This window comes from Oryzias latipes, chromosome 6 (genome assembly GCF_002234675.1).
Source record: "Oryzias latipes chromosome 6, ASM223467v1".
Classification (NCBI taxonomy): Eukaryota; Metazoa; Chordata; class Actinopteri; order Beloniformes; family Adrianichthyidae; genus Oryzias; species Oryzias latipes.
Genome location: NC_019864.2, coordinates 31,686,994 through 31,829,775, shown reverse-complemented (window position 1 = coordinate 31,829,775; position 142,782 = coordinate 31,686,994). Strand labels below are relative to the sequence as shown.

The following is a 142,782-nucleotide window of genomic DNA, read 5'->3' as shown; positions in this document are numbered from 1 at the left end:
CCTCCTCTGAGTTTCTGCCTGGGGAGCTTCAGCTCAGGTTCCTGCGGGTTAGGAAGTCCTCTGGTTCTGACCAATAGAAACGTACAGGGCCTTGCCAAAGGATTTGGCCTCCTCGAACTTTTCAACCTTTTGCCACGTTTCAGGCTGCAAACATAAAGATATAAAACTGTAACTTTTTATGAAGAACCAACAACAAGTGGGACACAATCATGAAGTGGAACCACATTTATTGGATATTTCAAACTAGTTTAACAAAATAAAATGTGGAATATTGGGCGTTCAAAAGTTCTGCTCCTTTCCTTTCAGTGCAGCAAACTCTCTCCAGATGTTCAGTGAGGATCTCTGAATGATCCAATGTTGATCTAAATCAGTGTTTTTCAACCTTTCTGAGCCACGGCACACTTTAACCTCGACCGAAATCCTGCGATTCACCAGCATTCAAACTTTATAAAAAGCAGAAACTCATAGTCTATTGATCTACAGTCCCTCCTTGATCTCACGTTCATTATAGTGATAATTGTGGCAGAAAAAACTGGAAGCTGCAGCTGTTTTTCTAAAAGATGGAATAAAAGTTAAGTGAGTTTTCAGTAATAATTTTCAATTAAATTATTAGACATTTTACCCTGGTAGTTGTATTTCCCTCCAGTTTATTAACATGCAATTTGATGTAACCTCACAAAAAACACAAATATAATGTTTCTAAATTGTGATTTATTTTTTAAATGTTAGTGCAAAGGCAACTGTAATTTTTGAACAATACGATCAGAATATGTTTGATAAATTTTACACAAAAAGACTAACATTATATTTATGTTTTCTGTAGCTCCACAAAAAGTGAACAAAAATGTTTGATTTCTTTTTAGATGATTAAATTGTTTCAATTTAGTTTAATTGTGTCTGTGTCACCTTCATCCTGTTTCTTAAATGTTCTTACTTCTTCTTAAGTTTAACATCTAAAATAATCCAGACGTTCTTAGAAAAGTGTTTCAGTTAGAAAGATGACTTGGACCAAACTCTGGGATGTTTGGCTGTTAAGAAACACAAACCTGGAAGGGGAACTAAACTGTTGACCTCTGACCTCTGATTTCATCAAGAACATTGAAAAACTCTTTGATGTGTGTTCATTGTGGTTTAAGACGTTTAACAGGGATGACTCATTGTAGAGCAGAGACGCTGTCACTTTAACCCAATGCATCATGGGAGATGTAGTGATGGCAGACAGACTCTTCTCTGAGCTTCCAGCAGATTCTGTGGAAAGCTACACCGCTATAGACGAGCTTTAGCTGGTATTTTTGTTGGAACTGAGAGACTCTATGAGCAGAATCAGAACAAGGAAGTGAAGACTTTAACCACTTCTGATTGGTCAGACTGATGAGGTGTGATTGATGAGGCGTTCGTTTAGCGTTCGGTGAGCATTAGTCTGACTTTTTGGTGAGCGTTCGTTGAGTGTTTGGTGAGGGTTCGTTGAGTGTTTGGTGAGGGTTCGTTTAGCTTTTGTTAAGCGTTCGCTGAGCGTTCGCTGAGCGTTCGCTGAGCATTCGTTGAGTGTTTGGTGAGCGTTTGGTGAACGTTCGGTGAGCGTTTGTTGAGTGTTTGGTGAGGGTTCGTTTAGCTTTTGTTAAGCATTCGTTGAGCGTTCGTTGAGCGTTCGCTGAGCATTCGTTGAGTGTAGGGTGAGCGTTTGGTGAACGTTCGGTGAGCGTTTGTTGAGTGTTTGGTGAGGGTTCGTTTAGCTTTTGTTAAGCATTCGTTGAGCGTTCGTTGAGCGTTCGCTGAGCATTCGTTGAGTGTAGGGTGAGCGTTCGTTGAGTGTAGGGTGAGCGTTCGTTGAGTGTTTTGTGAGCGTTCGTTGAATGTTTGGTGAGCGTTTGTTGAGTGTTTGGTGAGCGTTTGGTGAACGTTCGGTGAGCGTTTGTTGAGTGTTTGGTGAGGGTTCGTTTAGCTTTTGTTAAGCATTCGTTGAGCGTTCGCTGAGCATTCGTTGAGTGTAGGGTGAGCGTTCGTTGAGTGTAGGGTGAGCGTTCGTTGAGTGTAGGGTGAGCATTCGTTGAGTGTAGGGTGAGCGTTCGTTGAGTGTAGGGTGAGCGTTCGTTGAGTGTAGGGTGAGCGTTCGTTGAGTGTAGGGTGAGCGTTCGTTGAGTGTTTTGTGAGAGTTCGTTGAGTGTAGGGTGAGAGTTCGTTGAGTGTTTGGTGAGCGTTTGGTGAACGTTCGGTGAGCGTTTGTTGAGTGTTTGGTGAGCGTTCGTTGAGTGTAGGGTGAGAGTTCGTTGAGTGTTTTGTGAGCGTTCGTTGAATGTTTGGTGAGCGTTTGTTGAGTGTTTGGTGAGCGTTTGGTGAACGTTCGGTGAGCGTTTGTTGAGTGTTTGGTGAGGGTTCGTTTAGATTTTGTTAAGCATTCGTTGAGCGTTCGCTGAGCATTCGTTGAGTGTAGGGTGAGCGTTCGTTGAGTGTAGGGTGAGCGTTCGTTGAGTGTAGGGTGAGCGTTCGTTTAGCTTTTGTTAAGCATTCGTTGAGCGTTCGCTGAGCATTCGTTGAGTGTAGGGTGAGCGTTCGTTGAGTGTAGGGTGAGAGTTCGTTGAGTGTTTTGTGAGCGTTCGTTGAATGTTTGGTGAGCGTTTGTTGAGTGTTTGGTGAGCGTTTGGTGAACGTTCGGTGAGCGTTTGTTGAGTGTTTGGTGAGGGTTCGTTTAGCTTTTGTTAAGCATTCGTTGAGCGTTCGCTGAGCATTCGTTGAGTGTAGGGTGAGCGTTCGTTGAGTGTAGGGTGAGCGTTCGTTGAGTGTAGGGTGAGCGTTCGTTGAGTGTAGGGTGAGAGTTCGTTGAGTGTTTTGTGAGCGTTCGTTGAATGTTTGGTGAGCGTTCGTTTATTGTCGTTGAGTATTTGGTGAGCGTTCGTTGAATGTTTGGTGAGCGTTTGTTGAGTGTTTGGTGAGCGTTCGTTTATTGTCGTTAAGTATTTGGTGAGAGTTCGTTGAGTGTTTTGTGAGCGTTCGTTGAATGTTTTGTGAGCGTTCGTTTATTGTCGTTGAGTGTTTGGTGAGCATTCGTTGAGTGTTTGAGCGTTTGTTTGGCGTTCGGTGAGTGTTTGTTTAGCGTTTGTTAAGTTTTTGGTGAGCGTTCGGTGAGTGTTCGTTAAGTGTTCGGTGAGCGTTCGTTGAGTGTTTAGCGTTTGGTGAGCGTTCGTTTAGTGTTTGGTGAGCGTTCATTGAGCGTACGTTGAGTGTTTGGTGAGCGTTCGTTGAGCGTTCGGTGAGCGTTCGGTGAGTGTTTAGCGTTTGTTGAGCGTTCGTTTAGTGTTTGGTGAGCGTTTGTTGAGTGTTTAGACATTGTTCAGAGAGTTTTTGGCGGGCTCTGTTTTGAAATCAAACGGTTCTCCTCTGCTCTGTTCTATGCTCAGGTTCTCGTGAAGATCTTCTCGGGCAGGAAGCCGATGCTTTACAGTTTCCAGAACTCTCTGCCCCGCCTGCCCGTCCCCCCCATCAAGGACACCTGCAGAAGGGTAACCCCCCCCCCCTTCCTGACCTTGTTTTTGCCATAGTTTTGATCACAGGAATATTTCCCAAAGCTGAAAGCTTCTGCTGATTCTGACGTTTTTTTCCTGCATCCGTTTTTGCGTTTCCGTCACACTCGTGGTAAAATGGCTCTGAGTTCCATGAATGTCGGTTCTGTAGCGGGCAGACGTTCCGCAGGATGAGGTGTGATTGAAAGGTGTGACCCCGCCTCTCTGCCTGCAGTACCTGGAGTCGGTGCGCCCACTGATGGATGACGAGCAGTTTCACAGGATGAAAGGTTTGGCCGAAGACTTTGAGAAGAACCTGGGCCCCCGGCTGCAGTGGTACCTCAAGCTGAAGTCCTGGTGGGCGTCAAACTATGTAAGTCGTTTTGGATCCAAAGTCATCATTTCTGTATTTGATGCCCCGCCCCCTCACTGTTTCTCTACACCTGCAACAGGTCAGTGACTGGTGGGAGGAGTATATTTACCTGAGAGGTCGGGGACCAATCATGGTCAACAGTAACTACTATGCCATGGTGAGTTTGAACATCCCCTGCCGAGGTCATTTACCCAGAGTTCCTTGCTCCCTGTGGTCATGGATCCTGTGATGGCCGACCTGGAAAGGATCTTTGGAGTTTAACAGACACAGTAGAAACTCGACCTCGTTGTATTTGAGAATTTCTGGTCAAACTGGCAGATTTCTCTTTGTGAGACAAAAGGACCCAACTGTAAAATGTAGATAAAAGACTTAAGTAATTATAATAACAATGGCTTAGAGCTATCTACGCTTCTCCAGACGCTCAAAGTTCTTCCAATCTGTCCATCATTCATTCATACTTGGTGACGGCAGCTACTGTTGTAGCCACAGCTGACCCGGGGCAGACTGATGGGGGCGTGGCTGCCAGTTGGCGCCTACTGTCCCTCTGATCATCACCGGGACATTTATGCACCGGTGGAGCCACACTGGAGGCAGGGAGGGACACAACGACAGCTGACTGGGGGGAGCGGGGATCGAACTGCCGAACCTTCCATCATTGGACGAGCTGCTCAACCGCCTGAGCCACTGCCACAATGATGAATTGTAGATTTGTTTGAAGCACTTTATGTAGAACATTAATAAAACCTCGTTCTGATGGTGAGATGTTCTTCTGGGAGGAAGTTCCAGACGTTTCCTCCTCAAGTTTAGCCTTTAGAGCCACTTTATTCTCAACTTTTATTTTGAAACTTCAGAAAAATGGTTTTAGCTGAACTCCACAAACTCTTCTTTTGTTTTTTTAACTTGATGTTTTCAGAAATACTTGGGTTTTTTGTCTCTCTCTATGAGGAGGTCACGGCGGACCAAAGGGACCGCCCACTCGCGCCAGAATCAACCAGAGGTCAACGCGCTCTCTGTGGTTTCAGGAAGTGACATGATTCCTCCTCCACAGGATTTCCTCTACGTGTTCCCCACCTCCATCCAGGCGGCGCGGGCAGGGAACGCCATCCACGCCATCATGCTGTACAGGAGGAGGCTGGACAGAGCGCAGATCAAACCTGTAAGTGGCGGGACGTCCCGCTCCTCCTCGTGGAGGACTCCTCTAGCAGTGTGGCGTGCTGAGCGGCTGAACCTCGGGAAGTTAGAACGTTCTGCCGTTTGAAGGTTTTCTACGGAACCCTCCAGGTGCCAGTGGTTAAAAAAAGAAATCCAAACAACCGTGCACACGGATGGTGTGTACATGCACAATGTGCATGTCTCTGAGCGGAGCAGCAGGACTCGTAGCTTCCTGTTTGTGGGAAGGGGAGGTGCGCCCTCTAGAGGAGGCTTCGGACCGCAGGCCGTACGGCTGCTCTGCGTGACTCAGGAGAACCGGGTCTCCCGGGAGATTTGTGTCTCCAAGCAGAGGAGCGGCTTTGGGACGGGCGGAGGCGGGTCCTGAGAAAACGTTCAAACAATGACGTGAGTTTGTGTTTCCAGTCGGGTCCAGACAAATAAAGGCCGATGTTATTCCAGTTTAAGTTCATCTACACTAATGTTGTTGGCACGCATTAACCTAATGCCAATCCTTCTTCTGGGTCGGTTCTGCCAATAATGAAGAACTGGCCGCACTGATTTAAACAACTACAAGTGAACAGGAACCTAATAATAATCCTAACAATGATAAAAGCCCGTTTAGAAGATCGTCTCGCTCAGTGACGGAGCTCTGCTTGTTTACAACAGAACGTCCACTTTCTTCTTCTATGGTCTTACCGTCATCTGTCCAGTCCAATCACTATCTGACGCGTCATCGGACCAACGGACAGCCAATCGCACAGTGTGACGTCATCATTTGCAGATCAGATTTATTCTTTGACTGGCACCTGCAGGGCTCCGTAGTTTTCCTCTGAGCGTCTGACTGAAGTGTTTTTGTCAGAAACGTCTCGTCCTCCTGCGTCTGTCCTCGGCCTGCATGGGTGTCTGCGTCTGTCAGACTGCAGCCTGCAGTCGCTGTGATGCATGAGCTTCCTGTTACTCACATGCGCTTGTCTCTGTTTTGTGCCGGACGCTGCGTTAGATTTACTTGCTGGCCAACAAGGTTCCTCTGTGCTCTGCTCAATGGGAGCGAATGTTTAACACCACCCGCGTCCCGGGCGTGGAGACAGGTAAGAGGAGGGTCCTCCGCCCTGCTGGAAAGCCTGACGTCTGGCCAACAGCAGCGGCAAAGCCCCAAGGCGGCGCCGGGCGCCGTCACAGACGCCGAAGCTCACGCGTCTTGGAAGAAAGGCGGCGCTGGCTTTGGGGCTCTGCTGGCGCTCTGAGCCGACGGTCCACAGGCTCCTGCTCGTCCCTCGTCTTCCTCCTGTCCAACCTTCATCCCACTTCATCTGTAGGGCGTGGGTGTGGGGGGGCTGCTGCTCTCTGGGGTTTTGGGGAAGTGCTTTGTAATCTCTGTGTTTGACTCTCCCCTTTTGCTTTTCAGCTCATGCTGCTACACACTATTCCCATGTGCTCAGCCCAGTACGAGCGCGTGTTCAACACCACGCGTGTTCCAGGTGTAGAAACAGGTAGAGTCCTGAGCGGCGCTGCCTCCACCTGCTGCCTCAGAGCGCAGCAGCACTGCATGACATTCAAACACCGGTCTGCATCACGGCGCAGTAAGAGGGGGGGGGGATAAATGCGAGCGTAGAAATGATAAAAACACGAGGAGCCAGAAAGCTGCTTTCACCTCGGACCACCAGCATGGGGGGGGGGGGGGGGGGGGGGGGAATGCTCAGCAACCCCCCCCCCCTCAGGATGAGAGCTGGGTCCTTATTATCATTCCTCTGCCACCGTGCTTCACAGAGGACTTCATGAGCTGATGATTGACGGCAGGTTATTGTGTTTGTGGACCAAACACAGATTATGTGTAGTGACTACACTACCCAGAATGCCTGGAGGGGCAAATAGGCAGGTGACTGGTTAGAGGTCGATGGGAGGTTTTTCTAGTTAGCAATTATCAGCCTTTGCAAAGAGAATATTTAAAAATCGTTAAAGACAATTTTTATTTATGTCCTTTTAAATGGTTATAATAACCGGTAAGTCATTGGGATCGCAAGGCACAGCAAGAAGTTTGGGAGGCGCTATAGCCCCCCCCCCTCGACTATAGAAGAAGACAGACACAGACTTACGTTTCATGCTGTATTCACACTGACCGTTCTTGAACGCATCACACACGGGTTTAGGAGCGCGCATGCATCCTGTTTTTTTATGATATTTTTTCCTGCAATTCAAGTTATTCACGTTATAAACCGACCAATCAGACGCCTCAATAAAAGTAGGAGGAGCCTGCTGGCCCCACATCTAACATTCAAAACATTTGATAGATTTGTGTAGCCTGCTTTCAAGTGGAAGGGGTGTGGCCTTCCCACAAGCTCACTCCTGATTGATGAATGTGGTTGTCATAGAAACCGTCTCTTGGCCCAATCAGTGATGAGGCTGAAGAGGGGAGTGGAAGGTGTGACGTTACTGTTGTTGGTGGGTTTGCCCAGAGATGCCATCGGAGCAGAAGCCAGTGGACATGTTGGTGATGAGGAGGTTTGGGATCCAGGAGAGGAGCGTAGGACAGATGGCGGTTGATGTAGCATCAAAGGTGGAAATGTTCTTTGAGAAGAGGCAGCAACAGAGGAGCTCAGACAGACCACATCCTGTGTAGACGGTGTCATCTGCAGGAGATCAGAGACTGCAAAGCAGTGGTGGGTGAGTGTTTCCAGACAGCAGAGGATGGTGGTGTGGTTGATGACTCTGGTGATGAAGATGATGAAGATAGAAAGGACAAAGGCAGAGGAGAGGACACACTGGTGGAAGCTGAAAGAGGAAGAATGTTGAGGACTTTTAAGAAGCGGCTGAAACAGACTCTGGGTGTTCAGGAGAAACTCCAGCTGATGAGATCAGGGAGACGAGTGAACTTGGTCACCAGGACAGAAAGTTCTAAGTGGGAGGACATCCTTCTGCTTCTGAGTTCCTCTGTGGGGAAAAACGCTTTTCTAGTTGATCTGAGGCCGGATTGGTCCTTCAGTCAAACAGACAGGAGTCTGCATGTTGGATGGACTAAACTCAGGGTAAACCGGTTCCTGTGAGCCCAGACCAGTCTTCAGGTGAAGAAGCAGCCGTTTGTCCTGGGGGGGTCGTGTGTTTCTTTCCTTCTGCTGTGTTTCCTCTGCTCAGAACCGGGTCAGTTCTGGTTTGAGCCCAAAGCCTTCTGATGCTCAGACCAGCACTGTCTCCGTTCCCCGTCCTCCCATCAGCCCATCCCTCTCCGTAACCCCCACCTCCCCGCATGTCCCACGTCCTCTCCTCTAGTCCTGGACTCTGAGGGCTCCTGTCATCACCTCGTCTGAGATTGGACACGCTAACAGACGGGACGTCCTGAAGGCTTCCCGTCATCCGCAGACAGCTGGTGTGCAGGACCCCAGACCGTCGCCTCAGAAACCCTAACCTGAAGAAGAAATGCTCCTCCTTCCTGTTTCCCGTCTGTTTGTCTCCCCCCACAGACACGCTGCAGCACGTGAACGAGAGCAAACACATCGTGGTCTACCACAAGGGGCGCTATTTCAAGGTGTGGATGTTTTATGACGGGCGGCTGCTGCTGCCGCGCGAGATCGAGCAGCAGATGGAGAGGATCCTGGCAGACCAATCGGAGCCTTTGCCGGGGGAGGAGAAGCTGGCGGCGCTGACCGCGGGGGAGAGGTGGGGCCAACACAACACAGCCGGTGATGGGGGGGGGGGTGGGGTTTGCTGACCTGGCCTCCTGACTTCTGCAGGACTCCCTGGGCAAAGTGCCGTGAAACGTACTTCAGCCGTGGGAAGAACAAGCAGTCCCTGGAGGCCGTGGAGAAGGCGGCCTTCGTGGTGACCCTGGACGACACGGAGCAGCGTTACGATCTGGACAACAAAGTCAAGTCTCTGGACAGCTACGCCAAGTCGCTGCTGCACGGGAATTGCCATGACAGGTGGCGCCGGCGCTCCTCTGTGATCTGATGTGGTGCACGGCCAGTTCTTGACGCTGGACTCTGTCCTCAGGTGGTTCGACAAGTCCTTCAACCTGATCGTCTTCAAGAACGGCACCATGGGGCTGAACGCCGAGCACTCGTGGGCCGACGCCCCCATCGTGGGTCATCTGTGGGAGGTACGGCTGTGCGGGTCATAAAGCCCGGCGTCCGGTCAGATGGGACCAGGCGTTGAGCAGAGCAACATGTGTTGTGTTGCAGCACGTTCTGTCCATGGACCCCATCCGGCTGGGCTACGCCGACGACGGCCACTGCCGAGGGAAGCCCCACCCCACCCTGCCCGGCCCCCAGAGGCTGCAGTGGGACATCCCCGCTGAGGTAAAAGCCGTTCCTCACGGGGGGACCGGTCCAAAGAGGCGTTTGTCAAATGAGGCGCATGAACGTGTGTTTGTCCACACGCCAGTGCCAGGAGGTCATCGAGTGCTCGCTGTCCGTGGCGCGCGCTCTGGCGGACGACGTGGACTGCCACATCATTCCCTTTGAGGAGTTTGGAAAGGGGCTGATCAAGAAGTGCCGCACCAGCCCGGACGCCTTCATCCAGATCGCCCTCCAGCTGGCCCATTTCAGGGTGAGTCCAGCAGCCGGTGCGGGACACCTGCCCAGGTGAGGTCGGCTGTGGGCGGGCCTTAAGCTCTGCTCCTCTGCCAACAGGACAAGGGGAAGTTCTGCCTGACCTATGAGGCCTCCATGACCCGCCTGTTCCGGGAGGGCCGGACGGAAACCGTGCGCTCGTGCACGGTGGAGACCTGTGACTTCGTCCGCGCCATGACCCGCGAGGAGACGGTGAGCGCCGCCGTCGGGCCCGACCGCAGACCGCTGTGCTCTCTGCCGTGTTTGACCCCTGCTCCTCGCCGCAGAGGGAGGAGCGCCTCCGCTTGCTCAAAGTGGCTGCAAGCAAACATCAGAACCTGTACCGCCTGGCCATGACGGGACACGGCATCGACCGCCACCTCTTCTGTCTCTACGTGGTCTCCAAGTACCTGGGCGAGGACTCGTCCTTCCTGAAGGAGGTGAGGCTGCTCCTGGTTGGTGGACATCCCGCTGCGCGCCGGCTAAAGGTCTGTCCTCCCCCAGGTGCTGTCCGAGCCGTGGAGGCTCTCCACCAGTCAGACGCCTCTGCAGCAGGTGGAGCTGTTTGATCTGGTCAGGCACCCCGAATACGTGTCCGCGGGGGGGGGCTTCGGTCCGGTACGTCCGCCCAAACGTGAGTGACGCTGGCCGTGAAGTCCGCTCTCTGACCAGCGTCTGTCTGTGCTCAAAGGTCGCCGACGATGGTTACGGGGTCTCCTACATCATTGTGGGGGAGGAACTCATCAACTTCCACATCTCCAGCAAGCGCTCCAGTCCAGAGACGGTGAGTTTGCTGTGGGAAGCTCTGCAGAGGTCTGCTGGCCCCCCCCTCATGACCAATGCCTGCCTTTCAGGACTCTCATCGCTTCGGCTCCAACATCCGACAGGCCATGCTGGATCTTCTGGGCCTTTTCAACCTGGAGCCCAAAGCCAGCGAGTGACGGGCTGTGCGTGCACGAGGCGCCGCGCAGCCGCCGCAGCCGCAGCCGCTGCAGCAGCAGCAGCAGCCGCAGCAGCCGCTCTCGGAGGGTCTCTTTCTTTAGGCTTGTACAGAATCAGTGGGTGGGGGTGGGAGGATGTGAAGCTAATCGTATTTCAGAATCAATGCTGGTGTGCGTCTCTCTAGGCAGAGCCGGCCTGCAGTCCAGGTGTTGCACCGATCAGAGTCTGTTTCAGGTGCCTTAGTGACAAACCCAGGAGGGTTCCAATCTGGCGTCACGTCAGAGTTTGCTCACTAGCATGGAGCCACGACGGAGGAGCGTTTCATGGTTCTCCTCTTTGGTCTGTGCTGCTGGAGGCCGCTGCTCCACTTGGACAGAGGTCACACTAGGGTCATTTCAGTAGTTGGCATAGCAACGGTTGGGTGGGAGTTCATCACTGCTGTGCACTCCTTGGACAAACCGGGAAGATCCACTTTGGCAGCTTCAGTGTCGCCCGGGGGAAGCTGCTGGGGGGCCGGGAGGTCCCGCACTGCCTGGTTGGGGTTCGGTTCCTCGTGGCCGCCACGCCAGCGTCTCCTTCAGTGACGTTTAGGAACGGCAGCCGTCAGTCCATCCTATTTATTTATAGTTTCTTCTTCTGGGTCTGAATTCCTACATTTAACAGCTGAATGTGACGACAATAAAAGTTAATTTAAGTTTGATCTCTAGATGAAAATGCTCGTTTGGTTGTCGGTTTGCTGCCTGTGGTTTGACTTTTATCTGCGTAGATCTGATTTTTACACTGCTGCATGTTTTAAAGATGAAGCTGTAAATGTTTGCCTGTAATTTAAAGAAGACGAGCAGCAGATGAACCAAACCTTTTAACAATAAACTCCATGTCCAGCAGCCACATGCGGCGCCAGCTCCATGTCTTCTCATCCTGACTTTAGACCTAAAGCCGCGCTCTGGCAGGGATTTGGCGGTTCCTGGCGGCGGCCTCGTCACAGACGTTTGCGGTGAGAAGAGCAGCTGAAGGGAGGGAGGAGGAGGAGGAGGGATGTTCAGTGGCGTCATGCGGCTGCAGCATCTTCATCGGCCGTCTGCGGTGGCATCAGCAGGCTGAGGCGTCCAGGGATTCCTTTAACACTGGGAGGGAATCTGACGGGTTTCATTTAGGATTCCGGGTTTTAGTTAGCGGATCTCTGGGCTTAAAGTGAAAGCTGCATTCTGTCTGGATACCAGCAGGGGGAGACAGAAACCCCTCAGAATCTGATCACAACTGACTTTAGTTTGGTCTCCATTTAGCGACTTATTACCAAATTGTTGATGTGGATTTGTGCGTTCTGAAGCTTCAACAGTCAGAACCGGAAACGGATCAGGGCGGTTCCACCTCCTGATGGATCTGGAATGGTAACAGCAGCGTATTTGAGGTAAAGCGAAGCTCTTCTGTGCGTCTGTGTTTCCTCACATTTGATGTTTCAAGGACTCAAAGGAAAGAGGATCAAATTTTTCTTCAAACCTTTAAACACAAACCGTGAAGATGCTTTCAGACTCGGCTCGTCCATCCAGAGGAGGAAGAAAAGCAGTTCCTCCTCCACCTGATGGACCAGAAACCAGGCTGAGGAGAAGCTGCTCGCTTCATTCTGATGACGGTTTTTGCACATTTGCTGTTTGACACCAGACGAGGAACGGGGAAGCCGCCGCTGCACCTGCAGGGGTGATCTGCGTCGGCGCTGCTGTCCTCTGATGGGCCTGCTGCTTTAAGTGTGAAAATTCACCAGAACTCTGATTTGGACCAAACAAGAACTCTGGTTCTCCTAAGAGAGCGGGTGTCTGTTCAGTTGCAGGTGAACTCTGGTGCGGTTCACCTCAGTGTGAACGCAGACAGGCTGTCCAAAGGTCCTGGAAGCTGAGTGTACGGCGGCAGCGGGAATCTGGAGAAGTTCTCAAAGCCGTCATGCTCCTGTCATGGTTCTGGTTTTTAGTTCTGAAGCTAAAACCTGCCTGCCGTCAAAATCCGATCCCTCCCGCTGTTCCCCGCCGTGGGTGGGGTCTTCATGTGTTCCTCCTGGGGGTCTTCAGTCATAAGCTGCTAATGAAGCCGTAAAGCAGCAGGAGGTTCTCAGACAGCTGAGAGGAGGGCATGCCCCCCCCCCCCCCCCCCCCTGAAGACTGCCTTACTGAGTTCTTGTTCTGGCTGAGCCTTTGGTTCGGTTGCTCAGACAGAAATGGGAGGAGTTTGGTCTTTTCTGTTCAGGCATGATCCGGACCTGCATGGAGGTCAAATTCCCGCCACGGGGGAACCAGGATGAAGTCTCAGACTCTGATAGAGGCCCGGAAAAGCCATTTGTTCCTGAGCAGAGTCTGAAACCTGAAACCTTGACCTGCACTTTCTAAAAGTAGACCTTGGAGAGACCTGCAGCTCATGTGGCTCTCCTGCACCCCCCAAGAGAAAAGAGAGGAGCCAATGTGACCTATATTAATAATTAGTTATCATTATTGTTGCGTATTAGTATTATCAGTATTATCGGCTCCTGGTTGTTGCCTGACAGGAACACACACACACACACACCCCGTCAGCTTCAGGGTCCACAACAGGAAGTGGGCTGGACGAAAAAAAAAGAAAGTTTTCATAGCTTGAAAGAAATTCAGCCACTGAGGGGTTAAAATGAATGACTGCATAGCAGCTCTGAGTTCAGCTCAGCGGCTGTAGACGTTTCAAATGTGACGTCTGCATGTCGGACGCTGGTCACACGTCCAAAATGTCGTCAGCGTCTGAAACTTCAGCACCGCTGCTTTGCTTTGGTTTCTGATCAACAGCCGCTGACATTTGGGTCGTTTTGAACTTTCTCAGGATGCAGGACCAGGTCCAGATTCAGGTTCAGATTTAGATCCAGATCCAGGTCTGGGTCCATGTCTGGTTTCAGGTCCAGGTCCAGGTTTCTCTTATGAGCTCAGTAGGACTCTAAGCTGCTTATACTTTGTAAATTTGTTTGAAACCAACCAATCGGTATCGAGCACTGCCACTTTCAGCAGACACCACTAGATCATGTAACCTCTGCAGCACAGTCGGCCGTGGTGCAGAGGTTGAGCGGCCAACCTCTGATCAGAAGATTGCAGGTTCGGTTCCTGCCTTTCCTGCCCAAGTGTTGAAGTGTCCTTGGGCAAGACACTGAACGTTGCTCCTGGTGTTCAGCGATGAAGCCGGTAAGCGCTTTGGGCCTTCTAAGAAGGAAGTAGAATGTTTTACAGGTAGACGGCATTTAGCACCAGCATTAGCCATAAATGCTTCATCCATATTTATTGAACCAACGGTCGCAACAACAGCACGATGTGGAGAATTAAAACAATAAAAAACTCTTGATAAAATAAAGTCTTTATGCAGACGATGCTTTACTTTTCATTCTAAATTGTCAATATTCTGTCAGCAGAACATTGGCTGCTATAGACACATTTAAAGCCACATTCTCTTCTATCTCCAACTGGAACAAGTCAGTTTTATCATCCCTAGCTAGAATGTTCTGCAAACACAACTTATAGCAGTGAAAACGGGAAACATTTCATGACAGCATCAATACCAGGTCCAGGAAATGTAACACTTTCCACCAGTAGCAGCAAAAAGAGTTAAAGTCCTGGATGATCAGAAAGGAGGGGGGGGGGGGGGGGGCTCAGTGTATTGTCTAGCTCACAAATGTGATATTTTTCATTTTTTTTCATCTGTTTCTGATCCACAACAATTTGAACAAAGAAATACTCAGAAATCCAGTTTTAATCTTCATTTTCTTTATAAATGTCCCCCATCAGAAGAATAAGATAGAAACTCCAGAAAGAGCTTTTTCATCAGAGTGGGTCTTTAACGCTCAGGTTCTGAGAAAGAGTTGGGGTCGTTCAAAGACCAGCTATAGCTGGGGGGTTAAAGAGTTACTGAAGCATTTACACCTGCCTAACTGGGGGGAATGCACATTTTTTAGTCATTGTTATATTTTGAAAACCATAAAACTTGGGTAACAAGAAGAATTCTGAACCACCAGAACGTTTTGAAATAGCTGAAAGTGTGAAGGAGCTTCAATGAACCAAAGACGTTATGGAAAGTAGAAAAAGACTCTCAGTAGTGTGAATGCTAACGCTTTACTAACTTCACACAAATGGAATCATCTTTCATGTTCATGACGACAGTAAAGGAAATCTACTTTTTCAGCTTTTATTCTTAAAGAATTGGAGTCAAATGTATTTAGACTGAATGATTCTAGTTTTCTCTCCGCAACACCCAAAGTATGCATCCCTGTAGTCTGTTATAATCCAACTGTAGGAATCTTACAAGGGTACGGCCCAGAAGAGAACTGCTCAGTCACCTGGAACAATGTCCAATGTCTCTGCTGCCCCGAGTCGCTGCATGCAGATGTGTGACTTGCGGCGGTCACCTCCACCACGCCGCCGTCACTGCAGGCTGGACTAGGTCTACAGTCAACCTGTGAGAGAATTTCTTTAAAGAGGAAAGGCTGTTGCTCAGGGGGAATCCCACTTTTTCAGCAGAGGCGATCTTGACCCAGTGTCCCAGGAAGCGGTTACGTCTGGACTTTGTCTTCTGCAGTGGAAGAACGTTAAGGTCTTTGTGTCTTGTTGCACCTGAAGCTGCCTTCATTGTCATTGGGCAGTTGGCTGGTTCCTAAGCTTAGTGGAGGTTTCAGACCTGGGGGGCACCCTCACCTGGTTGATCCAGCTCGGCGAGGCCGTGGTTGGGGGTGTGACCGCTGTAGCAACAACAATATTTGAAGGTTCTCTGCCCAGTTGATGTGGTGGTCATCCTCATCATCGCGCTTTATTTCATTGTATGAATGTTTATCAAACTGTTGTCAAGTCTTTGTTTTCAATACACTGGAGATTTAATTGAATTATGTTTAATTCTGGACGTGAATTCCCCCATAAGATCATGGAATACACAGTTTGACCAGAAAATATGGGAAAAATGTAAACTTTATTGCAACTTTGTCTTTCTACATTCTTGATTCACAGACAACACAGTCATGGAGATTCTCCCAAACCCCCAAATCCAGACCATCTACCCAGATTTGAAGAGGCTTGTTAGTAAGACAGATGGCAAAGAAGCTCAGTTGATTAAAGAACGGGAGAACAAATCAAGCTTTTGATGAATGAAACACAGCAATTCTTTAAAAAAAACCTCAACGTGGAAACTAGGAAAGCTCCGGTTCTGGAAGATCACAGCTCATCTGGTAGACGTTCTGCTCTGAAGAGATTAAGTCGTCAGTGTGTTCGCCACATTCTGACATAAGACATTCAGTAACCAGATTAGCTTCATCCACCTGGACGTTAACCTGTTCGACCAGCTACTGCGGTGGTTGAATCATTGAAGACGCGTCTGCCGGCCAGTCAAAGGCAGCGTGAAGACAGACGTCTTTCTGGGTGGACTCAGAGGAAGATCAGCACATGAACACTTCAAACAAAGGTCGCGTTCTACCAAACCACCAGTTTGTCCTGTTGACTTTCCTAAGCTTTCTCCTCGGTGATGAAGGAGCCTTTTAACACGTCTGTTGGCCGTTTAAAGAACGGAGCTCTGCTGCACAGACTGGCATTACGGCTAAGACGGTGGCCTCAGCTTCCTCTGAGCAGACATTCAGGTATGTCCAGCACAGAAACTGAAACGTTCCAGGAGGATCACTGAGAGCTTGATGGCATGAAATGGACGAAGGCTTTGGAACAGTTACATTCAGGAGACGTCTGGTCATTTCAGGTAAAAAAACACCTTCAGAGTGAGGAAGACTTGGGTTTTATGGCATCCATGCTTGCAGCTTTCTTCATCCAGAGATCTTCACAGAAACTTTGGGCCTAACAAAAAAACTTTTTTGACTTCATTTCAACATTTGGTCTTTGTGAATAAATCTGACTGTTTCGGGTCTTTGTTCCTCCCAATCTCTGGGTAGCAGCAACTAAAATGTGAAAGACTGTAGAAAAAAGGCATTTAAACGCACAATTCTTTAGAAACTCTGCAAAAATCCCAGAACCAAGAGAACAAAGAGGTAAGTCTGATTAACACCTTGTTTTTTAACGGAGGAAAATGCAACAAAACAAAGCCACAATTTGAACTATAAAGTGCAAGTAAACATTTTTAAAAATCACCTGGAGGCAGGGCTTGACTCAGGATGGATGGTCTCTAGTTTAAAAGTGCATGTTGACAAGACCACAAGTCCTTTTGAAAAGAAGTGACCTCATTGAAACAGTAACTGGATAAGGAAGGAGACGCTGCCGGTGGACTCAGCTTCTCCGAAAGAAAACAGCAACCTGCTCCAGAGGAACAGGGTAGTCCTGCAGAAACGTCCCCCCGTCAAACATCTGTGCGTCCCGGCTGTCCTGCCACTGGAAGCCTCCGTCGGGTAAATAAATATCCCTCTGCACGGCCCCCTTCTCCACCACCGGGGCCACCAGGACCTGCACACACACAAAGGTCAGTGCGGGATCTCAGGGTCTGTCCTCTGATAGACAATCACAAGGACAACAGCTTTCAGTTATAAGACATCTGCCTCCTGAAGACCAGATAAACTGTACAGAGTGAACTCCATGGAAAGATTGAACGTACTCAACACAGCTGCACAACTGCAGGGCTTTTCTTTTAACTCCTCAAACTAAATTAGTTTCTGAGGGAGAACTGAAGATGACAAAAACCTAAGGTGCTTCAGAGCTACTCAGAGGGTACCAACACGGATTTTAGGTTGTCCAGGTCTGCGGAAGGTCACAGAAAGGAGCGGGTGCATCTTAAGGGGAGCTCAGGTGTGTCTTGCAGTTACAGAACCTCAGAAGACGTCAGAAAAATGGAACATAGCATTGTCACGCGTGTGGTAAGTGTATCGTGAAGTATTCATAAGAATAATGGATGTTCAACGCACTTCTGATGTTCATGTGATGCTGTGGTACGGCGTCATTACGCCAAACTCTGGTCGTACGGCGTCATTACGCCACAGTCTGGTCGTACGGCGTCATTACGCCAAACTCTGGTCGTACGGCGTCATTACGCCAAACTCTGGTCGTACGGCGTCATTACGCCAAACTCTGGTCGTACGGCGTCATTACGCCAAACTCTGGTCGTACGGCGTCATTACGCCAAACTCTGGTCGTACGGCGTCATTACGCCACAGTCTGGTTTAAAGGTGTCATTACGCCAAACTCTGGTCGTACGGCGTCATTACGCCACATTCTGGTCATACGGCGTCATTACGCCACAGTCTGGTCGTACGGCGTCATTACGCCACATTCTGGTTTTATGGTGTCATTACGCCAAACTCTGGTCGTACGGCGTCATTACGCCACATTCTGGTTTTATGGTGTCATTACGCCAAACTCTGGTCGTACGGCGTCATTACGCCACAGTCTGGTCGTACGGCGTCATTACGCCACAGTCTGGTCGTACGGCGTCATTACGCCACATTCTGGTTTTATGGTGTCATTACGCCAAACTCTGGTCGTACGGCGTCATTACGCCACATTCTGGTCGTACGGCGTCATTACGCCACAGTCTGGTCGTACGGCGTCATTACGCCACATTCTGGTTTTATCGTGTCATTACGCCAAACTCTGGTCGTACGGCGTCATTACGCCACAGTCTGGTAGTACGGCGTCATTACGCCACAGTCTGGTCGTACGGCGTCATTACGCCACAGTCTGGTCGTACGGCGTCATTACGCCACATTCTGGTCGTACGGCGTCATTACGCCACATTCTGGTTTTATGGTGTCATTACGCCACAGTCTGGTCGTACGGCGTCATTACGCCACAGTCTGGTCGTACGGCTTCATTACGCCACATTCTGGTCGTACGGCGTCATTACGCCACATTCTGGTTTTATGGTGTCATTACGCCAAACTCTGGTCGTACGGCGTCATTACGCCACAGTCTGGTCGTACGGCGTCATTACGCCACATTCTGGTAGTACGGCGTCATTACGCCACATTCTGGTTTTATGGTGTCATTACGCCAAACTCTGGTCGTACGGCGTCATTACGCCACAGTCTGGTCGTACGGCGTCATTACGCCACATTCTGGTCGTACGGCGTCATTACGCCAAACTCTGGTCGTACGGCGTCATTACGCCACATTCTGGTTTTATGGTGTCATTACGCCAAACTCTGGTCGTACGGCGTCATTACGCCACAGTCTGGTAGTACGGCGTCATTACGCCACATTCTGGTCGTACGGCGTCATTACTTCACAGTCTGGTCGTACGGCGTCATTACGCCACATTCTGGTTTTATGGTGTCATTACGCCACATTCTGGTTTTATGGTGTCATTACGCCAAACTCTGGTCGTACGGCGTCATTACGCCACAGTCTGGTAGTACGGCGTCATTACGCCACAGTATGGTAGTACGGCGTCATTACGCCACAGTCTGACCGTACGGCGTTATTACGCCACAGTCTGGTCGTACGGTGTCATTACGCCACAGTCTGGTCGTACGGCGTCATTAAGCCACAGTCTGGTCGTACGGCGTCATTACGCCACAGTCTGGTCGTATGGCGTCATTACGCCACATTCTGGTTTTATGGTGTCATTACGCCAAACTCTGGTCGTACGGCGTCATTACGCCCCAGTCTGGTAGTACGGCGTCATTACGCCACAGTCTGACCGTACGGTGTCATTACGCCACAGTCTGGTAGTACGGCGTCATTACGCCACAGTCTGACCGTACGGTGTCATTACGCCACAGTCTGGTCGTACGGTGTCATTACGCCACAGTCTGGTCGTACGGCGTCATTACGCCACAGTCTGGTCGTACGGTGTCATTACGCCACAGTCTGGTTTTATGGTGTCATTACGCCACAGTCTGGTCGTACGGCGTCATTACGCCACAGTCTGGTCGTACGGCGTCATTACGCCACATTCTGGTAGTACGGCGTCATTACGCCACATTCTGGTTTTATGGTGTCATTACGCCAAACTCTGGTCGTACGGCGTCATTACGCCACAGTCTGGTCGTACGGCATCATTACGCCACATTCTGGTCGTACGGCGTCATTACGCCAAACTCTGGTCGTACGGCGTCATTACGCCACATTCTGGTTTTATGGTGTCATTACGCCAAACTCTGGTCGTACGGCGTCATTACGCCACAGTCTGGTAGTACGGCGTCATTACGCCACATTCTGGTCGTACGGCGTCATTACTTCACAGTCTGGTCGTACGGCGTCATTACGCCACATTCTGGTTTTATGGTGTCATTACGCCACATTCTGGTTTTATGGTGTCATTACGCCAAACTCTGGTCGTACGGCGTCATTACGCCACAGTCTGGTAGTACGGCGTCATTACGCCACAGTATGGTAGTACGGCGTCATTACGCCACAGTCTGACCGTACGGCGTTATTACGCCACAGTCTGGTCGTACGGTGTCATTAAGCCACAGTCTGGTCGTACGGCGTCATTACGCCACAGTCTGGTCGTACGGCGTTATTACGCCACAGTCTGGTCGTACGGTGTCATTAAGCCACAGTCTGGTCGTACGGCGTCATTACGCCACAGTATGGTAGTACGGCGTCATTACGCCACAGTCTGACCGTACGGCGTTATTACGCCACAGTCTGGTCGTACGGTGTCATTAATCCACAGTCTGGTCGTACGGTGTAATTAAGCCACAGTCTGGTCGTACGGCGTCATTACGCCACAGTCTGGTCGTACGGCGTCATTAAGCCACAGTCTGGTCGTACGGCGTCATTACGCCACAGTCTGGTCGTACGGCGTCATTACGCCACATTCTGGTTTTATGGTGTCATTACGCCACAGTCTGACCGTACGGTGTCATTACGCCACAGTCTGGTAGTACGGCGTCATTACGCCACAGTCTGACCGTACGGTGTCATTACGCCACAGTCTGGTCGTACGGTGTCATTACGCCACAGTCTGGTCGTACGGCGTCATTACGCCACAGTCTGGTCGTACGGTGTCATTACGCCACAGTCTGGTTTTATGGTGTCATTACGCCACAGTCTGGTCGTACGGCGTCATTACGCCACAGTCTGGTCGTACGGCGTCATTACGCCACATTCTGGTTTTATGGTGTCATTACTCCACAGTCTGACCGTACGGCGTCATTACGCCACAGTCTGGTCGTACGGCGTCATTACGCCACATTCTGGTTTTATGGTGTCATTACGCCACAGTCTGGTCGTACGGCGTCATTACGCCACAGTCTGGTCGTACGGCGTCATTATGCCAAATTCTGGTCATACGGCGTCATTACGCCACAGTCTGGTCGTACGGTGTCATTACGCCACAGTCTGGTCGTACGGCGTCATTATGCCACATTCTGGTCGTACGGCGTCATTACGCCACAGTCTGACCGTACGGTGTCATTACGCCACAGTCTGGTCGTACGGCGTCATTACGCCACACTTTGGTCGTACGGCGTCATTACGCCACACTTTGGTCGTACGGCGTCATTACGCCACAGTCTGGTCGTACGGCGTCATTACACCACACTCTGGTTTTTACGTTGGACAGCGAGGGACTGACAAACACGGTTTTGTCCCTCTGTGGTTTGGGTCGGCTCAGGTGTTCAGGTGAGCTACCCATCTACCCAAGCGGTTCGCACACACCCAGTGTGAGTGCAGCCCAACTCCACCTCGTGTGTGAGCTGTGTGAAAGTTGTCCTGAAGCTGCAAATGAAGCTCATCAGCATCACAGCAAAAAGGAATTACCTCGTCTCCAATCAAGAACTGGTCATCAATGGTGAACGTGGTGGGATCAGTAGGACTGAGCCACCACATGGGACGATAGATGGGCTTTCCTGTCGTCTGCCACTCCTCTGCATATTTCTTAATCAGTGGGACCACTTCCTTCTGGTGCTTTGCGATGTAGGTCCGAGTCAGATTCAGCAGCTGTGGTTCAACAATCAGGACACACCGAAAAGGAAGCCTTGGTTAGCCAAAAAAACCTGAAGAGGGATAAGAACCGGACCGCTTTCAATCACTCAACGAAAGAAAAACTATTTCAACTCCAGAAAATGTAAGTAAAGATTTTCTAAGTGATGTTTGGAGTGTCTTTTCATCTGAACACCTAGATGAGACAGTAAAGACGTCACACTTTAACTTCATGACTTTATTGTTGCCACGTCTGTCTTTAGTTTCCATGACTTTTCTGAGAAGGTCACATCCTCTCTAACATCCTGGGACTCAAATTGAATTTGACGGCGTTTTTAGGAAAATGTCTTTTTCATGACCAGGACTAAGAGCGTTTGGAATGAATCGAAGTCGCAGCGTGGCTTTGAGTGGATTTTTCTCTAATTGAGAAGCCAGGCATGTGTGGCTTTGAGGTTTTCCACCACTTGATTGAGGCGCTGTCGTTGCAGTGACCTGTCTGCGACTGTCTCGAGTCTCACCGAGTCTGGAAAGAAAGGTGCAGAGTTTCCCTCCGGCAGCACAGGGGCCTGCTGTCCACTGAACATCCACTGACTTCATTCAGCTTTCTCAGTGAAGTGGTGCTGCACACCAACATGGAAAACTCGCGGCTGTCCAAAAGGCTTATTTTTATCCTTGTCACGCGATACAAGTCATAACCACGCCTTCCGTTTTCCTGCCTTCACCTTCTGCTGCTGGGACAAACGGGTCCGTCATTCCCACTCTGTCAAGTCCTCATGGAAATCTTAATCAGCTCACTAAAGTCTTTTTCCAGGACTTGTCCTCAAATTCATTATCATTCCAGTATTGAGCGGGAGCCATAAATCCAGAACAGAGGCTGTAATTCAGAACAGATGGACTCTAAACCACAGGTGGATGAAACCAGGGGGGGGGGGGGGGGGGGGGGGGGGGGCTGGAAAACTTCTCATCCTCTGAGGGAACAGAAACTCTTTTGGGAACCTGAGCTGCATCGCTGGAGAACTCCTCCGTGTCTGACGTCAGACGCCATTCTCTGTTTTCCTGCAGCCAGAGTCCAGATGAACGGGAACCTGCTGGTTCTGGGCTGGGGGGTCCAAAAACATCTGGTGTCTTCTTTCCAGGAGAAAGAACATGTTCCTCTTGTTTTGTCGCTTTAGCGCCTTTGTGGCTGCTTTGTGGGCGGCTGTGGTGCAGCGGTAGGGTGGTCGACCCATGATCGTAAGATTGCAGGTTCGATTCCCCCTCCTTGCACGCCCATGTCTTGAAGTGTCCTTGGGCGAGACACTGAACCCCACCTTGCCTCTGGTGGGAGGTTGGTGCGAGTGTTCAGCAGCGGAGCCGCCACCAGTGTGTGACTGTAAAGCGCTTTGGGCCTTGAAGGTAGAAAAGCGCTATATAAGTATTTATAAGTATATATAAGTATATATAAGTATACGCCATTTACCACTCGGGACACGACCACCATGTGATAAAATGCCGTCTCCTAATTACAAAAGCTGCGATTCCATTCTGGTCACATGACACCGGAAACGCTGCCGTGATTTGTGGAAAAGCATCAGTCTGTCTCGCTGTGCTGTACTAATTGACTGTATTAGAGAACTGGACTGAGCCCCTCCCCTTTTGGCGTTCCAAACAGGAAGTAACTGCTGATTCCACAGACTTCCACAGAGCAATAACAGCTGTTGGTCATTCTATTGGTCAGAATAAACATTCTGGAACTGATACATTTTTTGAGGTTCTTCATAATCCTCTTTTTTAACAATATTTTTTCTTTTTTTCCAGCTATTCAAGTTATAAACTGACCAATCAGACGCCTCAGTAAAATCATGCAGAGCCTGCTGGCCCCCACATCCAACATTCAAAACGTCTGACAGATTTGATAGAGCCCACTTGCACGTTTTAGGGGTGTGGCATTCCAACAAGCTCACTCCTGACTGGTGAGATATGGTTGCCATAGAAACGTTGACTCCGACCAAACGGTTACTAACAACACCTGGATCCAACATGGCGGCCTCGGTATATCTTGAAAAAATGACAACTGAATTGACTTCATTTGGTTGGAGTTGGAGGTAAATCCGTTTCTAGACGACGTCACTCAGTCCAGTTCTCAGATTCGGTCAGTAACTGGACCCTGAACTACTTTGGTCTCCAGCAGCTTCAGAACCAACCCCAGCAGAACATCAGCTGAGAGGAGCTTCTATGGAAATATCTCCAGCAGGAGCCTACCTGAGCGTGTTTCCAAAAGGTCAAAGACCTGCAGCAGAGCAGGGTTCATACAGGAGCAGGCAAATTCTGTTACAACTGCCCCAACGCAAGGTTCAAGGGCACAAAGACAGCAGAACGTCACGTCAACCGTCCACTCAATCAGCCAGTCATAGCCGAGTCTGTTTTCACTTCCCAAACACAAACTATGACAAAGCCATAGAATAGATTCATTTACAAACCCCTCCAGACACCATACCTGGTCCTCTCCGCAGACCCATGGAGGGGTGTAGAAGGAGATAACGGGGAGAAAGGCTGCAATCTCCAGCCAGCGGATGAACAGTTCCTCATCTGAGACCGGTTCTGCCGACAGAGAGCCTCCTGCCAAGACGGAGAAGACAGATGAAGGCTGGAGGTGATGACGTTGGCGGTCAACGGGATCTTCCACCGATCCAGAGTGGATCTTTATGAGAGTCCTGCTCTGATGGTTTTCTGGTCTGTTTTCAAAGGATTCCCGGTGGTCTTTTCATGATGATGATGCTGTTTTAGCCAAACTATGTGTTGTTTACTTGGACATAGTTTCAGGAAGAGGAAACCAAACGCGTACATGGATGGATCAGGATGGGGCGGAGCTTTTAGCCCGCCGATTGTAGTTTGTAGGACTAAACGACTAAAAGTTTTCCAACAGCGTTTTCTGCTCTGCTAAAGAAATCCTCAGAAATCCGATTTATTTGTAAATGTCCTCCATCATCTGACAAATGCTGCAAGATCACGTTAAAAACACAATTTTCATCAGAGTGGGTCTTCTAAGCCCCTCCCCTTCATGTTTAGGGTCTTCTGGGTCTCAGAACACTAGTCTAAACCCATCAGAACAGCAAAGGGTTCTAAAGTGACCCGGGAGCATTTTCCTACCGACGGCATCTGGAATGAGGAAGTTGTATCCCAGGAGCGAGTGGTGCAGCAGGGAGGGGATGAGCGCCCTCAGTCCCAGCGAGCTCCAGTCGGACTGCAGCGGCGGCATCCTCACGAACAGCGGCTTGTGGCTGGACCTGGGGAAACGGGGACAGGCGCCTTCAGGAGGCGGGGCACGGCCTGCAGAAAGAGGAGGCGGAGCTGGCGTACCGTGTGGCGGCGGTCATGACGGTGGAGTCTCCCATCATAGTGGCCAGGTCAGCCAGCAGTGCGATGTACTTGTCTCCTGCCAGAGCCGGTGGGGGCCGCAGGGCCTGCTCTTCAAACAGATCCCCCTCCCCGCCTTCCAGCGTGACGTACTCCATTCCTAAATGGGCCTGCAGCAATCCGAGTCGGTCCAGGAACCAGCTCACAGCGCCGGGGTTGGTCAGATTCAGTTTCACGCAGAAGTTCCCTCGCCACCGACTCATTATGGGAATCTGGGGAGGATGGGGAGGGGGCGGGTTCAACCTGCTGGTCGTCCTCTTCCAGCAGGTTGGGGGGGGGGGGGGGGGGGGTAATGATCATGGAGTTGCATGGTTTGCATTTCTCAGGTCTCACCAGCTTTCCCTGGGGGGTCGAGGGCAGGCCAAGCCAGTACGCCTCAGTACCGTCAGTCAGGGAGGAGTGGAACCGTGTGCTGTCCACCCCCATGAAGGGGGACAGGGTGATGGAAATGTTGAGAAGCTTCACAAGTGGGAGGTCCCTGGTCTTGGACGGCCCCCTTTTCCTGCCGCTGAGGAAGTCGTGGTCCTGCAGAAACCCGAATGTTTGAGCGGGAAATTCACAATCCCCTAAAATCAACAGATTCAGATCAAAGAGCTTTGAGGACCACCCCCCCCCCCCCCCCTTACTGCCCCCCAGAAGGAGGAGCATCTCTTATGATAATAATAATGGATTTATCTCAAAGTTCTTCCAGTGTGTCCATCATTTATTCATTCTTGGTGATGGTAGCCACTGATGTACCACAGCTGCCCCGGGGCAGACTGACGGGGGGCGTGGCCCCTCTGACCATCACCGGGACATTTATGCACATTCATCAAACCCCCGACCCTTCGTTCATTGGACGACCCGCTCTACCGCCTGAGCCACTGCCGCCCAAAGATGGAACAGACGACGTCTCAGCAGTCCCTGCTGAAGAGTTAAACATGGGGGGCGGGGGGTTATTAATGAGGTTTGCCCCTCTGAGGAGAGGTAAACCTCAGGGGGCCATATTTAACCCTTCATTTTCACAAAGCCCCCCGCTCCTGTGCAGGGGGGGGGGCACGCATGGCTGTTTTTAAGTATCAAAAAACCTGAGATTCCAAGAAGTTCTGTGTGCCCCCCCCCCCCCCCCCCCCCCCCCCAGCTGGAAACAGGAACACCCTGTTCTCCACCTGATGCGGAGTGAGAACGGGCGGATCCCCGGTCGGAGCCCAGCGTGGGCCGGTGTCAGGATCGTTAGTCTTGGCTGAGGTCCCATCAGGTCTGCAGCCCCCCAGCAGCACGGTCTCCCCCAGGAGGTTCTGTTTTCTGTTCTCGTCTTTCTTTGTTCAGTTAGGGAACGACAGTCAAAGGCATTCCATCATCCGGTTCCTCACGCCGGCTGCAGACTGGGCTACAGTCTCTACAGGAGCAGATCCAGAACCACCAGAACTTCAGGGAAAGCTCCTTCTAAGGCCAAAGGTCACAGATGCAGCCTGGAAAGCTGCTCATCCGTGACCCTGAGCGCTCAGAAACTCTGACCTGCATCTCTCCTGACGTAAGCTGAGCTGGGATGAAGCAGCATTTTGGGTTTCTGACCTTTAAAACAAACTTCAAGTTCATTTTTAGGGCTGAAAACGGAAATAGATAAGAGTTTTGCAGGTGTTGACCAGGTGTTTACCAGGTGTTGACCAGGTGTTGACCAGGTGTTGACCGGGTGTTGACCAGGTGTTGACCAGGTGTTGACCAGGTGTTGACCAGGTGTTGACCAGGAGTTGACCGGGTGTTCACCGGGTGTTGACCAGGTGTTGACCAGGTGTTGACCAGGTGTTGACCAGGTGTTCACCGGGTGTTCACCGGGTGTTTACCGGGTGTTTACCGGGTGTTCAATCATGCTGACTCAGTACTTCTGACCCTCCCCCCCCCCATACATTTGTTGTTTGTTTTACAGTTTAGATTCTGTTCTTAAGTTCTGTGTCGTCATGGCGATCACGTCCAGAGAAGAACCTGGGGCGGTGTAAGAAATGAAGAACTGCATCGGCAGGAACTGACCATTTCAGAGAGGAGGGTGGTGGAATGCTCGCTGAGGCTGATGACCCCCTCCCCCAGCTGGTGTCTCCTCAGACGGTTAGAGAAGGTCCTCAGCTCCCTCTCCACCTTCAGCCCTGAGTCCACATTGGTGAGCAGCTTCCAAAAGGGCAGCCTGTAGGACACATGGGGGGGCATTCAGGAGTGTCACTGGGGTGGGGGGGCACAGTCACCAAACTCACCACAGCGCCCTCATGCTGGGCAGCTCCCTGCTGCGCTGCAGGAGCTGCTGCTGGGCCCCCTGGTGAGCGGCCCGGAGGTGGGGAGCAACACACACGCTGTACTGCAGCAGGGGGCGCTCCAGACCCGCCCGGGACTGCAGGCAGAACTGCTGCCGACTGTCCAGGCCCAGCTGCAGGGGGATGTCGGGGGGAACCAGCACCGCCACACCTGCAGGCCACAAACAAACGTTACTGATGGGATGCATCAGGACAAACGGCAGATCAGGCTCTGATCCTGAGGTCCTGATCCTGCAGGTTCTGATCCGGAAGCAGAGCATATGTTCAGATCCGGATGGAGAACGGCGCTGCAGCATCACCGCTTCACCTCAGGCTGTTTGGAGGCGGAGCTTCTGCTTCCAGAGGAACAGCTGATCTTTCTCCGGTCTGACCTTCATCCAGACGTTTGTGAAACATCTTCCTCCAGTGAGGGTCCCTCTCTGACTCCTTTGATGTGGTTGGTTCGGTTCTGCTGAGGGACATTTAGTTCTTCCCAGACCCAGAAAATTCAGTTCCCTGAGTGAGGAGAACCTCCGGATCCAAAGGGAAAATGACACGACGGGATGTTTTGAAGCGGAAACTACTTGGCTCATGTGGTGGAATGACTGGAATGCCTCCTCTTCCTCAGGTTACTCTCACCCCCCCTGACTCTCACTTTCTCCTTCTCGCCATCTGCAGGTGTCGGCCCCCCTAAACCGCGTGGGCTGAAAACCGGGTCTAAAGGCCCGTACACACCGGGACGAATATTCGCCAGGCGTTATTCACCAGCGTTTTTCGCCACGTTTTTTGTGTTCACACCCAGGCGATTTTCGCTGACGATGAGTGGAGTGAACATGCAATTTAAATCCCTGACATTAGATGGCGCTTAATGTAAACAGAAATACTCCTGTACACAAGGTGGCGCTGCGCAACTTTACGATTCTTAAAGTCGCTTTTCACTCAGAAGAAGAGAGCAAGTATTTACACGCTTGTCAGAATCAAACAAAGAAAACATGAATATTTCAAGCACCAGTAGCTCCAACTGGTGCTTGGTTCGGGGATATTTTAGAATGTCCGTCATTATTTCTTCGCGGCAGTGTAGACGCTACTTGGCGTCTATCTTCTTCGCTGGTATGTGTGCTCAGCAAGGCAGTTTTGTGTTTGAGCGCCCCCAAGTTGGGTTTTACTGTAACTTCAGAAGCTCCAGACACGTGTGCAAAAGCGCCGTTCTCATTGGTCGAGCCAGAGGCATTGGTTTTTTTTGACGCTTTGACGCGTGGCGTTTTTTCGCGTCGGTGTGCACACTCTCATTGGTGCCCTTTGTTTAGTCACGAGGCGTAAGCCTGAGAGCTGGGCTGTCCTCAGACCCGCTTTCTGGTTTCAATGTGCTGTTCTCATGCAGGCGGGTTCTGGTGTTCGGGTTCTAATCGGATTCCTTCAGATCAGGATGTAAGAAGGGCTTAAGCCGCAGAAGAGCCGTCCGCCTCCCAGAGATTCTCACGTGTTTGCAACGGAGAATGTCAAAGAGATCCTGGTGACACCTGAGCTGCTGACGGTCTGGCTGTGGATCCGTGAGACATGAAACCCACAGTGGACCTGGAAACCATGCTGAACACAGAACCAGCAGAACTAGCAGGTCCAGCAGAACCGGCAGGACCAGCAGAACTAGCAGGTCCAGCAGAACCAGCAGGTCCAGCAGAACCGGCAGGACTAGCAGAACCGGCAGAACCAGCAGGTCCAGCAGAACCAGCAGGTCCAGCAGAACCAGCAGAACTAGCAGGTCCAGCAGAATCGACAGAACCAGCAGGTCCAGCAGAACCAGCAGGTCCAGCGGAACCAGCAGAACTAGCAGGTCCAGCAGAACCAGCAGGTCCAGCAGAACCGGCAGAACCAGCAGGTCCAGCAGAACCAGCAGGTCCAGCAGAACCAGCAGAACTAGCAGGTCCAGCAGAATCGACAGAACCAGCAGGTCCAGCAGAACCAGCAGGTCCAGCGGAACCGGCAGAACCAGCAGAACTAGCAGGTCCAGCAGAACCAGCAGGTCCAGCAGAACCGGCAGAACTAGCAGGTCCAGCAGAATCGACAGAACCAGCAGGGTCCAGCAGAACCAGCAGGTCCAGCAGAACCAGCAGGTCCAGCGGAACCGGCAGAACAAGCAGAACTAGCAGGTCCAGCAGAACCAGCAGGTCCAGCAGAACCGGCAGAACCAGCAGGTCCAGCGGCACCGGCAGAACCAGCAGGTCCAGCAGAACCAGCAGAACTAGCAAGTCCAGCAGAACCAGCAGGTCCAGCAGGTCCAGCAGAACCAGCAGAACTAGCAGGTCCAGCAGAATCGACAGAACCAGCAGGTCCAGCAGAACCAGCAGGGCCAGCGGAACCGGCAGAACCAGCAGAACTAGCAGGTCCAGCAGAACCAGCAGGTCCAGCAGAACCGGCAGAACCAGCAGGTCCAGCAGAACCAGCAGGTCCAGCGGAACCGGCAGAACCAGCAGGTCCAGCAGAACTAGCAGGTCCAGCAGAACCAGCAGGTCCAGCAGAACCGGCAGAACCAGCAGGTCCAGCAGAACCAGCAGGTCCAGCGGGACCGGCAGAACCAGCAGGTCCAGCAGAACCAGCAGGTCCAGCAGGTCCAGCAGAACCAGCAGGTCCAGCGGAACCGGCAGAACCAGCAGAACCAGCAGGTCCAGCGGAACTGGCAGAACCAGCAGAACCAGCAGGTCCAGCAGAACCGGCAGGTCCAGCAGATCCAGCAGAACCAGCAGGTCCAGCAGAACCAGCAGGTCCAGCATGTCCAGCAGAACCAGCATGTCCAGCAGGTCCAGCATGTCCAGCAGAACCAGCATGTCCAGCAGGTCCAGCAGGTCCAGCAGAACCAGCAGGTCCAGCGGAACCGGCAGAACCAGCAGGTCCAGCAGAACCAGCAGGTCCAGCAGGTCCAGCAGAACCAGCAGGTCCAGGTTCTGCAGACCGCTCACTCAGGGGCAGAGCCGTGAAGGTCCATCCCGGCGCCAGGAGGGCGTTTTCACGACGCTCCAACTTTCCCATAAAACTCTGAATGTGACCTTCAGGCAGCAGAAACTTCAGGAGAACGAAGCTCTCTGGACACACATGAAGGCTGTTGCACGTGCACGTGCACACTCCTCACACACACGCCTGTTGGAGCAACAACAATGGAAAGTTAGCTGCTGTGGCCAACCTTCACCCCCCCGGCTGCCGGATGGAACGGTCAAACGCTGACATCGTCAATAAGCAACAGGAAAGCTGTTTGATGTTCTTCTCGTGGGGGGGTTGAAGGTTACGCAGATGATCCAGCAGACCGGGCTTCAGGCTCGCACAGAACCGCATGAACCGGTCCCCGTCTGGTTCAGCCTATGAGCGCAGAGAAAGTTCTGGTCTTTGCAGAACCTCCTCTGGAAACACGGGACTGGGCGGAACCTCTTCAGATCATGAAGTGGAGCGTCCACTGGAGGGAGGAAACCTCTAGTTTTGGTGAAAACCAAAGCCCCCCCCCCCCCCCCCTTTGATGGGGGGGGGGGGCTTTGGGGGGGGCTGGTTTTCTTTTCTTACACAATGTTCCGTGTGTGAGAACAAAGATAATCTGCTTTGTATCAAAGCCCGAGGGGGGGGGGGGGGTTCTTAGAACAAACACCAGATTAAGACGACTTGAGTCTAAAGTTCCCGGCTTAATGCCCCCCCCCGCACATTCCACATCAGTCACATTAACCATTCACATCCGCCGCCGCTTCCCACCTTCCTCTTTGCCCCGGGACAAAATCTGACCCCCCCATCTAACCTGCTCTCTTTATAGAGACAACCCCCCCCCCCCCGTTCATTTAGGGTGTTTGGGGGGGCTTCCCTCCGTCCATCTGCGAGGTGACTATGAACACAGCACTGGGGGGGGGGGTCTTTACTGTCGCCCTGATGTCACCTGCAAGTGTGTTTTCATTTCCATTTGTTTGTGCTTCCACACCCCCACACCCCCACACCCCCACACCCCTGAGCCCCCGAGCCCCCGGGCCCCCGGGCCTCACCTGAGGAACCCAGGAAGTAGCGTTCCAGCACCGAGCCAAAGCCGTGGGGGGCGTTCCTCAGGTCGCTGACCACGAAGGGCTGCATGGTGACGTTCTGGTCATTGATGGGCCAGGTCTGCCCCCGCACGCTGGCCCCCCCGTACCACGACACGTTGACCATGGAGAAGCAGCTCTGGAAGGAGAGCAGACAGTGAGACCCCCCTGAGACCCCCCCAGGAGAGAAACACCATGACCTCCACAGAGAAGCTGAATGTGAGAAACCTGAGGGGGGGTCAGGGGTCAACAAAACTTCACGAGGCCTCTGTGTTAAGACCCCCCCATTTGAGGCAATACTTTCTAGAAACTGCTTTGGCGTTATTTTCCAGATGGGGGGGTGTCAGATCAGATGGGGGAGGGGGGTCAGATCAGATGGGGAGGGGGGGATCAGATGGGGGAGGGGGTATGATCATATGGGGGTGGGGGATCAGATGGGGGAGGGGGCGTCAGATCAGATGGGGAGGGGGTCAGATCAGATGGGGAGGGGGTCAGATCAGACGGCGGGGGGGGTCAGCAGACTAAACTTGATCCTTTCAGTAAAAACAGAATCTCCGCTGAAACTTTTTCTCTTCCAAAAATCCAAAAAGCTAAACTTTTCTGCTCATCTTCTCAGTTTGGGCGGGGGCCCATTTTTCACCTGAGCTCCACTCAGGTTTTACCTGCGATGCGTGGAGGGGCGTTTGGATGATTTGTGCGCATGAGGCTACATTTTGCGCGCGGTGACCCCGCGTGCGCACCCACCTTCAGCTCCACATGGCAATGCACCGGCGCCCACACCATGCTGTAGCACTCCGCGTCCGAGTCCTCCCCCGGCTCCAGGGAGATCTTCACGTCTGCCACCGAGTCCCACGTGTAGCAGAACTCGGTTTTGTTGAGCCAGCACAGATTCCTCACGAACGGAACCTCGGTATCGGGGTTCCCGACGTTCCCGACATCTATCTCCACGAAGGTCCGGTCCTCCGCCAGAGTCTGGATGACCAGCGAGTGGGTCCTCCGCTCCCAGATCAGTCCGCTGAAAGCCCCCCTGAGGATCCAGTTTTTGTTGGGCTGGTCCACCACTTGCCAGTAAATGATCCCGATGGTCATCACGAAGAAGACAGCAACCCCCAGACAGGCGATCGCTCCTTTCCAGGTCTCGTTCATCTCCTTGGAGCCCGTGTCCCACGTCACCTCTGGGATGGGGCTGGGGTTCCTGTTCCGGGCGTGGGGCATGACGTTCCGGGGATCAGACAACAATCACACAGCAGAAAGGCTGCAGGAGTGTCCGCGCGGCTTCATGGTGTCCTAATGTTTGCTGGAGGCTGCAGCGTGGAGCGGTGTGCTCGTGATCCTCCCAGCGTCTCTGCTGCGTTCGTGCGCAACTGTGCCAAGAGCGCAGCGCGGTCATGCGGAGAAAGCTGCGGGCAGAGCCGATCCCCGCGCGCCAGAGGATGAATGGAGAAGTGGCTGAACTGCTCCCGGTAGAAGCTGCATTCAAATCCCCCCCCCCCAGCCCAGTGTGGCACCACTGCCCACGAATAGCTCCCGAGACGTCGGGCTGCTTCTCCTGCACTTTCTGACATAACGCCGGGAAATGGAGGGCAGCCTGTGGTTATGGAGACTCTTGAAGCCCCCACCCCATGAAGAAGAAGCCGCCGGCAGCCTAGAGAAAAGCAACCCCACACGCTGCCCGCGTGCGTGATGGTGGATTCTCCGTGCGCAAAAGCGGCGCAGTTTTCATCTGGTTTGAACGTAACCCTGACCGTGTCAGGGCACACGCGCCACCACGGCAGATCACGTGATCTCCCCACTTTTCACATTTACAGTAAAAAGACCAAAAGTTCTGTTGGTTCATCTGATTCAATTTTAATTCAATTGTATTTCTTTGGCCCAATGTTTGCACCAACAGGCGCCTCAATGGGCTTCACGCCTGTGATATTTGTGAAAAAACACCAAGTCCCAGAATTCAACGCGTGATGGCTAATCTAGACTAAACCAACATCCCTGCCCTTATAGACCCTCCTTCTCTGCAAGGATAAACTCCTAAAGACAGCTCAGGGGGGGTCCACAGGAAGGAGGGATCCTGGAGGGGAGTGGGACAGAATGGCTCTGCACTAAGCAGAGGCATGGAGAACTAAAGGATCAAGAGTAGAGAGATCTGAGGAAAACTATGACTCCAGAACAGAAAGTGAGTTTAGTTCTGCTTTAATTCCAAAACTAAAAGTGTCTGCTGCAGGACAGAAAACAGGAACACAATTCAACCTTCTGCGAATGAGGAGTCACCTTTTCATCAACAAACATCAGCTGAGGTCAGAAATAAACCGAAGAGACGAGCGATGCAGAGCCTGACCTTCAGACGAACCCCGGGGTCGGTGACGTGAACGTCACTGAGGTTTCTCCTGGAAATGCTCTGTTTGGATTTCAAACTCAAATGCTCGGCCTGTTTGTGATCATCACAGGAAGCGAGATGTTCAGTGGAACTCGTGCAGAAACAGGGCAAAGAGTCGGAGGTGGCGGATCCGCCAGCATCTGAGGTGTCTGCTTCACATCTGCTGTCAATCACAACAAAAGGCTGATCGATGTGGCCTCAAACAGCAGCGTGTCTTCAGGCTGAACCCCAGAGTTCTGCTTTGCTCCTGAGAGCATCAGCTGACTGTTCCCTTTGACCCCCCCCCCCCCCCCCCTCATGCAGCACATGGTGGGGGCAAAGACACAGGGTGAGGATGTGGGGGAACCTGCTGCCTCCATGATGGAGGTCCAGGAGCAACGGCAGAGCTCCGGTCATCAGATGGAAACTGTCATGAACCAAGGGGAGGAGCTTCCACTTCAGAGACGGCCTGCAGCCCTGCACGTGCACGCTGGGCTGCACATGCACGCTCGGCAGACGGCGTGTGCATTGGGAGCCTGAACCTCGGCTGCAGCACAGCCACACTCCTGGGTCAGAGGTCAAGCAGATGACTTTAGGAGGGGAGGCTCTGAACTTAACACGCCAGCTGGATTGCCCGTCACGGCTAATAATAGTTTGCAGACTGGTGCATGGCATCCCCCCACCCCCCACGGGAAGAAAGAGGAGAATCTGAGCTGAACCCGCTGCTCCCTCTGTCACGGCGTTTGGTGTTGACGGAGTTTGATGGCGAGGGACGCAGACAAGCTAACGGTTTGCCTCCCCAGCACGCCGCTGGCCTCCTTCACGCTGCAGCAGCGTCATCACAGGAAACCCTCCTGAAAGTTCCCGATGCCCCCTGAAGCTGCAGTGCATGCTAACAACAAACTACCTGTGTGGCAGCAATCCCAGCATGCATTTCCCCATCACCTGTGGATCCATCTGCAACCTCGCACGAGTGGAGTCCTGCAACAGCAGACGACAAAATGACAACAAGAAGGGTCCAACAGTCCGTCTGATGGTTTCAGGAAACGGCTCGCAGCCTCCAGACGCTTCAGACTGAAACTGACGGATTTCTTTGCTGTTTTTTCACAGCAAACTTCCTCCACAGCAGCTAAATGCTGAAGATCATCAAACTGGGATTCTGCCGCAGAGAAAAGAAAGAAAAAGACGAAGAATCAAAGAATCTGTCACAAAGGACGGAACAGACACACACACACACATGTTGTGTGTACAGTAATGAGTAAGTGAGTTTTCTGCTCCTCTGGAGCCGTTTATGTGCAGACTTCGTGGTTTACTTCCTTTTTTATTTCTTCTCATAATAACTGAATTTTTGCCACAACAGCAAATCTAGTAATGCGCTGAAACATCGACTGGAGCTGACAAAGTTCTACCATCGTGTCTGGATCTTCAATTTACTGCTTCCTCTCAGATTTTTCCAGGATATTTAACACCAACAACTTGCCCGAGTTCCAGGGGAAAGTTTCCATCGGGCCTCGGCGCTTGAACTTGGCGGGACGTTCAGACCCGAGAGTTTCCGTCTGCTTCCGCTGTGAAAATGTTCCTTCGTCCACAGGAGCAGTCTTCCTCTCTGCTGACGCCGGCGCTCCCTGCTCTCCACGTGTTCTTCTAAGGTTTTTTTGACCCTTTTTGTTCAGCAGAAGGTAAGCTGCCATGTGGGGGGGGCGGCTGGATGGGCACAAACCCAAACTCCTCAGGAGAAAGCTGGACGTGCCGGGCCTTCAGGCCTCATTTCCACTCCAAATCAATCTTTAATGGAAGAGGCATATTGTGATTGCACATGCTGCATGCGTGTCACAGGCAAACATGGCTTTGTGACAGGCGTGTGCATGTGACGGAGCGACACGGACCCAGCTGAGGAGCCGAGTCGTTCACTTTAGTGAACTGCTCCAAAACGTCCTTTAATAAACGGCTACAATTGAATCAAAAAGGAAATGAGATCTTTGGAAGAACTGCAACACGAGCAGTACGTTTGGAAAAAGCAATAAAATATAATAACATGCAGTTTAACTTCACACTCTCCAAAGGAGCACAGCTGTGTTCAGGATCCAACAATCTGTTTTTATGAACAGCAGTGGAAAACAGCGTGAGACCTGAAGGCTGCAGGTCCATGCGGGGCTCTCTGAGCCCCCCCTCTAAACAGAGCCTGCTCTGCCAAACGCCGCCGCTGAGGTCACGGATGCAGCTACTGCATCACCTGCAGCCGAGGAGGAAGCGGAGTGCAAGACAAGGAAAGATTCACCACGATGACGGATGGTTCCTGCACTACCAAGGTCCCAGGAAATAGTCTGATCCATGGAGAAGAGTTCAACCAACACACACCTGAAAAAGAGCTGATGGCTGTCAGTGCTGCCAGAGTAGAAAAAGAAAAAGAGAGACATTTTTCTGTCAAAGCTGTGTTTGCTGGACGTGTAACGATGAATCCATTTCTACCATCCAATCAGATCCATCCGTCTGAGGCAAATTGTTAATCGGATCAAATCAACTTAAAGCGTTAAAAATTGTGTTGCAGCAGAAACGGATGAGTCCATCATTCCAGTCCAATGTGTGGAAAGACTTTGAATATGTTATAGTTGAAATCTATACTGAGGATGGCAATATTGTAATCACAAATTTGTTTAACCCCTGTAAAAAACGTAGCCTTGAGAAATGACAAGAGCTTCCAATGGACAATATTTTGGTGATGGGGGAATTTGATGCACAAAACCCCTGAGGGGTATTAGAAATGATGAAGAGGGGAGACTTTTTGAGGATAAAGACTTGGTCTGTTTGAATGATGGGGCTGCGACTCGGCTTGGTGCTAGATCAGGAAACAAGACGTAATAAAAGCCAATAGGCAGTGATCATTACCCCATCCTTATCAGAATCAGAATCAGAATCACTTTATTTGCCAAGTACAGCGCATGTACAGGGAATTTGACTTCGGTTACTTGTGCTCTCGTGCAAACTAGCAAGGTAGAAGGATAAATAATAAAGGGATAAATAATATAAAAGAAAGTAAGTGTAAGGTAGCTGTATGAATAAATAAACATAACCAAATAAGGAAATAGATTGAAATAACAAGACAAAAAGATAAAAAATGAAAAATGCAGCAGCAGTAATTCCAGTATTGCTATAAAGTAGGAGTGGATGCAGATCACATCCACCAAGTGGCTATTGAGACAGGCCAAGTGGGACTTGTTGGGGCATATATGTGATCTGAAACTTTAAAGACAGTATGGGACAAAGTGTACATGAATTTACCAGAAATATCTGTGAAATAATTCTGAGGGCAACAAAACAATCAATTCCTCAAAGCATGGCAAGAGGAGATGCAGAATAGTGCCGTGGTGGACGGAGGGACGTACCAAAGTCCTTCAATCTGAGAATTAAGCTTTGAAACTATTGATTGTTTTCGGATCCTACTAGTGTGTAGAAGATTACAAGCTGCTGTCAGAAAAACAATCAAAATCACTAAGAGAGAATATTGGAGGGCATTTTGTGATACAATTGGTCGACAAATGGATATAAATAAGATATGGGGAAGAATTGGATGAATGGAATTCAGAGAGAATGTGGATTCCCAGTTTTGATGAACAGCAACATCAGACGGAGACAAAGCTGAAATGATGGCGGTGAGATTTGGCAAACTTCAGAGTTCTGACAATGTAGGAAGAGAAGGACAACCGAGACGGGAAGAATTGTTGAGAAACGATGGCCAAACACGAGAAAGAAGACGTTTCACAGTTAATTTATTGAATATTTATTTTACTAGGACAGAACTGAATAAAGCTTTACACAAGAGTCATGGAATCTGTTACACCATGAGAAAAAATCGAAGTGACTTGTCTCAGGACCTGTTGTTGGAACCTTAAAGAAAGTAGGTTGCTAACAGCATGGAAGGAAGCAATTTGGATCAGGATAAACAAACCTGGGAAAGACTAATCAAACCCTGAGCACCACAGGCTGATTGCACTACATTTACAAAATAATGGTAAAAATGACAAAGAAAAGGGGGAAGTATTTTGGTCCGGTGGACTTTCTCTACCCACTCTGGTGGGTAGAGAAAGTGTTGTGGCTGTATTCTTTGATATTGAAAAGCATGGACATGATGCGGAGGGAGGGAATATCGATTCAGTTGGGTAAGCTAGGGGGATGTGGGAACATGTATAACTGGATAAAAGACTTCTACAAGAGAGAACAATTTAAGTTAAATAGGTGAACAGTATTCTTCAAAGGTCAATGTGGATAATAGAACCCCACAAGGAAGCATTGTCAGTCCATTGCTATTTTGGATAATGATAAATGATAGGTTTGAAGGGATTGGGGGGGGGGGGGGGGGGGGGGGGCTTCCCTTTTTGCTGATGATGGTGCTATTTGGAAGAGAGGCATGACTTTGGTCCATGTGACTAGAAAAGTACAGTCAGGACTCAAAGAGGTAGACGATTGGGCCAGCATATGGGGATCTACGTTTTCAGTGGAAAAAAACAAAGGTGTGGACAAAGGTGTCAGACAAAAACTAGGGCTTAGTACAAAATGTACGTGGGAAGGTGAAGAATTAGAACAAGTCAAGAAATGTAGATATTTGGGATTAGTTTTGGATGAAAAGCTAACATGGAATCATCATATCAATCGTATAGTGGATAAATGTAAGAAGGTTCTTGACATGATGTGATGCTTAGTGGGAAGGGATTGTGGTGCAGACGAGCTATGGTCAAAGCTCATCAGAGCCACGTTTGGCCATGCCAGTGCTGGATATGGTTCAGCATCAACAAACAGTCTTGGGAGGCTGGACAGAGTCCAGTTTGAAGCTTGAAGGATTTCAATGGGAGCGTTTTACACGACACCAACAGCATACTTCAGATTTAGAAGACAGAACTGCCGTTGGATTTGTGGAGGTTACAGCTGGATTTACAATACTGGGCCAACCTAAAAGGGCATAAACTGAATCATCCCACCAAAAATATATTGAATGACATTTTGGAGACACAGAAAAGAGGAATCAAGAGTTTTGATGGGTAATAGGACAGAAAACGCTAGAAATGGGGACAGATCTTGGGTGTGGGGGTGCGTGGTGGGGGGGTGGGGTGGTGGTCTGGCTTGGCTTGGGGGGGTGGTCCCTTTGCCTGTGCTGGGGGGGGTTGGCGGGGGGCCCTGCTCGGGGGGGGGGGGGGGGCAGTGGCGCTGGATGGGCTGCCCATCTGCACCTGGGGCTGGGATCGGCCCTTCCCTGGCTCTGGGACGGGACGCTCTGGGTGTCATCCGCTTCGGCTGCGGGGTCTGGGGTGGGGTGGGGTGGGGGGCTTGTCGGCCCTGTCCTGTGGGGGGGGCGTTCTGGGGGTGAGGGGGGGCCCATTATTGGTACGGGTCGGGGGGGCTAACGGGTCGGGGTCTCCGCTGAGGCAATCAGTGGTTGCCTCGGCCGGTTGGCCTCCTTGGTCCCGTCAAGGCCTGACCAGAGCTCCTCTAGGGCCGGCGTCTGGGGGTGGGGGCCTGGGCTTGCTCCGGGGGTGGCGATGCTTTCTGGCTCCTCTCTCTCTGTGTGGGGCGGGTGGTGCCGGGCCTGGGGTGTCGGCGCCTCCGGGGGTGGGGCCCCTGGGCTGGGTGGCCCTGGCCCCTTTGCTGGGGGGGGGGGCTGGGGGACGGCTGTTTGACCACCAGGGGACAGTCTACCAGCTGTCCCCAACTTACCCCCTTCCTCATATAACCTCATATTAGGGTGAGGGGGTGGGGGGTCTAGCCTGCGATGCGCCTTGGGGGGGGTTCCTTGGCAGTGGCCCCCCTCCTATGGTTTCCGTATGGAGTGGCCCCCCCCTCTTTCGGTTTTATTTGCACCTTAGACATGTAGGGTCCTTGGTAGGGGGGGTGCTTGGACATCACTGCCAGCAAGCAGCGGATGTCCTCCTAGCACCCTACCTGCCAATTTTAACCGCACCTTAGACATTTAGGGCCCCTTGGTGGGGAGGGTGAGGGGACATCACTGTGAGTAATCAGGAGATGTCCCCTTAGTGCCCTACTCACCATTTTTAACTGCACCCCCCTTAGTACACACACCCCTCCCCCTTCAATATATACATTTCAACATAAACAAACACACACGCACACACATTTTGCAAGGAAGGTGGGACCTGGGTCCATCTGTCCCCTACCCCTTCTCTGGTGGGGGGTGCGGGCCCCTTGGCGACGGCGGGCGTGTCCCCTGGGTGCCGGCTCCCTGGGCCCGGCGGTGCTCTCTCCGCACTGTGGGGGGGTTCATATTACACCTGAGCCGGGGTGTTCGTGTCCCTGGGGGGTGGGTCCTGGTCCTTGCCCCTGAGCGCTGGGCCCTGCCAAACTTCCAACAGTGGCCGAGCCTGGTCGGGCCATATTTATAACACCCCTTGTGGGCCACCCTTTTTTCCCCGGGGTTCCCCCCTCCTGGGCGGGGGCGGCGGGCCCCTGCCTTGCTCCTCCCTGGACCAACCGTGGGCCGGGTGGATGGCTGCGTGGAGTGCGGAGCGGGTCTCCCTTGGGGGGTCCTGGCTCGTACCTGGGGTTGGGGCGGGGGGATGCCCGGAACTCCTGGGGGCCGGTGGGGTGCTCGTCTGGGGCTGTGGGCGCCCTTCTCCGGTGGGGCCCTGCGTTGGGCTCTCCCGGCGCGGCGGGGGGGCTGCTTTCCTGGCTGGGCTGGGGCGGCGCTCTCTTTCCCTCCGCTCCTCCCTGCTCTCTGCCTCTGGGGGCCTCGCGGCGGTCCTGCTGGCCCTGGCCTGGGTGGCGGTCTTGGTCGCCCGGGGGGCGGTTGTTCCCTGCCTGTTCCCGTGTGGCGGGGGAATTCCGGCTGCCGCTGCTGCTGCGGCGGGGGTCTTGGGGTGGGGATGGCTGTACTCTCTCCCTCCTTCTTTTCACATTCCACTATCCATTTTAGAAGAACATAAACACTCACCTGAGCACAGGTGTTAGCTCACCTTTGCACTAATAGTTTGCATGATTGAATGAATGAAAGATTTCACACTAGTTGGTTTAAAGGCATAGGTATGCGTTCGTGAGCACTATCTGTTTTGTGTACATGTCGACATGTGGACATTTTTGCAGCTAGCAGGTGTGTTGATAACATTTGAGTGTGTGTGTGGATAGGCCCCGCCCTTTTTGTACTACATTTGAACCGTACCGTAATGATAAACAACCAGTAAACCTGTCTGCTGTATGCTGCTTCATGGTCTTATCCCCCTTCCCCTCCTATTATCACCCTCCTACCCCCCATCTCTCTAGCGTCCCTCTCTCTTCTTCCCCTCTTTCCTTTTCCGTCCGGTCCAACACCAAAGATTTTCAAACATGATTGAAATTAATAAAGTTTGGCCTCAATTCCAAAAGGGGTTTATTCAGACATACCTTTGGTTTGTCTGAAGATTCATAACCCCTCTTGTTAAAGTAAAATATGTCCAACACAAGAGGCCCTCAGCTCTCATCTGCCTGCCTAGCTGTTGGACAGGACAAGTAAAAAAATAAATAAATAAAAAAATAAAAAAATAAAAATTAAAAAAAAAAGAAATGGGGACAGATAATCTTGACATCAGTCCCTCTGTGCCATTGCCAGTGCTGCTGCTGTGGTTGATTATGGAGAGTTTAGGATTCAGGATTCAAGGATTAAAGGTTTTATTGCCGTTTGCACATGCGGTACATCGGAATTTTTTTTGGCATCTCTCATGTCACGGTAAGTTAAAAAGGACAAAAAAACTGAAGAAAAATAATAAAAAAATAAATAGAATAAAGTTAAAAGTCAAAATTAGACAACAAATTTACAAGGTATATAAAAAAATATAAATATGAGTAAAATATGAATATGAATATTGCAGCGGCCCAGTCTGTACAGAAGAATTATTGCACATATTATTGTTTATTGCACTCAGTAATTCAGTCCGGTCTTCCCTTTCTGATGTCCTCTGCCAGCATTCTGATTGCTGTTGGGAAGAAGCTGTCGTGGAAGCGTGTGGTGTGTGCGTGGAAGCGTGTGGTGTGTGCGTGGATGCTTTAAGGCCTGCGGTGTCTGAGGTTGTGGCCTGAGTCCACACACTGGATCAGTCCATGAGCAGGGTGGTGTCTGTCTCTGATGATCTTAGAGACTCTCCTCCTGCAGAGCTGTTCATAGATGGTCTCCATGGATGGAAGGTTGCAACCTATAATGTTTCCCGCTGTGTTGATGAGCCTCTGCAGCATCTTCTTCTCTTTTATGGTGGTGTTACCAAACCAGGCTGTTAGTCCGCTTGTGAGGATGCTTTCCACAAGCCCCCTGTAGGCTTGGGTGAGGGTCCGGCGCTTGAGACCGGCCTTCTTCAGCAGCCTGATGAAGTACAGCCTCTGCTGGGCTTTCTTCACCGTGGCAACAGTGTTTCTTTCCCAGCTGAGGCTGTTGGTCGTCTGCAGACCCAGGAACCGGTGGCAGTCGGTCCGCTCCACCACAGTCCCGTTGATGATGAGCGGTTGATGTGGTGGTGCTTTCCTTCTGTAGTCCACGATTATTTCTTTTGTTTTCTCTACGTTGAGAACAAGGTGGTTGTCCTCTCCGTAGATGGTGATCCTGTGCACCAGGTCTCTGTATGCAGACTCGTCCCCTCCTCTGAGGACGGTTGTGTCGTCTGCATACTTGATGATGATGTTGTTGGAGTCGGGGGAGGTGGGCTTTGAGCTGAGGCAGAACCCCTGCCTGCCTGCCACCCCCTGTTCAGTGGATTTATCACTGTTAAATATTAGATGCAAATCCCGTAGTCCTCCTATAATACAAGGATACATAAATTAATACAGTGGTTATGTAGAAATATACAGTAACGCATCAAAGGGTCCTACGGGGGATCTAGGTACGGCATTTGTAATTCCTGAATTAATTTTGATTTTTCGAAAGAAACTCCGTTTGGAAATTTCAGTGTAGGCAGTGGAAATTGTTGTGTCTGCAATGGATCAGACCACTGAAGAGCCTTATATGCTCTGCGTGTCATTAGAGAGTATAAAAGCAGTTATTCAGACAGCAGACCTGATATTTCAATGGACATATCAGGACATTACATAAAATCCTCCACTAACAAAAAAGCTGTTGGAACAGTTGAAACATGGTCTCTTTTGAAACTTCAACAGATTCCTTTGCCTTTATTATTTTTGTTTTATTTTTACTTAACCTGTTTTACATTGTTATTATGGTTTTTTGATTTTTTGTTCATTTCCCTAGCAAACGTGAAAATTGTCCTTTATACACAGTGTGGAGTTTTGTATTTAGTATTTTGCATGTACAATATTTGTTACTAAAGTTTTAAAAAAAGGACAGACATAATACAGTTTACAGTCAGCAGGACTCTGTTGTATTTATGTGGATACCGGCACACATAGGAATTCAAGGAAATTAGGTAATGAATAGGAAATATTAGACAGATGACAAAGCAGGGGTGGGGCAATAAAGGAAGGTGGTATTACAGCATCCGGAGGGTTGTTGGGAAGATGGAATCTGCTGGACGTACGATACCAGAGAGCATGGTTGTGTCTAGACTTAGATCTGGTCACACATCAATGGAAATTCTAATCTTTTTAAACTAGGAAAACATATGAACGGTAAATGTGATGCAGTTGATGAAGGACTGTCTTGTAAGGAAAGGGATAAACTGGGAGGTTACAGATATTTTGGGTGACACCAGCAAATATTCGGTTCTGATTTGCTTCTTTAGGAAGACAAAATGATAATAAAAATGTAAGGGGATTCATACGTTCTTATTATTATTATTATTGTTATTTTATAGGCTGCTTACACTGTAAGTTGAGAGGAAATACATTTAATCTGTGCTGAATATCATGTGAATGAAGTATATTTGACAAACAAAGCTGACTTTGACTTGAGTAACTTTCTGACCCACACTCCACACCAGTAGGTGGCGGTAATGCACTTCGACGCTGTGTACCATCCGCAGTAAAACTCCACCAAATAAGGAGGAGGGGGAGGGGACCAATGAGTTATATCACTAGAGGAGACATCACGTGATTCCTCATGGGAGGAGAGCACCGCCATCTTGGTGAGGTCAACTTACTGCTGCAGTGAATGCATGTGATTACATTTTTTGCATAATACCAGTTCATTGTTTGGGTTTCAACTGCCAAAATCAGAGAAATGAGTCCATGAAGGAGGAAGGTATATCATTTCAAAGGTAAGTACTATAATTTTTTTCTTTTTATGCTGCAGGGGCTTCATTAATCGTACACATGTTGACATGCATGATGCTGCAGGGCTGTTATCAACATGCTGCATGATGTACGGAGAATTTGCTGTCGACATAAATGTACATTTTATTTTGCTAAACCTGTATACAGCATACTAGGCTATTATAGTGATATAGATTTATACATTTCTGACTCAGTGACTGAACTTTTCCTGCAGGTTTCCAATGGATTCAGACTTAAGGAAAAAGTGGATCTTAGCAATAAAAAGAGCTAATCCAGATGGATCACTGTGGTACCAACTAGTAATACAGTCTGGATATGTTCAGAACATTTTGTGGAAACACATTTTGATGAGAGGCCAGACTGTTTGCTTGAAACCCGACACCATAACATCTGTGTTACACAAATTGATCACTCACATGAATCAGTATAAATCTATTATTTTTATTTGTTGTTGTTGTTTTTTTTTAGGATAAATCTATTGTTTACTTTTGTACTTCTTTTGAAAATTTTATTATTATTATTATTATTATTAGACTTATTTTTTATTGTTTATTTACTTATTATTTATTTATTGTAATTATTTATTGTTTGCATTGACTTACTATTGATTTAATATTATTATTACTATGATTATTATTATTATTATTATTAATAGACTTGTTTTTATTATTATTTATTGACTTATTATTTATTTATTGTTATTATTTATTGTTTGTATTGATTCACTATTGATTTATTATTATTTGTATGTTATTGACTTATTGTTGGGTTTTTCTAAATAATTTAAATTACATGTCAAAGAGGTCTAGAACTTCTAAATGTTTAGAAATTATTTTTAAAAATTCTTTGTAATATTTTTTTTATTTGTAAGAACCCTGCAACAATGCATTTTCATTAAAGTTTGAGCTTTTAAGGCTGACTGTTTCTCTTCTTTAACAACAACAAATGATGTATCTATATATATTATATATATAAATATAATGTATTTACATATATGTATAAATATATATATAAATGTAAAAATATATATAGTATATAAAAGCTACTTAGACACCTCTAAAAGGAATAGAAATCATTGCCATGTGGGCGTCGTCGACCTCACCAAGATGGCGTCGCGCTCCGCTACCGTCGGCCAGACTTCTAAAACGGGCGTGTCTCCTCTAGTGATATAACTCTTTGGAGGGGACGCACTTTGGGACGCTTCGCGCATGCGCATTGTAAAGTTGTCATTGTATAGTTCCCGGAAGTGCATGTCTGCACGTGCTGGAAACCTTGAAAGAAGTCAAATGTTCGTCCCGGCGGTTGTTGCTGCAGACGAGCCGCAGTAACGATGACGATGAGAAACATATTGTAAGTACCGAGTGTCCGCGGGCCCGAGGCCCGGAGCGCCGCTGCCCCCCTCCGCGCGCGGGTCTCGTCCTAGCCTCCTGTTCCTCCTGAGCTACAGCCCTGCTTCTGGAGTCACTGCTCACCTGCATCAGGTGTGTTCAGTCCATCACAAACTGGACTCATTCAATACAGCTAACCGGGAAATCCGCAGGGCGCTAGCTCACGAGCTGACAAGTTAGCTTGCGTTAACTCGTGTTAGCTTCGATTAGCCCCGCTTAATCGATTAGAAAATAGCTCAGATTATCCGGAGTTTCCTTATTTAGTTATGAGGTCGTTACTTGTAAGGCTTCATTACGAACTCGCTTCTCTTTTAAAGCCCCCGGCCGGCAGTGAGGCGGCTAGCATTAGCCAGCTATGCTAAAAACAATGCGCGTTCACGTCTCCCGGGGTGGTTACAATCAACACCGGTTCATCACACGCACGCGGACAGGTGAGAGTCCACCGAGCTCAGACTGCAGAATCACCATGGAAACGGGTCAGATGTTAGAGTCGTGTGTGTCAAACTGCTGCTGAAGGGGAAGCTGGGTGATTGATCTCATTGATTATGAATGAGATCAATCATTAGGGCTGAACTGATTAATCCATGAATTGATTCGTCCAACCAGATCGATCTGAGGTCAAGTTGTGAATCTCATCCACTGTATCGTATAGAATCAATTCAAAATGAAATAATGAAGCATGGCAGGTCAAGTGTTGGCCAGCGTCACCGTCAGCCTAACCAAGCTTCCTGCCAACGGTAACGTCGGCTCCGTCTCTCTTCCCAGCGTTCCCATTTATCAGCTGGGAAACCCTCAGCTGAGGATCTTCAGACCCAACTGGTTTCTGACCCTGGTGAGGCCGGGAAAAGAGCAGCCTCCGGACACGGCCCAGTTCCGGGTCCCGATGGAGTAAGTTCCTGATATATTCCTGACTCTGACTCACTGAAATGACTAACGGGATGAAGATGCTGCAGCGCTTTCAAACGGAACAGGAAAAAGGAGTAGAAATGACCGGTTCTGGTCACAGGTCATCGTTGGCCTCTTTTCATTTCAGTCAGCGTTCCTCTGCAGAGAACATGCAGAACTACTCCAGAACAACCTCCAGGTTAAAGCAGAATTCATGTTTTACATCAAACAACCGCGTAAATAACAGTCTTTATTATTAAAGCTCCACCTGAGCAACACCTTCAAACGTCAGACTATTTCCTGAACTGGACACACAGAGGTCATGAGGTCATGAGGTCGTGAGGTCGTGAGGTCTGTCTGGGTTCCTATTTGAATAGAAATCTTCTTTTGTTGCTCATCAGCAGAGCTGGAATACCTACAGGTGTCTTCTGCTAGCAGAAGCCCTTTCCTCGTTTCTTCTCCTCTGTTTGGACGGACTGCAGATTCCCTTTGAAAGGTTTGAAGTGACTCCATCGTGGGAGTGGGCTGGAACCCCGGATATTTGTCACCTCTTCTAGAAATCTGAGAGCTGATATTTGGGATGTCTGAGATCGCTGATTCACAGCAGTGTAGTAAAAATATGTAAGCTAAGCAAACAGAATCAATTTAAACTCTGAATGAAAAAACCGTGGAGAACATTTTCATTTTGTTCTTATATGATCCAAAGCAACAGCGATGGTTTTGTTTCCTGCTCAATAGAGGGGGCCAAAATGGTAAAAAAAAAGGCTGCACGGGGGGGGGGCAGTGGTTAGCACTCTTGCCTCACAGCAAGTAGGTCCTGGTTCAAGTCCTGGCTGGAACCAGAACACCAATGGGGGGGGGGGCTTTCTGTGTGGAGTCTGCATGTTCTCCTGTGCATGCGTGCGTTTTCTCCGGGGACTTCCTCCCACCGTCCATAAACCTGCTGCATAGCTTCATCAGTTGCTCTAAATTGCCCCCTGGGTGAATGTGAGAGTGAATGGGTGTGTGATTGTGGCCCTGAGACAGACTGGTGACCTGTCCAGGATGACCCCTGCCTTTGCCCACGAGGTACCGGGATAGGCTCCAGCAGCCCCGTGACCCCGAAAAGGAACAAATGTTTAGATGATTGAAGGAAAAAGAATAAAATCTTTTTTCATTCCAAATGTTATTTTCGATTTTAAGCAATTTGTTTTCCTTTCTTTTCGTTCTGCTTTTATTTTCTTTAACAAAAATCACAAATGCTAAAATATATTTAAGAAAAACTATTTTATCTGATCAAATCTTTTGGAAATGGTCTCTGACACAAAGTTCTACTATATCCAAGGTGTAAAAAAGTTTGCAGATCAAAGCAGCAGATGTTTGGTGAGATACCGCTAGCTGGACCGTCTCATAAAGACAAACACTAGAACGACTCGGCAGAACATTTCTGGTAGAAACGGCTGGAAACGGATTCAGCTGTTGATGGTTTGATGCTCCAAGTTTGAAGTCACAACCTCAGAGACCAAAATCTCATTTATGACACACCAGACAAGCTGGTAGATAGAAGAAAACCTACCAACCGACTGATTATTATTTTACAAATTAAACTGGGGGGTTTCCAGAAAGCAGGTTCTGCTAGCTCCCACGGTAAGTTTGAGGCTAAGGAAGTTGATAACCTCAGCTTTTGGTTCCAGAAATGGAGGTATGTTTCACGGTAGGTCAAGTTACCATGGCAACTCATGCTCTGAACATAACCTGGTCTGGAGCAGGTTTAGTTGAAGGTTAGTTTGTTTACAGAGAGGTGAAGCAGCATGGCGTGTCCATTTGAAGATGATTTAGTGGATGAAGAAGCTCAGATAATACTTTTTCCACCATGAGAGGGTGATAAGACCATATATGGATGTTGGAAAGATAAACTTTATACTTTGATCTAACTTCATTATTTGCTTCAGTTAAAATAAATCATTTTTTTGTTAAGTCACCTTAAAAATAACACGTAGTTTTCAGACAGTTATTTTACTTTCATTCAAATTAATTCAATTAAGTAGGTGTAACTTTGGTGCTGCTGTTAGATCGGCACCACAAGGGATTGTGGGATACCATTCCCTTTGCCTGTCTGGACGGATTTGGGTTTAAGTGTGGCTTTTTGACCAAATGTGTTTAGTTGTTCAGCTGTTTTACTGTGTTTTGCCATGTTTTGCTGAGTTATTTTGTCCTACTGTGCTTACGTCTCTGCACCATGAGTAAGAGTGAATGAGAGGATGATGAGTTTATATAGCACACCTACCGATTATTCGTGTAATGACAAAGACAGAGAATTCTTTAATGAATTTGAGCGCAATGTGCATTTTTTCCCCGTCCTTTCTATTGTTATAAAAATGAGCATATCTGCCGGCTCATACTTAGACATATGAGAAGTCAAGAAATATAATTAATTAAGATGGAAAAAATATTAATTGAATTGGAGTAATATGACATTTAGTTTGATAAATATGTAAAGTTGAGTTGTATAAACAATTATTGAGTTTTATAGACGTAAGAAATTAGGTTGATTAAATTTAACTCAATTATTTGTTACCAATAGAAGTATTTAATTTAAGGTGGCAAAATTGGATAAGTTATATATATATATATATATATGCGTCACAAGGAAAATGGAAATAAGATCAGAAACTTGTGCGTTTACTTTGTTCTTTTTCTCCAAGCAGAAACTCTTTCTTCTGATGATGCAGCTGTTTTACTTTTTTGATGGACGTATAATCTTCACACGCCATCATTAAAATCTTAGACTCCGTCTCACTGAAGTGTAGCGCTCTCTTTGGTTCTCCGCGCGTTTCCATGGTGACTCCGGAAATCTGCGATCTATTGAGAATGTCTTTATGTACCTTCCGTGCACGAGCATTAACCCAGGGTTACATAAGTCGAGCGTAATTACGCTAACTCATATCCGGTCTTCTGGAACCGACATACCCAGAGTAAGCAAGTTCAGGTGGATTTCAGCCAGAGTTCAGGGTTAAAGTCAGGCTAGTTTAAACATGCTCCCTGGAATACCCCCCTGATGTTATGTTAAATGCAAACAAAGAGGAAGTCACAACAAAATGAAAACATCACTTAAAAACAAAAGTTTTTTTCTGAGGAACTCCTAGTCAATCTTTGTTTTCTGCCTTTAATGTTTCCACGCTGTCTGTAAAATGTTTAGTACTAATAAAGTTGCAAACAAAGTGCCTCTTATTATTTTTTATAAAAAATGCTTTTATAAATGTTTTTTGAATTCATTCTGTTGCATTTTCCCACCACGTCTTACAGTTAAACTATAGACTGACTTTAAACCGGTCTGTGATCACATGAAGGCGACACATGGAACAGCTCGTTAGGATAGCATTTAACATCGTAGCAAGATAGCATTGTAGCATGATAGAATCGTAGCATTTAGCATCGTAGCATTTAGCACAATGGTATCGTAGCATTTAGCATTGTAGCATGATAGTATTGTAGCTTGATAGCATCATAGCATTTAGCATTGTAGCATGATAGCATCGTAGCATTTAGCATTGTAGTATTTAGCACGATGGTATTGTAGCATTTGGCATTGTAGCTTGATAGCATTGTAGCATTTAGCATGATGGTATCGTAGCATTTAGCACGATGGTATCGTAGTATGATAGCATTGTAGCATGATAGAATCGTAGCATTTAGCATCGTAGCATTTAGCACGATGGTATCGTAGCATTTAGCATTGTAGCATGATAGTATTGTACCTTGATAACATCATAGCATTTAGCATTGTAGCATTTAGCATTGTAGCATTTAGCATGATGGTATCGTAGCATTTAGCATGATGGTATCGTAGTATGATAGCATTGTAGCATGATAGAATCGTAGCATTTAGCATCGTAGCATTTAGCACGATGGTATCGTAGCATTTAGCATTGTAGCATGATAGCATCGTAGCATTTAGCATCATATCATTTAGGATTGTAGTATTTAACAACAGATTCCAATTACAGTGATCCCTCGCTATAACGCGGTTTACTTTTCACGGTTTCGCTACTTCACGGATTTGCATCGTGCATTGTGTTCTGCATTCTCTTGATGGTGGCATGTCGGTGTATAAGGATATTTTTGCAAAGAAGAAAAAAGAGGGACAGCAACTGCCAATCATGTTGTTCTCCTGAACAAACACAGCTGCACTGCGGGCTTCAAAAGAAGAAAACACTGCAGAGCGGAGTCAGGATGCAGCGGCTCAGTCTGAAGAGCAGTAAAATACAGCTGAGTCACTATTTGTCCCACTGTACTTTGTATTTTTTTCATAATCATTTTAAATTTTCTCCCGTTTAATACAACTACTCGGTCGCGGTGGGCGGGGCTAATCTCTGCAATTTGAAGCCTTCTGTTCACATTGATGATTAAAATTATTTGACAGTACAGTACGAAAGTTATTTGTTGAAAATAAAAACTTTCTAAAGTACTTTGATTTATTAAACAAATGCTTGAGCCTGTAAAAGGGTTTGTTCTTTCTTTTCAATGTATAATACAGGATTTAATTGTATAATAATTGAAAAAAAATAAAGGTTTCTACTTCACGGATTTTGCCTATCACAGGTTCTTTTTGGAACGTAACCCCCGCGAAAAACGAGGGTTTACCGTGATTGATTAAATCTTTAATTGCCCAGACCAACTGCTGACGTTTACCAGGAAGCAAAACTCAAGTGGGACATAATTTAACCTGATAAATAGCATTTCTTTCTTTCTAAATCTCCGTTGGGATTGTTTTGTTGTCATCTCCTGCTCTAAGCAAAGTTATAAATGAGGATCAAATACATTTCATTTAAATACATCTGGTGTAAAGACAAACACACAGCAACTGTTCAAGCATGATTCTGTAAATGATTGAATCATATCTCCCCCTAAGTAAGTTACTGATGTGGCGATCACCATGGGGTAACGTCTTTCTGTCAGCAGGACACGACACATAAACATGGCTGATGTTGTGGAGCATTTATCCTCACAATTCTGCTAACAGAAGATCGATGACCAGAAGACGGTAATGAAGATGCAGCAACAGAACTACTAGAAAACCTCCAGAGTCCTTTACTCTGACAGTTTCCACAGATAGCTGTACTCTGAAAAAGAAAAGCTTCACTTAAACTTTTTACTGAAGTGACTGTAGTGCACTTGATCTGTTTAGTTTATAGTTATTCTGTTTTCTAGAGTCATAATTGTGTGAAGAAGATTTTTACTGCATTCTAGTAGATTCATAAAGATTGAGAATCAGTGATCTCAGATGTCGTAAATATTTGTACTCGGATACTCGTTACAGCGCTACGACTGATTCTGATCAAAAGTTTGTGTTAACTGTTGCACATAAGATGAAAGGCGGAGCCAAACCTTGATGCCGGTGTGACTGGTGTATTGGCGGAGTGGCAGCTTTCTTGGAGGACGTCCCTTCCTGGACGTGGCGTTCCTCGCTAGAGCTGAGCTGGCTTAGTGTCGGCGTTTTGTCCCAATCACACGCTGTTTTGTTGAGCTGTTGATGTGTGACGTGTATGTACACACCCACAAACAACTGCTTCTCCGCTGTGAAGCTCTGGCCTACAAATCCCAGCATGCTATGGGACTTGTTAGGAAGGCTCCTTCTAAAACATTTCCTCTGTGAAGAGCAACACACTGTGATGGTTCTGCTGGTCCAGCCGTAGAGAACCTTCCGTTCTGGACCAAAGTTGGTTTTTGTTCAAGTCTCACCGCTGAAGAATTCAGCCAACCTTACTTGTAGTTCTGTATTTCTGCCACAAGAGGGCGTGAGAGCTTCAAAGATGGAGGCATCTTCATCAGTGTAGACCAGGAGGTGAGGAGAGGACTTTGACTTATTAGTGAGAAGTCATGGTTTGGCTTGACAAACATGCTGAGGAGCTGCTCTGTGCTGCCTTTCTGCAGATTCTGTCATGTGACCAACACGGGTGGCAGGTGTCTGATGCCCACACGGCTTTTCTGTGACTCTGCAGAGCAAAGTTAAAGAAGGTAAAGTACCTTTAGTGTCTGCTCTGAAAAGCCACAGAAAAGCCACAGAAAAGAGAACGGCAGAGGCCCTTTGCCAGAAACTGGAATGGAAGAATTTTTTTCCTGTTGAGGTAACTGAGGTTAACGGTTCTCTTCAGGCTAGAAGAGGCCCACAGACACACGGAGGAGGAGGAGGAGGATGGAAGTTTGCAGTCCTTCATCTGTGTGTCTCTGGTGGGGTTTGGAGCATAATCTGTTCATCCAGGTGCTTCGCCTCCCACTCTGATTTTTGCCTCTTCTCTGCCAAACTCCTATGGTGCTTATGTAATTGTGTGTGTGTGTGTGGGTGCGGTAGTTGTGAGGATGGTGTGTGTTTGTAAGGGTGTGTTGGGGTTATTGTTTCTGCTAGTCTTTGATGCTCGTCAGAAGTCGATTGATCCACTTCTCTGAAACCAGCGTGGGCTCCAGCTGTTCTCCCGCTCTTTCACAAACCTTGTAGTGATGTCACTCCCACAGAGACGACACCGAGCACACGTCACTCCCACAGAGACGACACCGAGCACACGTCACTCCCACAGAGACGACACCAAGCACACGTCACTCCCACAGAGACGACACCGAGCACACGTCACTCCCACAGAGACGACACCGAGCACACGTCACTCCCACAGAGACGACACCGAGCACACGTCACTCCCACAGAGGCAACGACACCGAGCACACGTCACTCCCACAGAGGCAACGACACCGAGCACACGTCACTCCCACAGAGGCAACGACATCGAGCACACGTCACTCCCACAGAGACGACACCGAGCACACGTCACTCCCACAGAGACGACACCGAGCACACGTCACTCCCACAGAGGCAACGACACCGAGCACACGTCACTCCCACAGAGGCAACGACACCGAGCACACGTCACTCCCACAGAGGCAACGACACCGAGCACACGTCACTCCCACAGAGACGACACCGAACACACCATACTCCCACAGAGGCAACAACATCGAGCACACGTCACTCCCACAGAGACGACACCGAACACACCATACTCCCACAGAGGCAACGACACCGAGCACACGTCACTCCCACAGAGACGACACCGAACACACCATACTCCCACAGAGGCAACGACATCGAGCACACGTCACTCCCACAGAGACGACACCGAGCACACGTCACTCCCACAGAGACGACACAGAGCACACGTCACTCCCACAGAGACGACACCGAGCACACGTCACTCCCACAGAGGCAACGACACCGAGCACACGTCACTCCCACAGAGACGACACCGAACACACCATACTCCCACAGAGGCAACGACACCGAGCACACGTCACTCCCACAGAGACGACACTGCGCACACGTTACTCCCACAGAGACGACACCGAGCACACGTCACTCCCACAGAGACGACACCGAGCACACGTCACTCCCACAGAGGCAACGACACCGAGCACACGTCACTCCCACAGAGACGACACCGAGCACACGTCACTTCCACAGAGGCAACGACATCGAGCACACGTCACTCCCACAGAGACGACACCGAGCACACGTCACTCCCACAGAGGCGACGACACCGAGCACACGTCACTCCCACAGAGACGACGACACCGAGCACACGTCACTCCCACAGAGACGACACCGAGCACACGTCACTCCCACAGAGACGACACTGTGCACACGTCACTCCCACAGAGACGACGACACCGAGCACACGTCACTCCCACAGAGACGACACTGTGCACACGTCACTCCCACAGAGACGACACCGAGCACACGTCACTCCCACAGAGACGACGACACCGAGCACACGTCACTCCCACAGAGACGACACCGAGCACACGTCACTCCCACAGAGACGACACCAAGCACACGTCACTCCCACAGAGACGACACCGAGCACACGTCACTCCCACAGAGACGACACCGAGCACACGTCACTCCCACAGAGGCAACGACACCGAGCACACGTCACTCCCACAGAGACGACAACGAGCACACGTCACTCCCACAGAGGCAATGACACCGAGCACACGTCACTCCCACAGAGACGACAACGAGCACACGTCACTCCCACAGAGACGACACCGAGCACACGTCACTCCCACAGAGACGACGACACCGAGCACACGTCACTCCCACAGAGACGACAACGAGCACACGTCACTCCCACAGAGGCAATGACACCGAGCACATGTCACTCCCACAGAGACGACAACGAGCACACGTCACTCCCACAGAGACGACACCGAGCACACGTCACTCCCACAGAGACGACACCGAGCACACGTCACTCCCACAGAGACGACGACACCGAGCACACGTCACTCCCACAGAGACGACAACGAGCACACGTCACTCCCACAGAGACGACACCGAGCACATGTCACTCCCACAGAGACGACAACGAGCACACGTCACTTCCACGGAGGCAACGACACCGAGCACACGTCACTCCCACAGCGGCTCATCCATCAGCCTGAATCACTCTGGCACACTTAGCATTCCTGCTGGTAGGCGGTGTAAGTGTGGGCACTGTCTTGAGTCGGAGCTTCTGTTAATTCTGGCACCGGTGGGACCGTTTCGTGCGGTGGCCTTCATCTTGGGGACACTGAAGTTTTCCCACACACACACACACAACAGCAGAAGCATCCAGTCCTGCTTTGCTGGTTGTTGCTTTTTCCTCATCTTTTGCTCCGAATCCAAAGTCTCTTAGTCCGGGGCACCAGAGCGGTGTTCCTCTCACGGTTCTCTTACTGTCTGATTGATAAAAGTAGGATTGTGTTCCTGAACGTTTGTGCTGCAGAAGTATTTAACATGCTGTCAAATATCAAAGGTGTACAGTCAGCAGGTAAAGGAGCTCCAACCCCCCCAGCTGGAGACCCCCCATCAGAATTCCTCGACCCTGATCCGATTCAGAGTCCTTTGATTTTCAGGATCTGCAGATACCGAGTCCCGATCCAATATCTACACACGTATACGGTAGCAAAGGGGTTGGTCTCTAGTTTGATAGGATTCTCCTCCTTTTATCGTTAAACACTTTAACATGGCGTCTGGGAAATAGCTTCAACTATCCAGTAAAAATAGTTGAAAATGGGTCAGAATTAGTCGTGTGAGAACAGCTGGTGATTGAAGCTTTCAGATCTTCAGAATATTTTTGATCATGTGACTCATTTCTGTATTAAAAATGACTTTTTTCTAAAATCCTGGTATGTAGCCTGATTAGGAGTTTTCATGACCCTCTCATATCAGTGTAACCATTTGTCAGATCAGTTTTAGTTTTATTCACCTTTCCCTACAGCCCGCCCTTCTCAGCGTCTCACTGCCGTCTGTCGGCAGCATGGCGAGCGCCGTCCAGAATACTGCTATGTATACTAACTATATAGTGTATATATTTGAAAATCTTGGGTTTTCTAAGATGCTTTTCTAAAAGAGGAGATCCTGAGGTGCATCCATGCCAAGTCTGGTGCTTGTACCACAAAATGTAGGATTGTCTTGGTAACCGGCTTCACTACAAGGAATTTATTTGAAATATAACGCGCTGATCCAAAAAAGAGAGAAATAAAAATCCAATTCCTGACTAATGGAGTCAGAAATGATGTGATCAAACCTGATTTCTGATCATGTGACACGGACGTCCCTGCTCAAAGCCACATTTCATTCGTTCTCTCTCTGTTCTCCAGAGGTTCTCCAGAGGTTCTCCAGAGGTTCTCCAGAGGTTCTCCAGGGCCTCCTGAGGATCTTTCCTTTCGTTATTTATCAGCCTTAAATCTAAGCCATACCTGAAATCCTATACTGCAGCTGGTTTCTGTCCCGGAACGTCCTTTTTTCCGTGGAAGTGTCAGGTTTCTGCTGCCCTCTTTAACACCGTTTTTGTGTCATCTTCATACTTGGAGGGAGGACTTGTGTGCAGGCGTCGTCTGTGTAGAAGGGAGAATTCAGGCACATTGCTGATGCCTCAGTCCACCTGATTATAGTTTTGCTAACAATGAGCAGCGGCTTTCTTTTGACTTCATCCACACAATGCATAATTCTCCTATTTCATTTTCACCACAAAGCCGCTCTCACACAGTGTACTTTGATGTTGTGCGCATGTTCGCTGCACGTTTGTTCATCTGTGTTTTTACATGGCTGGCTGACAGGCAAACTCTGGAAAGCTGACTTAATCATCTGTTTGCCAATTCCACAGCATTTTAGTCTAGCCGATGCTTCAAGACCTTAACCAAACCGAAAGTTGGTTGTTGTCATGTTTACTTGAGCTTTTATTCTTTAGACTTTATCTCAACATTACAGACAGCCAGGTTTGTGGGCATTTCTAGTGCCCATGTCAATAAATGTCAAAGTCCCACTCCGATCATCTTCTGATTTATTCCCAAAGCATTCCCAGTAGTCGTTTCATTGTGAATAGGCTCCTTTTACCATTTAGCGCTGCAACAGAAACAGCAGCAGCATCAGGTCCATCCATCCGTCCAGTTCTGATCCAGATTCCAGCTCAGACCAGGAAAACAGAGACGTTCATGGATCCGTTGGTCTGCAGGTGGACGATCAGAAAGGGGCGGAGCTGGGAGCGATCTGCTTTTTTTCATCTACTCCTGATTCACAGTGAGTTTAATAAAGACATACTTGAGACAGTTTTAGTCTTAATTGTCTTTATCTGTGTCCTCCATTATGGGAAAAATGCCACAAGAATAAAAAAATAGACCAAAAACATGATTCTTATTAGTCTGTTCGTGTGTTCACGAACTCCTAACACTCCAGCTATCTGAGAACTCAGACATTTGGGAAGTAACCGTCACTCCAAAGTTTTTCTTTTGCAGAGGAACACAGATTGCAGCTGAGAGCCTCTTGTGATGGACGTCTTTTTCTTTTACGATGGGGGTTGTTTGTTACTCTGCGTTAATACAAACCCCTTTTGTAATAAATGTGAACCTTAACCTTAACAAATTTCCCACGTGTGGGATCAATAAAGTATCTCTGATTCTTAAGGCCCGTACACACCGGGACGAATATTCGCCAGGCGTTATTCGCCAGCGTTTTTCGCCACGTTTTTTGTGTTCACACCCAGGCGATTTTCGCTGACGATGAGTGGAGTGAACATGCAATTTCATTCCCTGACATTAGATGGCACTTAATGTAAAACAGAAATACTCCTGTACACAAGGTGGCGCTGCGCAACTTTACGCTTCTTAAAGTCGCTTTTCACTCAGAAGAAGAGAGCAAGGATTTACGCGCTTGTCAGAATCAAACAAAGAAAACATGAATATTTCAAGCACCAGTAGCTCCAACTGGTGCTTGGTTCGGGGATATTTTAGAATGTCCGTCATTATTTCTTCACGGCAGTGTAGACGCTACTTGGCGTCTATCTTCTTCGCTGGTATGTGTGCTCAGCAAGGCAGTTTTGTGTTTGAGCGCCCCCAAGTGGTGTTTTACTGTAACTTCAGAAGCTCCAGACACGTGAGCAAAAGCGCCATTCTCATTGGTCGAGTAGATTTCGACGCGACGCGTCGAAAAAAAAAAACGAACCCGAGGCGTTATTTTTTTTTGACGCTTTAACGCGTGGCGTTTTTTCGCGTCGGTGTGCACACTCTCGTTGGTGCCCTTTGTTTAGTCACGAGGCGTTAAACGTCGGCGAAAATCGCCGGCGAAATTCGTCCCGGTGTGAACAGGCCTTTATTCAGCGGACACCACAGACCGGTGGGGGCCCCCCGACAGGGCCCAGGGAAGGCGAACAAGACGACAGGGCTCCAGTTGCTATTGGCAACAATGGAACATTTTTGGGGTGGCCCGGTGCCCTTCCATAGGGAACCCTGCCCACGCCCCCGAAAACACAGGCCCCCCACCTCAGATGTTATGGACTCCCCCACCACACAGAAAGTGAGCCGCCAGATATGGATTGTACAGGAACACCCAAGCCGCCGGCCTATCCAGCCCAGGGGCCTCATTTCTAAAACTTTGCGTAGGATTTGCGTCAGAAGTGGCGTACGGATGAAACATAGGACGTGCGTACGCACAGAAATATTCGGATTTATAAAACCGTGCGCACGCACATCCTACGCATCTTTCCCTTAATAAATCACAACCAATTCTAAATGCAGCGCAGCTTTTGCGGCTTCATGACACGCCCATAGTTGCCCATAAATAGTCCGTGAAACGCCCACAAATGAATATTCATTGATTGTGAAACCATGGCAAACACGGAGAGGAAATCAAAAAAACGTAACTTCACTCAATGTGAAGTAGAAGTTATCGTTGGCGAGGTGGAAAAGAAGAGAAAAGTGTTGTTTGGAGGGCACAGTGTGGGCATTACTAATGCCAAAAAGGCACGTGAGCGGCAAACGGTGGCAGACGGCGTAAATGCTGCAGCCTCACAACCTTGGACCGTGGCCGAAATAAAAAAGAAATTGTCGGACATCGAAGTCAGGGGGGAAAGACGTCTAGCGCTGCATCGCCAGAGTGTCTCTGCCACGGGGGGGGGGGACCGGAGCTGACCCCTCTGGAAGACAGACTGGCGGCAATTATTGGGGAATCCCTTAGTGGAGCGGTGACTGAGGCGGAGGGGGACACGACGCGCCAGATGCACCGGGTGACACCCCCCCAAAAGCTCCAACAGGACGGCTGGAGGAAGTGGGAACCGGCTCATGAGCCAGTCGTCCTCGTTTGCCAGCAAGTCTTCTTGCTGTCTAAAGATGCGTTCACTCTGAATTCTTCCATTTGCCACATCTTCTATTAAGAGCGCCAGATCAGCCATTGTGCGTCATTACGCATTGTGATGGGGCATTTTATTTCCCTCCATTTAATTACATCTGACAAGCTACAGATGTCGGTAATAATCCACGTGGAAATGGGAAATTGATCAGCAAATGTAATTTCTTGTTGCTTTCTGAATGGTTGAGACATACGCCATACATTGTTTTATCAAAAATAAAACAAACTAAAGGCATATGCATGAATACCATAATTCTGTAGCTTATGAAGAAATGTTTTACTATGAAAACAACTTTCCCCAGTGGACAATTAATGCATCTGTCCGTCCGCACGCCCGCACCTATATCTGCTCCTCCAGACGGACACATTGACGGGAATATCAGTTTTGTACATTATTTCGTTCTGTTAAATATATTATTTATGAGGATGAATTGCACAACATGCCAATATTGCAGAACATTTTTCACTTTTCTTTTTGCAAATAAGTGTTCATTTGAATTTCTGTTGTAATTTTCGTTTGATTTTTTTTTATTTGTTTCACTGCTGATCGATCAAACGGGTGTTGGTGTAGCTGTTAATTGTCAGACTTGCTTTGTGAAGTCTTCATGTTATTTCTGAGAGGCAGGATTGTCATTTTCACTTTCACGTGTTTCTTCCATCTGCCGACGGTGTCGCCGTTTCTCATTTCACCCGTTTTTGTGCGTACGCCTGGGTCAGAGCTTGCGTGAAGGACCGCACATTTTCCCGTCAAGTTTGCTTTTTATAAATCTCACTTATTGCGTAGAGAGTGGCGTACGCCTTCTTTTGTGCGTACGCAACGTTTATAAATGAGGCCCCAGGTCATGGTGGGAGACCAGGTCCAACGTGGGTCCACTCCAAAAGACTCCCAAGTTCTGATGAGGATTTCAGTGAGTCTGAAGAATGGTGGCGTTTTTTTATGCAAACACAAAACCCAAACAAGATTCTGCTGTATTGACGATGGAGACTCCTTCAAAGCTAGTTCATCATGAACGCTGCCCTGTTCATCTTTACAATGAGGTGTTTTGGGTCATGGATCAGCCAAGGAACAGTCGCTGGCTTCTTTACCTGACTGTTCCTGACAAGCCAAACCACACCTCTAATTTCTGATTGGAAAGAAAGTTTTTGTGTCCTTCTTTCAAAGACCTTGTGCTGTGTGTCAGAGCCCGTTGTGTGTCATATTGAAGTGATTGTGTGTGTGTGTCACACTGATAGCACTATTTACCCTACAATGACTCGTCAGTGGAACATGTCATGTGGTTTTCTGTCAGCTTGGAGAAAAACTGTAAAGTTGCTTTTGTCTGTTGTTTAACTTTGTTGGAACCAGATACCCTTTCACCTACTTTCCCATGTATTCAAAGCACAGTTGTAATTGGAGCACCTTAAAATACTGCAAATGATACTAACAATCTCACTGGGGTGGGCGTCGGCTTACGTTTGAGAACAAAAATACGCAGAAGTCATTGCTGGAGAGGGTTAACATATAATACAGCTAATAAAGTTGGGGGGGGGGGGTCGAAACGACCCATTGTTACACCAACCTTTAACGAGGCGTCGCAAGACAACACCACAGATCAATTTGATCCGTACAAGCTCTACTTTCCACTCCAGGACTTATTGTCCGACGCATCACCTTCAACAGTGGAGTTAGAAACGATGATGACAAATTTCCAACATTAAATCTGGAGTCCTTATTTCAAATCTGCTTTTCAACAGCAAGCTATAATTGAACCTGATTGGTCTCCTGTGACGTGTGATGCCCGTCTGAGCTTGATGACTGAGGTTCTCTCACCATCTGGGATGGGGAGTCTTTGGAGCACATGTGTTTGTGTATAAATATCTAGCCGTTGCCGAGGACGGACGCCTTTAACCCTAGCAGTTGCTGAAGGCAGCTTGCAGCATGGATCAGACGAGTCTCTATCCGCAGATGCTGGTCAGATGCGGCGTCACTATTGTCGGCTCAAAGCCCTCTGTCCCAGTTTAGCCTTGTTTACATACAATCTCAGCATATCCTGGCTCAGCTTTCAGCAGGCGGGGCTATTTTGTAGCCATTGGAGTTTGAACATGTTCAGACATGAAACAGCTTTCCAATAGAGGCCTCTCACTGTGGAGCACGGTCGTGGATGTGGCTGTAGAATAAACTTACTCTAACCTGAAACACCAACACTGGCGACACCAACATTGACCTACTGTAACTCCTGGACTGCTTACACCAACGGCACGAATCGGTGGATTTTAGGGGGTTTGGGGCTGCTTTTCTTGTCAGAAATGACATTAAGTAAATGGTTGAAGTGTACGTGTGGACGTTTTTTATTCCATCTTACCCATTGCCGTGGGTACCTCCAGAGTCCAACCCTTGAGGGGAGTTTGGTTCTAGAGCCCAGACTGTATCTGTCTGAACAGGTGATCGGTTCAGGAAACGGAGCCGGTCCAGCTCCACATACGCTGTGAAAATGGAATGCTTAGGTCTTCATGACATTTCTGGGAACTCTGTCACTCATCTGGTGTGGTTTCAGGTTGACGTTCACCATCGAGGACTTTTTTCCATAATGGTGTCCAAGTTCCATATTTAGTGGTACATGGAGAAAAACGAATTCAATTAACAATATATTGTTGTTAACGTTGGGCATAAAATCCATTTTTTCCTTTTTTTTCTTTAATTGTGGATTTAAAAGATGTTTGTTTTTTTGTAATTAAAGAGCATTACATTCAGAAAGAAGACATTCTGTTGGTTTTGATGATAATTGGAAGATTTTTATGCATCCTAATAAACTCGCATTAAATGCCAGAAAAAGTAAGTTTTAGTACCAAATGTGTTTCAAAGGAACCCCCTGTACTCTAATTTCATTCTTTTCTCTCATCAGTAATTTGTTTGTATTTTTTTACAGTTTTATTTTACAAAATAAATCAATGTTTTGACCTTTCATTTGTCTAGCTTTATTACAAACATGACTTTCACAAGTCTAGTTAAGATGATGCCGTTCTTAGCTAAAATCTAAAAATCTGGACATAGTTTCTGCAGAGTGGCAGGAGTTTATCAGAGATTCATCTCTGATATGTGGGCGGGGCCACTGGCACAAAGCAACCCCGCCCCCTTTTCTTTCCTTGTTGCTGAAAAATCTTATTTTGACATCCTTGTCCTGCTAGCTTACAGCCCCCCACACCCCCAACCTAACATTAGCAGTGCAACCAAAATGGCAGCGATATGGTAGATATCCAGCCGTCCGGTTCTGATCCAGATTCCGGCTCATACCAGAACAACAAAGGACAGGGCTCCAGACTGCGAGCAATTGGTCGCATTTTGCGACCAAAATTTGAGAGTGTGCGACTGAATTTTACATCCAGTCGCACATGCGCGACCAGTAAATTTGCCTCCCCCACCCTTCGTATTTTTTATACATTAAACGTGGAAGGGGCACGTTAATGATCAATGAAATGACCAATGAGACGCGAGCGCACACGCACGCAGGCAGGCACACACACTCGCGCACATACTCAAACGCGAGCACGTACACTCGCGTGATGCCTGTCTGTGAGGCGGCCACTGCATGTGAGAAGAATAGGGAAAGCCACTGTGAGTGGCTAAAATGCGTGGAGGGGGCGGGGCCTAGAGATAATCGAGTGCGCGTAAACATCTGTGGGAAGGAAACGGAGACAAATGTCATCACAACCTGATATGTGCGTCTGAACTATGGGTAAGCGAACTATTGATTCGTTATTCAGACCTGCGGCTAGTGTACCAGTGCCAGAGTGTACAGCAGGGGTCTCAAACTCGCGGCCCGCGGGCTATTTGCGGGCCCCAAGATGATATTTTGCGGCCCCCGCCTTAATATGAAGGTTTAATGTTACTGCAGGCCGCCAGTTTGTATGAATGACACTTTTTCATTGTCGTGCGCGGAGCTGACCAACCAATCACAGTGGGGTATATGACTATTGGGGGCGGGACAATGACAGGGTTTGAAAGCAGGAAACCTGACAGCCCCCTCCCTCCCCGGACCACATTAAGGAGTTCCTTACTTTCCTTTAGAACGTATTTATTCGCTCGTAATTTTCTACATACATGCAGTCCGTGCTGAACTTTTCTCTGGGTCGCACAGACCCGGAGGAAGGTTTAGGTTTTGGTTACGGTTACGGCGGCGCATCAAACGGTTATGCACGGCCGTTACGGGAGCACACGGCTCCCGCGGGATTCGGGTCAGCTGAGGAGAATAAATGTCCCACACGTACATGCGTGACAGCTAACGGGGATTGAACTTTAAATATATGCGAGTGACAAGATTTAGTCTGAGACACACTGAAAACACGTTGGGGAAAATGCAACGATAGACGTGTTTGAGATGAACCGGCACATCGCCTGGATCGTTGGGGAAACCGGGGGGCCGGATCTGCAGTGCAGCAAGACTGAAGGAGAACAGGAAGTTGGAGTTGTCCTTAACATTCAATTTAGTTTTAATATTCTTCTAATAATAATAATAATAATACATTTTATTTAAAAGCGCCTTTCAAAACACCCAAGGTCACTGTACAAAGTTAGAGGTAAAACACAATAAAATCAAAAGTTAAAAACAATAAATAAATTGGATTCATTAATAAAATCAGCTGACAGAAAATGAGAAATTGTGTTCCGGAAATGCAAGCTTGAACAGAAAGGTTTTGAGTCTGGATTTGAAGATCAGAAAGGAGTCAGTGTTACGGAGGTCTGGGGGGAGAGAGTTCCAGAGTTGGGGAGCAGAGCGACTGAAGGCACGGCTCCCCATGGTGACCATACGGGCCGGAGGGACAGAGAGCTGAAGGGAGGAAGAAGATCGAAGAGAGCGAGAGGGAGTGTTAACATGGAGGAGATTAGAGAGATAGGAGGGAGCCAGGCTATGGAGGGCTTTAAAAGTGGAGAGAAGGAGCTTGAACTGAATCCTAAAGGCTACTGGAAGCCAGTGCAGCTGCTGGAGAACGGGAGTGATGTGATGGAAGGAGGGGGTTCTGGTGATGATGCGAGCAGCTGAATTCTGGACCAATTGAAGCTTATTTAGAGTTTTGTTGGGAAGACCATAGAGAAGAGCATTACAATAGTCGAGACGAGAAGTGACCAGACTATGAACTAAAATGGAGGCGGAGTGGATGGTAAGGGAGGGGCGGAGTCGATTAATATTACGTAAATGATAGTAGGCTGACCGAGTAATGCTATTGATGTGGGATTGAAATGATAATGTACTATCAAGGATGACACCCAGACTCTTTACTTGAGGGGAGGGGAAAACTGGAGAGGAATCGATGGAAATGTTAAAATTAGGAATTTTGGAAAGGGTGGATTTGGAACCTACGAGGAGTAATTCGGTTTTATCACTGTTAAGTTTGAGGAAGTTTAGGGTGAACCAGGTTTTTATTTCAGACAGGCAGGAGGAGAGGGAGGCAGGTGGAATAGAAGAGTTGGGTTTACTGGACAGATAGAGCTGAGTGTCATCCGCGAAACAATGAAAATCAATGAAAATCAATATTGAATCTCCCCCTTAGTATGATCTGTGTTATTATATATTTTATGATTATTTTAATGTTTTATAATACATGTAGCCTTTTTTAATGAATTGGTATTTTAAATTATTTTAATTAATCACTCCACTACAAAAACCATCAGGACACATGTCCCATAATGCATTGTTTTGTAGTCAATAGGGCAGCTTTCAGTCAGTTCAGTTTCCAGCTGTGTCCGGGTAGGTTTGCCCCTTGCTTCCACCCCTTTCTCGCAATATTTTTGTGATGATTGACAGTTGATGTTGGAGCAAAAACAAAAATATATGTCACACACCAGGTGATCTGCGCAGCGTTGAGTTCACCTGGGTGATCTCAAACACGCTTATTGTGCATCTTGGCTGCACCTATTTGGTGTCACAAAGATAAATTTCCATCAGTTTTCTTTACTTTTTGTACTGTCATGACAGTGATGGTGCTGTCAGTTTACCTTCTTGTTGCATCTTCAAAAGTGCAGAATAAAATGTGACACTGAATTTGAAACAGCTCATTGTAATTTCTGCATCTATTATTAATGTATTTATTAGTAATACAGTGGAAATTAGTAGATATGGTTAGCATGTTGATTTACGGTATGCGCCCCTAAATTTTCTGGTTGCGCCCCTAAAATTTTCAGTTAGGGGCCACTGTGCTCCTAGTGAAAAAAGTTAGTCTGGAGCCCTGAAGGTGTTCATGGACCTGTCTGAGAGTGGATGCATCCTCAGAAATACAGTTTTAATCTTCATTTCCTGTTTATGTGTCCTCCTTCATGACAGAAATGCGACAAGAACATGCTAAAAACACTCAAAACGCCATTTTCATGAGAGTGGATCTTTACTTTTGGAAAGGGTTATTGTGATGCCCCCCCCCAGCCATGACTTGTGTATTGGTGGGGTCCGCTGTGGCAGGGCCGGTTGCAGACGCACCGTGTCAGCGTTTGCGGTGGTTTGATGAATGGAGTGGTAAATATAGGGAGTATTCACAAAATGCTCTCCTCATTAATCAGGATCACTGAACCCTCTGCTAATGATCCACAGGAGACCTGACATTTCCTTAAAGCCTTTTCCTCTCTTCCAGCGGCCTGTCCCTGCTTTCTAGGAAAACCTTCCTCCTTGACTAATGGTTCTGTGCTGGTCTTGTGATCTCCAGCAGCCCGGTCACTCCGCTCTGCTTCACGTCTGCCTCGTCCTCGCAGCAAGGCAGCGGCTCTGTGAGAGATGGCTGCAGATCTGTTGGAAAGCCCGTCTGCTGTCACGTCTTTGGAAACAGATCTTGGTTTGACAGAAGAAAACTGGTGAGCTGGATAAACCAGTAAATCATGAAAGCAGTTCTTTGGGTCCATGAAGGAGCTGAAGCTTTCCTTTTATTCACACCCTTCGTTTCTTTTGCTTAGGCTTTGCATCAGCGTTCGCTTTTGCTTGTTATTCCCATTGAAATCCTAAGCAGAGCCAGACTTTGGGTTATTTTAAAACACCAGCCACAGCAGCGTGTTAGGCCCACAGTTAGCTTCTGAATTCAAGAGGGACAAAAAAAACCAGTTAAAAACAAATGAAGGTATGAAACTATTCAAACTGGTGCAGCCATGGTAGAGCGGTGAACCCCTGACCAGGAACTTCCTGCTCTGCCTGTCCTGGTGGTAATAAGAAAATACATGAAAATGATGCGATTGTCTTCACATTATAATTACTTATAATCATAGTCGTATTTGTACTACTACATACAGTACACACACAGTACACAATCCATTGCACATGATTGTCTTAAAGAGGTTAAGATTATTTGCATGAAAAGTTATGGTTTACTTATTTTTACATAGTTGCATAATCAGGTTTCTGACTTCTATTTAGTTATTTATACTTTATCATTCAAAAATGTAGTTGTCATTAACTGTCATCAGAAAAACTAATTACGCAGCAAATCCCAGAGCCCGTTAATCCCCTCATCTTTACATTGTGAAACAGTAGTTTCTCTGTGTTGACGTGTCCTTCGGTTAGACACTGAACTCCACCGGTTAGTACCATGCATGGCTCCTCCGATGCCATCTGTGTGGGAATGGTGTGTAACGTGTTTTGGACTCTAATGAAGGTAGAAAAGACTACGTTATGCACAGTTTTCTGGAATTCTGCTCCAAGAATGTCTTTGACCACAACATTAATGGCCACTAACTCTTTATCATAGATCCAGTTAGACTCTCTGGGAGAATCTCTGGGATGAACTCGAACACGGAAACATGATTACCATGTAGAACTCTTTAAAACAAATAAACATGATCTCTCCACATTCTCCGTGTCTACCACGCATTGTGAGATAGCGAGTGACACAGACACGCTACATGTAGTGATCTGGCTAAAAACATTAGCTGGTAGCTCCTCCCACACTCGGCCTGCTGCGTTCACAGAGCTCCAATACATAGAAGTTTCGCAGAACTCCAACAGCCACACAGTCCGGTAATATATTTTCATAAGATAATAAGAACTGCCAGACCTACCCTAAAATCACCCAAATTTTGCCTACTCCCCTAAAGCCATTTTAACCCTCAAATTTAGAACCAAAACTTCCCAATCTAGCAACACTGCCGGGAGGACAAAGTGCGCAGAAGAACAGTGAGCACTGACGTCAACGCCCCGCCTCCCCCCTGGAAACGCTGACTGGGATTGAATATTGCTACAGATTTTGCGGGGTGGATGTGAAAACGCAAATGCAATCCCCTCTTTGCATTTTCGCTTTAATTCTGTCACAGAATGAGCGATGTTAAAGAAGAAAATGAAAAAGCAATTTAAAGGACTGACATTTCATTTTAATTTTGAGTCATTTGATGCAGTTAAATTTTGAAAATGAAGAAGCATTTCTGTTAATCCATTTTAATTGTCAAATTAGACATTTCTAAATGAATTATGCTACACATTTACCAGAGAACTTTTTGAAAATGAAATGTCAAATACCATCTTTATCATTTTAATTAAGTGACAGAATAAGCAGTGTTGAGGAAGAACATGAAAAAGCATTTTGGTGAATTGCTTTTACATTTTAATTTGAGTCACAAAAATGCAGCTTCATTTTGAAAATGAAAAAGCATTTCTGGTATTGACTTTTATTTTTAATTACGCTACACAATCGCTTCCATACGATGTAGCACACCAAGCCAGACATCTTTGTGTCATTATGGGCTCAGAACGCCTTTCGAAAACATTTAGAGTTAAAGCAAACTATCAGTTTAAGCTCAGAGAGTAAAGGACTTCTGTCCCAGTAAAGGCTGGCCAGGCTTGATTTTTACTAGACCTCATTATTGAGGGAGGAACTGGTCTACCTAAAAGAATAACCAGAGATGAATCCACTTTTCTGAGCTCTTGAGATCAGAAAAGTGGATGATAGCACTCTGCTTTGTGTTTCTGTGCCAGGGTTCTATTAAAAATAAAGACTGTTTTACTGGTTTATAAAATCTTTATTGGTTGTAGGCCAATGATCTTCCAGGTGACCGTGGTTATCATCATTTCTGTCCCCTTTGGTCAGACTAAATTGAAGATTTTTTCAAAGCCTTTACGGAGAACATATATGAAAATAGTTGGAAGGAACAGACAGATTGGTGCAGTTTATACTGTTTTCTTAATCAAAGTTCAATATCTGTCATCCACGGCTGGTTGATCTGTGCTGATCTGACATTTACCTGTCCTTTTTTTAAACTTTTTTTTTTTTTTACACATTTCCTATGTTGCTTACGTTTCTTCAATATTGATTCATAATGTTGACATGCATTTTTCTTTTGCGGCTTATTTCAGGACCACAGAATTTACAGTCTGTCTGTATCAGTTTGGCCCTTCACCGAGTATCACACAGTTGGTTGGGCTTTCCTAGTATGCCACTGATACTAGACCTCTAGGCTTTGATTGGACCTGTTCAACCTGTTTTAGTGTGGTCTTTAATGCTCTGATGCATTCTGGGGGATTTTTACTATGGTCACTGAACCTCAGTAGTAGCTTCTAGTCTATATTTTTCCTGCCCTGGACCATAGACCAGGCTTGCAGAAGTTCGGATCATGTGGTTACGGTAAGGGTTCCTGTCCAGAACCATTATTCGTTTTTGAAAACATCCCACTGCTGCATTTCAAAACTTACTTTATCAGTATGTGAAGTACAACAGTTCCCGTTTGGACTGCGAGCTTGACCCCAGCTGACCCTGTTCTAAAGGACAGAATAATAGTTTGGACAGCATGGAAAGATATTTCCCTGTTCACGGTGACGGAGCGCCGCAGGCAGGTGTCCGTCTGATATGCAACCGTCTACGGTGTAGGGCTGCTTGCATTTTTGTCAAGGAAACATATGAGGTGATAGAAGACACCACATGCAAGGCAATTTTGACAGACCACAGAATTGCTATCAAGCACTTTGTCTGACTCATTTGAGAAGTGCTTTCTATCAGGCTAATCCAATTAGCCTGATTGATTATCAGTTAAAAGCCTTTCCGCCACTGGGCAGAGGAATCTGTTCCACATGTTACCCAGAGGGCTACCCTTGGCGAGGCTGACCCGCTGGTGGTGCTTTGTTCACTTCCTGTGTAGAGTTTCACCGGGCACGATCAATACTTGCAGACGGCTAATAGGATGAACACTCAGATTTCTCCGGTCTCTGCTTTATGGTCCATAGAATGAGAGCTGAATATGGGTTTGCACACCGCTCTCCTGTCTTTTTACTGTAAATATTGAATCCTTCAGAGATTATGGGAATGCCGTTTGGATGCATAGATGTCAGTATAGTGGATATGGTGTAACATGACAAACAGATATTTATCAAGCTTCATTGTTACGTTTGTATTTTAGGGTAATTCATGATCTCACACCTCCCTTTTCTTTTTCTTGAACAGAATGACAAAATATGATGTGAAGAACTACTTGGAGAAGATCTACAATGTCCCTGTTGGAGTAGTTCGCACCAGGATACAGTTCGGTGAGTTTGTACAAGCGGACCACATGACATAACTCTGCTTTTCTTGACATGCCAAACTTTTCCTTTTTTTTTTTTACAACTTTAACACCTGTGTTGCTCTTATCTAGTCAAAACAGTGGTGTACTACATTCATTTATTTATTTACACTTTGAACTGAAGTGGGAGGATCAACCCCTAGAGATGGAACGTCTCGTTTTCAAGAAATGATGAGCATAAATGACAGAGTAGAAACCAAACAGTACAAATGGAGACTGAATACACGTAATACACAACCAACCAGTGCACTGCCATGTTCAGACCATAGACTGTACAAACAATGGACAGCTCAACTCCTCCCCTCTCGTGTTCCCAAACAGAAGTAATAATAATAATAATAATATATAGTACCTGCTGTTTCAAGAAGCCAAAATCCCACAGACTTCCATTGACAAATGGGCAGTTATTACTAATTGTATTGGCCATGCTTGCTCTGATACCTTCTTCTTAACATCTTCTTTCTAATCCTAATTTTTTTAAAGATATTTTCCTTTCTTTATCGCAAGTTATACAAGGTTTTAACTGAGCAATCAAATGCCTCAGTAAAACCCTGCAGCCCCAAAGGGTTAGGAAAAAGGATGCAAACTGTCTATCCGTGCAGAGTTGTTGGTCATGTGACTCATTGAACTTGAAAAAAGTGTTTCCATTGCAGTTTTGCGAAACATGTCTATTTCGCCTCATAAACCACTTTTTCCAAACACAAAAACCTTTTTTTGATGAAAGATTTTTTTTCTTAATTGAAGTGTTTCCATGAGGCAAATTTATTATCCTAAAGCCAATTTGTGCAGTTTCATAGTCAATGGAAACGCTGCGTTCAAGAAATAGAGGCGTGGAAAGAGGTGGGGACTTCAAAGAGCTCGCTCCAGTTTGGCAACAGTTGTTGCCATGGATACGATGACTTCGACTCGGACCAATCACTGTCGGCTGGTTTCAACGTGGCGGTGAGATTCTATTTGGACTTGTGAAAAGAGAACCCGCACAGGATGAGTGGGATGTTCGAAGTCACTGTTGGTTTTTTGTGGTTGGTGTTCAAAATGAACGGTTCAATGAGACGGTCGTAGTGACATCTGTAGTTATTTAGGTAACGCCAACTTTAACACTGGTATCCTCAGTATCCAGATACCAATATTTGACTTTTTTATGGTGCGTGGGGCGGACATGGACATGAAGGTCTTTGGAGGCTGGACCTGGTCGTCTCAGCCTAAATGTCTTTCTGCTGAACATCTGGGACTGCTGTCCACACCGGGGTGTCCTTCCCACATAGCTCCCATCTTATGTACCATATCTTATCTTATTTGCTCTGTAATTTCTGTTCCAGGACAACAGTCACAAATTTAGTTTCAGATGACGATATAGAATCTTTGAATCTGACCTTAAGCCGCCTGAAGATGCACCTTTCTCCTCGCTACCAACCATTTTGTATTTATTCTCTGGCATCTTTAGGGGTAACGCTCTGAAGCTGTTGATCTGCACTCAGACTCTGAGTTGTTTGTTAAAATAAAAGTCCTCTTTGAATTGGAAATGAGGACAAATTACTTAAGTAATCTACGGTTTTGCTATGATTTTTAGGACTTTTAAGCTTATTGTAAAATCCAAGGTGATGAGATTTTTGTGAAGATGCAGAGATCCCAACTTGTGGTTCTCTTCTGAAATGAACAGAAGGAGAACTCACTGAGGTTAGTTTAGGCAAAGCTGAGAGCATTAGGGGAACACAGTAGAAAAAGAGGCGGAGCCAGCCAGGGCCCCAGGTTATCCCGACAAGCGTCAGAGGAGGCGTTCCTTTCTGTGTCGGCTTTTGCTCCATTGGCTGTTTGAAAAACAGCAGCAGGCTGGGGTGCGTGAGGGGCTCAAACAACTCCTTGTACCTCCTTGTGCGGTGGTGTTATTTTGAAAGGTGTTGCCATGGTTACCTCTGGAGCCTGGGATTTGTAATGTGATAGCTGGCTGCCAGACCGCAATCTGAAAGTTGGAGAAAGTTTTCCTGTGTGCCAGTATGTGTTATTATAGGAGCTGTGCAGGGGAGGAGTGTGTGTGTGTGTGTATGTGGGTGTGTGTGTGTGTGTGTGTGCGTCTGCATGTGAGCGTGTGTGTGACAGAAGGGTTTTTTGACCTGTCATGGTCTCACTTTGTTCCTTGTCAGGTTGTAGTGTTCCTCTATGGATTTCCTCAGCAACACACACACACGCACACACACACCCACACACACAGACACACACCCAACCTTTACACACACCGTTGGTTACTCCTGTCTACCACCCACACTGGGGCTTCACTTACCCTCGGTGGCGTGAACGGGGGTTTAACAACCTCACCTAGGGCTTTCCCTGTGCTGCCGACTGTCTGGGTGGTGATTGCATGCTTTGTGTTCCACACACACACACACCCACACACACACACACACACATCCATACATAAACCTATGAATGAGTAATTATAGTGGAATGTTTCCCTTGTTTTTAATGTCATAAACCGTTTCCATAGAAACGACAGATACTCAGCTCCTGTTGAGTTAACCAGCAACCTTCTGTTTAGCGAACGGTCGCAGGCACAGGTTTAACATCCTTTTACTACTTTTATTGATTGGATTTAACCTAAACTGCATCAGATGCTTTTGTAAATGGCGTCTTCACACAGACGCTGTCAGCATGAGGTCTCCTGTCTTCAGCCAACATCTCCAGCTGATCATCTCCCTGCACTGCAAACGAGGAGCGTCCAGTAACCTTTGACCAGAATTCACCGATTCATTTGATTTGATCGTGTTTGTGATCAAATGACCTGAAAACGTCGTTTAGTTCCACTGCTGCTTGTTGGAGGAGGAGATGAGGGTTTTCATTGGTCAGGAATCTTCATTCCAACAGCGTGGTAGCTAGGCCTGCACAATAAATCGCTAATTTAGCGTTATCGCAAAATCGAGCTGTGCAAGAAGTATATCCCAAAAGTGGTTTCCTTAAATGTTCTAAAACAATGTCATGGCAGCTTGAAGTATTTAACAAATCAAATACATCCATTTATGCTTTTGACCAATCAGATGGCGCCTACAGGTTGTTGATCAATCGGACGGAGATCTTCTATGTTAGATGTTCGCCTCCTATGTAGGCGAGGGTCATTTGGAGTATAATTTAAGTTACGTTGACCCTTATTTAAACTGTTGCAGTGAAATGGAAATAATGTTTTTGGTTGTTTTGCTATTTGTTCATGTAATGCAGGTTATATCGTCATCGCAATATTCATCGTTAATATTGCAAATCACGGGTTTTCCGCATTTTGTGCAGCTCTAGGGGTAGCTATTCTTCCTGCACTCCTAGTTTATAAAAGAACAAGTTGGTATACATTACACAAAAAATATATACAAGTAAAATGACCAAATAATTGTCAGTCAGTTCAAAATAGTAGATTTTAAGTTGCTTCATCCTATTACTCATTTGAACGTTCATTTACTGTCATAGTTTTTAGATGTTCTTAACAGTTCCAAGAGTCATTGCCTGCTTTATGTTCGGTGGGTTATTCCATCCCTGCAGAAACGTAAACATTGACTCTAATGAGTTAAACTTTCTGTCCTCGTCAGGCATCGAGTATCAGAGCTAAACTCTGTTGGTTTCAACTGACAGGCGGCATCTGTAGAACCTGGATGGTGCTTCTGTTATAAGAACACTCTAATCAAATTCATGGTTGTGTAAAACCAACTGCTCTTCTCTGAAATCCAGTTCCTGCATATTTTAGTACGTTTGTCCTAAAGTCAGTTTCCTTGGGATTGTTGTTTTTGCTCAAACTCTGAAAAAGATGTGAACCCTCATCCCAATGAGACTCTGAATCCTGGGTAAAATGATCTGCTTTGGGAAATGCATTTGAACTTTTTTGTTAACCGGACAGCTTTGACCCATTTTAGAGACCACATGCATTGTCTGATGGTCCCAGGACCGTTCATAATTCAGCCCCCTTAGTTTCACCTTCTCCTTCTGTTAGAAAAACCTTTTTCCTCCCAGCCAACAGGTCTTCTTCAAGGTTTTTTTATGGACTCACCTGTCAGGTGTGGTGTTGTATCCTCAGGAATGCCCAGCCTTTCCTAACACTGATGGGAACTTCCAGGTGATTCCAGACTCAGATTTTAGAGCTGGACCAGAGCTATTTGGTCCGCTCCAGAGCTGGGCGACTTGGAGGAAGCAAACGGGATCAAAATAATTTGTGAAAAACACGGCAGTCTTTGTTTCACTGGAGAAACCTACGAAATTCTTTTTTACAAGCTAAATGGAGCTCAGATGGACTGCTGTTGGGCGGCAGTGGCTCAAGCGGTTGAGCAGGTCGGCCAATGATGGAAGGGTCGGGGGTTTGATCCCCGCTCCCCCCAGCCAACAGTCAGTGTCCTTGGGCAAGACACTTCACCCTCCTGCCTCCAGTGTGGCTCCACCAGTGTGTGAATGCGTATGAATGTCCCGGTGATGGCGTACAGCCACGCCCCCATCAGTCTGCCCCGGGGCAGCTGTGGCTGCACCAGTAGGTACCATCACCAAGTATGGATGAGTGATGGACACATTGGAAGAACTTTGAGCGTCTGGAAAAGCAGATAAATCCATAATTATTATTAGCTACTATTGATTCATTAAAAGATGACACAGCTGCTGGAATTTCCAGTGTTTCGTGGTTGAGCCCTTCTCTTTCCCTTCTGCTATAAAACTTTTTCCCTTTCTTTCCAGGATCCAACAAGAAGAGGAACCACCTGAACCAGAAGGTCAAGAAGCCAGACTACAAAGTAGCTTATGTTCAGCTGGTGAGAAGATTAACAACACGTAATCAGACTCTCAGATCCTTTAGGAGCAACACTAACATCTCTGTCTCAATGCTTTTACAGTTATACTACATTCAACCACATGTACTTAATAAATGACAGAAAAGTACAGGTAGAGGTACAGGTTACTATCCTGTAATCTACTGAGTTAAGTCGGTTAACATTCTGAATACTGCAGTGTTTACTTTCATCAGCTAATGTTCTTCACATGATCCCACTGTTTACCGTAGGGGTCTAATGTGTGGACTAGACTTGTGCAGAGATGGAAGTCTGCGGCTCGGTCGCACGTCTGTTTGGGTTACACTTTTTTGAAAGCATCAAACATCTGTGACTTCCATCAGCCTTACCAATACTTTGTGATACACCTACCACACGCAAACCACTGGTACGTTCCATTTTCATGACGCCCCTCTAGGTGACTATGGTTTAAAACAAACAAAAGGACATAAATTGTTCAAATGTAGTCTTGATCGCCTTCTTCTTAACCTTAGTGCAGTTATCTGTTAGACTTCAGGGTTTTGTTTGTGAAACGACCCCCTGTGTTGTTTCAACAGTTTGTTACAGTTGTTTTGCGTTTGGTTGTGTGATGTTTTGGTGAAACTTTACTTCAGTACAGTTGTCTTTCCGTTCTTGACTCCTCAGCTTTGATGCTGCCTCCTCTTTTCCTCTCAGAACCTCCAGAACCGTTCCATCCCTCAACGCTTCTCGCTCAGGCGTGCGTTGGGTTAAAGGTGTGGTGTTTCTGGGATCTGCTCACTGACTCACGGCGGGGATGAGTTTTAATCAAACAGAGCTGCTCCGTAGTCGTTGTGCAGGTTTTTCACATTTCCTTTTTTCGTTGGGTTATGTGCAGCTATGGGTAGGACAGGAAGTAGAAAGGTGTAGATCTGCGTTGATGGCGCCCTCAGCTGCATCGGCACGCCTCTGATGAGCTTATGCAATGCCACAGTTCTTGTGTTTGTGAAGGCAGAGTGGGCCTACTTCGTGAAGGCCTTTCCAGCACATTCCATAGATTCCCAGGACAGTGAGGGTCTGGACTTTGTGCTGGCCTATCACTGTGTGAAAATGTTGTCTCATGCTTCATGAAGCGCTCATTCACATTTTGAGCCTAATGACTCTTGGCACTGGCATCTTGGAAATTGGCCCCACCATCAGGGAAGAACAAATCTATTGATGGCTCTGGAAACATGAATGACTGCAGGAGTCGCATTCATCTCGTTAGACCTGATGGCTTCATTTATGAGGCAGGTGATGTTTCACAGGATTGGAGGAAGGCCTGTTGGTTTGCTGGACTGAAGGTCTCACTTGTCTGTCGCAGATTTACGCTTACTTTTTGGAGATCTGATCTGGTGACAGCAGTGACCTGTTCCCGTTTTAAACCAGAAACATCCGTTTGATGGGAGCTCTGTTTGGGAGGCTCGCTCCTGGACGTGTCGAAGGTCAAAGTAGGGTCGGCCACCTTGGCCCTCCAGATCCACCATGTCTGTTCTCCAGGGTTCCCCACACTGATTGCTGCTGATTAGGTGTGTTCAGTCAATGAGAATGACGAGGCATGACGAGTGGAAACAGGCAGGGCGGAGCCACAAGCTTCCTGCTCCGCCCCTTTCTGATCGTCCACCTGCAGACCAACAGATCCATGAACCTCTTTGTTTTCCTGGTCTGAGCTGGAATCTGGATCAGAACTGGACGGATGGATGGACCTGATGCTGCTGCTGTTTCTGTTGCACCGCTAATGTAAGGGGCTGTAAGCTAGCAGGAGACTGTAAACAATGGGTTGGTTTACTCCCCACAACTCAGAAGTGAATTTCAAATGAACCCCTGCCGCTCTGCAGAAACTATGTCCTAGAAAAGGACAGAGGTTTTTGTCTGAAAACAGCATAATCTTCATTAAAAGGCGCTTTGGAAACGGATCGGGTGGGTCTCTAAGACCCGGTGTTCACATTGTGGACGTCACATTTTGGTTTCCATTACCACAGTGGTTCATTCTGCTAAACTGGGGCTCTGGGACTCAGAGGTCAGCTCAAATATGAGCTCAGCTCTGATGAGGTTAAAGCAGAGCCGTTTTGGGTCAACAGTGTCTCACTTGCTTCCACCGTGCTGCCTGACTGACTGGGAGACACCAATCCTGAAAGGGATGGATAATAAAAACCGTCCAAACTTGATCATTTGGGAGAGGGTGCACAACGGCAGCAGCCACGAAGGTTTCAAAGGGTTAGGGGGAGGAGCTTGTTTGATGCAGACATTCGTAATGAGGCGTGTCAATCATCCGAACTGTCGGTGTCTGTCAGGAGGCGTAGTCTGCCGTGCAGCCGTCTGCTATAGCATGGGGCTGACATCTGACCTTCGTACCTGAAAAGACTGGAATAAAGCCAGCGCTCGTCCTGTTTCTCATCCTTGGCTTCTCCTTCCTCGCTGGCCTGTGCTCACATGCAGAAAAGCCTCCTTTCTTTTGCAGTGGCTGGAAGAAAACAAGATTGTTCCTAATTGACACCACATGTGGGAGAGTGTTCTGTGGGTAGATGCCCGCCCCACCGTCCCCCCAGCCCTCATCCTTCCTTTCTCTCCCCCGCTGCCTTCATCAGCTGCACTGCAGCCGTAAAACCTTTCAAACGTTCCGCTCCGTGTTCCTGCTCTGCGGTCAGAGGGGTCTCCGTTAGCGGCGCTCCGTGACGGCCGCTCTCCTCCGGTTCAGGCGCAGAGGTATCTACGCCTGACTGTGTGAAATGTGCCCCATGTGTGGGAAAGTATATATGTGTGTGAGGGGCTGAGAGGGGTAAACAGGCGAGGTAACTAAGGCCGTGATGGAGTCGTGCCAGATCAGGGAGGTCCAGAGATGGGGCAAAGCAGTCACAGGCACTGAGACGGGGTAGTTGTTGGGGTGGCAAAAACAGCAGTAGAAAACCAAAAGTCTGTCAAGTTGTGCTGCTTTACGGCCGGACGGCGTGTTTAAAGTCAAACTGCTTTACGCTCTGCCGTGCTCATGGTAACACTCGCTTCAGAATTTCGCAGTCAGCTCACATTGTTCCGTCTGTTTGATGCTGCATGGGCTGGATGTTGGAAAATGTGAATCTGGATTGCACTTTTTGACCTGGGTTGCAGACATGACTTCATAAAGAGTCGGTGTAATTGGATTTCTCGTCTGGCTCAAACTCCTTCAGTGTGCCAGCGCTGTCACCGGGCTCAGGAGGGCGCACACATCCATGTGGGAGACGACTTCAGGGACAAACCTGCTGCTGAATATTAAAAATGTTTCTGGCAGGTTGGTGAACTTTGGGGCAGTGAGTGATTTGCCTATTGATGGGCTGGAGCGGGCGGGGCCACGAGCTCTGGGAAAGCTGCCTCTGTTTCACTCTTTGGTTGGTCATTGTTGGGTCCCACCCTCAGTGGACGGGCCTTTTTCGGTCGGAGGGGGCGCTGAAGGCTGTAGAATGTAGAGACTGACAGAACGGAAGACGAGGTGATTTCAGGGGAACTGCTAACTGAGAAGGATTGGAGATGTAGGTCAAGGCTTTCTGTGCTGTTGACGTCTTCTCAAACAGCCAGCGGCTGCAGAAACATTCATTTTTTCTGGGTTTTGGATAAAAAACACAAATATGTTCCTTTGTTTCTGTTAGAAACTGGTGGGAAAGAAGATTAAACAAGTCAAGATAATAAAATGGTCATTTTTCCAAAGCTCAGACATAATCTTTAGTTAAGCAAAAATCATTTTAAAGCATGATTTATGTATGTATATATATATATGTCTTTAGTGTGGTTTACGTTCAAATCCAAGAATTGAGCTGGAATCCACCGCATTCACATCTGCAGAGGTTTGCTGTTTAAGACCCAACAAAGCAGAAAAAGCTTTTTGGGATGGATTATCAGGCTGTTGGTCTCTGCACAGTAGTGCTTCTGCAGTCTGATGGTATCAGGCTGGACCGGCGCTGGATGCTGAGCTACATCGGCTCGGTGGACCGGATGAGCATGCTGCTCTAAAGTGAAATGACCAACAACTTGACCCCAATGTCACATGATCTGACCTTAAATGATGAGCCACACCTGTTTTGTGTTCTGTGAAAGCGACGTGCGTTAACGTAACGGTGTGCGCTCTGACGCAGACGGCTGGTCATTCAAGTTTCACCCCGGTAACCTGCCTTTCACTAAACCGATGAAGAGGACACGCCATGGTGGGGAGGAGCCAATGCAACCATTCCCTGTACCATGTGATACCTGTGATTACCCCCCATCCACAGGAAAATCATCTAGAGTCAGGACGCTTCTTAAAAGGCTAAATGAATGGCGTGTCTTTCAAAAACCATACAAACTGGGTTAGTTTGGGGGTGGGATACCTTTCACCTCTGGGTCGTGAACATTTACCCAGTCATGCTGTGTTATCATTAAAGTGGATCACAGTGGTACCTTGAATGTAATTTGTTGCAGTGGTGGCTTCATTACTTGAGATGTTTGCTGTGGAGAACGCCATTTCCTGTCGACTTCCATGAGAGACCACGCCATCTGAAAAATCCAGGAAACGAGAGAAAAGCAGCCAAGCAAAAGAAGAAATGACAGAAAACCAACTCAAAAGAGGAAAACCGTCCCTCTGACACGGCGGCAGACATGCCCCGGGCTGCTTTCTCCTCACCACCTTTGTGTTTGTGTTTGCCATAGAAACCCTCAGCCAGCCGGCGGGCGGTTGGGTGTTTGTGTGTGAAACATGGTTCTGGGAGGACAGCCTGTTGTTGGGGCAGCTGTCCCAGAGAGTCAGAGACTGTAGGGGAAACCGTCCACACCAGTGTCCCATCTGCTCACCCAAAACCAGGACTGAGGTCAGACCAGCGGCTTCCACCCGCATCAGGGCCTCTGGAAGGTAACAGGCTTCATGTGAGGAGACGAGAACGGAGAGGCGGCCTTCACCTGTTTTAACCCTAAACGGGATCGTCAAATGGCTGGTTATGTTTTCAGCTTTGGCCGTTCAGAAATCCTTGAATACCTTTTCAGAGTGCTTTACATGATGGCGTTGGTAATGACCCGTGTCTCGTGGATACATGGGTTCCCGTTCTGGCGTGGCGTTCTCTGGTACGGGAACATCCAACTGGCGTTCTGTGTCGTGGCTTCAGTTTTCATTGAGCTTTTGGTTGAAGTGGCGCTCTTCAGAAGACGGTCTGCTGAGGCTGACGGCGCACTGGCGTTCGATCCCTCCTCCGGTTCACAAACCTCCATCTTCACAGCACAGGAGCAGGTTTGCTTTGTTCCCGTTTGACTGACACTAGATGGCAACATTTTGCTGTGAAGTGGCGGTGGCGGCCTCCCGGTTGCAGCAGACGATGTGTCCCTGGCTCAGGATGTGTGAGGGTGGGGGATGCCGGCCCCTCACCTTCCTCCCGGCTGCTTTAAGGGGGGGCCTCTGCTCCGAGGAGGTGCTGAATCAGGGCCGAGCGGGAAATCTTGCTTATCTTTGTGGAATTTTATTATTTTGAAGCGTTTGGATGGCTGCTGCTGTTTTTCCCTCCCTGTCACGCAAACTCTCTGCTTCCTCCTCCGCATAACCGTATCTCACCAATTTACCTTTTCACGTCTTTCTATTTGTTTCTATCTTTACTTCTATTCTACTGTTAATCTGCCCTTCCTTCTGTTTTTTATTTGACGTTTCTCCTCTTTTTGGTGTTTTTTCTTTAGTTAATAACATTTTGGAACGACTGGAAAACGATATTGATCATATTTGATTCAATGCTCTAAGAATCAGATTTTACACAGAGATTCAAACTTCTTCCTTTTTCTTTATCCATCTCTTTCACCTGTATATTTTCAGGTGTCCTTTTTATTTTTACTTCTGTTTTGTTGGAGTTTCTAATGTTTTCATGGGACAAATGTTTTGTCATTTGAACATTTTATCCTTCAGGGGAAGTAGGAAGACACAGCAGTTGATCTGTCAGTGAATGGCCACGGCAAAATAATATTTACTCCAGAACTGAGTAACAGTTTGAACAAAAAAAAACCATTTTTGGTTGTGGAATCAGACTAAAAAATAGTCTACCATTCAAATTCTGGCTTTTTTCCAAATATAGTGAATAAAATGGAGCAGGGATTTTCTGTGTTTTTGTTCATGTGAGGACAATTCATCAGACTCTGACCATAAACTAAAGGTCTTCCAGGGATGTGTAGCATTAAAGCTACAAAGTAGGAGTCAGAGATCTACTAGGGTAAAAGTGAACATGGTAGAGGCTGGTACGAGGGAGGGGGGTGCAGACCAATCGCTGTGGCGCCCCCTACAGGGAGCAGCTGAAAGATGAAGATGAGACGTAAAAAGTGTCGTCCAAGAAGCAATCGCTTTTTTAAATGATCCGACGTTAACCCACCAAGAAGGACGTTTTTTCTCCGTCATGACTCCAGCTCATCTGACGCACAAATGAAGCAGAAAGAAAAATACTTGAGTACAAGAAAACGAGTAAATAAAATAATAAATACAGATACGGATCCAAAAGAATATTTTGAACAGGTTTAATGCTTTGTCATTTATTTCAAAAAGTGAACAAAGATTACACAAAGATTGCAATATAAATCCTTTATTTCCTATATTTTTGATAAAGAAACGCCCAAACTTTAATATTGTCTAATAAATTCAATGCAAACGTTTCAGTGTGAATCAGGATCCTTCCTGGGGAAGACGACTGATGCCACACATGTCCAGAGGACACTCGTCTACAAGGGGGGCGCTAAAGGTCAATGCTAGGTCACAGAGCGCTGCATCAGCGCACGAGAACGGAGAATTGAGTGGATGGAAAAAGCTGCAGCCGCATCAGGAGAACCTTCACCCCCAGGAGAATCTCGGTTCAAGAATGTGAGGACTGGAGCCAGACCATCCAGAACCTCCACTGACGGATACGAGGCGTGGACGTTCCATCTGCAAATGTCCCGTGTCACTCCTGACCCAGACACAGAAGAGTTTGGTGGAGAAACTGAACCAGGGTGTTCCCCCGTGATCCAAAGTCCTCTATTCAGGTGAAAGTCTGTTCTGAACGCCAAGGTCCAAAGCCACCAAAAGCTGCTTCAGGGACCATGGCGTCACCGCGCTTGACTGACCAGCATCTGATCTGATAGAAAATCTGTAGACTGTTGTCCAGAAGAAGAAGAGTCTCCAGACCCACACTGCAGATGAGCGGAAGGCACCTGAGCTTCCACTCCATCAGCTCCTCAGGCGGATGTCCTTCACGCCCCCGTGCAGGAGGAGACCAGGACGTTTGGGCTGCTCATCTTCTGAGACAAAGATCACCATGAAAGACGAGATTGAAATATTTCAGTGTTTGTTCTGCTGATGTAAAAACCATGAATTCAAAATCAATGTGATCTGAGGGTCAGAGCAGAAACAACATTGTACCGCTGGAGCAGAACATGAAGGAATCCTATCGCAACGGCAGAAACACTACTGTCCCGCACACACGGAGACAAACCCCGCTCGGCTGTGGCGTCTTCAGAGGAAGGGCCCGGTCAGACGCTCTCTGGAAAGATGGCGGCTCCTTCACAGAGTTCTGCTGACGTTCTCTCCATCAACACTCCTGGTGTGTAAATGTTTTTGGAGGAACAAATGGGCTGATCCACTCATTAGTGTGTGGATGTGGATGTGAGGCCAAGGAAAGGAAAAGCCTTTCCTGGTAATCAGGGTTCCCTGAAAGCCCCCCCACACCTCCCATCTCCTGATTTGGAAAATTTACTCCCAAGTAGAGGTTATGTGTGTGAGGCGGAGAGTGAGGTTTCATAAGAGCTCAGTGGAGAGGGGGCATGAATTATGGAGAGCAAAGCAGAATTTGAACTCACACGCAAACCCCCTGTGACTCCTCCAAAGCTCCTGTTTGGGTTTCCTGACTCTTTCAGCCTACAACTCAGCATCAGGAAGACGATGGCGTCCTCTGTTACCCGCCCAGAAAAAGACGACGGCGTCCTCTGTTACCCGCCCAGAACAAGACGATGGCGTCCTCTGTTACCCGCCCAGAACAAGACGATGGCGTCCTCTGTTACCCGCCCAGAAAAAGACGACGGCCTCCTCTGTTACCCGCCCAGAACAAGACGATGGCGTCCTCTGTTACCCGCCCAGAACAAGACAATGGCGTCCTCTGTTACCCGCACAGAAAAAGACGATGGCGTCCTCTGTTACCCACCCAGAAAAAGACGATGGCGTCCTCTGTTACCCGCCCAGAACAAGACGATGGCGTCCTCTGTTACCCGCCCAGAAAAAGACGATGGCGTCATCTGTTACCCGCCCAGAACAAGACGATGGCGTCCTCTGTTACCCGCCCAGAACAAGACGATGGCGTCCTCTGTTACCCGCCCAGAACAAGACGATGGCGTCCTCTGTTACCCGCCCAGAACAAGACGATGGCGTCATCTGTTACCCGCCCAGAACAAGACGATGGCGTCCTCTGTTACCCGCCCAGAACAAGACGATGGCGTCATCTGTTACCCGCCCAGAACAAGACGATGGCGTCCTCTGTTACCCGCCCAGAACAAGACGATGGCGTCCTCTGTTACCCGCCCAGAACAAGACGATGGCGTCCTCTGTTACCCGCCCAGAACAAGACAATGGCGTCCTCTGTTACCCGCACAGAAAAAGACGATGGCGTCCTCTGTTACCCACCCAGAAAAAGACGATGGCGTCCTCTGTTACCCGCCCAGAACAAGACGATGGCGTCCTCTGTTACCCACCCAGAAAAAGACGATGGCGTCCTCTGTTACCCGCCCAGAACAAGACGATGGCGTCCTCTGTTACCCGCCCAGAACAAGACAATGGCGTTTTCTGTTACCCGCCCAGAACAAGACGATGGCGTCCTCTGTTACCCGCCCAGAACAAGACGATGGCGTCCTCTGTTACCCGCCCAGAACAAGACGATGGCGTCCTCTGTTACCCGCCCAGAACAAGACGACGGCGTCCTCTGTTACCCGCCCAGAAAAAGACGATGGCGTCCTCTGTTACCCGCCCAGAAAAAGACGGTGGTGTCCTCTGTTACCCGCCCAGAACAAGACGATGGCGTCCTCTGTTACCCGCCCAGAACAAGACGATGGCGTCCTCTGTTACCCGCCCAGAACAAGACGATGGCGTCCTCTGTTACCCGCCCAGAACAAGACGACGGCGTCCTCTGTTACCCGCCCAGAAAAAGACGACGGCGTCCTCTGTTACCCGCCCAGAAAAAGACGATGGCGTCCTCTGTTACCCGCCCAGAACAAGACAATGGCGTTTTCTGTTACCCGCCCAGAACAAGACGATGGCGTCCTCTGTTACCCACCCAGAAAAAGACGATGGCGTCCTCTGTTACCCGCCCAGAACAAGACGATGGCGTCCTCTGTTACCCGCCCAGAACAAGACGATGGCGTCCTCTGTTACCCGCCCAGAACAAGACGACGGCGTCCTCTGTTACCCGCCCAGAAAAAGACGATGGCGTCCTCTGTTACCCGCCCAGAAAAAGACGGTGGTGTCCTCTGTTACCCGCCCAGAACAAGACGACGGCGTCCTCTGTTACCCGCCCAGAACAAGACGATGGCGTCCTCTGTTACCCGCCCAGAACAAGACGACGGCGTCCTCTGTTACCCGCCCAGAAAAAGACGATGGCGTCCTCTGTTACCCGCCCAGAACAAGACGATGGCGTCCTCTGTTACCCGCCCAGAACAAGACGACGGCGTCCTCTGTTACCCGCCCAGAACAAGACAATGGCGTTTTCTGTTACCCGCCCAGAACAAGACGATGGCGTCCTCTGTTACCCACCCAGAAAAAGACGATGGCGTCCTCTGTTACCCGCCCAGAACAAGACGATGGCGTCCTCTGTTACCCGCCCAGAACAAGACGATGGCGTCCTCTGTTACCCGCCCAGAACAAGACGACGGCGTCCTCTGTTACCCGCCCAGAAAAAGACGATGGCGTCCTCTGTTACCCGCCCAGAAAAAGACGGTGGTGTCCTCTGTTACCCGCCCAGAACAAGACGACGGCGTCCTCTGTTACCCGCCCAGAACAAGACGACGGCCTCCTCTGTTACCCGCCCAGAACAAGACGATGGCGTCCTCTGTTACCCGCCCAGAACAAGACGATGGCGTCCTCTGTTACCCGCCCAGAAAAAGACGACGGCCTCCTCTGTTACCCGCCCAGAACAAGACGATGGCGTCCTCTGTTACCCGCCCAGAACAAGACAATGGCGTCCTCTGTTACCCGCACAGAAAAAGACGATGGCGTCCTCTGTTACCCACCCAGAAAAAGACGATGGCGTCCTCTGTTACCCGCCCAGAACAAGACGATGGCGTCCTCTGTTACCCGCCCAGAAAAAGACGATGGCGTCATCTGTTACCCGCCCAGAACAAGACGATGGCGTCCTCTGTTACCCGCCCAGAACAAGACGATGGCGTCCTCTGTTACCCGCCCAGAACAAGACGATGGCGTCCTCTGTTACCCGCCCAGAACAAGACAATGGCGTCCTCTGTTACCCGCACAGAAAAAGACGATGGCGTCCTCTGTTACCCACCCAGAAAAAGACGATGGCGTCCTCTGTTACCTGCCCAGAACAAGACGATGGCGTCCTCTGTTACCCACCCAGAAAAAGACGATGGCGTCCTCTGTTACCCGCCCAGAACAAGACGATGGCGTCCTCTGTTACCCGCCCAGAACAAGACAATGGCGTTTTCTGTTACCCGCCCAGAACAAGACGATGGCGTCCTCTGTTACCCACCCAGAAAAAGACGATGGCGTCCTCTGTTACCCGCCCAGAACAAGACGATGGCGTCCTCTGTTACCCGCCCAGAACAAGACGATGGCGTCCTCTGTTACCCGCCCAGAACAAGACGACGGCGTCCTCTGTTACCCGCCCAGAAAAAGACGATGGCGTCCTCTGTTACCCGCCCAGAACAAGACGGTGGTGTCCTCTGTTACCCGCCCAGAAAAAGACGATGGCGTTTTCTGTTACCCGCCCAGAACAAGACGATGGCGTCCTCTGTTACCCGCCCAGAACAAGACAATGGCGTTTTCTGTTACCCGCCCAGAACAAGACGATGGCGTCCTCTGTTACCCACCCAGAAAAAGACGATGGCGTCCTCTGTTACCCGCCCAGAACAAGACGATGGCGTCCTCTGTTACCCGCCCAGAACAAGACGATGGCGTCCTCTGTTACCCGCCCAGAACAAGACGATGGCGTCCTCTGTTACCCGCCCAGAACAAGACGACGGCGTCCTCTGTTACCCGCCCAGAAAAAGACGACGGCGTCCTCTGTTACCCGCCCAGAAAAAGACGATGGCGTCCTCTGTTACCCGCCCAGAAAAAGACGGTGGTGTCCTCTGTTACCCGCCCAGAACAAGACGATGGCGTCCTCTGTTACCCGCCCAGAAAAAGACGGTGGTGTCCTCTGTTACCCAGTTTCTTTCCCGTGTTAGATCTGACTGAAGGTCTGGGCGGCAGAACTGGATCACATCTTCATCCGCAGGACCGTCCTCTTCATCCTGATTCCTGCTCCTCCGTATTCAGAAGAAGCTTCCACTGCACGCACAGTAACCGCTCCTGATGACCTTTGACCTCTTGACCCCCTGACACAACTGCCGCTTTGATCAGCCAGTCATCCCCTCCCGTGTTATTAGCCGGGCCACCACGGGCCTGATAAAGGCCTCTGATTGGCCCCCACAGATGCATTTCCTGTTTTGGTTTCTTTCTTTTCTCCACCAGCTGGTCCCCACATTCCTGTGTGAGTCTGGGAGGGGGCAGGGGCATCGCCCAGATGTTTATGTCAGGGTGAGAGTTTCAGCCTGTTTGGGGCTAAAGCTGGGGGGTGGGGGGGGGGGGGGGGCAGGGAATGTGAGGGTTGTTTACATGTAAAGGAAAGAAAGTGGGGGGGGGGGGGAATGACATACTTGAAGGGGATAATGATGGTGAACAGCTGTTTGTGCCTTGGGGGGGGGGGGGGGGTTAAGAATGAATTTATTTTGAGGTGCCACCCCATTGGGCTGAGACTGGACATGTCCAGACACGACCACCATGAGCTCCGCTCACATTCACTCTGACTCTGCTGCTGTTTCTGGGCAGACTGTGCATCAGCGGCCGGCCGGCACTGATCTGAGCTGGACGTCAGAGGTCGTGTTTCCCGTCTCCATGATTCCTGCTCCTCCTCATCTGTGCGTCAGAACTGGCGTCTAGCTTCTGCCTTCATTTAATGCTGACGGTCTGGAACGGTAACCATTTTCAATCAGCCTCTGACAAAAACACACAAGGCCCCCCCAGACAGACGGAAGAAGCTGCAGAAACGGTGATGGAGACCTACGGACGTCTTCCACACTGAGTTTGATTCTCTACAGTTACTGCAAGAATGTTTGATTCAGAAGTACAGATGTAAACCAGAGATAAGAAATGTGATTTAGTTTACACTGGAGAGCCAAACACACTTCTATGATTTCACGTGTTTTCTTGGTTCTATGTCTAGCTGTGTCAATGTTACGCTCAAAGGTTTTCCTCTCAACTTCCTGGTTAACTCCAGCAGTAAATCATTTAACTACAAACACTGAGTTCTGCGGACTGGAGTTCCAGCAGATCGATGACTAGATACGCAGCAACACCTCGATAGAAACACAACTACTAGAAAACACCCACAGTCAACAGGGTTCCCAACAGAGAACGACTGTTTTCATCTTTAGAGGAAAAATGAAAAAACTCCCCAAACTTTAGGGGAACATTTTACAGACGTGTTCCGATACGACTTCTCCACCATGGTAGCAGGCGGTCGCGTGACGTCTCATCATCGACTACCTGACTTTTGTTATACTCTTGCCTTTTTTCTTTATTCAAATAATCAAGTATATTTAGAACCAAGTCATTTCTTCAGAACTTACTGCAGTAAACTGAAACCCAGGCGCTGCTTTGAAATCATCTGGGCTGAAGGACTCTGCAGGAATCCAACGCCAGTGCAGTTTTCCAAGCAGCTGAACGTTTGGACGTCACTTCCCTGCTGTGAAGTTCAGACGTCCAGGTGTTACTCTGCTGATTTGGTATATTTGATACACCTGTGGTTAACTTTTCCCAACGACGGAGCCGTGGAGGCGCCTGACGTAGCACGGCAGCTTCTGCACACCAGCCGCTTCAGCACCAGCCATCTTAAAGGTGTCAGCCATTCCACGCCGTCAACGCCACACCAAAAGCCCCCGTCAGTCTCAATGTTTCCTTGTTTTGAAGAAGGTAGGGGGGGTCATGGGACAACCGCAGCCCCACCCAGAGAGGACTCTTTCAGTTTCATCCCAACCCTAATGAAGGAAAAGTCCCCATTGGCTGCATGGCTCATGGGAGCGATGCTGTTCCGTCTGAAGTGGCTGTTCTGGAGGGAACGCCGACGTCCTGAGGAGATCGCTGATGGATGGAGACGAGGTTTTATGGGAAGCTGAAGCTGTTGAAAGCAGACTAATAAAATGTTGGCAGGAAAGCCGGTCTTTGGATTATTGGAAGAACTCCACCAACATAGACTCTTCTGGAAAACCTCCTTCAGCGTCGCGTCCGCATGTTTGGTCGGGCCGCGGTCCGTCTGTCCTCCCTGGGGTGTCATGTTGGTGGGTTCAGGTCAGTTAAGCGGACATTCGTTGAACATTTCAGACTCTCTCCTTCTAGACGACAGTGTAAAGGTTTGTGATTTCTGGGTTTTTAACAAACGTTGCTCACTCTTTAACACAAATCCTTTTTATTTTAAGGGGTGCTTTGTCTAGGTGCTGTGGGGGTTTGTACCAACGACACGGTCGTTGGTTTGAATCCTGGCTGGGCCTTCCCCGTGTGGAGTTGGCCTGTTCTCGCCTTGGATCCGTCTTCCTCCCAAAACCATGTTTTCGAGGTTGGTCGGGGGGGGTTCTGTGTGTTGTTACCTGTTGAGGGTCTACCTGCCTTCACCCTGGGACAGGGTCCAGTGACACCCCATTCAGTTCAAACCTCGATTCTTTTCTGAAAAACTCACATTAAAACGGACATTTTACAAGCAGACGAGGCTTGATTTTCCTGTTGAACTCTTTTTTTTTTTTTTTTTTTTTTTTTTTTTTTTTTTTTGTCCTTCCTGTGGATTTTGGTGAATTGGTGGGGGGGGGGCTTTTTCCTCGACATAAATCAGTCAGGAGACAATGGAACACACAGGTCTCACACCAGCGAGGGGAGGGACATGGAGGAAGACTGAGGATTGCTTTGGCCTCTGCTGCGGTTCCATGTATACGTTTCACCCAAAAAACAGGAATGTTTCCTGCCAGCGGAGTGGAAATGTGTCCAACAGACGCTACACATCCACGCTCACTCACACAGACACACGAGGCGTGGCCCGCCGCCAACAATAAGACTTGTTTAACGAGTCTCAGCGCTTTGTTGCTGTCGGTCTCGGGGCTTTGTTGCTTTTGTGAATTGTACTCTGTGAGGTTGGTATTAATCTTCACTCCTTGTATACATAATGTGTCCAACAATGCAGCCTTAACTAGGAATTGTCATGCGACAGTGTTTGCTTTAGGAACTGCTTTGGTTTCTTGCTCGTATTCCTCAGACTCGGCGTTCACCTCTCACTGTTGCCGCCTCATGTCTTCACGCAGCATCTTTGTCTCCTTGATTTATTGTCCTCTTCGTCCTGCAGAAGGCCTGATGTAAAGATTCTGGGTCATGAACAGAAGACGATACAAAAACACGATACGGGGAATTTCTCCTTGGGTTGAAGGTTGAGCATTTTTCTCATGAGCTCCTCCTGAAAGCCATCAGAGGCCTGAGGCTCAAATGACTTAAGACGATCTAATCAATACTTCCCACAGCAGGCGTTAGGGGTGGGCGGATCGATCTGAGTATCGACAGTATTGATACCCAGGGGGGGTCCTGATACCAGCGTGACCAGAGCCATACTTTAGATGCCGTTTTTCTTCAATACAGTGAAGAGCTTGAACTTCCTCACAGAGTTCATGCCAACGCAGCGTCTACGTGTCTGCAGTTTGCTAGATTGGGGTAAAAACCTGCCCAACCTGGCAACCCCGTCAGCCCCCCCACTGCTGCACACACTTTGCCCCCCCATGCTTCATCAAGCAGCAGACAGATTCATTACAGAGCCACGTATCTGCACCAATGGCAGGATTGTGTGTTGTCTACATTATTGTATTTCCTGGTATTGAAACCACCAAGCGGTTCCTGGGGGGGGGGTCTGCAGGTCACTGCTCCCCCAGCCTCCAACTGTCCTGTTGTGTTCCCGTTTAACGTGATAGAATGGACTAAACTGTGAGCTGCTCTGGACAGAAACGACAAAGCAAGTTCACCTTCTGCCACAGCATAGGTCAGAATGACAGCTGCAGCATGGCAGCCATGTTGTGACATCACAAGGACACGCCCCTTAAAGTATACACCTCTCATGTTTGGAGGGGGGTATCGGACCTCTGTCTAGTCCTTGTACATGATTATCCGTCTGGACATCCATCCATCCATTTTCGTCTGCCCAACCTCCCTGGGGGCTCGGACCCTTTACCCTCAGGGAGGGGGCGGTTGGTCCACCCATGTCCCACATTTCAGGTTCAGCTTTGGTCCTGGTCTGACTCGTTAATCAGCGTTCCTCCTCATCCTGTGGGATTGTTCCCAAGCGGATGCAGGTCTGGGATTCTTTTTGGTGTCGTTCAGTGAGGTCATATGGACTCTACCCCCCTCCTCCCTCCACTGGGGGGGGGGGGGGGTGGATGGGCTTGGTAGTGGGGTCTCCTGTGGATCCAGATACTTATGCTCTTTTTTTCCGGTAAAGACATGGCGGCGTTTTGCCCGTCAGGACCATAACTGCCCCCCCAGTGCAATAACTGCCCCCCAGGCTCTTTCTGCACGGGGCAGAGTGGTTTGCCCCTCTTTTGGCTGAGGGGCCTGGAAAGCATGCTCTGTGGTAATGCTGTGCATTTTTCTCTGTGACCAATACTCCACCCCCACATGCTGGCCCCAAACAAAATACTTCACATATCCAACACCCCCCCCCCGGTTGATTGGCAGCTGCTGTCACTGGAGCTATTTAGTTTGTTGTATGCAACAGAGGAGAAGCCTCGTCTGCAGGAGGAGCCACACCTGCTGGTGGACAGACTGGGGAGGATACCTGTGCCCCCCCCTGACCCGTCAGGCGGCTGTGCTTCCTTCTCTGCCATGAACTGAGCCAGTTGGACTGGTGATGCATTAGCTGTAGATGGGTTAGTATGGAATAAATAATGGATACCATCCTTTCCTTCTGAATAAATCAGGACCATAGAAATGGAGAGAGATGGGAAAGGAGGGAATTCAAGACACCAAAGAGAAGGAGGAGTGAGGGACGGAGAGGAAGAAGCACTTTTGATCCATGTAGCCCAATATTACATCACTGTCGTCTCAGCGAGCTTCACTAATAGTTCCAAACATCAAACCAGCTGATTGCTCCCTGAGGTACCAGAGGACCGCAGGGAGTCCTGTCTGGTACCTCATCCTTTCTAGAGGAGGGACCTTTCATCTTAGGACCATCGACTGTCTCTGAGAACTGGACTGAGTAGCCCCGCCCACCTGGCGTTCCAAATGGGAAGTGGTTCCAAGGAGCCAAAATCCCATTAACATCTCTAGAGAAATAACCGGCTGATGCTCCTTCTACCAACGTTCTGGATCTGATGCCTCTTTCCCCCCCCCAGGGCTGTGTGCTGAGCCCCCTCCTGTTCACCCTGCTGACGCACGACTGCACAGCGAGTCACCCCAGCTGTCTGATCGTGAAGTTTGCGGATGACACAGCTGTGGTTGGACGCACCTCCAACAACGATGAGTCTGACTACAGGCAGGAGGTGGAACATCTGGAGAGCTGGTGCAGAGACAACAACCTCTGCATCAACGGGAAGAAGACCAAGGAGATGAAAGTGGATTTTAGGAAGGACAGATGCCCCCCCCCCCCCCCCCCCCCCATTCACATCGGAGGGGACGCGGTGGAAGTGGTTTCCAGCTTCAGGTATCTGGGCGTGCACATCTCCAGCGACCTCACCTGGAGCACCAACACCTCCTGCCTGGTCAAGAAGGCACACCAGCGCCTTTATTTCCTGAGGAGGCTCAAGCGAGCTGGGATGGGGATCCCAGTCCTGACTTCCTTCTACAGGTGTGTGGTGGAGAGCGTCATGACCTCCTGCATCACGGTGTGGCACGGCAGCTGCTCTGCGGCAGAGAGGAAAGCTCTGCAACGAGTGACCAAAGCTGCACAGAGGACTGTGGGCTGCAGCCTGCCGTCCACCACTGACATCTATACGACCAGATGCAGGAAACGGGCCTCTCGCATCCTGAAAGACCCCACCCACCCCTCACACCCTCTGTTCTCCCTGCTCCCCTCAGGCAGGAGGCTGAGGAGCATAAAGAGCAGGACCACCAGACTGAGGAACAGTTTCTTTCCTGAAGCAGTCAGACTGCTTAACTCCGGTTGATCACTGCACCCCCCCCCCCCTCTATGGACAACAAGCTAATTCCCAAGTGCAATATCACAGGGCTGTGCAATACTTAACATAAAATACTGTGCAATTTAAAAAATACTTCTGTGCAATACTCATCAGGAACCACACCATAACAGACTGATATTTTACTGACATTATTATTGATATATATTATTTATGTCTGAATGTAAACGGCTGGCCCGGGACCAGAGAGCCTAATTTCGTTTTATCATGATAAAATGACAATAAAGTTTCCTGATCCTCCTGATCCTAACATCTTCTTGATAATTCTCATTCTTTACACATTTTTTTTAATTCCAGTTATAAACTGACCAATCAGACGCCTTAATAAATGTAGGTAGAGCCTACTGGCCCCCACATCCAGTGCTCGAAACGACAGATTTCCTGCAGCCTGCTTTTAAGTGGTAGGGGCGTGGCCTTCCAAACAAGCTCACTCCTGATTGGTGAGAGTGGTTGCCATAGAAACCCAGACCGACTTGGACCAATCACTGCTTACTGAGGACGTCTGGCGGCGTCCGCATCGTGAAAAAAATGACAACAGAATTGACGTCATTTGGTTGGAGCTGGAATAAACCATTTTCTATGGGGGGGGAACAACCGTTCTCTGATACGGTTGTTGGTTCTGCCCCACATGTTCCTGTTATGAGATGTTTTTGTCGCTAATCGGTTTCGTTTGTCCCGTCAGGCTCAGGGCCAGACCTTCACCTTCCCTGACGTCTTCCCTGAGAAGGACCAGACCCCCGCCGAGGGCTCCATGGAGGAGATGCAGAACAAGTTCATGGAGGACGAGAAGCAGCGGCAGAAGCTGGACCCCAGGAGAGGGGGGGTCACCGAGTGGTTTGGACTGTGACGGCGGTGGGCGTGGGCCGTCCGCTCTCTTCTGCCGGGGCGAGAGACGGGCCGACACCGTTGGCCTGCTCTGGCGGCTGCGGTCCGATGAGCAGGTCCAGAATCAGAGGAGGGGAGTGGACCGCCTCCAACCTTCATGAAAACTGTGACATGAGGTTTCAGGAAGTTTGTGGGTCTGGACGGTTCTGGACGGTTCTGCACGGTTCCGTCTCAGACTCTCCAGAGGTTTCTTTATGTGTGAAAGCTGTTTAACAAGAACCAATAAACGCTGGTCTGAAGGTTCTGGACGGTTCTCCTGCTTTGGTTCTCCTACGTTCTGGACTGAAAGGTCCGCCCCCCCCCGGTTCTGGGCTCAGTCCAGCTCCTCTGTCTCTTTCACAAAGTCAGGATTTGGGTTTGAGTCAGGCTGCTGGACTGATGTCAGAGGGGGGGGCTGCCATTAGTTTACAGTAACCCCCCCATGGTCCCTGTCCTCCCCCAGACAGACAGCTCATCTATCACATATGTCAATATTGATCCTGTTGGTCCCACTGTGAGCTGCCAGGAAGCCTTGGTCCGTGTTTGACGTCACGGATGTTCCTCTGCAGGAATGACCCCCCCCCCGCACACACATGTTCATCCTCTGCAGACTTTTTCATTCGCAGTTTTTATGAATCGGTTATATTTTTAATGAATTCAAAAGAGTTCCTGAAACGATCCCGTTCCTTTTCTGGCCTCCTCCTCCTCCTTACCAGGTTCTGCCGCCGCCGCCGCCGCCCCATCGGCTCACGCAGAGGTTTGCTCGTCAGTCAGAGGATGGGGTGTGGAGGGGGGGCAGGATGGAGGTCTGTGGGGGAAATGCCACTTCCTGTTCCTGCTCGGCAGCGGCGGGCGCCTGCATTTCTGGAGAGGACGCTGCGTGTCATGCGGCACACGCTGCGTGGTTACGGAGGGAAGAAGGGGCGCGGCGGGGGATGACATCACTGAGAAAATGCTGAGCTGGAATGGGGCTGCTGGATGAAAAAGGGTGGACCCCCCATCCTTGCTGCTTCCTCTGAGGAGGCGTGCAGTGCAGGTCTGACCCTCCCAACACGCGGACTTAATGGAGGGGGGTTGAATATTTTAAACATCGCTTCCCTCGCCGCCGCCGCCTCTTTCCTTGTTTAGCTGTGCATTAGTTGCACACATGACCTTGTTTCTCACATGTGAAGCTGCATGACATCACTCCTTATTTTTGGGAAGGGGGGGGGGGCAACCTGCCTCCCTCCCGCTGAGGGCAGATCTCCTCCCCCCTGCTGCAGCAGCTGCAGTGGGTCGCAACCAGCAAGGGAGACTGACCGCATTCTGCTGCAATAACGAGCAGCCAGGGCACAGAGGTTCTGACCAGGATCTGGTCAGGTTCTAGTCAGGTTCTGGTCAGGTTCTGGTCTATGGAGCAGTTGGGGGGCCTCTCTTGGAGAAGAGCCACATGCATTTTTCCTTCCCCAGTTTGCCATTGGTTCATCCTGTCTGTGCACTCCGTCACCCTCACGTGCACAGCGTGTGCACGTTGCAGCTGAGGGCAGGAGGCGGAGAGAAAACTGCAGGTTGTGCAGACTTGGACAAATGCATGCGCGTGCACGCTGGCTGATCCGTGCACGGTCAGAGTGTATCCAGCACTCTTCTTCGTTCCTCGGACATCTTCTCACCACCTAAGGTCCAGTCCAAGAACTCAGTCAGAACCTCCACTGCCATCCCTCCCAGACACCTCTACACCTCCACAGGTATAACATCAGGACCTTTCGGTCTTCATCCTCTTCCCTTCACTCTTACTACTTCAATTTTATTTGAATAGTACAACAATCGTCATCTCAATGTGCTTTTCTGAGAAATGAGGCCAACTAAACATCTGAACTGCAGACGGTGAAACAGACGCAGCTCCTCTGGTTGTTCTCTGCAGGTCTTTGAGACTCCAAGAGGTTTGCTAAGAAAACTGTTCTTAGACCACTCTCTCTCCTTATCTAGAAAAACTACCTGCACTTCTACCCGTACTTGTAGCCATACCTGTACTTGTACCCGTATCTGTACTTATAGCCATACCTGTACTTGTATCTGTACCCGTACTCGTACCTGTACTTGTATCTGTACCTGTACTCGTACCTGTACTTGTATCTGTACCTGTACCCGTACCTGTACTTGTATCTGTACCTGTACTTGTATCTGTACCTGTACCCGTACCTGTACTTGTATCTGTACCCGTACTCGTACCTGTACTCGTACCTGTACTTGTATCTGTACCTGTACTCGTACCTGTACTTGTATCTGTACCTGTACTCGTACCTGTACCTGTACTTGTATCTGTACCTGTACCCGTACCTGTACTTATAGCCATACCTGTACTTGTATCTGTACCTGTACCCGTACTCGTACCTGTACTTGTATCTGTACCTGTACCCGTACTCGTACCTGTACTTGTATCTGTACCTGTACCCGTACTCGTACCTGTACTTGTATCTGTACCTGTACTTGTACCTGTACTTATAGCCATACCTGTACTTGTATCTGTACCTGTACCCGTACTCGTACCTGTACTTGTATCTGTACCTGTACCCGTACTCGTACCTGTAGTTGTTGCAGTGTCCATGAACAAAGTCCTTCCTCAGAATGCTGGTGGAACTGCTCTTCGTCTGGATTGTCCGTCTGGTAACTCGTTATTGCATTACATTTCCTCCAGACCCGGACGTGTGGCGCCCAGAGAAACTGTCAGAACACGACCAGCAGCGAGGATTCTGATAGAACTTCAGAGCATCAATGAACAAATAGAAGGAATGTGAGGAGAAAGATCTCCTGTCTGATAGGATGTTACAGCTGCTGGACTGAAGGTATAGATCTGGGTAAATGTACAGACGCCTTACTTTAGCTACTACCAGTTTGTGTTGTCGTCAGGAGAGCTCCATGTCCTCAGAACCGGGTCAGCGCCGCGTCATTGGGCTGCAGTAATGAAACACCTGGACTGTGTGAACAGATGAGTCTGATCCAGCTGTGGGAGGGGCCGAGTTACCAGCTGAAGATCCTCATCACTTTCTGACATGTTTTTCTCTAGATCCACCTGAAAACCCGTCAGACCAACTGAACTTCTTCACGCAGGAAGGTGAGGAAACGGCAGAAACGTTAACGGTAAATGCAAACAATGGTTTGACCTCAGCTGACCTGTGAGCTCAAGGTTTCTGTGTTTTCTCAAAGACTGACGGTCGACCAGCGAGGATTTCCTCGTTTGGATCCTGACGAGTAAAAGGTCCGAATGTGGCAGAACCTCAAAAGGAGTCCTAACACTTTTCATCCAAACTGTTTGGACTGATGACCGTTAGTGAACTGGCGGGTGGGGGTGTGTGTGGGGGTGTGGGGGTGTGGGGGGGTTGCTCCAGACAGATTTTACATGTATGACGTGCGACATGTAAACACGGAGTCTTGACCTCTGGTTCTGGTCATTCTGGGACTCTGTGTTCCCTGGATGTAGAACCAGCAGGAAAGCCCCCCCCAGGCTGATCCGTCTGACGGTGACCCGTCTGGTGGTTCTGGATCTGCAGCAGCAGCAGTTCGGTGAGGAGAGCAGGATGGGGTCTGAGGTATGAGGTGGGAGGGGGCACCTGAGTGTTTGGCAGGAGGGGGGCGCTCTCGTGACCTTTAACCTGGCATCGTTGAGGAAGACGTTGGAAACGTGAGTCCGTCCGTCAGGAGAGCAGATTGGTGGGGGTAGAGGGGCAGTTCCAGTCCAGTTGTGGTTGAAGTTCAGAGGAGGGGGGGCACAGGGGGCAGGCGAGGCTGCGCATACCCGCTACACTCCAATGACGCTCCCTCTGGGAGGTGTTACGCTCAGAAGGGTTTCCTGTGACGTGGACGGCGTGTTTGATTTGAGCTTGGAGGGGTTGGGGTTTTCTCCAGGGGGGGGAACCGAGCACGCTCTCATTTCCGCACAGCCAGCAGAAAGTTGGCAGGCTGAGGCGGTCAGTCTGCTTTTCCCTCCGTGCGTTGGGTTCTGCAGCTCGCCGTTTGATGGATGGTTCGCAGGAACTGGACTCGCTCCGACCCCGGTCCTCTCACAGCGGCCCGCTCGGGTTTCTGCTGATCATTGATTGTGATGGTCGCCCGCCGTACGTGCACGCTTGCAGAACTGGACAAGCCCGTTTGCACGTATGCGAGCGGGCCGGCGGTCCAACGCGGCGTGGAAGTAATTGGAAAAATGGATGCCAGCTGGGTTTAAGAAGCAGGGGGGGGGGGGGGGTTCTGCTTTTCACTTGAAGGAGAAAAGAAAAGTATGAAGGGTAGACGGGGGGTGGGGGGGTGGAAGCCACCTTCAAGTCCACGGGGGGGGGGGGGTGTTCTACCAGCTACTGTTCCTCACAGAGCCAAGAAAACGACAAAAATCAACACTGGGTGTGTTTGCTTTGGGGGGGTTCTGTGGAGCCCCACTCTTTACCAATCAGCAGTCCCCCCCCCCCTCCCCGGTCTGTAAAAACTTCACTGTGTAAAACTTTGTGTAAAAGCTCAATTATGGGGACGGCGTTTCTGCTGGGAGGCGCCGGTGGAAACGGCGTCTGCTGCCGGGGAAAGCCCGGTTCTGCCATCCACACTGTTGATGGAAGAACCGGGCTTTCCCCGTCATGGGGACCGCTTTGGGGGGGTTCCGCAGCCCGGACTGCTCTGTCGGACGTGTTCAGGCTGTCGTATGTTAAAGTATGAAGACGTGTTCCCCATCGTGATGACACGTTTACAGAGGGGGGCGGTGTCCAAATGCCGTCCCTACGTAGTGCACTACAGTCAGGAGCATCAATATTTGGACAGAGACACATTCTGTCTAATGTAGTTTCTGTACATTACCACAATGAATGTTAAATCAAACAACTCAGATGCCATTGAAGGGCAGACCTTCAGCTTTTATTCCATGGGTTGAACAAAAAGATTACATAAAAATGTGAAAAACTAAAGCATTTTTAAACACAATCCCTTCATTTCATGGGCTCCTAAGTCATTGGACAATTGACTTCTATGCTATTGCATGGGCAGGTGTGGACAATTCCCTAGTTCTGTCATGAGTGAAGCAGATAAAAGGCCTGGAGTTGATTAGAGGACTCGTGCTGCATTTGGAAGATTCTGCCGTAAACAGACAACATGCGGTCAAAGGAGCTCTCCATGCAGGTGAAAGGAGCCATCATTAAGATGAGAAAACAGAAACAAACATGAAACCAGAAACTACTACAGTATTAGGAGAAGCAACACCAACAGTGTGGTTCCAGAGGCTGCAGATGCTGCAGAGGCTGCAGAGGCTGCAGAGTAGATGGCCTGCTGTTGGGGGGGGGCATTCGATCCCCGGCCTGGAGCAGGAGCTGGGGCTGAATAGCCAGCAGTAAGTCAGAGGTTTGGACTTTGGCCAGAATCTGTTCAGAACTTAAGTGGACAAACGTTGAACTTCCTCACAGGGTGACTGGGTCTCTGTTACACGGAAGCTGAGCCTGACCAAACCTGACATACGGCCCCCCCTTTTTGGGGGTGTCACGGGCACATCCACCCTGAAGGAGGCGCCGCAGGAAACTCTGGAGGGAAAATACAGTATCTGGGACCATCTTTGAGCTGGAATCCAAACATCGATCAATGATCTGCTCTCAGTGGTGTGGGTGGGTGTGTGTGTGTGTGTGTGGGGGGGGGGGGGGCTGCATGAACACACTTCATTTCTGAAGCATTATGGAAAATCAACACCCTGGTGAGGAAAATGGATGTGGGTGGGGTCTGTGTGACTGACGGCCGTTCTCTCTTGATCGTCATGTAGAGCGTCTGACCGGACCTTTCTGGAGGGGGCTCCATCTGCACGCCGTGTGTTTTGTGAGCGTGTTGGCAGTTTGCTCTGTGGGTTCTTACCATCTGTACGCCTCCGTGAGCAGAGATGAGGCTCAAGCGGCGCCTGGGCGAAGCGTCTGGCTGCTGCTTGTCCTCACGCCTTGTTTCTGGAGCTTGAGTGAGTGACGCACGGAGGCGTGTGGGGGCCCTCTGAGCTTGGTTATCGTAATAGGAGTGTGTGTTTTGGCCGGTTCCAAACAGCAACAAGAACAACATCAGCTTTCCCGCCAGCAGAGGCTGGAAGCTAATGATGGACTCTGTTGTTCCAACAGTTCACTTCTGCCTCTAAAGAGACTGCTGGAAAGCGGTTTGAGAACCTGGTGCAGGCGGGCAGCGGGCAGCCCTCTTTCCTGCAGCTCAGCCTTTTCCTGAACTCCAATCCAGAGGGATTCCTGCATCTCCTGAAGACAAACAGGACGGGGATCCACAACATCCCAGCGGTTCTTTTGGATCGTTGTACCTCCGGTTCCATAGAACCAGAACTTTGATGTCTCTTTGGTTTCAGTCAATTCAATTCAATTTTATTTGTGTAGCCCAAAATCACAACAACAGTCGTCTCAATGGGCTTTAAAGTGAAACTCAAAAGGATCACGAATACAAAGAGTTCAATAGGAAAATACTAAAATGAACTAACAAACTGACTAAACTATACTAACATCCCTGCCCTTAGACCCCCCTTCTCTGTGAGGAAAAACACCTAAAAAAAACGGATTCCGGAAAAAACGAAGAAACCTCAGGGGTGCCCACATGAAGGAGGGATCCTCCCCCAGGACGGACAGGCGATTTACCAGAACTCTTAGAGAAGAATTAACGTATCTAAATCTACAACTACATATATAAAGTCCAGCAGACGAGCTTCATCCAGCCGTGGTTGGGGGGACAGTCAAAGGCGCGAGTCGAGCCGGAGACAGGAACCACAGCCAGGTGTAGGAGCAGGAGCAGAGACGAGGTAAACGGTCAGGAACAGGAGCACGGATGAGCCAACTGGAGTCTGGAAGCACTCCCACTCCCCAGGAGGGGAAAGAGGGAAAGAGGGACAATACATGCATCACTGCAGCAAACAGAGGCATGGAGAACTAAATGATGAATAATGATCAAGAATAGAGGAGAGGAAGGGTAGAAGTAGAGAAAAGAGGACAGAACCCCAGAGCACCATAGTTACCCCAGCTTCAACTTCTAGCAGCCTTTTAAAACAAATAGTTATTATTAAGTTTAATTTAAACAAACTAACATTAAGTTAAATAATCTCTGAATACTAACTAGTCTGACAATAATCCTGTCCACAGAGGAATGTTTTCAGTCTAACTTTGAATGTAGAAACTGAGTCGGCCTCTCTTCCATGAGCTGGGAGTTTATTCCATAAAACAGGGGCTTGGTGGCTAAACGCTCTACCTCCAACCGTACTTTGACTAATTCTAGGAACCACAAGCAGTCCTGCATTTAGTGAGCGAAGTGTTCTGATTGGTTGGTAAGGGACTATGAGGTCCTTAATATAGGACGGGCCATTCCATGTAAGGCCTTATAGGTTAACAGGAGGATCTTGAACTTGATTCTAGAATCAACTGGGATCCAGTGAAGTGAAACCAACACAGGAGTGATGTGATCTCTTCTGCTGGTTCCTGCTAACAATCTAGCTGCTGCGTTCTGAACAAGCTGGAGACTTCTTAAGGAACTCTTAGGACACGCTGCTAACAAGGAGTTACAGTAATCCAGCCTCGACGTAACAAATGCATGGATGAGTTTTTCAGCATATACTGACATACAGATATTACTGCCAAACCACCTCCTTTCCCTGAAATCCTGGATTTCTGATAGTTAGCATAAGTGGGGGGGGGGTTGCTTCATTCAATCTAACATAGTCATCCTGTTGGAGCCAAGTTTCTGTTAAGGCTAAAAGACTGAGATTGTTATCAATGATTAACTCATTGACTAAGAGACTTAGAGGAAATGGATGGAATGTTTAATAAACCACATTTAATGACATCATAATTCTGCGTGTGAGAACTGCTGTCTGTCACTTTAAGGTTTCTATGACGCACTCCTTTCACTTGTCTTTCAGCACATAAGCTAAAGCTAGGACCTGCTTGACTTGAAAATGAGAAAAGTGAACAGCAAGCGGTTTAACAGTAGTGTATTTGCTACTAAAAGGTGCTAGATGTGAATATTAAACCAGATAAGCCTTAGAGTGAGCAATAGTAGTCAGGCTAATGCCAAACAAGAGAATAGTCAAACACGACTAACACTGGAAAAGGCTCACCCGGAAATGACGTCACAGGAAGCAGGAAGCAGCCTTCACCAGTCTTCACCTCTCTTTTGTCTACAAACAAAGAAATGGTCTTTTCTGAATGTTCATGCGTTTGAGGCCAACCGTTCTGGTTCCTGTGGCGTAGGATTATTATTTGAATGTTCTACGGTTCATTTGGCAAAAAGACAAGAAAGGAAGAATAAATGGAAAGTGAAGTGGTGGATGGGGTGGGGGGGCTCAGGTGACTCAGCTTTGCCTTGGAAGCAAATGGAGGAGAACTGTTGGTTTGAAACCCCCAGAGTTTTACTACAAGCCAGACGTTTAACGGGAGGGAAAAACAATGTTATAGCGGCTTTCTGCAGCTCCAGTAAAAAGGATCCTAATGGAAGACACCCCCACCCCCACCTCTGTTTTCCGTAGATTCTGGGGAAGTCTTCATCATTCGTTTGCCCCGTCCTCCTCTAACGGCCTCCGTGTTTCCGAGGACGCGGCGGACGGCGTCGCCTTCTCTCTGCCTGCTTTTGTCTCGTTAAACGCTCCGTAATGTTTCCTAACGAGGCCGAGAGGAAAGTCTGACGTCCAGGAAGCTCTCACCTTTTTCCCATCAGGACTTGCTCTCGGTGGGGGGGCAGTTGGTCATTAGCCGTGCGTGAAGCGCTGGTCAGGGTGAGGACTAAGATGCTGCGGTCGGCGTCCAGAACAAAAGAGCTCTGTGAGGATCCGAGCTCTGAATCCGTGTGACAGTGAAAACAAACACAACGGCCTCATTCTGGAAAAAGCCGGCTGACCAAAGCAGCAGCTAACCTGATCCACGGGGACTTTCCAACCTCTATTTTGTTTGGCTGAGAAGAAAACGGCGACGGGCTAAAACAACATGGAAGCACCTGTAAGCGGATACTGGCATGTTGTAAATCCTGGATCACACATGTGATTTGGGAACACATGTTCTTGTGAAAGGCTTACATTGCACCCTTCAGCTGTAGCTCAAAGCTTCTCACTGTGTGCATGAGGCAGCGGAGGCGCCGGGATCCGTCTGTGGCCACATCCACCATGTTTCTGAGAACTCTGGGGGGGGCAGAAGACCACGTTTGGCAGACAAGGTATGAGAACACAAGGGAACCTGACTCTAATCTAGGCGACGTAACTGGTTCATTGATTGTGCTTCTCAATACCGGTGTGGCGGAGAGAGAGCTGAGCCAGAAAGCCAGAAAGGGGAGGTGTTTGGGGCATGTCCCACTGGGCGGAGGCCCCGGGGAAGACCCAGGACACGCTGGAGGGACTGATGCCTCGGGTTCTCCCAGAGGAACTGGAGGAGGTGGCCAAGGAATCTTTGCTTGGACTGCTGCCCCCCCACGACCTGGTCCTGGATAAGTGGAGGAGGATGGATGGAAGAGTGGATGGATGGATGGATGATGGATGATGGATGGATGGATGGATGATGGATGGATGGTTATTGTCATCACACAAGGAGCACAACAACATTTAAAGCTGCTCTCATATATAAATGGATCAACGTTCCACTCTGGTCAACTTCTCATCTCCTTTCAAAGCTTTTCCAGTGGTCTTTTCATGATGATGATGAAACTGTTTTTAGCCAAAATCCCAAATCCTTTGCCGTTTTCTTGGACATAGTTTCTGCAGAGCGGCAAGGAGTTGGTTAGAAATTCCCCTTATCTGGTGTCTGGTGTTTGGACCAGAGCCCAGCCGGCAGCAGACACCTGCAGCAGGCATGAGTCATGCCGCGTCCATGCCGCGTCCTTGTGGCGTCCGTGTGGCGTCCGTGCGGCGTCCGTGCGGCGTCCGTGCGGCGTCCGTGTGGTCTGCCTTGGTGGACGGCTCAAGGCCCGTACACACCGGGACGAATATTCGCCAGGCGTTATTCGCCACATTTTTTGTGTTCACACCCAGGCGATTTTTGCTGACGATGAGCCGAGCGAACATGCAATTTCATTCCCTGACATTAGATGGCGCTTAATGTAAACAGAAATACTCCTGTACACAAGGTGGCGCTGCGCAACTTTACGCTTCTTAAAGTCGCTTTTCACTCAGAAGAAGAGAGCAAGTATTCACGCGCTTGTCAGAATCAAACAAAGAAAACATGAATATTTCAAGCACCAGTAGCTCCAACTGGTGCTTGGTTCAGGGATATTTTAGAATGTCCGTCATTATTTCTTCGCGGCAGTGTAGACGCTACTTGACGTCTATCTTCTTCGCTGGTATGTGTGCTCAGCAAGGCAGTTTTGTGTTTGAGCGCCCCCAAGTTGTGTTTTACTGTAACTTCAGAAGCTCCAGACACGTGAGCAAAAGCGCCATTCTCATTGGTCGAGTAGATTTCGACGCAACGCGTCGGAAAAAAAACGAACCCGAGGCGTTTTTTTTTTTTTTTGACGCTTTGTCGCGTGGCGTTTTTTCGCGTCAGTCTGCACACTCTCGTTGGTGCCCTTTGTTTAGTCACGAGGCGTTAAACGTCGGCGAAAATCGCCGGCAAAATTCGTCCCGGTGTGAACGGACCTTCAGAATGCCAGACAGGAACAAAAGGAGAACATTAGAAGAGCTGCCTTCTACTTTAGGCCAGGGAAAGCGTCCTCTCACAGGCTGTGTGTGCATTTCCGTTTCCCCACGCTGACCTCATCCATGGGGGGTCTGAGAAAATTCATGGCAGGTGGTGAACTCATAGCTGCAACACAGAAAAGCGCCTTCATTCCTCGCCGTCACCTCTGTTGCTCCACAGGACTCTGCATGTTGCGTTCTCTGCCCTCATTGGTCGGTGGGTGTGTGGACTGTGGGCTTCAGACTCCAGAACCGCCTTGACCCTGGACTGGACTAAGCTGGAATAGAAGACAGACGGGACGGGGGGCAGGACTTGGTTCTTTTTTAACATCATAACCAGCAGAAATCAGGAATACGTGTATGATGCGTGTCAGCTGTTTGAAGCCCCGCCTTCCTGAGTTTGGCTGTTATGGGAGGAGCCTCAGCTTGTGGCGGGTGTTGTCTATCTGTCAGGGTCACAGGGTTCAACCGTTCCAGTCGGCCTGATGCACGGCCGCATTCAGGTAAACTCACCTGCTCCCCACAGGCCAGAGGAACATGCAGGGAAAATGTGAACCAGCAGCTTTCAGGCTTTCCAGTCTTAGTGTGACAGAAACCTGCATTTGTTCCTGTTTCATCAGAGTTTGCAGATGTCGGTCGTAGACGTCTGCTGAAACGGATCAAATGAGAGCTCTGACATGATGAGGTGGGAGAAGGTTCTGTGATGTTGGAGCCCTGGACCCTCACAGGTGTGTGTGATCCAGGGAAAGCCCCCCCTCCTCACCTTTACAGGTGGTTTCCTCTCAGCGTCAGTGATGAACTCGTCTCCTGAGGCGCAGTACTACAGACCATCAGGTGACCCGTCAGTGAGGCCGCTGACGGCCCAGGCAGCCGGATGTTGGTCCACGCCTGGTACCGGCATGGTTTAGAAAGGACTGTAGAGATCAAAGAGCGTGACCCCCCCCCAGGTCAGACAGGTCCTGGTGCAGCAGGCGGGTGAACCTCAGTGCCTGTAAGAGCTGTAAGCAAGCTGCAGCGGGTCCAGCATGAGCTGGCCCATAGGTAGCTGAGGACGATCCTGTCAGATGGGGGGGTCGGGCGGGTGTGAGGGGGTCAGGAACCACAGAGGAGGCCTTCAGGCCAGGACCCCAGGTCAACCTGAAAGAACCACCTGATGGAGCTGATCTGCATTCTTGTATTTTTAGCTCTGCAGCTTCTAGCATCTCAGGTTGAGTCGCGTTAGAGGGAAGGCTTTTGGCCCCCCTTCTGTGGAAGCTGGGGGGTCGCGGTCCATCCCAAGGGGGGTTTTGTTGGTCCGTTTATGGCCCGGTTTCCACTCGTCTCCCATTTTCTGTTTGGTTTTTCATGTTGGCCTCTGTTGTTCTGGTCTATTAATGTGTAAATAAAATAGGATTTGATCAAAGGTTTCCTTTTTGTTTTGTTATGTAGAAAATATAAAAAATGAATAAAAGATAAAATAAAGATCCAAGAAAAGGAGGACATCAAAGGCGGTGACCTTTTGACCCTCAGGCCTATGAAGCTGGAGCATTTGGCTGGCTGTCCCGCCGCTTTGAGAGATGCTGTTTCTGAAGAGCAGAGCAGAAAATGGGTTGGGGGGGGGCAGCTAATGACATGAGGAGGTGTCAGCGGGGCGGAGATGGGGGGAAAACGTCCCTCTACTTGAGTCAAAGGGGAAAAAGTTCCTGATTTCAGTTGAATTCAGAGTTTAGAGACGTCAAACATTTAGTCAACATGTTGCAATGCTGGGGGGGGGGGGTTTGTCCATAACAGAGGAAGAACAGAGAAAAGTCAAATCTGTGAGATGCTCCGTCTAACAACAAGCTGCCCCCCACCCCCCACACACCCTAACAGTGTCATCAGTGATGGGGGGGGGGCAACAAAGCAGTCTCTCGCTGTCAAACAGACAGTGTGGCTGTTGGCTGGAGTTGCCTCTTTACAGGAACCGCATGTTTCGGGATGACGGGGGCCGTTGAGTATCTGTTGCTGGAGTGGGACAGGAACCCCCCCCCGTTCTACATCTGACATCTGAGCTTCTGATTCTCCCTGGAGCTGCAGCCGTGTTTTTATCTTCAGGCCATCTTTCCTGCATATGAGATGCTGTAAATGCCTTCATGGCAGCACGAAGCTCCAGGTTTGGTGGAGGTTTCAGCGGCGGCGGCGGCGGCGGGGGCGGCAGCATGTGCCTCCGGCCTTTACAGGCTGTGCTCATGCTTTAGTGATTTCCATTTAAAAGGCCAGATTAGCCTGCATTAGGTGTTCATGTCATTCAATTTTATGTGACGATTAAACACAATTAGCACACTTTAACAAGAGCATTATCTCTAACAGAGCAAACCGCCACGCCCTTTTCCTGCATGTAACCTCAAACTGCAGAGCTGGGGGGTTTATGCAGGACCAGCAAAACCAGCAGAAGAGATGAAAATCCTAAAAAACGTTTGTCGTATTGAACAAACGTCTGAGGAAAAGGTCATTTCTGAACACAGACACTCCTGATGATCTGCAGCTTTTCTGCTCCGTCTGAGAGGAGAGAGAGCCGTGTCTACCAGACTCTGAACGCCGCGGCGGCGGCGGCAGTCTTTTTCAAAATGACAGTGATTGTGCAAAAATGTAGACTAAAAGCAGAAAATAAAACACAGAGGAGTTCCTGACGGAGGCTGGGGGGGGGGTTCAAGGGTTTGGGAGCCGAGTGGCTGAAGGTTGGACTACCCACGGTAACGAGCCGGGCTGGAGGAACAGATGGAGAGGAGTGGGCGGGGGTATTAATATGGAGAGGGTGGTAAAGATGTGGAGGAGACGGGTGATGGGGGGGCCTTGAAGGTAAACAGTTTGGAGAACCAGAAGAGCTGCTGGGGAAGCGGGGAGACGGGACCAAAGCTTTTGAAAGCCACTCAGCTTCCACACCTAGACCAGTCAGATCTCCTCTCTGCTCTAAACTCCTGCTTACGAACCTCTGAGGAGGAGCTCAGCCCCCCCGTCAACACCGTCACACTTGGCCCGAGGATGCAAACCTCCAGCTCCAGGACTGCTTTGAACACAGACTGGAGTATTTCTGAACACCAGGACCTGACCGTATTCACAGAGGCCGTGCTGGAATACATCACCTTCTGTATGGGGACTGTCACAGAGGTGAAACGCATCCGGGTCTTTCCCAACCAAAAACCCTGGATCACCAAAGAGGTCAGGTCGCTCCTAAAAGGCCGTGACTCTGCCTTTAGGTCAGGGAACAAGGACCTGTACAGGACCGCCAGAGCCGACCTGAGGAGAGGGATCAGGAAGGCCAAGCTGGACCACCTCTCCAACAACAACCCTCTGCCGGTGTGGCAGGGACTACAGCACCTGACCAACTTCAGGGGACAGACCAGAGTGAAGAGCTGAAGGCGTTCTCACGCTTTGAGACCACACCACTGCAGTCTGCAGTCCCATCACCTCAGCCTCACTCTGCTTCCAGCTCTGAACCCCTGACTGCGCAGACACAGGACGTGGCACGGATGTTCAGCAGGGTAAACCCCAGGAAAGCGGCTGGACCTGATGGAGTTTCTGGGAAGGTTCTGCAGGCTCGCCCACCAGATCTCCCAGGTCTTCACAAAGATCTTTAACCTGTGTCTAGCTCAGGCTTCCATCCCTGCTTGTCATCCATCATCATCCCGATACCCCAAACCTCATCCACAGTCTGCCTCACAGACTACCGTCCAGTTGCACTCACTCCTGTCATCACCAAGTGTCTGGAGCGGCTGCTCCTGGGACACATCAAAGACTCCCTTCCTCCAACCTTCAACCCCCACCAGTTCACTTACAAAGCAAACAGATCAACAGATGATGGCATATCCATCACCTCCACAGTGCGCTGAGCCACCTGGAACACAGAGACACCTACGCCAGGATGCTCTTTGTGGACTACAGCTCAGCCTTCAATACGATCATTCCTGACATTCTGGTCAGCAAACTGTCTGACCTAGGACTCCACCCACTCACCTGTACCTGGATCAAGGACTTCCTACAAACAGACCACAGACAGTCAAACTTGGCCCCCACTTCTCCTCCACCCAGATACTGAGCACAGGCTCCACATGGGGATGAGTGCTGAGTCCTCTGCTGTACACAGAGACCAGCCCACAGCAGCAACTCCATAGTGAAGTTTGCAGACGACACTACTGTGGGGGGGCTGATCTCTGGGGACGACGAGACGGCCTACAGAGACAAAGTCCTGAAAATGTCCAGGTGGTGTCAGGCTAATAACCTCATCCTGGACACCACCAAGACCAAGGAGATCATCCTGGACTTCAGAAAGAACGGAGCACATCCACCCCCACTCTACATCGATGGGAACTGTGTGGAGAGGGTCCACAGCTTCACCCTCCTGGGCACCACCATCTCGGCTGACCTCACAAGGTCTAACAACACCATCAGGAAGGCCCAACAGCGCCTGCACTTCCTGAGAAGACTCAGGAAGAACAATGTGAGCCAGGAGCTGCTGGTAACTGTCTACCGCTCAACCATCCTCAGCATCCTGTCCTCCAGCAGCACAGTGTGGTTCTCCCACTGCACTGAAGCAGAACCGCAGAGCCTCCAGAGGATCATCGGCTGCCCCCTCCCCTGACTGAAGGACATCCACCAGACACGCTGCCTCAGCAGGGTGACCAGCATCATCACTGACTCCACCCATCCTGCTCTCCCTCTGTTTGATCTGCTGCCCTCTGGACGGAGGTTCAGGTCCATCAGAACCAGGAACAGCTTCTTTCCACAGTCAATACGGAATACACACACCTCCACCAACTACCCCCCACTCTGACTTTATGAATGCTACATTACTGACTACTACACATGTGCACAATAACTGACTTCTGTGCAACAACACACAATATTTATATGCTGCACTCATAGCAACTCAACTCATTCCATTCTATTTTGTCATACATGGTTAATATTCAATTGTTTCTGGACATATTGTACATTTTTGTTTAGACATGTGAGTTACAGTATTTTCATGTTTTATTTTATTCTATTTTCTTTTCTTTTCTTCACCACTCCAAGGCTGCTGCAGTTTCATTGTATCACCATGAACAATGACAATAAAAGGATTCTGATGCTGAAGAGAACAGAAGCAGAGTGGACGGTCAGGGGGGAGCGAGCAACGTTACTAAGCCCCTCCTCTTCTTCTCCAACAGAAAAATGATTACAATAGTATTCAATACAAAAATAGATGAAGTTTAACCTAAAAATGACAAAAGGGGTTTATTCAAATATACTCCTTGTCATCAGATGTTGTAAAACACAAGAGATGAGTCAGTGAAAAGATAAAACAGGTAACTTTGGAGACGGCGGACATGGGAACCAACAGGAAGTAGTTCCGTTTCATCGCTCTGGAGTTTCAGGAAGTTGGTGAACCTGTTTTTGATTTCAGACAGATGGGGGGGTGCTAGGTAAATAGAGTGGGGTGTCATCAGCAAAGTGGAAAATATTGACAAGGGAGTAGGTGACGAAAAGAGAACTCCTCTTTCTGACCAGTTGGGGTTCTGTCTTCCTTTTCTCCTCTTCTGCTGACTCAGGCGGTCAGAACCGGATCATCGGAGCGATCCACCTGGTGGGTCGCCCTCCTCTTCCATCTCTGCACTCAGTGACCACATCCATCCCTGGCTGGGTGCCAGGTTGCCATGGTAACTCCAGCCGGTTAGGATGCAACAGGAAGCGTCCCTCTGGAGCTACTGCTGACCTTTTTTCAGACGCCCGTTTTTCTGAGCGTGTTTCTCTTTTGGTGTTCTTCCCATTTAAAATACATGAGATGTGTTTGCCTCCTCAGCAGGGAGAAGGCGAGCAAAGCAAACAGGCAGTTTGTGTAAGTGGAGCTTTAGGAGTCGCACAACATGCAGCTGGTCTTTATTACTTCCCCTTTGCTTCATTGAAGCTTAATTACATTCTGACTTCATCCCAACCTTAGCATGACCTCTGCTCTCTGGTTTGATGAACTGGAAAACTCTGGAACACAGCAAGCTCACATTCACGCACAGACTGACACGCATTTAGGCGCTGTTCGTGCACAGTTAGCACGCATGAGCACACACACATACACACACACACAGGAAGTGCCACCGCCATACAGGCTGACTCTGACATTCTGCTTCAGCCTCAGATTCTGGTCCCACATAGTTTAAGTCGAGCCAAACCCAAACGGAGCTGCTGCTGGAACCTTCTGCCCTGTGTGTGAGACCCCCCCCCCATCCTTCCCTTTCTGGTTCTGATTCCTCACAAATTGGGTTTCATTGTCACGTTTCTGGACTCATCCTGCTGGTGTTTGGTTTGTTTTCCTGCTTTCTCTGAGCTCATCCAGCGGTTTTGCTGAGTTCTTCTTCTCTGGTCATCAGGTTCCAATCCTCCACATCAAAACGGCGGTGCGTGCCTTTTAGTAGGTCAGCACCAAAACGCCGCCCGGCTTTGACCTGGCGGGGAGACAGACGCTGAGGTTCTGATGGTTTAGAGAAAACCATGTGTTTGTTTTCTTGCTGGATTAAAAGGGTGTCGGGTTCTGCTGCGCTCCAGAGGAGCTGGAAAGGGCACACAGGTTAGACCAGGGTTGTTTATGGGGTGATGCTGGACTGGGTGGGCTTGTTAAACATCATTAAGGCTCCATGACGTAATCAGCCAAATGTTTGGGAAAGGCTGAAACGTCGCTGTGATGTGCTGATGACACGCCACTCAACTCCCAGCAAAGGTTTAGGTTAGAAACACGGCAGCGGGAAGATTTTTATAGAAACGCCGCTCTGATGGACATCAGGCCCTGAAGTCCATGGGTGGTGTCTGATTGACGGTTGGACCTGAAGTCCATGCGTGGCGTCTGATGGACGGTTGGACATGAAGTCCATGGGGGCCGTCTGATGGACGGTTGGACCTGAAGTCCATGGGGGGCGTCTGATGGACGGTTGGACCTGAAGTCCATAGGTGGCGTCTGATGGACGGTTGGACATGAAGTCCATGCGGGGCGTCTGATGGACATCAGGACATGAAGTCCATGCGGGCGTCTGATGGACGGTTGGACCTGAAGTCCATGGGGGGCGTCTGATGGACGGCTGGACCTGAAGTCCATGGGGGGCGTCTGATGGACGGTTGGACCTGAAGTCCATAGGTGGCGTCTGATGGACGGTTGGACATGAAGTCCATGCGTGGCGTCTGATGGACGGTTGGACATGAAGTCCATGGGGGGCGTCTGATGGACGGTTGGACCTGAAGTCCATGGGGGGCGTCTGATGGACGGTTGGACATGAAGTCCATGCGGGGCGTCTGATGGACATCAGGACATGAAGTCCATGCGGGCGTCTGATGGACGGTTGGACCTGAAGTCCATGGGGGGCGTCTGATGGACGGTTGGACCTGAAGTCCATGGGGGGCGTCTGATGGACGGTTGGACCTGAAGTCCATAGGTGGCGTCTGATGGACGGTTGGACATGAAGTCCATGCGTGGCGTCTGATGGACGGTTGGACCTGAAGTCCATGGGGGGCGTCTGATGGACGGTTGGACCTGAAGTCCATGGGGGGCGTCTGATGGACGGTTGGACCTGAAGTCCATGCGGGGCGTCTGATGGACGGTTGGACCTGAAGTCCATAGGTGGCGTCTGATGGACGGTTGGACATGAAGTCCATAGGTGGCGTCTGATGGACGGTTGGACCTGAAGTCCATGCGGGGCGTCTGATGGACGGTTGGACATGAAGTCCATGCGGGGCGTCTGATGGACGGTTGGACATGAAGTCCATGCGTGGCGTCTGATGGACGGTTGGACCTGAAGTCCATGCGGGGCGTCTGATGGACGGTTGGACATGAAGTCCATAGGTGGCGTCTGATGGACGGTTGGACCTGAAGTCCATGCGGGGCGTCTGATGGACGGTTGGACATGAAGTCCATGCGGGGCGTCTGATGGACGGTTGGACATGAAGTCCATGGGGGGCGTCTGATGGACGGTTGGACCTGAAGTCCATAGGTGGCGTCTGATGGACGGTTGGACCTGAAGTCCATGCGGGGCGTCTGATGGACGGTTGGACATGAAGTCCATGCGGGGCGTCTGATGGACGGTTGGACATGAAGTCCATGGGTGGCGTCTGATGGACGGTTGGACCTGAAGTCCATGCAGGGCGTCTGATGGACGGTTGGACATGAAGTCCATGCGGGCGTCTGATGGACGGTTGGACCTGAAGTCCATGCGGGGCGTCTGCTGGACGGTTGGACATGAAGTCCATGGGTGGCGTCTGATGGACGGTTGGACCTGAAGTCCATGCGGGGCGTCTGATGGTTGGTTGGACCTGAAGTCCATGCGGGGCGTCTGATGGACGGTTGGACCTGAAGTCCATGCGGGGCGTCTGATGGACGGTTGGACCTGAAGTCCATGCGGGGCGTCTGATGGTTGGTTGGACCTGAAGTCCATGCGGGGCGTCTGATGGACGGTTGGACATGAAGTCCATGGGTGGCGTCTGATGGACGGTTGGACATGAAGTCCATGCGGGGCGTCTGCTGGACGGTTGGACATGAAGTCCATGGGTGGCGTCTGATGGACGGTTGGACATGAAGTCCATGCGGGGCGTCTGATGGACGGTTGGACATGAAGTCCATGGGTGGCGTCTGATGGACGGTTGGACCTGAAGTCCATGCGGGGCGTCTGATGGACGGTTGGACATGAAGTCCATGCGGGGCGTCTGATGGACGGTTGGACATGAAGTCCATGGGTGGCGTCTGATGGACGGTTGGACCTGAAGTCCATGCAGGGCGTCTGATGGACGGTTGGACATGAAGTCCATGCGGGCGTCTGATGGACGGTTGGACCTGAAGTCCATGCGGGGCGTCTGCTGGACGGTTGGACATGAAGTCCATGGGTGGCGTCTGATGGACGGTTGGACCTGAAGTCCATGCGGGGCATCTGATGGTTGGTTGGACCTGAAGTCCATGCGGGGCGTCTGATGGACGGTTGGACCTGAAGTCCATGCGGGGCGTCTGATGGACGGTTGGACCTGAAGTCCATGCGGGGCGTCTGATGGACGGTTGGACCTGAAGTCCATGCGGGGCGTCTGATGGACGGTTGGACCTGAAGTCCATGCGGGGCGTCTGATGGACGGTTGGACATGAAGTCCATGGGTGGCGTCTGATGGACGGTTGGACATGAAGTCCATGCGGGGCGTCTGCTGGACGGTTGGACATGAAGTCCATGGGTGGCGTCTGATGGACGGTTGGACATGAAGTCCATGCGGGGCGTCTGATGGACGGTTGGACATGAAGTCCATGGGTGGCGTCTGATGGACGGTTGGACCTGAAGTCCATGCGGGGCGTCTGATGGACGGTTGGACATGAAGTCCATGCGGGGCGTCTGATGGACGGTTGGACATGAAGTCCATGGGTGGCGTCTGATGGACGGTTGGACCTGAAGTCCATGCAGGGCGTCTGATGGACGGTTGGACCTGAAGTCCATGCGGGCGTCTGATGGACGGTTGGACCTGAAGTCCATGCGGGGCGTCTGCTGGACGGTTGGACATGAAGTCCATGGGTGGCGTCTGATGGACGGTTGGACCTGAAGTCCATGCGGGGCGTCTGATGGTTGGTTGGACCTGAAGTCCATGCGGGGCGTCTGATGGACGGTTGGACCTGAAGTCCATGCGGGGCGTCTGATGGACGGTTGGACCTGAAGTCCATGCGGGGCGTCTGATGGACGGTTGGACCTGAAGTCCATGCGGGGCGTCTGATGGACGGTTGGACCTGAAGTCCATGCGGGGCGTCTGATGGACGGTTGGACCTGAAGTCCATGCGGGGCGTCTGATGGACGGTTGGACCTGAAGTCCATGCGGGGCGTCTGCTGGACGGTTGGACTGATGGACGATGCCCTCATGTCTCGCGAGGTGTTGTCCTCCACAGTCCCTGTGACATCATGTCCGGTTGTGTTTGGAGGTCATTGTTATGCAGGACTGTGGCGTTTGGACCGCTCCTCCCCCCACATTACCGAGCCTAAAATGTCCATCAGGGTTTCCCTGAATTTAGAAGTGAGCTCATGTTTTCTAACTTTAAACCTGGTCTGGGCCACTTTTTCCCTGCTCCACCCTTTAACCACAGCAGGATACGGTCTGGAAACACGTGGGATGCATGCGTGTGTGAGCTGGCATATCATGGAGAGCAGAGCAAACCCAGAGTGAGGCCGTCACACTCTCAGTGTAAACACGGCTCATGTCGTAATGTGGAAACGCCTAAACCAGATCTGGCCTAAGGTCAGGGGTCAGCATTGAGGAACGACGTCATCCTTGGACCTGGCGCTGTGTGGAGAGCTGCTCTGCAGGACTGCATGGGTTCAGGCCTGAGGCGGCCGGCCGTGCTCGCCTGTCGCTGAGCTCCAATCAGAGTGGAGCAGACTCACCTCGTCCTGCAAATGTCTGACCTTCTGCTTTCACGTCCGTCTGTCATGTGGAGCGGCAGAGGCGGGAAAAGTCCGATCTGTGCCGGATCTCAGACAGACTTCATGGTTGAAGCCTCGGTTGTTCTCACAAAAACAGGTTTTAGAAATCCATTTATGGAACTTTGACAGTTTCCAGAGAAATGCATTAAGCAGAAAAGGTCTTTAGACTCTGTCAAAGTCTTTTTCCCCCTAACTACACTAGCATTAAGCTAGCTCTTTGGCATCAACTGTGTTTTTTTAGGCTGATTTGGCATCGAGCCATTGTTTTAGCTACTTGTTAGCTTTTTCTGGTGATTTGGTGACTGCTGGGCTTCAAGAAACGCTGCTGAGGGCCGCTGTGGGCCTCCACCGGGGGCCACACCAGGAACAAAGACAAGAGTGTAGTTAAACTCACACGATGTTTGATTGGCCGTTCTGCAGGTCAATCAGAGGACGTATTTCACGCAGAGAATGACGGATATTTACATTTATATATATTTATATTATTGCATTTCTATTTTTGTGTTTATTTATCTCTGATGGCCTGCGATCCACCGTCACTTAGTTTGCGATCGACTGACAGAATGAGCACCCCTGATCTATGTGCTCTACTTCTCTGTCAGCTGTTGGGTCACAACAGAAATGGAACCCAAACGACCAAAACGTTGGTTATTAGGATGCTGTGCTGTCTAGTTTGTCATTAAAGTCTGACGCCCATCATCTTCTGATCTAAAACCTTTTCAGTGGTCCTCAGCTCACCCCTCCCCCAGGGGATGGGTCAAATGCGGAGGACAATTTCCCAATTGTGGGATAAATAAAGTATTAATTATTATTAAATATTATTATTAAATTATGATGTTTTTAGCCACAACCCAAAATCCTCTGTTGTTTTCTAGGAGATAGTTTCTGCACAGCAGCAGGAGTTCAGTAGAAATTCACCTCTGAGTTGTGGGCGGGACGGGTGGCGCCCACTCCTGTTTCCCATCATCCATCTATTTACACGTTCTCCCACTAGCTTACAGCCCCTCACACCCCCAACCTAACATCACTGGTGCAACAAAAACAGCAGCAAGCTCAGATTCATCCACCGTCCAGTTCTGATCCAGATTCCAGCTCAGACCAGGAAAACAGAGACGTTCGTGGATCTGTTGGTCTGCAGGTGGACGATCAGAAAGGGGCGGAGCTGGGAGACGTCACACATATGATCTCTAACAAATATAGAAAAATATAGAAACGGTGCAAATGACAGAAATTAAAATGTGTAACAAGAAAAAAGTGCATTTAAATAAAGTTAGATATAAAGGCTCCTAAAAATGAATAAATAAATAAACAAACAATAAAAAACCTTATATGATCTTTTTCCAACGGCATTTTTTGTCTTTTATTGATTCATAACAGTTTGAATAAAGAAAAACTCAGAAATGTTATTTGAGCTGAATTTTCTTGATGAATGTCAGAAATCAAAAAATGTTACAAGAAGATGTTAAAAACGCCGAGAACAGCAATTTCACTGTTTACAATATGCCGACACAGCTTTCCCCTAGAATATGATTTCCCATCATTCTGTAGGGTCAGTACACTGAGAGTCCATTGGGTGGGTGTCCTGTCATCCTGGGGCCTGCAGGGAGCTGCAGTTACAGAAATTATGTAAGGTCTTACAACACCAAGAAACGCAGTCGTTGCTACACAACAATGCTGCTGTGTGAAGATGTGAGGCAAAGGGATGGTGTGTGAAGGTGTGAGGTAGAGGGACGGCGTGTAAAGGTGTTAGGCAGAGGGACGGTGTGTGAAGGTGTGAGCGTGTGAGGTAGAGGGACGGTGTGTGAAGGTGTGAGGCAGAGGGACGGTGTGTGAAGGTGTGAGCGTGTGAGGTAGAGGGACGGTGTGTGAAGGTGTGAGGCAGAGGGACGGTGTGTGAAGGTGTGAGCGTGTGAGGTAGAGGGACGGTGTGTGAAGGTGTGAGCGTGTGAGGTAAAGGGACGGTGTGTGAGCGTGTGATGCAGAGGGACAGTGTGTGAAGGTGTGAGCGTGTGAAGTAGAGGGACGGTGTGTGAAGGTGTGAGGCAGAGGGATGGTGTGTGAAGGTGTGAGCGTGTGAGGTAGAGGGACGGTGTGTGAAGGTGTGAGCGTGTGAGGTAAAGGGACGGTGTGTGAGCGTGTGATGCAGAGGGACAGTGTGTGAAGGTGTGAGCGTGTGAGGTAGAGGGACGGTGTGTGAAGGTGTGAGCGTGTGAGGTAGAGGGACGGTGTGTGAAGGTGTGAGCGTGTGAAGTAGAGGGACGGTGTGTGAAGGTGTGAGCGTGTGAGGTAGAGGGACGGTGTGTGAAGGTGTGAGCGTGTGAGGTAGAGGGACTGTGTGTGAAGGTGTGAGCGTGTGAGGTAGAGGGACGGTGTGTGAAGGTGTGAGCGTGTGAGGTAGAGGGACGGTGTGTGAAGGTGTGAGGCAGAGGGACGGTGTGTGAAGGTGTGAGCGTGTGAGGTAGAGGGACGGTGTGTGAGCGTGTGAGGCAGAGGGACGTTGTGTGAAGGTGTGAGGCAGAGGGACGGTGTGTGAAGGTGTTAGGCAGAGGGACGGTGTGTGAAGGTGTGAGGCAGAGGGACGGTGTGTGAAGGTGTTAGGCAGAGGGACGGTGTGTGAAGGTGTGAGCGTGTGAGGTAGAGGGACGGTGTGTGAAGGTGTGAGGCAGAGGGACGGTGTGTGAAGGTGTTAGGCAGAGGGACGGTGTGTGAAGGTGTGAGGCAGAGGGACGGTGTGTGAAGGTGTGAGGCAGAGGGACGGTGTGTGAAGGTGTGAGGCAGAGGGACGGTGTGTGAAGGTGTGAGCGTGTGAGGTAGAGGGACGGTGTGTGAAGGTGTGAGCGTGTGAGGTAGAGAGACGGTGTGTGAAGGTGTGAGGCAGAGGGACGGTGTGTGAAGGTGTGAGCGTGTGAGGTAGAGGGACGGTGTGTGAAGGTGTGAGCTTGTGAGGTAGAGGGACGGTGTGTGAAGGTGTGAGCGTGTGAGGTAGAGAGACGGTGTGTGAAGGTGTGAGGCAGAGGGACGGTGTGTGAAGGTGTGAGCGTGTGAGGTAGAGGGACGGTGTGTGAAGGTGTGAGCTTGTGAGGTAGAGGGACGGTGTGTGAAGGTGTGAGCGTGTGAGGCAGAGGGACGGTGTGTGAAGGTGTGAGCGTGTGAGGTAGAGGGACGGTTTGTGAAAGTCTGAGGTAGAGTGACGGTGTGTGAAGGTGTTAGGCAGAGAGACGGTGTGTGAAAGTATGAGGCAGAGGGACGGTGTGTGAAGGTGTGAGGAACAGGGACGGTGTGTGAGCGTGTGAGGCAGAGGGACGGTGTGTGAAAGTGTGAGGCAGAGGGACGGTGTGTGAAGGTGTGAGGCAGAGGGCCGGTGTGTGAAGGTGTGAGGCAGAGGGACGGTGTGTGAGCGTGTGAGGCAGAGGGACGGTGTGTGAAGGTGTGAGGCAGAGGGACGGTGTGTGAAGGTGTGAGCGTGTGAGGTAGAGGGACGGTGTGTGAAGTTGTTAGGCAGAAGGACGGTGTGTGAAGGTGTGAGGCAGAGGGACGGTGTGTGAAGGTGTGAGGCAGAGGGACGGTGTGTGAAGGTGTGAGGCAGAGGGACGGTATGTGAAGGTGTGAGGTAGAGGGACGGTGTGTGAGCGTGTGAGGCAGAGGGACGGTGTGTGAAGGTGTGAGGCAGAGGGACGGTGTGTGAAGGTGTTAGGCAGAGGGACGGTGTGTGAAGGTGTGAGGCAGAGGGATGGTATGTGAAGGTGTGAGGCAGAGGGACGGTGTGTGAGCGTGTGAGGCAGAGGGACGGTGTGTGAAGGTGTTAGGCAGAGGGACGGTGTGTGAGCGTGTGAGGCAGAGGGACGGTGTGTGAAAGTGTGAGGTAGAGGGATGGTGTGTGAAGGTGTTAGGCAGAGGGACGGTGTGTGAAGGTGTGAGGCAGAGGGACGGTGTGTGAAGGTGTGAGGCAGAGGGACGGTGTGTGAGCTTGTGAGGCAGAGGGACGGTGTGTGAAGGTGTGAGCTTGTGAGGTAGAGGGACGGTGTGTGAGGGTGTGAGGCAGAGGGACGGTGTGTGAAAGTGTGAGGTAGAGGGATGGTGTGTGAAGGTGTTAGGCAGAGGGCCGGTGTGTGAAGGTGTGAGGCAGAGGGCCGGTGTGTGAAGGAGTGAGGCAGAGGGACGGTGTGTGAAGGTGTGAGGCAGAGGGACGGTGTGTGAAAGTGTGAGGCAGAGGGACGGTGTGTGAGCGTGTGAGGCAGAGGGACGGTGTGTGAAGGTGTGAGCTTGTGAGGTAGAGGGACGGTGTGTGAGGGTGTGAGGCAGAGGGACGGTGTGTGAAAGTGTGAGGTAGAGGGCCGGTGTGTGAAGGTGTTAGGCAGAGGGCCGGTGTGTGAAGGTGTAAGGCAGAGGGCCGATGTGTGAAGGTGTGAGGCAGAGGGACGGTGTGTGAAGGTGTGAGGCAGAGGGATGGTGTGTGAAAGTGTGAGGTAGAGGGATGGTGTGTGAAGGTGTTAGGCAGAGGGCCGGTGTGTGAGCGTGTGAGGCAGAGGGACGGTGTGTGAAGGTGTGAGCGTGTGAGGTAGAGGGACGGTGTGTGAGCGTGTGCGGCAGAGGGACGGTGTGTGAAGGTGTGAGGCAGAGGGACGGTGTGTGAAGGTGTGAGCGTGTGAGGTAGAGGGACGGTGTGTGAAGGTGTGAGGCAGAGGGACGGTGTGTGAGCGTGTGAGGCAGAGGGACGGTGTGTGAAGGTGTGAGGCAGAGGGACGGTGTGTGAAGGTGTTAGGCAGAGGGACGGTGTGTGAAGGTGTGAGGCAGAGGGACGGTGTGTGAAGGTGTTAGGCAGAGGGACGGTGTGTGAAGGTGTGAGCGTGTGAGGTAGAAGGACGGTTTGTGAAGGTGTGAGGCAGAGGGACGGTGTGTGAAGGTGTTAGGCAGAGGGACGGTGTGTGAAGGTGTTAGGCAGAGTGACGGTGTGTGAAGGTGTGAGGCAGAGGGACGGTGTGTGAAGGTGTGAGGCAGAGGGACGGTGTGTGAAGGTGTGAGCGTGTGAGGTAGAGGGACGGTGTGTGAAGGTGTGAGCGTGTGAGGTAGAGAGACGGTGTGTGAAGGTGTGAGGCAGAGGGACGGTGTGTGAAGGTGTGAGCGTGTGAGGTAGAGGGACGGTGTGTGAAGGTGTGAGCTTGTGAGGTAGAGGGACGGTGTGTGAAGGTGTGAGCGTGTGAGGTAGAGGGACGGTGTGTGAAGGTGTGAGGCAGAGGGACGGTGTGTGAGCGTGTGAGGCAGAGGGACGGTGTGTGAAGGTGTGAGCGTGTGAGTTAGAGGGACGGTGTGTGAAAGTCTGAGGTAGAGGGACGGTGTGTGAGCGTGTGAGGCAGAGGGACGGTGTGTGAAGGTGTGAGGCAGAGGGACGGTGTGTGAAGGTGTTAGGCAGAGGGACGGCGTGTGAGCGTGTGAGGCAGAGGGACGGTGTGTGAAAGTGTGAGGTAGAGGGACGGTGTGTGAAGGTGTTAGGCAGAGGGCCGGTGTGTGAAGGTGTGAGGCAGAGGGACGGTGTGTGAAGGTGTGAGGCAGAGGGACGGTGTGTGAAGGTGTGAGCATGTGAGGTAGAGGGACGGTGTGTGAAGGTGTGAGGCAGAGGGACGGTGTGTGAAGGTGTGAGCGTGTGAGGTAGAGGGACGGTGTGTGAAGGTGTGAGGCAGAGGGACGGTGTGTGAAGGTGTGAGCGTGTGAGGTAGAGGGACGGTATGTGAAGGTGTGAGCGTGTGAGGTAGAGGGACGGTGTGTGAGCGTGTGAGGCAGAGGGACGGTGTGTGAAGGTGTGAGGCAGAGGGACGGTGTGTGAAGGTGTTAGGCAGAGGGACGGTGTGTGAAGGTGTGAGGCAGAGGGACGGTGTGTGAAGGTGTTAGGCAGAGGGACGGTGTGTGAAGGTGTGAGGCAGAGGGACGGTGTGTGAAGGTGTTAGGCAGAGGGACGGTGTGTAAAGGTGTGAGGCAGAGGGACGGTGTGTGAAGGTGTGAGGCAGAGGGACGGTGTGTGAGCGTGTGAGGCAGAGGGACGGTGTGTGAAGGTGTTAGGCAGAGGGACGGTGTTTGAAGGTGTGAGGCAGAGGGACGGTGTGTGAAGGTGTGAGGCAGAGGGACGGTGTGTGAGCGTGTGAGGCAGAGGGACGGTGTGTGAAGGTGTGAGCGTGTGAGGTAGAGGGACGGTGTGTGAGCGTGTGAGGCAGAGGGACGGTGTGTGAAAGTGTGAGGTAGAGGGATGGTGTGTGAAGGTGTTAGGCAGAGGGACGGTGTGTGAAGGTGTGAGGCAGAGGGACAGTGTGTGAAGGTGTGAGGCAGAGGGACGTTGTGTGAGCGTGTGAGGCAGAGGGACGGTGTGTGAAGGTGTGAGTTTGTGAGGTAGAGGGACGGTGTGTGAGGGTGTGAGGCAGAGGGATGGTGTGTGAAGGTGTGAGGCAGAGGGACGGTGTGTGAGCGTGTGAGGCAGAGGGACGGTGTGTGAAGGTGTAAGGCAGAGGGACGGTGTTTGAAGGTGTGAGGCAGAGGGACGGTGTGTGAGCGTGTGAGGCAGAGGGACGGTGTGTGAAAGTGTGAGGTAGAGGGATGGTGTGTGAAGGTGTTAGGCAGAGGGACGGTGTGTGAAGGTGTGAGGCAGAGGGACGGTGTGTGAAGGTGTGAGGCAGAGGGACGGTGTGTGAAGGTGTTAGGCAGAGGGACGGTGTGTGAAGGTGTGAGCGTGTGAGGTAGAGGGACGGTGTGTGAGCGTGTGAGGCAGAGGGACGGTGTGTGAAAGTGTGAGGTAGAGGGATGGTGTGTGAAGGTGTTAGGCAGAGGGACGGTGTGTGAAGGTGTGAGGCAGAGGGACGGTGTGTGAAGGTGTGAGGCAGAGGGACGGTGTGTGAAGGTGTGAGGCAGAGGGACGTTGTGTGAGCGTGTGAGGCAGAGGGACGGTGTGTGAAGGTGTGAGCTTGTGAGGTAGAGGGACGGTGTGTGAGGGTGTGAGGCAGAGGGACGGTGTGTGAAAGTGTGAGGTAGAGGGATGGTGTGTGAAGGTGTGAGGCAGAGGGCCGGTGTGTGAAGGTGTGAGGCAGAGGGACGGTGTGTGAAGGTGTGAGGCAGAGGGACGGTTTGTGAAGGTGTGAGGCAGAGGGACGGTGTGTGAGCGTGTGAGGCAGAGGGACGGTGTGTGAAGGTGTGAGTTGTGAGGTAGAGGGACGGTGTGTGAGGGTGTGAGGCAGAGGGACGGTGTGTGAAAGTGTGAGGTAGAGGGCCGGTGTGTGAAGGTGTGAGGCAGAGGGACGGTGTGTGAAGGTGTGAGGCAGAGGGACGGTGTGTGAAGGTGTGAGGCAGAGGGACGGTGTGTGAAGGTGTGAGGCAGAGGGACGGTGTGTGAAGGTGTGAGGTAGAGGGACGATGTGTGAAGGTGTGAGGCAGAGGGATGGTGTGTGAAGGTGTGAGGCAGAGGGATGGTGTGTGAAAGTGTGAGGTAGAGGGATGGTGTGTGAAGGTGTTAGGCAGAGGGCCGGTGTGTGAGCGTGTGAGGCAGAGGGACGGTGTGTGAGCGTGTGAGGCAGAGGGACGGTGTGTGAAGGTGTGAGGCAGAGGGACGGTGTGTGAAGGTGTGAGGCAGAGGGACGGTGTGTGAAGGTGTGAGCGTGTGAGGTAGAGGGACGGTGTGTGAAAGTCTGAGGTAGAGGGACGGTGTGTGAAGGTGTTAGGCAGAGGGACGGTGTGTGAAGGTGTGAGGCAGAGGGACGGTGTGTGAAGGTGTGAGGAACAGGGACGGTGTGTGAGCGTGTGAGGCAGAGGGACGGTGTGTGAAAGTGTGAGGTAGAGGGACGGTGTGTGAAGGTGTTAGGCAGAGGGCCGGTGTGTGAAGGTGTGAGGCAGAGGGATGGTGTGTGAAAGTGTGAGGTAGAGGGATGGTGTGTGAAGGTGTTAGGCAGAGGGCCGGTGTGTGAGCGTGTGAGGCAGAGGGACGGTGTGTGAAGGTGTGAGCGTGTGAGGTAGAGGGACGGTGTGTGAGCGTGTGCGGCAGAGGGACGGTGTGTGAAGGTGTGAGGCAGAGGGACGGTGTGTGAAAGTGTGAGCGTGTGAGGTAGAGGGACGGTGTGTGAAGGTGTGAGGCAGAGGGACGGTGTGTGAGCGTGTGAGGCAGAGGGACGGTGTGTGAAGGTGTTAGGCAGAGGGACGGTGTGTGAAGGTGTGAGGCAGAGGGACGGTGTGTGAAGGTGTTAGGCAGAGGGACGGTGTGTGAAGGTGTGAGCGTGTGAGGTAGAAGGACGGTTTGTGAAGGTGTGAGGCAGAGGGACGGTGTGTGAAGGTGTTAGGCAGAGGGACGGTGTGTGAAGGTGTTAGGCAGAGTGACGGTGTGTGAAGGTGTGAGGCAGAGGGACGGTGTGTGAAGGTGTGAGGCAGAGGGACGGTGTGAGGTAGAGGGACGGTGTGTGAAGGTGTGAGCGTGTGAGGTAGAGAGACGGTGTGTGAAGGTGTGAGGCAGAGGGACGGTGTGTGAAGGTGTGAGCGTGTGAGGTAGAGGGACGGTGTGTGAAGGTGTGAGCTTGTGAGGTAGAGGGACGGTGTGTGAAGGTGTGAGCGTGTGAGGTAGAGGGACGGTGTGTGAAGGTGTGAGGCAGAGGGACGGTGTGTGAGCGTGTGAGGCAGAGGGACGGTGTGTGAAGGTGTGAGCGTGTGAGGTAGAGGGACGGTGTGTGAAAGTCTGAGGTAGAGGGACGGTGTGTGAAGGTGTTAGGCAGAGGGACGGTGTGTGAAGGTGTGAGGCAGAGGGACGGTGTGTGAAGGTGTGAGGAACAGGGACGGTGTGTGAGCGTGTGAGGCAGAGGGACGGTGTGTGAAAGTGTGAGGTAGAGGGACGGTGTGTGAAGGTGTTAGGCAGAGGGCCGGTGTGTGAAGGTGTGAGGCAGAGGGACGGTGTGTGAAGGTGTGAGGCAGAGGGACGGTGCGTGAAGGTGTGAGCATGTGAGGTAGAGGGACGGTGTGTGAAGGTGTGAGGCAGAGGGACGGTGTGTGAAGGTGTGAGCGTGTGAGGTAGAGGGACGGTGTGTGAAGGTGTGAGGCAGAGGGACGGTGTGTGAAGGTGTGAGCGTGTGAGGTAGAGGGACGGTGTGTGAAGTTGTTAGGCAGAGGGACGGTGTGTGAAGGTGTGAGGCAGAGGGACGGTGTGTGAAGGTGTGAGGCAGAGGGACGGTATGTGAAGGTGTGAGCGTGTGAGGTAGAGGGACGGTGTGTGAGCGTGTGAGGCAGAGGGACGGTGTGTGAAGGTGTGAGGCAGAGGGACGGTGTGTGAAGGTGTTAGGCAGAGGGACGGTGTGTGAAGGTGTGAGGCAGAGGGACGGTGTGTGAAGGTGTTAGGCAGAGGGACGGTGTGTGAAGGTGTGAGGCAGAGGGACGGTGTGTGAAGGTGTTAGGCAGAGGGACGGTGTGTAAAGGTGTGAGGCAGAGGGACGGTGTGTGAAGGTGTGAGGCAGAGGGACGGTGTGTGAGCGTGTGAGGCAGAGGGACGGTGTGTGAAGGTGTTAGGCAGAGGGACGGTGTTTGAAGGTGTGAGGCAGAGGGACGGTGTGTGAAGGTGTGAGGCAGAGGGACGGTGTGTGAGCGTGTGAGGCAGAGGGACGGTGTGTGAAGGTGTGAGCGTGTGAGGTAGAGGGACGGTGTGTGAGCGTGTGAGGCAGAGGGACGGTGTGTGAAAGTGTGAGGTAGAGGGATGGTGTGTGAAGGTGTTAGGCAGAGGGACGGTGTGTGAAGGTGTGAGGCAGAGGGACGGTGTGTGAAGGTGTGAGGCAGAGGGACGTTGTGTGAGCGTGTGAGGCAGAGGGACGGTGTGTGAAGGTGTGAGTTTGTGAGGTAGAGGGACGGTGTGTGAGGGTGTGAGGCAGAGGGATGGTGTGTGAAGGTGTGAGGCAGAGGGACAGTGTGTGAGCGTGTGAGGCAGAGGGACGGTGTGTGAAGGTGTAAGGCAGAGGGACGGTGTTTGAAGGTGTGAGGCAGAGGGACGGTGTGTGAGCGTGTGAGGCAGAGGGACGGTGTGTGAAAGTGTGAGGTAGAGGGATGGTGTGTGAAGGTGTTAGGCAGAGGGACGGTGTGTGAAGGTGTGAGGCAGAGGGACGGTGTGTGAAGGTGTGAGGCAGAGGGACGGTGTGTGAAGGTGTTAGGCAGAGGGACGGTGTGTGAAGGTGTGAGCGTGTGAGGTAGAGGGACGGTGTGTGAAGGTGTTAGGCAGAGGGACGGTGTGTGAAGGTGTGAGGCAGAGGGACGGTGTGTGAAGGTGTTAGGCAGAGGGACGGTGTGTAAAGGTGTGAGGCAGAGGGACGGTGTGTGAAGGTGTGAGGCAGAGGGACGGTGTGTGAGCGTGTGAGGCAGAGGGACGGTGTGTGAAGGTGTTAGGCAGAGGGACGGTGTTTGAAGGTGTGAGGCAGAGGGACGGTGTGTGAAGGTGTGAGGCAGAGGGACGGTGTGTGAGCGTGTGAGGCAGAGGGACGGTGTGTGAAGGTGTGAGCGTGTGAGGTAGAGGGACGGTGTGTGAGCGTGTGAGGCAGAGGGACGGTGTGTGAAAGTGTGAGGTAGAGGGATGGTGTGTGAAGGTGTTAGGCAGAGGGACGGTGTGTGAAGGTGTGAGGCAGAGGGACGGTGTGTGAAGGTGTGAGGCAGAGGGACGTTGTGTGAGCGTGTGAGGCAGAGGGACGGTGTGTGAAGGTGTGAGTTTGTGAGGTAGAGGGACGGTGTGTGAGGGTGTGAGGCAGAGGGATGGTGTGTGAAGGTGTGAGGCAGAGGGACAGTGTGTGAGCGTGTGAGGCAGAGGGACGGTGTGTGAAGGTGTAAGGCAGAGGGACGGTGTTTGAAGGTGTGAGGCAGAGGGACGGTGTGTGAGCGTGTGAGGCAGAGGGACGGTGTGTGAAAGTGTGAGGTAGAGGGATGGTGTGTGAAGGTGTTAGGCAGAGGGACGGTGTGTGAAGGTGTGAGGCAGAGGGACGGTGTGTGAAGGTGTGAGGCAGAGGGACGGTGTGTGAAGGTGTTAGGCAGAGGGACGGTGTGTGAAGGTGTGAGCGTGTGAGGTAGAGGGACGGTGTGTGAGCGTGTGAGGCAGAGAGACGGTGTGTGAAGGTGTGAGGCAGAGGGACGTTGTGTGAGCGTGTGAGGCAGAGGGACAGTGTGTGAAGGTGTGAGCTTGTGAGGTAGAGGGACGGTGTGTGAGGGTGTGAGGCAGAGGGACGGTGTGTGAAAGTGTGAGGTAGAGGGATGGTGTGTGAAGGTGTGAGGCAGAGGGCCGGTGTGTGAAGGTGTGAGGCAGAGGGACGGTGTGTAAAGGTGTGAGCGTGTGAGGCAGAGGGACGGTGTGTGAAGGTGTGAGGCAGAGGGACGGTGTGTGAAGGTGTGAGCGTGTGAGGCAGAGGGACGGTGTGTGAAGGTGTGAGGCAGAGGGACGGTGTGTGAAGGTGTGAGCGTGTGAGGCAGAGGGACGGTGTGTGAAGGTGTGAGGCAGAGGGACGGTGTGTGAAGGTGTGAGGCAGAGGGACGGTGTGTGAAGGTGTGAGGTAGAGGGACGATGTGTGAAGGTGTGAGGCAGAGGGATGGTGTGTGAAGGTGTGAGGCAGAGGGATGGTGTGTGAAAGTGTGAGGTAGAGGGATGGTGTGTGAAGGTGTTAGGCAGAGGGCCGGTGTGTGAGCGTGTGAGGCAGAGGGACGGTGTGTGAGCGTGTGAGGCAGAGGGACGGTGTGTGAAGGTGTGAGGCAGAGGGACGGTGTGTGAAGGTGTGAGGCAGAGGGACGGTGTGTGAAGGTGTGAGGCAGAGGGACGGTGTGTGAAGGTGTGAGGCAGAGGGACGGTGTGTGAAGGTGTGAGGTAGAGGGACGATGTGTGAAGGTGTGAGGCAGAGGGATGGTGTGTGAAGGTGTGAGGCAGAGGGATGGTGTGTGAAGGTGTGAGGCAGAGGGACGTTGTGTGAAGGTGTGAGGCAGAGGGACGGTGTGTGAAGGTGTGAGGCAGAGGGACGGTGTGTGAAGGTGTGAGGCAGAGGGACGGTGTGTGAAGGTGTGAGGCAGAGGGACGGTGTGTAAAGGTGTGAGCGTGTGAGGCAGAGGGACGGTGTGTGAAGGTGTGAGGCAGAGGGACGGTGTGTGAAGGTGTGAGCGTGTGAGGCAGAGGGACGGTGTGTGAAGGTGTGAGGCAGAGGGACGGTGTGTGAAGGTGTGAGCGTGTGAGGCAGAGGGACGGTGTGTGAAGGTGTGAGGCAGAGGGAGGTCTTCCTCCGTCTTCGTGGACTCCACTCCCATTTAATCCTGTAATCGCCTCATCTCAACCCAGCCAGGCAGCCAGAGCTCCACAGATAGCACTGTGTGCACGCTGTAGGTGATGTGGGGGGGTACAGCTGCGAGGCATCACAGTTCTGCCCCCCCCCCCCCACTCCATGCTGCGTGCGTCACTGTTTGAACTTCCTCGGCCGTTTCTTTGGGTTCTGCGTCTAAATTATCAGGGGTCAAGAGCAGCGGCCCACTGAAGGTAAACAGCCTGGGGGAGGAGCCTCCCTCTGGGGCTGCTGCTCGCACGCCAGCGCTGGGACGCTCCGCACTTACTGTGCAGACAAATCCACGCTGGGGGGTTCCAATGGAAGGAGGACCTGGTACCTCTCTGGTGCATGAGGGGATGCGATCAGGGGTTTGGGGGGACTCTGCATCCCACCGTACTTTATCCCACAAACAACCTCTTCCTGATCTGGATAAGCAGGAGAAGGAGGGACAGAGAGTTCAAAGCCGGAGAGCGGGGGACTCTGAAATGAATATTGCTCCGGGATATTGCTTTAACCTCTGTCCACAGCGCTGTGCGCAGGGACCTCCCTGTTTGTTTTAATGGCTCAGAGTTGGCAAGGGTCTCTTCAGCCTCCAAAGGATTCCAGACAAACAGAGCGATTCCCGCTTCCAGGAGAAAGTGAAGCTTCTGGTCTGCAGGACGTTCAGGCCCAAAACACCTCAGCCATTTAATCCGCATTTGAGCTACAGAAGGGGTTGGTTTGAAGGATCAACAGTGTCTTCAAGCTGTGTCTAACTGCCACCTCCACTCCTTCAGCCCGTGTGCTATCCTATGGGGTCCAGATGACCCCCCCCCTTCCATCGTTGCAGCCCCATGTCATCACCTTTCCCCTCCCATCCCTGAAGGACCCAGTCCGTGTGGGGCACGAACTCACAGGTATCTGGAGGTTTTGAGGACTCAGCTGCAGCGGTGGGAGTTTCCCCACAGACAAGGCTTTCACTGAAGATAGTCTCCTTTGACATTTGACCTTTCCTGGCGGTCAGTTGACCCTTTGCAGGGAGGGAGGCTGTGTGTAGAAAAGAGCATGAAGGAGGGCCGGACGATGCCAGAGGGGGGGTTAAAAAACCAGCTGACTGCCCCTTCTCACCTGCAGCTGCACTGCAGCAGTCTGGGTGGGAAAAAAATAGGTGGGGGGGCATTTCTGAGGGCAGAACAATGCAGGATATCAGTTTTTCAATTGGTTCTTTGATATCAGCTGAATATCTGACCAGTAGATTTATTTCACACAAAAAGAGGGAAAACTGTTTTCAACAAAGCAAACCTGCAAAGTCAACATGAATTCATGCGGGTGTCTAAAGATGAGACATCTGACCCCCTCCAGTGAAAACGCTGTTTTAAACACGATGATGGAAATTCTCAAACTGCATTTCTGAGTATTTCTTCATTCAAATCGCTGTGAATCAGGAGCAGATGAAAAAGCTCTTAGTTGTGTACTTTTCTTATTTTGTACTTCTCCTTGAATAGCGTGTTTTGTTACTCCTACACTGTGTATAGGTGAGCTGCAGCCGCGCTCAGGAACCATTTGGTGGTTGAACCCCCCCAATCCAACCCCCTAATGTTGACCAGGGAAGGCTTTGGTAAGACTCCACCGTGGATCTGAACCTTCCAGTCGCAGAGCAGACACTCTACCATGAGGCCACTGAGGTAGAAGAGCTGACCCCAGAGGACGGATGTACCAGCAGTGGAAAGGGGGGGGGGGGTCCCTTTAGACTCTCAGCCTGTGATGTCCTGCTATTCTAAGCATTCAAGTTTTGTTGGTGTGTGTGTTGATGTGTGTGTTTGTGTTGGTGTGTGTTGATGTGTGTTGATGTGTGTGTTTGTATTGGTGTGTGTGTTTTTTGTGGTTTGTGTTGATGTGTGTTGATGTGTGTGTTTGTATTGGTGTGTGTTGATGTGTGTGTTTGTGTGTGTTGATGTGTGTGTTTGTATTGGTGTGTGTGTGTGTTGATGTGTGTGTTTGTGTTGGTGTGTGTTTGTGTTGATGGTTGTGTGTTGGTGTATTGATGTGTGTGTTTGTGTTGATGTGTGTGTGTGTGTCTGTGTGTTGGTGTGTGTTGATGTGTGTGTTTGTGTTGATGGTTGTGTGTGTTGGTGTGTGTTGATGTGTGTGTTTGTGTTGGTGTGTGTTTGTGTTGATGGTTGTGTGTTGGTGTATTGATGTGTGTGTTTGTGTTGATGTGTGTGTGTGTGTGTGTTGATGTGTGTGTTTGTGTTGATGGTTGTGTGTGTTGGTGTGTGTTGATGTGTGTGTTTGTGTTGATGTGTGTGTGTGTTGGTGTGTGTTGATGTGTGTGTTTGTGTTGGTGTGTGTTTGTGTTGATGGTTGTGTGTTGGTGTATTGATGTGTGTGTTTGTGTTGATGTGTGTGTGTGTTGGTGTGTGTTGATGTGTGTGTTTGTGTTGGTGTGTGTTTGTGTTGATGGTTGTGTGTTGGTGTATTGATGTGTGTGTTTGTGTTGATGTGTGTGTGTGTGTGTGTGTGTTGATGTGTGTGTTTGTGTTGATGGTTGTGTGTGTTGGTGTGTGTTGATGTGTGTGTTTGTGTGTGTTTGTGTTGATGGTTGTGTGAATCATAGCAGTGCATCTGAATGTGGTGGGGGGGGGGGGTGGAACTCCTCTGATTTATGGTCAGCGTTCACGGATGCTGAAGTCTCACCGATGCAGCTTCCCTCCGCCTCTCATGTCGTCCCTCGGGACGCTCATGCCTGTGGTCATGGCTTTGGGACTCTGGCGTGTGACTGTTAGACGCTACACTGCCTTCCCGTGTGTAAATCTGCCTGGGTGGGAAGCCGTTTGTGGCTGGTTGTGTGTCGCATTTATTTGCCGGCATTCAGCACACGCCTGCATGATTTACAGCTGCAGGTACGCGTCGGAGTCCGAGCGAAAAGCCGCCGATGCTCATTGAAGGTCAGCAGACGTTCTGAAGGAGCAGGACTGCAGCATGAACGGGGCCCGGGCCCCGGGGCCCTTCATAAGTCGGGGTCTCAAAACAGCAAAACAAGCTGACATGGAGGAGCTTTGAGGAGGAAATGAGCCAAGAAAGAAAAGCACACAGCAGGAGCCGCAGAGCCACATTTCCAAATTATTAATATTGTTTTTCAAAGAAACCCAAACACTCACAGCGGATTTAGGGGGGGCCAGGTGGGGGGCAGCTAGATTACGTGTCCCAAAGTTTTGGTCCAACTGATCTGTCAACATGTCAGACAAACGGGGAGAGAAAGTGTGGCCTGAAAGCTGAATGAAACTCTATCTTTATGGCGCCGTTACAGTCAGAACTGGCTGAAGCTAAAAAAACATCCTCGGCCCTCGGCTCGTCCTTTTCATTCAGACTCTTTGTTTTCTTTCATCTGGAAGCAGGCCGGCCCGCTCGGAGAGCTGGCTAACGTGGACAGGGAGTCACACAATGTGCTCTTCAGTCCCCCGCTGCCGAGCCAGAACCAGAGCCGGCTCTAATGGCCGGAACATCGGCCAGCACGGAACAGGAACGGCTCCAGCACTATGCTAGTAATGCCATGCAGGAGGAGAGATCGGCGCGGTAGTAAATAACAGTCAGCAGTTGTTTCAACAAAACCCGCCCTCTGAAAGCAGAGACTTCTTAACAAACCCCCAGATTTCCCTGCTTGAAGACATGTTTTTCTCCTGGCTCCACTGGGAAACCCTGTTCTACTGACGGGATCCGTTGTCACATTTAGCCAGTTGTGTACAACATGGAGGTCCATCTTGCTTCAATTAAAAACTCCACGGCGTCTGGCTTTGATTAGGGGTCCTGGCAAACCCAAGGTGATTCCTTCCTTAATGAAAACCACCAGAGAAGCCGAGCGTTGCTACAAACTGCTTAACAAAGAATAATAGCGGAGCAGCGGAGGGATGGCGCTCGCATCCTCCGTCCTCCTGGCCCATATCCTCTACATGCCAGACTTCGGAGGGCAGCTCTGACTCAGGGGGTAAAGAGTTGAAATGAAATCAATCTCTTTGCTCGTCTTTATCCTCCTCATTCCTGCCGTTCCCACCCGCCGCTGTGCGTGTGGATTTCCGTGAAGCCGCTCTGTCTCAGCAGAAGCGTTTCCGCTCATGAGGGATGAAGATTGACTCCACAGCAGAGGTCTGTTTGTTGTGATTTGACATCCAACCATCGATTTCCCTCTGTGGCCACGCAGTCACCTCCTCCCTCATTGTGAGACCAAAGGTATTTGTTATTTACAAGTGCACTCCATCTTATGGTGTGACCTTGTCACTCTGGAAGTTCAAATTCCAGTGAGACCAAAACCACAGATGCTGAACTGGAACCGTTGCACAGATCGCGGGTGACAAAGCTCCTCAGTGTCTTGTGTGGAAGAGAGGCGTGGCTACAGACAAAAGGTCCGCCCTTTTTCCTCCAACATCCACGGACGTAGATTCCAAAGAGGTTTTTGGATCTAAAGGACCAGGTTCTGCTGCCGGGGGGAGAACCCCCACATGTTTAGTGTGGGAACGTGATTAAAGGATGTGAATGAATAAACATGAGACACAAAGTCATGGTTTCTGATCAGAATTCCCTTCAAAGGGTCACTGAGACGTTTTCACTGCGACCCACCGCTCCTCTTGGAGGATGAGCTACCTTCACATGCAGCTAAAGGCCAACGCAGCACATGCGTGTAGCATGTAGCATGATGGTGATGCTGGTGGGGCAGAGGCGGAGCAGTCCAACACGCGTTGAAGTGTCCTTGGGCAAGACGCCGAACCTTAAGTTGCTCTCGGTGGTTGAGGTTGGCGCCATCAGTGTGTGTTTACAGAGCTGTGACTGTAAAGCTTCAGAAGCCCCTCCCATCTGAAACCATGAATATATTATAATAGAAGAACCGACGGCGCTGACCTGCAGATGTGTTGAGGTTAGAGTCCTGACGAGGAGACGCAAATGTGACCACGTCACTCCTGTTCTTCAGTCCCGTCACTGGTCTCCCCTCCGTTCCAGAATTCATGACAAACTCTGTCTCCTCACCCACCCATGGAACTGCCCGCCTCCCTTTCCCTGCCCGCCAGGGACCAGGCTGACCCCAAAGGGGGACAGAGCCTTTCAGGCTGCTGCTCCTCGACTCTGGAACGACCTCCCAGAATCCCTCAGAACCGTGACATCTTTAGAAAAGCCTTAAAGACGTTCCTTTTTGATAACCCTTTGTAGTACTTTATGTCCTTATTTGTAAACTATTGTTATTGCTGCTTTATAATGCAGCGCTTTCAGATTTTTTTCTAAATGTAAAGCACATTCTCTCTAAATGAAATGTATTACCACTAAAACGCTGGTTTCACAGGAAGAATTTGTTACCACGTTTAGACAGAAGTACATCAATCAATCACTTTTCATCCACATGCAGTGGAACACCAGCAGCATCCAAACCATAGAGATGGATCTGAATGGAGCAGAAGTGACGGTTGAAGGTCAACTTATCGTAAAACCGATGGAGCCATATTTATAAAAACACAACTTTTAACATAGATTATTTGAAAATGTACACAAAGCAGGAAATAATTACCAACAAATGTACTGTTCTATTGATCTGAAGCGGTTGTCTGGAATGTTGATGGAAATGTGAGGATTTCATTTGGAAGAGTGAAGCCGTCAGGCGGCTGCTCTCCTGAAATCAGCCATCACATTTTGTAGAGCAGAACTGATGGAAACCCCCCCAACAGTGCTGCTATGGAGGGCGTGTCCCTCTCCACCTGCTCCGCTCATGACGCCGGGCGTTTCTCCACATGCCGTCTCCTTTAAGAAGCCGTCGGTTGGGTGACGCAGCCGTTCTGCCTTTAATCTTGTTTATTCGCTTATCTTTGACTGTTCCTCGTTCCTTCATCTCTGTGATCGGGTCGTCTGGGGGGCGGCGGGCCCCCGTCCCACCCCCGTCTGAGGAGAGGAAGCCTGTGACGAATGAACAGATGGAGTCCATCTGACAGAAAATACGTCCTTGAACTCTAAGATACTTCTAGGTTGATCACTTTTACGTTTTGGACTGATTTGGACTGGATTGAATCATTCATCAAGAAAAAGACTCATTTTGAACCAAATGATATGAAATCTAAGACGGGAAATTAGCAAGATTATTGTCTGGGACCTGGCCCAATACAAATATGTCCAGATAAAACGGTGTCGCTGAGTTTAAATGTAGCTGCAGATGTAAACCACGTCCACGGATGGATGTTTGGTGGAGCTTATCTTGTTCTGGATCACAAGAGCATCAGTCTGAGCAGAGACCCCCGGACCTCCCGGTCTCCTTCTGTGTGGTTCCCACAGGACACCGAGGCGTTCCTGACCAGCTGAGAGATAAATCTGTCCTGCCAGTCCCGGCTCTGCCCAGAGGATTCTGGGTAGGTCTGGCTGCCCTTTAGAGGAATCTCATCATTTGTTTTTCTGCTGAAAGTTCCTGAGTGTCCTGGCAGTTTGGACACAGATCCACTGATGAAGAGCCACAGCTGCTGGTTCAAAGATGGCAAACTGATAGACTGGTCTTCGTGTCCGAACCTGTCTGGAGACCGTCCCTGTTAGTCCCCGCCCTGTCCTGACTGGAGGCCTCTGGGTTGAAGCTGCCAACTCTCATTTCCTTCAGCTGGACATCCTGTTTGAACCTGAAGGAGTCTGTCAATTGCAGCAAACAAACACAGACGTGAGACATGAAGGTCTCAGACGATCCTCCAACGGCTTCTGCTGAGCTCAAATCACTTATTAGCAAGTTTTCTTCAGAGAGATCCCAAGAAAGCTTGATCAAGCTGCAGCTGCTGAATCTTCAGGTCAACAGAATGGTTCGCTTAGCCATAAGCCATAAGACCCCCCTCCCCTGAAGACTTAAGCCGTGTGGACACCAAGTGGATTAAGTTTGTCCAAGCATCTCCACGCAGCCAGTTCTGCTCTGCTTGACCTACTTTTAAGGCTAGTTAGTGTCCAACAACAAGCAAACGGATGGATGAATGAATGGATGGATTCATGGATGGATGGATGGACGGATGGATAAATGAATGGATGGATTCATGGATGGTAGGATGGATGGATGGATGAATGGATGGATGAATGAATGGATGGATTCATGGATGGACGGATGGATGGATGAATGGATGGATGGATGGATGGATGGATGGATGAATGGACGGATGGATGGATGGATGAATGGACGGATGGATGAATGGATGGATGGATGGATGGATGGATACATGGATGGATGATGGATGGATGGATGGATACATGGATGGATGATGGATGGATGGATGGATCGATTAATCAATGGATGAAGAGATTGAAGGATTGATGAATGGACGGATGGATGGATGGATGAATGGATGGATGGATACATGGACGGATGGATGGATGGATGAATGGATGGATGGATGGATGGATCGATTAATCAATGGATGGATGGATGGATCAATTAAACGATGTATGGATGGATGGATGGATGGATGGATGGATCGATTAATCAATGGATGGATGGATGGATCAATTAATCAATGGATGGATGGATGGATGGATGGACGGATAGATGAATGGATGGATGGATGGATGGATGGATGGATGGATTGATGGACGGATGGATGATGGATGAATGGATGGATGGATGCATGGATGGATACATGGATGGATGGATGAATGGACGGATAGATGGATGGATCGATTAATCAATTGATGGATGGATGAAAAGATTGAAGGATTGATGAATGGACGGATGGATGGATGGATGGATGGATGGATGAATGGATGGATGGATGGATCAATTAAACGATGGATGGATGGATGGATGAATGGATGGATTGATGGACGGATGGATGATGGATGAATGGATGGATGGATGCATGGATGGATACATGGATGGATGGATGAATGGACGGATAGATGGATGGATCGATTAATCAATTGATGGATGGATGAAAAGATTGAAGGATTGATGAATGGACGGATGGATGGATGGATGGATGGATGGATGAATGGATGGATGGATGGATCAATTAAACGATGGATGGATGGATGGATGAATGGATGGATGGATGGATCGATTAATGGATGGATGGATGATGGATGAATGGATGGATGGATGGATAGATGAATGGATGGATGATGGATGAATGGATGGATTGACGGATAGATGAATAGATAAATGGATGGATGGATGGATAGATGAATGGATGGATGGATGGATGGACAGATGGATGATGGATGAATGGATGGATGGATGGATGGACAGATGGATGATGGATGAATGGATGGATGGATACATGGATAGATGGATGAATGGACGGATGGATGGATGGATCGATTAATCAATGGATGGATGGATGGATGGATGATGGATGGACGGATGGATGAATGGATGGATGGATGGATGGATGATTGGATGGATGGATAGATGGATAGATGAATGGATGGATGGATAGATGAATGGATGGATGGATGGATGGACAGATGATGGATGAATGGATGGATGGATACATGGATGGATGGATGAATGGACGGATGGATGGATGGATCGATTAATCAATGGATGGATGGATGGATGGATGGATGGATGGACGGATGGATGGATGGATGGATGGATGGATGAATGGATGGATGGATGGATAGATAGATGAATGGATGGATGGATGGACAGATGGATGATGGATGAATGGATACATGGATGGATGGATGAATGGACGGATGGATGGATGGATCGATTAATCAATGGATGGATGTATGGATGGATGATGAATGGATGGATGGATGGATGGATGGATGGATGAATGGATGGATGAATGGACGGATAGATGAATGGATGGATGGATCGATCGATTAATCAATGGATGGATGGACAGATGGATGATGGATGGATGGATCGATCGATTAATCAATGGATGGATGGACAGATAGATGAATGGATGGATGGATCGATCGATTAATCAATGGATGGATGGATGGATGGATGGATGAATGGATGGATGGATCGATTAATCAATGGATGGATGGATGATAGATGAATGGATGGATGGATGGATAGATGAATGGATGGATGATGGATGAATGGATGGATGGACGGATGGATCAATTAATCAATGGATGGATGGATGGATGAATGGACGGATAGATGAATGGATGGATGGATCGATCGATTAATCAATGGATGGATGGACAGATAGATGAATGGATGGATGGATCGATCGATTAATCAATGGATGGATGGATGGATGGATGGATGAATGGATGGATGGATCGATTAATCAATGGATGGATGGATGATAGATGAATGGATGGATGGATGGATAGATGAATGGATGGATGATGGATGAATGGATGGATGGACGGATGGATCAATTAATCAATGGATGGATGGATGGATGGACGGATAGATGAATGGATGGATGGATGGATTGATGGACGGATGGATGATGGATGAATGGATGGATGGACGGATGGATCAATTAATCAATGGATAGATTCATGGATGGACACATGGATGGATGGATGAATGGACTGATGGATGGATGGATCGATTAATCAATGGATGGATGGATGAAAAGATTGAAAGATTGATGAATGGACGGATGGATGGATGGATGAATGGATCAATTAAAAGATGGATGGATGGATGGACGGATAGATGAATGGATGGATGGATGGATCGATTAATCAATGGATGGATGGACGGATGGATGGATGGATGGATGGATCGATCGATTAATCAATGGATGGATGGATGATGGATGAAAGGATGGATGGATGGATAGATGAATGGATGGATGATGGATGGACGGATGGATGGACGGATGAATCAATTAATAAATGGATGGATGGATGGATGGATGGATGAATGGATGGATGGATGAATGGATGGATGGATGGATCAATTAAAAGATGGATGGATGGATGGATGGACGGATAGATGAATGGATGGATGGATGGATGGATCGATTAATCAATGGATGGATGGACGGATGGATGGATGGATGGATGGATGGATCGATTAATCAATGGATGGATGGATGATGGATGAATGGATGGATGGATGGATAGATGAATGGATGGATGATGGATGGACGGATGGATGGACGGATGAATCAATTAATGGATGGATGGATGGATGAATGGATGAATGAATGAATGAATGAATGAATGAATGAATGAATGGATGGATGGATGGATGGATGGATGGATGGATGGATGGATGATGGATGGATGGATGGATGGATGGATGGATGGATGGATGGATGGATGGATGGATGGATGGACGGACGGATGAATGGATGGATGGATGGATGGATGGATGGATGGATGAATGGATGGATGGATGGATGGATGGATGGATGGATGAATGGATGGATGATGGATGGACGGATGGATGGACGGATGAATCAATTAATAAATGGATGGATGGATGGATGGATGGATGGATGGATGGATGGATGGATGGATGGATGGATGGATGGATGGATGGATGAATGAATGAATGAATGAATGAATGAATGAATGAATGAATGAATGAATGGATGGATGGATGGATGGATGGATGGATGGATGGATGGATGGATGGATGGATGGATGGATGGATGGATGGATGGATGGATGGATGGATGGATGGATGGATGGATGGATGGATGGATGGATGGATGGATGGATGGATGAATGGATGGATGGATGTATTGTTTACATCCATATATTATCTCCTTATTCTACTGTGGTTGTGGAGTGTTTCAGTTTTATGTAATATATGTAACTTACAGAATGTTTTTTTGCACAATATTAGTGTTTGTTTGTGTGTGTGTGTGTGTGTTTGTGTGTTTGCGTGTGTTTGTTTACATATGTGTGTGTCTGTGTGTGTATTTGTGTGTTTGCGTGTGTGTGTGTTGATGTGTTTGCGTGTGTTGATGTGTTTGCGTGTGTGTGTTGATGAGTGTGTGTGTCTGTTTGCGCGTGTGTGTGAAGTTTGTTTTCATTTTTCTTGGTAAACTCTGCAATCATTGATGGAATCTTCTTCTAAAATGAAAAAATCTTTTTTATCTGGGATTTCTTTTCCTTTCCAGGTGAACTCCTGGGATTGGATCGTGTGTGTTTTCCGGGTTTACCCAAAAGTCTTCATTGCCCAAAGATCGACGCGTTGCAGAATAGATGGAGCTGTCGGAAGTGCAGACATGTTTATGAAAGCTTGTAAAAATCTGTGGAGTAATTAGGCAGATGCTGGTGGAAACTGTTTTTACATGAAATGAAATATGCGCGCTGACATTTACTGCAGATCAGATGTTATAAAGCTTTCTGCCAAAACCATTAAATTACATTTATTATAAATGCAACATAAATAAAATGCTCTCTTGCTCTTTCAGGAAGCCGTCTCCCTTCTGGTGAACGTGGTTCTGGGCTGCTTTCCGGATGGGACAGAAAGGTTCTGAACTGGGTGTGATGCAGCTTTTAGAATAGAATAGAATAGAATAGAATAGAATAGAATAGAATAGAATAGAATAGAATAGAATAGAATAGAATAGAATAGACAACTTTATTTATCCCTTTGGGAGGTTCCCGCATGGAAATTGATATTTCCATCGCATACAGCACTATTTGACATACATGTAGGAAAGAGCAGTACAGTAATCATCTTTTCTTACTGATGGAACACGTCAACTTCATGTTGACGTGTTCCTGTGACGCTTGCATGTGATTGGAGATGAAGAGGCATGGCATCATCAGCTTCACCTTCTGAAGACTGCTGGTCTTCCAGCTTTCATGAGAAGGAGCTTCCAGTAGATCTGAGCTTGAGGTCATTTCCTCCATGGACCTGCGCTGGTCAGACCTACCGGTCACGAGACCACAGCCGGTCCAGGGCAAACATCAACCCGATCCCTTTGTTCCATTTGCAGATACCCCAGAAGCTAAAGCTGCAGGAAGCACAGTGGAAATGAATGATCAGGACGAACGGTTTGGGAAAAGTATGAAAAGAGTTTTTTTGAAGCCTCATTTATTTCCGGTTGAAAGATAAGTGACAGCTGTTGGCAGCGGATGAATAAAATATTGATGCTGGACGTGGGAGAAGGCCCCGGGGCCTCCAGATCAAGAGGAAGGGCGCTTATGAAATATTGAAGGAAACTGAGGATGGGGCCAGAGGAGGTCTGTGCCAGCCCCTCCTCTGACGCCGTGGGGGAGGAGCCTTGCCCCTGACGCCCGGCTGCTACACTGTGAAAGTAAAAGCACTTAATTCCAAAGCACTGAGGAATCATGGGAAACCAGGTGTGTGACACATCTGCATCATAATGTTCCTCTGCAGGTATGAAGGCTCGTGTTTGGGAAACACTTCAGTTTGATGCTAAATAACAGGGGGGCAATGTGGGGGTTGGTGTCCTGCCCAAGGACACTTCAGCACTTGGCCAAGCAAAGCAGGAATTGAACCTGTAGCCTCTTGATCAGAGGTTGACCGCTCACCCCTTGTTCCACAGCCTCCCTCATATTTAAAACTGAGCCTTTGCAGTGAAGATGCTTAAACTAAACAACCACCTGGGTTGGTAACCGGGTCAGTAACCAGGCTACCGACCCGGTTACCGACCCGGTTACCGACCCGGTTACCAACCCGGTTACCGACTCGCTCTGATGAAAACGGTGTTTCTGGTGTTTTTCACAAGATCTTGCAGCATTTTCCTGATGATGGAGGACAAACATAAAAACAACTTTGTTTGTGACATGGGCGGGGTCACAAGCTCCCATCAAGGGAGATGGGAAGTGGGGTGGGGGTTGCTCTACACCAACAGTCCTGCCCACAACGTCTGATGAAGTTCTGCCACTCTGCAGAAACTATGTCCTGGTTTTTGGATTTTGACTGGAATGGCTTTGGACACAGATCAGAGGAGGATGGCGGTGGACGCTCACGTCTTCCATGAAGTGACTTCATACCTTTGCAATCATTTTGTTGGAAAACAAACAAACAAGCAAACACAAAGCGACCGGTTCGGATCCTCCTGGTCTCTGGCTTTGGCAGAGGGGCACAAAAAAACAGACTCACGCACGGACCTGGGGGGGTTGCATGCCTTTCTTCATTTGCTTTGGTCACTGTGTGTGAGGGCAACAGCCAAAAATGCTGTGACAAAGGCCCGTCATGCTTGGCTGCTTCCACAAACACACGGAAATAAAGAATCCTCGTGCAAACGGAGCAAACTTGACAACCGTAATTGTTGGTAATTGCTCATAAACATCCCTATCAGCTGCCCATGCGGTGGCACGAACTGGGAAACCGGAATCAATGGCAGAGGGACAATGCGGGGATGGATTATGTATTTGTTGGGGTCATTAGCGATTCACGGTGACCCAGTGAGCCACGGCGCTATAGCAGCTGACAGCTGACAGGACCGGGCTCCTCCACCGTGCAGAGCCAATTGGCCCTCACTGATATCCTCCAATTCCTAGAAACCATTGTTGGTTGACCTTCAGACAACACGTAGGAGGGGGGGAGAGGGGGTGCAATTGCTGTTTGAAATCCTAGCAGAGAGGCCCCAACAAGCAGAAATCCGTGGAGATGTTCACAGGCTCCGGCTCCCCCCCCAGGCTGTGTTTGGCCGCTCAGGTCGGAGGGAAGAGCAGCTCTCTGGGTTTTCGCTCCGAACTTCAGGATTTAGCGTGAACCCAAAGGAATGCTGGGTGTTTATCCTGAGTTCCGCACATGTCAGCAGGGAGTTTTCAGATGGCCTCTGGTTCTGGACAGACTGGCAAAGCCGGCTGAAGCCCCACAGGTTGGACTGGAAGCTGCATCAGCTCCAGTGCCAAATCCTCGAAAGAGCAGAGGAATGAAGCGGCCGCAGAAGGAACAGGTCTGCCCCCCCCCCAGCAGCTGTGCAGTCTTATCAACCTCTGCAGCTTTGGGAGAATCCGTGGCGGCCTCATAAAGGGTCCAAACAAAGCCTTAATTATGGCGTGAAAACTGAGTCCAGCGCCGTATCTGAGCCGGCGGAAACCAAACCCCTCCAACCCAGCAGTAGCAGTCGGACAGAAAAGGTCAGAGCGAAGGCAGAGAAAGTTTATTTACGCTTTTCTGTAACTCCCTTTCATCCAAGTCTGCAGCACCCAGATAGTGCCCCCGCTCTGCTTATTTATTCAGAGAGTCCCACCATTGAACGGCTCTCATTCAGGTCCTAGTGTCCACAACGCCTTGGGTAATTGCTGTTTTCCTCTGCCCCTGAGATCTCACCACTTCACAAGACTAAGCCCCTCTGTCCTCTTGTTTGTTTTCAAAGGCCTCAGCTAGAACAAACACCCTCAGGTCAGCTTCCACAGACCAGCAGCCTCATCTGCACCTCCAAAGTGCCCTGCAAATCTGTTGAGCTGACATAAATTTGTTCCAGCGAAGGAAGAATGTGGATGGTGCGGGAGAGGGCGAAAAGTCCCGTTGGTGGAGCGGAGTGAGGTCTCGCCCAGAGTGGAGCTTACAGCAGGGATCGCTGAGCTTTGGGCAGCTCTTCGCCGCTTCAAAGGCTGGGAGGAGAGCTCCTGCGAAAGCAAGCAATAACAGCGAATCAAACCACCCTTTCAAAACACAACTGGATTGAACTGGATATGTGGGAACAAGACAGGAGGAAGACATGGGCTTTCTCTGCTGATACAAGCCGGGATAAGAGTGAGCGCCGCGCCGCGCCGCGTTGTGGGAACGTCCAGAAAATGTGCATTCATCCACTCTGGAACATGAAAACCAAGGAAACATCTTTGTGTTTCTGTGGAGGGTTAGATGACTGTCATTGCATGACCCCCAGCCCCTCCCTGCTGTAAACACCCGCATCGTGGGTCAGGCATCAGCTGAAGCAGGCCCCCCCCTCCACGTCTCCTCCACCCCCCGAAGAGGAATTGATCTGTTTCTCAGAGCCAAACCAGATTTTTATGAAAAAGATCCGTTCAGCAGTCACAGGTCTCACCGTGAATCCTGGCCTCAGTTTGAAGCATTGACTGTAGATGAGACCTGGAGAAGCCATAGACGTCTATAGAGAAATAAACATCTGTTACTCTATTGGTCAGAAAAAACGTTCTGGATTTGAACTTTTTAACATCTTCTTAGAGCCCATTGTTGTTTTAATATTGGGCTGTAGAAATCAAATTTAATGGATTTAATTTAATCCTCTTTTTTTCTGTAGCTCAAGTTATAAACTGACCAATCAGATGCCTCAATAAAAGTAGGTGGAGCCTGCTGGGCCCCACGTTCAATACGTTGTTACATGCAGCCTGCTTTCAAGTGGTAGGGGCGTGGCCTTCCTATGAGCTCACTACTGATTGGTGTGAGTGGTTGCCATAGAAACGTAGACTCAGACCAATCACTGCTTGCTGACGACAAATCTGGCTCCAACATGGCGGCGCTCGTGTTGTGAATCAATGGCGACTGAATTGACTATTTGGTTGGAGCCGTAAGCCTATGGAGGGGGGGTGGGGGGGTTCACACACACACTCAGTCAGGTTCTCTTATCCAGTCTGAGGACCCCCCCCCCCAGGCATACTTAGCTGTTATTTCCCTTTTCTAACGTTGAGGTGTTTTTCTTTTCCAGGTTTCTCCTCACTCTGTGTTCACTTTGGAGGCTTAAGCCCAACGAAAGAACGGAGCAGCCGAAAGCCGAGGAGGCCAAAGCAGGAAATGAGAAGTTTCATTGGAACACGGCCCAGTCCGTGTTTGAACCAGGAACTCTGAGCCAAGGAGAGCGTCTGACGGACTGGAAGTTACATTCAACTCTGACGTGTTTGTGTGTGTTGGTTCAATTCAATTTTATTTGTATAGCCCAAAATCCCAACAACAGTCGTCTCGATGGGCTTCGAAGTAAAACATGAACTCAAAAGGATTATGAATACAAAGAGTTCAATAGGAAAATACTAAAATGAACTAACAAACTGACTAAGCTATACTGGCATCCCTGCCCTTAGACCCCCCTTCACGGTAAAGAAAAACTCCTAAAAAAACGGATTCCGGAAAAAACTGAGAAACCTCAGGGGTTTCCACATGAAGGAGGGATCCTCCCCCAGGACGGACAGGCGATTTACCAGAACTCTTAGAGAAGAATTAACTTATCTAAATCTACAACTACATATATAAAAGTCCAGCAGACGAGCTTCATCCAGATGGAGTTGGGGGGACAGTCAAAGGCGCGAGTCGAGCCGGAGACAGGAACCACAGCCAGGTGTAGGAGCAGGAGCAGAGACGAGGTAAACGGTCAGGAACAGGAGCACGGATGAGCCAACTGGAGTCTGGAAGCACTCCCACTCCCCAGGAGGGGAAAGAGGGAAAGAGGGACAATACATGAATCACTGCACCAAACAGAGGCATGGAGAACTAAATGATGAATAATGATCAGGAATGGAGGAGAGGAAGGGTAGAAGTAGAGAAAAGAGGACAGAACCCCAGAGCACCATAGTTACCCCAGCTTCAACTTCTAGCAGCCTTTTAAAAGAAATAGTTATTATTAAGTTTAATTTAAACAAATTAACATTAAGTTAAATAATCTCTGAATACTAACTAGTCTGACAATAAGCCTGTCCACAGAGGAATGTTTTCAGTCTAACTTTGAATGTAGAAACTGAGTCGGCCTCTCTTCCATGAGCTGGGAGTTTATTCCATAAGACAGGGGCTTGGTGGCTAAACGCTCTACCTCCAACCGTACTTTTACTAATTCTAGGAACCACAAGCAGTCCTGCATTTTGCGAGCGAAGTGTTCTGATTGGATGGTAAGGGACTATGAGGTCCTTAATATAGGACGGGGCCATTCCATGTAAGGCCTTATAGGTTAACAGGAGGATCTTGAACTTGATTCTAGAATCAACTGGGATCCAGTGAAGTGAAACCAACACAGGAGTGATGTGATCTCTTCTGCTAGTTCCTGCTAACAATCTAGCAGCTGCGTTCTGAACAAGCTGGAGACTTCTTAAGGAACTCTTAGGACACGCTGCTAACAAGGAGTTACAGTAATCCAGCCTCGACGTAACAAATGCATGGATGAGTTTTTAAGCATCACTCTTAGAAAGTATATTTCTGATCTTAGCAATATTCCGCAGGTGAAAAAAGGCAGTTCTACACGCCTGAGATATGTGAGCCTTAAATGATAAATCCTGGTCCCAAGACTGAGCCCTGTGGGACTCCATAGTTGACTCGAGTGCACTGAGAGGAATGGCCATTTACATTAACGAACTGATACCTATGGGACAGATAGGATTTAAACCACTGGAGAGCAGATCCTCTGATTCCTATGTCCTGCTCTAATCTATGGAGTAAAAACCGTGGTCGATAGTGTCAAAGGCTGCACTGAGGTCCAACAGGACCAGAATAGAAAGTAGTCCCTTTTCTGAGGCCAATAACAAGTCATTAGAGACTCTAACTGGTGCAGTTTCCGTACTGTGGTGA

General features: G+C 49.6%; 3 protein-coding genes across 5 annotated transcripts in view; 2 read left to right on the top strand and 1 right to left on the bottom strand.

The window, feature by feature from the left end:
• The window catches only part of LOC101156059 (carnitine O-palmitoyltransferase 1, liver isoform), a 17,899-nt gene extending 6,494 nt beyond the window's left edge, over window positions 1–11,405 (top strand). Inside the window, exons 5-19 of one of the 2 annotated variants that reach the window (XM_004085039.4) lie at window positions 3,396–3,497; window positions 3,733–3,870; window positions 3,950–4,027; window positions 4,919–5,026; window positions 6,428–6,512; window positions 8,478–8,673; window positions 8,748–8,936; window positions 9,007–9,112; window positions 9,195–9,311; window positions 9,397–9,561; window positions 9,645–9,776; window positions 9,851–10,003; window positions 10,068–10,181; window positions 10,255–10,347; window positions 10,418–11,405. In XM_004085039.4, coding sequence (XP_004085087.1) covers window positions 3,396–3,497; window positions 3,733–3,870; window positions 3,950–4,027; window positions 4,919–5,026; window positions 6,428–6,512; window positions 8,478–8,673; window positions 8,748–8,936; window positions 9,007–9,112; window positions 9,195–9,311; window positions 9,397–9,561; window positions 9,645–9,776; window positions 9,851–10,003; window positions 10,068–10,181; window positions 10,255–10,347; window positions 10,418–10,504 — 1,863 coding nt within the window. In that variant the 3' untranslated portion in view covers window positions 10,505–11,405. Of the gene's footprint in view, window positions 1–3,395; window positions 3,498–3,732; window positions 3,871–3,949; window positions 4,028–4,918; window positions 5,027–6,022; window positions 6,111–6,427; window positions 6,513–8,477; window positions 8,674–8,747; window positions 8,937–9,006; window positions 9,113–9,194; window positions 9,312–9,396; window positions 9,562–9,644; window positions 9,777–9,850; window positions 10,004–10,067; window positions 10,182–10,254; window positions 10,348–10,417 lie in introns of both variants that reach the window. The other variant, XM_011493427.3, reaches the window with a different exon arrangement.
• Window positions 11,406–15,439: 4,034 nt separating this feature from the next.
• On the bottom strand, window positions 15,440–33,662 carry LOC105357953 (SITS-binding protein). 2 transcript variants are annotated; one of them, XR_002873438.1, is made up of 11 exons: window positions 31,791–33,662; window positions 31,014–31,185; window positions 26,968–27,175; window positions 26,750–26,900; window positions 25,076–25,267; window positions 24,686–24,954; window positions 24,476–24,612; window positions 23,823–23,944; window positions 21,185–21,364; window positions 16,619–16,927; window positions 15,440–16,443 (listed from the first exon to the last, which is right to left on the bottom strand). XR_002873438.1 is itself a non-coding variant. In XM_023956178.1 (10 exons), exons 1-10 carry the CDS (start codon window positions 32,259–32,261, stop codon window positions 16,754–16,756), a joined length of 2,076 nt encoding a protein of 691 aa, XP_023811946.1. In that variant the 5' UTR covers window positions 32,262–33,662; the 3' UTR covers window positions 15,440–16,753. The 2 variants fall into 2 exon arrangements, 1 of the variants encoding a protein (XP_023811946.1); XM_023956178.1 differs by having other exon boundaries at window positions 15,440–16,927.
• An 11,133-nt stretch (window positions 33,663–44,795) lies between these two features.
• Window positions 44,796–92,371, top strand: mrpl23 (mitochondrial ribosomal protein L23). The gene is made up of 5 exons (XM_011492939.3): window positions 44,796–44,937; window positions 45,741–45,863; window positions 68,932–69,014; window positions 73,742–73,815; window positions 91,925–92,371. The coding sequence occupies exons 1-5, from the start codon at window positions 44,918–44,920 to the stop codon at window positions 92,087–92,089; spliced, it is 465 nt and encodes a 154-aa protein (XP_011491241.3). The 5' UTR covers window positions 44,796–44,917; the 3' UTR covers window positions 92,090–92,371.
• The last annotated feature ends 50,411 nt before the right edge of the window (window positions 92,372–142,782 follow it).

Excerpts from the sequence above, each read along its gene's own strand:
- LOC105357953 (XM_023956178.1), bottom strand. The coding sequence starts at position 32,261 with ATGCCCCACGCCCGGAACAGGAACCCCAGCCCCATCCCAGAGGTGACG. Across the intron at positions 25,268-26,749 it reads CCACCCTCCTCTCTGAAATG|GACCACGACTTCCTCAGCGG; the intron begins GTCAGTTCCTGC and ends GGGTTTCTGCAG. Across the intron at positions 21,365-23,822 it reads GGGTCTGCGGAGAGGACCAG|CTGCTGAATCTGACTCGGAC; the intron begins GTATGGTGTCTG and ends GTTGAACCACAG.
- mrpl23 (XM_011492939.3), top strand. The coding sequence starts at position 44,918 with ATGACGATGAGAAACATATT. Across the intron at positions 69,015-73,741 it reads TCGCACCAGGATACAGTTCG|GATCCAACAAGAAGAGGAAC; the intron begins GTGAGTTTGTAC and ends CTTTCTTTCCAG. Across the intron at positions 73,816-91,924 it reads AAGTAGCTTATGTTCAGCTG|GCTCAGGGCCAGACCTTCAC; the intron begins GTGAGAAGATTA and ends TTGTCCCGTCAG.